The sequence below is a fragment of the Pelophylax lessonae genome (assembly GCF_965119305.1).
Source record: "Pelophylax lessonae genome assembly, chromosome: 2".
NCBI lineage: Eukaryota > Metazoa > Chordata > Amphibia > Anura > Ranidae > Pelophylax > Pelophylax lessonae.
Genome location: NC_138769.1, coordinates 592147447 through 592291625, shown reverse-complemented (window position 1 = coordinate 592291625; position 144179 = coordinate 592147447). Strand labels below are relative to the sequence as shown.

Genomic DNA, 144179 nt, shown 5'->3' with positions numbered 1-144179 from the left:
ATCATCTAGTGTGAGAAGAGAAAAACCCACTCAACTTTCCCATGGCAGTTTATAGCCTTCTGCAGCTTATATGTATTATAAACCCAAGCCTAATAATCCTTGATACGTAAAGCAGCTAAATGTTTTATCAACAGGCCTTAAGACTACAAACCTGCAATTGCCAATCTGCATTTTTTTCTTTTAATCACAAGAGCAATGTAACTGTACCCCATGAAATCTTCTATGCTAATCTACTCAGTTATTCATGGCTATTTACTTTTATGGACAGTCCCATAACCACTTGTCTTTATGAACCTTGCTTTGTGCACTGGTGTACAGTCACGTTGAAACTGTTTCCACAAAGTTGGGAGCATGAAATTGTCTAAAATGTATTGGTACACTGATGCCTTAAAAGTTCCCTTCACTGAAACTAAGCGGTCAATCCCAACCCCTGAAAAACAACTCCACACCATAATCCCCCCTCCGCCAAATGATTTGGACCAGTGCACAAAGCAAGGCCCATAAAAACATAGATGCGCGAGTTTGGGGTGGAGAAACTTAACTGGCCTGCACAGAGTCCTGACCTCAACGAAATAGAATACCTTTGGGATGAATTAGAGCAGAGACTGCAAGCCAGGCCTTCTTGACTAACATCAGTGCCTGACCTCACAAATGCGCTTCTGGAAAAATGGTCAAACATTCCCATAGACACACTCCTTAACTTTGTGGACAGCCTTCCCAGAAGAGTTGAAGCTGTTATAGCTGCAAAGGGTGGGCCAACTCAACCCCATGGACTAAGACTGGGATGCCATTAAAGTTCATGTGCGTGTAAAGGCGGGTGTCCCAATACTTTTGACAATATAGTATATATATATATATATATATATATATATATATATATATATATATATATATATATATATATAGCACTGTCCCCACAGGGCTTGCTGTTTGATGACTTGTTTGGCCTCCTCTGATTACCAGCACACAGTCACTTAGGGTACAGTTTTCATCTTCACTCCCAAAGGCTTGTCATGCACCAGAAGGAACCCAGGACCCACTGCACCAGCATAGGATCTGACAATGGATCCAAGGATTTCTTTCTGATACCAAATGCCAGCCAGGGTGCCATTGAATGTAGCCTTAGCTTTTGATAAAGTATAGTTTTGCTTAAAAAAAGCTAAAAAACGCTAGTGCAAAAACGTTGCAAAACTCATTCTACAGCTACAGCTTTCTACAGCTAACACTACTGGCTTTTTTATAACATCCAGTGGGCTTGGGACCTAAAAGTCAGGAGCTACAAAAACTGTAAATGCTGACTCTTAATATGACAGCCGTGTGGGAGCCCTCTTATCCTGGGATCATATGATGTCCTCCCAGGATCCTGCCACACTCCAATGCGATCTATCACCGCTGTATCCACCGGACACGGCCGATGAAAGATCAAGCAACCTGCCTCCCCTAGCCTTCTCCTCTCAATCTCCAGGCCGCAAGTTGAAGCCTGGTAGGATTCACATGACACACTAGATCTGGTATCCCCGGTACTAGGATTGGGGGTTCCAACGCCAAAGCCTGTAGTAGTGGGAACCACGGCCTGCGGGGCCAACAGGGAATGATTGCTATCTTCACCCCTGGGTGTTTGCGTATTCTGTTGAGTAACCTGGGAATTACAGGTATTGGTGGGAATACATATGCTAGGGTACAGATCCATTTGGAGTTGAGTGCATCCACTGCTTAGGCCTGTAAGCCTCACTAAGAAACGTCTGCATTTCCTGTTGGTCGGGGATGCCATTAAGTTGAGGTCTGGATGACCCCACTGACTGCAAATCCACTGGAAGATTGACTGCTTCAGTGCCCATTCGTTGTTGTCCAACATTTGTCAGCTCAGTGCATCTGCCAAGTAATGCTGTTGAGATGGGATGTAAGTGGTAGACTTGACACATTCTGTTGAGCCCAGTTAATAATGGATGAGACCTCGGCTAGGAGTGCTTGACTCCTCGTTCCTCCTTGGAGGTGTACATAGGCGACTGCTGCCCTGTTGGTCTTGGAATGCTTTTAGAGCTTGGAAGGATTCTTTTAGTTCTAATATATTGGAAACCTCCTTTCGTCTGCTTCTCCACCGGCCCTGGGCTAGATGCCCATTGCACTGGTGTCGATGGGTTGAGTTGGTGGCAATTTGACAAATTGTTTGGGTTCTGCCACCAATCCAGGGAATACTTCATCACTGGTGACAGTCTGATCCGTTGACGCATGGTGCTGCTCTTCCATTCTTTCAAATCTTTTAAATCTTAAGATAACATCTTTCACATCTTAAGATAACATCCACTCCTCCTATCTGATGGTTTGTTTGACTGACTGCATTGACTCCATTTGAAAGCTTTGCACTTGGATGTACTTGTTCAACTTCGGAAAGGTCTAATACTAATTGTGGAGCGCCTGTTTTTTTCTTTATTAAGAAAAGAGGATAAAATAATCCTTGATGTCTTTCTTGCATGGGGACTGGTTATATGGCTATTTTTTGTAGGAGCGATTTGACATATTCAAAGATTATCTGTATCTTCTGTTGAAATTGAGGGAGCTTTATGCAGCTAAAGTGGAGCACCTCCGGGGGGGGGGGGGGGACAAACTCCCAGTTATGACCTTCCCAGATTACCTTTATGGTTTATGGCCCAAGGGTTCTTGATTTGCTCCGCTCAGACCAGAGCAAATTGGTGTAGTCGGGTACCAACTGGAGCAGTCTGGATGAAGGACCTTCAAAAGAGTTTCTGCGTTGTGCTCTGTCATTAATGGTTTAACTGAGCCACTAATGTCTGGGGTTCTTCCCCCCTCTTTTTGTATGTTTGTTTGTTCTAAAGAACCTTTCATCCCTTATCTTACTCGTAAATTGCCTCCTTTCTGGCTAGCGCCGGTGTCTGGGCCTTAAGTCTTGCAGAACCCTGACGTGCCCCCGTCACCTTTGAATTAGCGGTTTCCAATTTGCTGCCAAACAAGGCTGCTCCGTCAAAGGGGATACGGCACCAGTTGGACTTTAACAATTTGTCTGCCATCCATGACTTGAGCCATAATGCTCTGGCTGAACACAGCAGTGTATCGATTGCCGCTTTACCTACAAAATCGCCCGCCAGTTTGATCTTGTTCGGCATTTGCAGTACTAAGGCACTTCCGGTCTCTGGATAACTCTGCTTCTGTGCTCTCTGCCCATGTTGTTATTGTCTTGGTTACTGATGTCAGCGCCAATGATGGCTTGCAGGCACTTCCTGCCAATGTATATTTTCTTTAGCTCTATATCTATCTTTCTTTCTGAAACATCTTTGAAGGAAACTGTATTATCCAAAGGTAATGACATGCCTGGCCAATCTAATGACAGCTGTATCCACTAGTGGGGGCACTTGAAGTGCATGGATTTCTTCCTTGAAAGGATACATCATCTCAAATCTGTTGGATAAGGACGGTTTTCAGTCCGTCTTCTTCCATTCATCATAGATAATATCCTTCACCTCCTCAATCAATGGAAATGAGAGTACCGACCTTTATTTTGTGCCGCAGCCCAAACATTGATCATCCGCCCCTTCCTCAGCCTGTGTCTCCACCATTGGACCAGCTGGCTAGGTCAGCACTAGTGATGGCAGAGAGGAAGTGATAAAGGTGGAAGTGACACCTCCCCTATTCATTTCCTCCAAGCATCCTATGTAGCTCCGCAGGAGGGAAGAGACCCAGAGGTCGAGGCTGCTGCAGCCTAATTAGCACCTGATCAGTGAGGTAAGATCCTCACCATTATTCTTTTGCTTTATAATGTCTGGGATGGGGGCTGAGTCGCTGCACCATGAGCCTCTGGGTTGTACTTGCCCCCTGGGCCAAAAGTTGCCGGTCTTCCCCTGGTAAAGCAGGTTGTAATATTGTAAAAATACCCTGTGAAAGTAGCTCTGGCCATAATTTTAGGGCCCACAGAGCACTAATCTGGTTATATCCAAGTACCACATCCTACTTGGCCAGTTAAGAGGAACCAGAATTACTGGATTGCCCTCTACTTTTATCCTGCTCAGTAAACATGGCAGTAATCGGTTAGGAAAAGAATGAATCAGAACAAACTGATCTCACATGATTACTAGCGTATCCATAGTGAAGACCCTTGAATTCCTTGCTTTGGCTAGAGGTGATTGTAGCCGTTTTTATGTTTTTGTTTTGTTTTTTGGGGTTTTTTTACGGGGGAAAAAACCCCAGAAGCGGGAATACCCTGAAAAATGATATTTTAGTGGAAATAAAAAAAAGTATCATGGACAGTACTCAATTGTTTCTGTTGCTTTGGCTACAAATCTAACCGGTTTGTTGTTGAACCTACAAGCAAGCAGGTCCATAATCAAAGTCCACCACTTGTGCCAACGGGAATTCCTACTTAAAACAAAGATTCTATTAAGCTGTGAGTCAGAGAAATTGGTCACAGATCTTGAACTGTCTGAGTGTTGTGGGGAAAGATTTGGACCCGTATAGCATCCTGCAAGCCACTTAACAAGATGTACCTTGTACCAGGGTGAGTGCCCAAAAATAGAATCCAGTGCTTAGGCAAAAAAGAATGGGCTGATTCTTGCAACTATCCCATTGCAGGATCCAGGTAAAGTTCATCTAAACAATTCCTTTTGGAACTAAAAGTATGTATTAAAACAAATATAGTATAGGAAAACATGACTAGGTCAATCAACTAAGAACACTGAAAAAAAATAAGAGCCGGCTAGACTGGGAGTGGTTATATACCTGGCATAAAGCCAGCCCCCTTTTCACTTTTGACTATCAGTGACCTTTTGGGGTGACGCTATATTTCAAAACTTAAAGCGGAGTTCCACCCTCGTTATACATTTTTTTATAAAAATACCCCCGAGACAGTCAGGGCTAGTACATTCCACAATGGCTAGCCTCTGATCTGTCCCGGGTTGCACTTACCTTTCAGGAGAAATACTTACCTTGAAATTGTCTTGTCCAGCGCTGCCATCTCAGGTGTGGGCAGCTTGAAGCCAGCGCGATCCTCTTCCGCGTCCTCTTCCTTCTTCTTCGGTCCCACGATGCACTGCACCGGCCCCCACGTCACTTCCGGGTCGTGCGCGTCATCCCTCCACAGCTTCTGGGCATGCCCAGAAGCTGTTTAGAAGGGAATGACGCGCGTGCCCCGGAACTGACGTCGGGGCCGGTGCAGGCGCAATGATTCCTGGGAGCGATGACGTTCAGCTCCCAGGAATCATTGCAAAAGCCAGGAAGTGACGAATCGCCGCGGCTGCCGAGGGGAGGAAGAAGGAAGTAAGGTGAGTATATTTTCTCTAAAAGGTAAGTGGAAAAAAAAAAAAAATTGCGATTATCCATTTGTTTTTCAGGTGACCGGGAGCGAGAAGATGGAGGTAAGTATAAATTTCGGGTGGAACTCCGCTTTAATGATTAGAAAGCACCGTGTCCTGGGATGCACAATAAAGACATTTCTTTGACTTTCCTTAGATAGATAATTCTTGTTAAAAAAAATGGTTTAAATAACACCATACCACCCACATTTCTGAGATGAGAAAGAGGTACAATTTTAAGCAAAGTGCATAGACTAAAGACGCACCCATACCATACCTCCTCTTACCTAGGTTGCAAAACTGATTGCCTAAACCCCGAAAAAAAAAAAATATTCAATAATTTGGAGGTTGGATAAAGAGTTTACTGTACTACTGTGTAACACATTTGGTAGTTAAAGTGGGTGTAAACCCACTTTAAACACTTTTGTCTATAGGTAAGCCTATATTAAGGCTTACCTATAGGTGCTGTAAATATCTCCTAAACTTGCACCGTTTAGGAGATATTTACAGTGCATGCAGCCGATGACGTCAACGGCGCATGCGCTCTGAAGGAAGGGCCACCCGTGCCGTTCCTTCAGAGCCCTGTGCCGAGACCAGCGGCTCCCGCGTGCATGCGCGGGAGTGATGTAATCGCACCTCCAGCCAATCAGAAGGCCGGAGGATGCAATCCAGGAAACAGGACGGTCGAACATATCGGCCATCCTGTCTCTGAGCGGGCGGCACTGGGGAGGCTTCGTTTTTAGGAAAGTACTTCATAATGAGCTAGTATGCAATGCATTCTAGCTCATTATGCCTTTGTCTTTACAGGTTTTTTTTTTTTTTTCTAATTTTGTTACAGAGGGTTTACTTCCTCTTTAAAGAACCTTTTATATATTAGACCAAAAAGAGGTAAAACTGAGGAGGAAAGCTAGACAGAGGGATTTGGTTCCACATGGGGAACCAGTTGGGAGCTATGTAACTCCCTATATTTCTATGCTTATGTGCCGTGATTGCAGTTTCAAATAAAGTAGGGCATGCAAAGCATAGGAGAAAAAAAATAATACAAATTTTGTGTCTTTACGAAAAGTAGCACAACTAAATAACTTTGCAAAATAGAATACCCTATCTGTTATAACTTGTATTGGACTGCCACCCAGTGGATGTAAACCTTTATTACACTTTCACAAATAGGACCAATTTATAAAAAAATGAAGGAGAAGCAGAATTCAAAATGGAATTGTTTCCCATAGTAACTAAACTATTGTCTCAACTGTTTTTCAGACAAGGGAAAGGCAGAAGAGACTGTGAATACAGGAAAACTTTTTACTATCCTTCAATTTTTTTTTTTTAATCATTTCATTTTTATTAGAATAAAAATAATTTTCGGTTTGTCCACTTCTTAAAAATTACATTTTGCCACATAGCACAGGAGAAGAAGACATATAACTAACCTTGTGGTAAGTGGGGTCCCCCAAGGCTCAGTCCTGGGACCAATTTTGTTCAATTTATTCATAAATAGCATTGAGGACGAGATCATTAGCTCGATATCAGTTTTTGCAGATGACACAAAATTAAGTAGGGCAATAACTTCACATCGTGAGGCAGAAATCTTACAGAATGACCTGAACAAAATAACCGAGTGGGCAACTACATGGTAAATGAGGTTTAATGTGGAGAAGTGTAAGGTATTGCTAAAAACATAAACGGGACTAAAAAAATAAACGCCCAATACACTTTCGGAGGGGGGGACCCCTGGGGGACTCAAAAATGGAGAAAGATCTAGGAGTCTGAGTGGAAGACAGACTTAGTAATAGCATGCAATGTCAAGCTGCAGCTGCCAAAGCTGGCAGAATATTAGCATGCATAAGGAAGGGGATGTATTCCAGAGATGAAACTATAATCCTACCACTTTATAAATCACTGGTCCGACCACATCTGGAGTATTCTGTCCAGTTCTGGTCGCCAGTCCTCAGGAAGTCGCTTACAGGAAGTCCCAGAAGTGAAAGCTGGAAGTGAGTAGAGAGGAGACATCAGAGGAGATGTTACATCGGTATCCTGAGTTCCATTTGCGGAGGTCTTAGTGGACTGGTCCCTTGAACAACATTTTGCCTAATATCCACTCAGAGTCGGTAAGGGTATTTAAGTATTGGCGGTGCCTTTTTCTGGTTTGCATGGTCGGGACCCACCAGTTTGTTTATGCTCTTCACACTCATCTCTGTGGTAAGCTGCTGTCCTACTGGGGGAGGTTTCCAACTTTATCTGTTTGGTGAATTTATATTTTCACTTTGGTAAGAAGTACCCATTGAGTTTCTGTGGTGTCTAAGTTCTTCATCTATATCCACATCTACCCCTGTACACGGGAACGTTTGGCGCTCCCACTCACTTTGGGTGTCACCTGTCATTATTTGTTATTTTGGTTTTACGCTATGGAGTTTTGTTCTTTTGTACTTCACATGTCAACACTATATTGAGGGATCTACGTGGGAACCGCAAGGTCCACCGGGGTCTACCACCTGAGGCCTTTTGGAAATATCTATTATTTGGCCTTTACACAACTCGTTTCCGGTAAGCGGTACCTGCACAAGTTACCTCATTTCCTGTTTCCGATTTTGGACATTATTACGGACTATTTTTCATCATATAATCACTTTATATGTTTCACTTTTAGCGCAACTTATTTATTTATTGTACTTTTGGGGTGTCGATCACACTTGAGGTTGCTGCTTCATTATTCTATTCTTTTTTTTTGGATTAGCGCAGTTGTTCCCTACTTTTACAGTCCTCAGAAGGGATGTGATGGAGCTGGAGAGAGTCCAGAGGAGAGCAACTAAACTGATTAGGGGATTGGAGGATCTTAATTATGAAGAGAGCTTACAAGCACTTGATTTATTCTACATGGAAAGGACGCCTGAGAGGGGACATGATAGCGATATACAAGTATCTCAACGGTGATCTCAACGTAGAAAAAAAACTGTTCAGTTGCAACGAATGCATGAGGACACGTGGCCATACAATGCGATTAGAGGAGAAGAGATTTAACCTTAGGCTACGCGGGGGGGGGGGGGGGGGGTTTACAGTAAGGGCTACAAGATTGTCGAATTTTCTACCACAAATGGTAATTACTGCAGGGAGTATGGCTACTTTTTAACCGGTTGCCGACCGCCGCACGACTATATACTGCGGCGGTCAGCCCCGGGCCAGGCAGAGTGACGTATCGGTACGTCACTCGCCTGTCACTGACTTGCGAGCCTATCGCGGGCGGGCGCGCGCCCGCCGAGGCGCGCGCCCCCTGCGGCTCGTTCACAGGCAAGTCAGTGCGTGTGACCGGCGGACTCGATGTCCGCCAGTCACACCGCGATCGCTCCTGTGAAGGGAGAAAGACAGAGCAGCTTGTGTAAACAAGCTGCCTGTCAGTTCTCCCTGTGTAAAAGTGAAGATCTGTCCGTTCTACTATGTAGAACGGTTGATCTTTGCTTTTACACCAATAGGAATGTCCCTACACAGTTAGAATCACGCCCCTAGGACACACTTAACCCCTCCCTGTCCAATAAAGTTAACCCCTTCCCTGCCAGTGTCATTTTTGCAGTAACAGTGCATATATATAGCACTGATTACTGCAGTAATGTCACTGGTAACCCCAAAAGTGTAAAAAATGTCAGTCAAGGGTCCGATCTGTCCGCCGCAATGTCGCAGTACCGAAAAAAAAAAATCGCAGATCGCCGCCATTACGCGTTAAAAAAAAAAACACCAAAAATGACAAAAATCTTTCCCTTTGTTAGTAAACGCGATAACTTTTGCGCAAACCAATCAAAATACGCTCTTTGCGATTTTTTTTACCAAACATATGTAGCATAAAACAAATTGGCCGAAAAATGTTAAAAAATTTTGATTTTTACTTTTTTTTTTGGGGAATTTCATATAAAAAAAATGTGAAAAATATTGTTATTTTTGCAAAATTTACGCTCTTTTTTTGTTTATAGCGCGTGATCAAAAAATCGCACAGGTGATCAAATACCACCAAAAGAAAGCTCTGTTTGTGGGAAAAAAAGGACGTCAAATTTGTTTAGGTACAGCGTCGCACGACCGCGCAATTGTCCGTTAAAGTCACGCAGTAAAAAATCGCAAAAAAAAACCCTGGTCCTTTAGCAGCCAAATCCTCCGGGGCTTAAGTGGTTAAAGACTCTTGGACGTACAGCTCAAGGATCAAAACATTCAGGGGTATGTGAGATGATTGCGTCCACACACACCTACACAGGTTGAACTGGATGGACTATCGTCTTTATTCAACCTCAACAACTATGTAACTATGTAACTAAAAAACAATAAATAAAAAAAGAAGGGGAGTATAAACTACCCTGAGTCCAGGGACTGTTTATAGATGTAACCGGGAGTGGACTACAGTTATCTGACACCAGACTTATTCTCTGCTCTCTCAGACTGTCTCTGTGCTCCTTTAGGGCTCTTTCACACAGGTTGTCCGTCGGATGGACTCAGTTTTTCTCAGCAGGGGATCGATCCGCCTATTCCCCACTGAGAAGGAGAATGACAGCTGTTCTCCCCACTATGTGCGCTGGACCCGCTGGACGGATGCAAAATAGGGTTTCCATCCGTCCAGATTTGACGGATCGGATCGGGTGTCAGCGGACATGTCTCTGCTGACATCTGATGCCCCATAGAGATGCATGGGGGGACCGTTCAGATCCGCCAAAAAAAACGGACAAGCTGATCTGAACGGTCCGCCTGTGTGAAAGGGGCCTAAGTGTTGTCCCGGATTTCAGACATCATACTCCTGACACTGGAAGAGAGCATTGTGGCAACTGTAATCTTCTAGAAAGATATTACTGCACTACTAAACTGTTTATGGCCTATACCTCCAGGCAGGTAATTAGCGCCAGGGAGGAATTGTGGGAGAGACTATAAAGGGATCTGCTGAACAGGCCCACGCTCTCTTGCTTCCCGGGATCCATCGTCTGTGCCTGGGTCGCCACAGACAGAGAGAGGACTGCGGCCTACTGCCTACTGCACGCCACCCAGCTGTGTGCAGACTCAGCCCAGGTGGGATGAATGACACCCGCTACATCGCGGATATCAAAGCAGCATCGCTGATCGTATCAGAGTCAGTGGGACTCACTGACTCAGCAGAGCACAGCAATCTCAGTGTCTCACAGCGTGGAGAGTTGACTTTGCTTGTTCTTCCAGGAGTTATAAGAGAGTCATCAGGATTGGTGAGAGAGCACCTGCTCAAAGTCCAGAATTCTTTTGGATATATTGCCAGAGATGAGAAATGTTAGGCGCACCACATCCCTGAGTAAGAATAGATACAATTGGAGGGGCAAAGTGGGACTTTAAAGGTGCAAATGATGGAGAAAAATCTGGATTTTCATAAAAAATATCACATTTTATTTCACATAGAGGACAAAGGACATGACAAGGAATACTTTTAAAATGGTAAAAGCACAAGAAAGCACTCGATTATGTCAGCTCTACATGTTTCGCCATCTTCATAATAGCTTCTTCAGGAGTTTGATAGACATTTCTCGAGAGTGAACATTCTTGAAGGAGCCTGGACCCTTAAATGCCGGGGATAGCAGTGACGTGGATACAAGGACAGGAGTGGGTGAGAGGGAGGGGAGGCGGAGAGACCTGACCTCTAACGTTGTCCCATAGAGGAGATGTGAGCCGAGCCAAAAATGATAAAAAGGAGATTGTGGCCTTTACTTCAAAGTTTGATGAAACAATAAGCTTGAAGAGGCCTTTCTGATGATCATATAGGAATTAAAGCAAGCCCCCTGTCAGACTCGGGGAGGATGATCCCATTAGGAAAAGGTTCCCTTATGATCCGATGTTGCAAAAGCATTGGCACAAATATAGCATAGGAAAATCCCATTTAAGTTGCCTAATTGAAAAAGGCCCCCTCCGGTATTCACTCCAACAAGGAGCGTATGTATCTCTGTGAGTCGTCCTGTTTCCCGGTGGACTGGACCTCGCATTCTGAGATATTGCCTGTTTCTGGAAAGAAGAGGTATCCTTGAGGGAAGGGGTAATTGCTCAGGTGGTCCTACTGCTAGATAGGGAAGAGACCACAGAGGGGCTATCGCTACCGCAAGCCAGTGCAGGGATAATGGGACTTGTTGGTGCAGACTCCCGCGTTCTATTTGGACATGAGCTGGCTAGTTGAGAGTTTGGTGAAGAATGGTTCCGGCAATGCAAACCAAGAATATAGGAAACTCCAGTTCTTCTCAGGGCAATTGCCAAATTTTGCTGGAGAAGAGGAATTTGAGACATGGATGAGTCAGGCCACTCAGGCAGTAGAAGAATGGAGTGTGCCAGAGGCTGTGAAGAGACAGTGGCTTAGTGACAGCCTCAGAGGTCCAGCGCTTGAAGTGATCCGTAAAATGGGAAAGAAGGACTGTCTTGAATTGGATTAGATAGATGCTTTGTATGCTGTTTTTGGAAGGGAAGAGAAGACCCCCGGATCTTTTGTACAAGTTCAATCATACCCACCAACAAAGAGGAGTGTCAGGACCCGGACTTGAACCAGGGACCTCCACTATGCCTGGCAATAACTCTGCTTACTGAGCCACCTGGAATGCTGACCAGCTCCCTGGACAAATCCTTGAATTATCCTGTCATGAATCTTAATTGCCTTGAACCCTTTGCTCCTCCCATGAACTTCCTAATCTAAGCCATGTCTCTGCACTTCCTGTTTGCCAGAATATTGTGCCTTCACTAACAAACTAACAAAGCAAGCAGCTCATAACAGATAAAATTGCATGGTAATAAGTAGTAAACCCTAGGATAGGTTCCAATGAGGGTGATCTAAATCTGTAGAACCCCTTGTGGTTTAACGAAAGAACGGTATGCAATATCTGCTTGACAAGGTAGATGGGATAGGGATAAGTAAGTGGAATGAGGGGATTGGGAAAGGGTGGCACAAATTTGGAAGGATGTTGAACATAGCTAAGGACGGAGCCAAAAACCAGCACTGAACTCTTACTTGGGGATGTAGGGGAGCAGGGAGAAAGTGAGAGGAGGAAGCGAGAGAGAAAAGAAAAAAAAAGTGGGGGTAGGGAACACTTTTACAGCTTTATCTAGTGGGAGCATCTAGAGAGTGAGTGAAGGAAACGAGTATGAGGAGCGTAAGATCAATAAATGACAGCATAGGTGATAAAAAAATAAAATAAAATGTCTCTTTAATTGTTATGATTCGAAACGGTGCAGCTTATGGTTTGGGAGCACTTTTCAGAGTTGCGAAAGCATATTCAATCGGTCCGTGTGTCTGTGAATTTCATGGGAGAATCTCTGAGATGGAGATAAGTTCCTCCATTTCAGCTATTTTGGAAAGTCTAATGTATCAGTCCAAGAGTGAGGGGCCCCTTGGGGTACCCCAATTTCTGGGAATTCACATTTGGGCGGTGTTAATCATTATCATAGGTAAGGATTTATGATAGGAGGGTATAGGATGTTTTTGGTGGTGAAGTAGTAATTGGGCTGGGGTGAATTCCAAACGGCATGATGTTATTGCTTCTATTTTGGAATGAATGGTTTTCCATGTTTATGACAGCACAGCTCCACAAAATGTGTAGGAGATTGCCATCAGGTTGCTGGCGTCTCCAGCAATGGTCTGGAATGGATTTGTCAATTTTATGTAGAACAGAGGGAGTATGGTACCACCTTGATAGAACCTTATAATTGTTCTCCTGTATGGAGACGTTAAGAGACCCCTTGTGGATATTTTGAAAGATCTTCTGCCATTGATCATCTGAGAAATCTGTTTGTAGGTCTTTGGCCCAATCATCACAGATCTTTCCTGCGTGAGTTTTGATGTTACTCCAGATTAGCGCATGCATTTGAGACAGGAGGTGTTGCTGTGGTTTGGCATCAAAACAGAGTTTTTCCAAGGGGGTTAAACTGCTCGGATGGGAATGTTTTTTGAGGATAGACTTAACATGGTGCTAAGTTGGAGATATTCCCAATTTGAGAAAAGAGGGTTTTCTAGTTTTTTTTAAGAATATCAAGAGAAGGAAATTGGCCCGATTGAAGGAGATGTGCTACCCTCAATTCTATGTCCTTTTGGTTCGATCTAACTGAGTGATGGGATAGTCCAGGGGGAATATCTGGATTATCCAAATAGGAGAAAGTTGGCCTCTGAGTTTAAGATGAGAGTTTAAGTTTCGTATTTCGTGTGATAGTAGTATTGAAAAGTTGAGCCAATGAGAGGGTGTTCCTTAAATTCAGGGGGAATAACTGAGCATCGTATCCAGGGGGTACATTGTATTGGGAGATTGAAAGCAGCGTTTTCCAAGCAAACCCAGTCTGCCGCACGAGAGTGAACATGCCAATCAACAATGCGTTGTAAATGACTGGCTTTATAATACCAAAAGATATCTGGCACACCCATCCCACCCTTCAGTTTGGGTTCGGATAGGAGAGAGAGACTGATTCGCGGGTGTTTGTGATTCCAGATGAAGTAGCGAAAAGCTGTTTGTAGAGAGGTAAAGAAGCTAGTCGGTAAATGGATGGGTATAGTTTGGAGTAGATAAAGGATACGGGGAAGAACGTTAATTTTGAGAATGGCCACCCTTCTGAACCACGAGAAGTGTGACTTGTTCCAAGTTTTAAGGTCTTGGACAATGTTGTGTAGGATTGGACTGTGGTTTTTGGCATAAAGATCAGAAAGGCGAGAGGGGAGTTGGATACCAAGGTAAGTGATAGCTTCTTTCTTCCAGGAGAACGGGAAGTTAAGATTTCAGATTTTGTGTGGTTAATTTTAAAGTTTGCTATATATTGGAACAGGGTAAGTACCTTCTGGAGATTTGGCAAAGTAGTGTGTGGTTTTGTGAGATAAAGAAGAACGTCATCAGCGAAAACTGCCAATTTGTATTTTTTGTTTCCGACCGTTACTTAACATCTAAGTTTAACGGAGACCGCCATCATTACAGAGGTTTTCTAAATCAGTGTCGTTTATATTTTGAAACACACCTTGCTGCATTTCTTTCTGAGAAAATTAAGGTAACTTTTATTCTCCAACATCTGACTGGAGAAGCTCTAGCTTGGGCCTCCCCATATATTGAACAGGACAGTGTCACTTTAAATAATCTGCAGACTTTTTTGACCGCAATGAATCAGGTTTTTGATGATCCCAACCGCTGTGCTACAGCTGAAGCAAAGCTGCATAGTCTGAGGCAGGGTAAACGCTCTGTCCACAAGCAGAATTCAGATGTTGGGTCGCAGATACTACTTTGAACCCTGCTACGCAAAAGAGCCAGTTCCGCTGATGGCTTTCTGAACAGGTAAAGGATGAGCTTGCTAGAGTTGAGACTCCTAATGATCTTGATGCCTTCATCCAATTATGTATTAGAATTGATCAGAGACTTACAGAAAGGAGAAGGAGAGGCTGGGAATGTTTGAAAGTAAGGGTGGCATGCGTTTCTATACGAGTTGTTCAGCAGGATTTCAAAGTTGCTCTGGATTCTAACACTCCTGGGCCAATACAGGTAGATGCAATTAAGAGATCCTGTCAGGGTTACCTGATCCGAGGCCGAGGTGCTGAGAGAGCTTCCCTTGCGGCACACCCCGAAAAGTGGTACAGAGGGTGTAGCGCCCCAAGTGGCACGGGTTACCAGCTGGAGGCAGATGAGTAGATCCTGGGGAAATCCAAGAGCGTGCTGGAAGAGCTGGAAGCACAGCAGAATGGAAGTCTTGAAGAGCTCTGGGGTAGCTGGGCAACCTTGTGCAGAGGAATAGTCTTTAGTAGAAGAGACAGGAACTGGCCGAGGTCTAGGACTAGAGCAGGCAGCGGAAAGCGTGGTAGAAGCTGAGGTCATGCACAGAAGACAGACAGGATAGCCAAAGTCTTAAAGCAAGCCGAGATCATAGACGGTAGGTAGCAGGAGCAAGGTCAATGGAGGAAGCCAAGGGTTAAACCAGGAGGAGATCAAGCAGAGTCAGGAACAAGCAGGGTCACAACAGGAGATCCAAGAGCAGAACACAGGAGGCACAGGAACACTGGGAAGCTGAAGATAATCCTGCAATGAGTAGGATCCCACAGCCACCTTTTATAGGCCAGCAGTAGGCTGCGTCTGTCACGCATTCCATTCGCGCCTTCACGTTTGCGTGTTCGCCATTCTTACGCCAAGGCCATTGGCATTACTGGCAATGTTGCCAGCTCTCCTACTTCCATTTCCCTGACAGATCCATTTCCATTCAGGAGAAAGAAAGAAGACTTTCTGAGAACCTATGTGTTTACTGTGGAGATTATGGTCATTACGTAATTAACTGTCCTAACAAAGTTAGAAGAACAATTATGTCGGTTGATGTGATCATGCCTGAACAAATAAACTCCATTAGCCAGTCTATTTCCCCATTGGTCCAGGAAGAAAAAAAAAATGAATTTTTGTAAAATCTTAACGTAAAAGTACTCCGACAGTCCCCGCCCACTCATACAGTCTTCACCAATGGGATATTGACTTCCTCTCCACAGGAGTAACTAGGCACAAGACTTGTTAAAAAACAAAGCATTTACATAGACACACCTATGGGGGCTGTCCCACTGGTCCAATACCCCCTGCATCAGCCATCCCAACTCAGTTTGGTAGCAAGCAGTTAAGACTATCAGAACCCCAATAGAGGGGCGGGGACTGTCGGAGGACTCAGAGAAAGGAATTTTACGGTAAGATTTTACAAAAATTCAGTTTTCTCTTACGTCCTCCGACAGTCGCCGCCCACTCATACAGTCTTCACCAATGGGGATGTCCCAAAGCAGTGTAGACATGAGGAGTGGGAAAAACGCAACCGTCAGAAAGGCAACGCAGTACCCACAACAGAGAAAGGAACCTTACACGAACACAAAGGTAACCCTCTGGGCAACAAAAAAGGCTCAACAGGAGCAACAACCCAGGAAAGCAAATAACCAAGGGGGTGAACAATCCCAACAGCCAGGAACCTGATATAAAACCAGGGTTCCCTTACGGCACTGCCGCACAGAGAACTTTGCGGCCAAAGGAGGCATCCGCCGAAGCCAGAACATCAATTTTGTAAAATTTCGAAAAGGTGTGCACTGACGACCAAGTCGCAGCCTTACACACCTGGGCCACCGAAGCCTGATGCCGGAGAGCCCAGGACGTACTCACCGCTCTGGTAGAGTGCGCCTCGACAGGGAAGGGCGGAACCCGTTCCTTCAACGAATAGGCCTGAACAATTGTCTGTCTGATCCATTTCGAAATGGTCGCCGCAGACGCAGCCATACCCTTGCGAGGTCCCTCAGGAAGGACAGAGAGAGAATCCAATTTCCGAAGGGATTCAGTTGACGACAGGTAAACCCTGATTGCCCTGACAACATCCAAGGAATGCAAAGCAACCTCCTTAGGATGCTTCGGCTTCGCACAGAGCGAAGGCAAAACAATGTCCTCATTAAGGTGAAAATCAGAAACCACCTTTGGAAGAAAGGACGGGTTAGGTCGCAAGACCACCTTATCCCTATGAACCACCAGGTAAGGGGAGCGGCAAGACAAAGCCGCTAACTTCGACACTCTGCGAGCAGAAGTGATCGCCACAAGAAAGGCAACTTTTTTTGACAGCAGAGGTAACGAGATTTCCCTGATGTTTTCAAACGGGGAACGTTGTAACACGGACATAACCAAGTTCAAGTCCCATGGAGGTAAGGGCTCCCTTCGAGGAGGAGCCAAGTGACGCACACCTTGAGTGAAGGTGCGACTCAAAGAATTAGACGCCACTGGGCGCTGGAAAAGGACAGCCAGTGCAGATACTTGGCCTTTATTCGTGGCCAGCGCAAGGCGCTGGTCCACACCAGATTGAAGGAAAGCCAACACTCTCGCCACCGAGTATGAAAGAGGAGAGAAGCCCCTGGACTCACACCAGGCAAAGTAAGCTTTCCATGTACGGTAATAAATCTTTCCAGATGAGGCTTTTCTAGCCTTGATAAAGGAAGGAATGACCTCTGAGGAGAGACCCCTGTCTCTCAGGACCTGGCTTTCAACAGCCATGCCGTTAAGGCCAGCGACTGTAAAGCAGGATGGAAGATCGGTCCCTGAAACAGTAGATCTTCTCGCATTGGCAGCCGCCATGGAGGCTCGACGGCCAGGTGACCGATGTCCGCGTACCAGGACCGGCGTGGCGTGGCGCCACCAGAATCACCAATGTCGGTTCCGAGGCCAACCTGCGAAGGAACCTGGACAGCAACTGAATCGGAGGAAAGGCGTATATCAGACGATACTGACGCCAAGGCACCACCAGCGCATCCGAGGCGTCTGCCAGAGGATCGCGCGTTCTTGCCACAAACCTTTCCACCTTGTTGTTTAGCTGAGACACGAACAGATCCACATCCGGGGATCCCCATTTCGCACACAGCAATCGAAATACCTCCGGGTTCAGGGTCTGGCGGCTCAGATAATCGGCCTGCCAATTCTCCACACCCGGAATGTGAACAGCTGAGATTGCCGGGACATGAGTCTCGGCCTAAGACAGAATGCTGGTTACTTCCTGGGCCGCCCGGGCACTCCTGGTGCCCCCTTGGTGATTGATGTAAGCCACCGCAGTGGCATTGTCCATCTGCACCCGAACAGGACAGCCCTGGAGACGATCCGACCAATGGAGCAGACACAGCCTGATCGCTCTCAATTCCAATACGCTTACGCAGACAGGTTGCCCAGGACTCCACCCCAGCCCGACAGGCTGGCATCCGTGGTAATTACTGTCCACAGTAACGGCCTGAATGATTTTCCGTCTGGCACCGTCGGGGACTGAAGCCACCACAGAAGATCCATTCTGGTTTGGTGACTCAGACACCCTCAGGTCCAAGGACTGAGGAAGCCTGTCCCATCTGGCCAGGATCTCCGCCTGGAGAGATCTCGTGTGAAACTGCAAACGGTATCGCCTCGAAGGCCGACACCATCAACCCCAGGGACGGCATACAGGTCCTGAGTGACGAGGATTCGTTTTCCCTGAGGGTCCTGACCTCGTTCTGTAGGGTCCGGAGCTTGCCCTCCGGCAGAAACACCTTCGCCTGAGCAGAGTCCAGAACCATTTCCAAGTATGGGAGACGAACCGAAGGAGACAAGGTCGACTTCTGTACGTTGATGGTCCATCCGAACTCCTGAAGCGTCTGAACTGTAGTGGACAGAACGCTCATCAGACTCTGGCTGGCACTCGATCTTAACAGGAGATCTTCCAGATATCCCAAGACCGCAATGCCCTGTGCCCGTAACAGGCCCAGAACTGGAGCCAACACTTTGGTAAACACCCTTGGAGCCGAAGCGAGACCGAAAGGTAACGCCACAAACTGATAAAGTTTCTCTGCGATAGCGAATCGGAGGTACCTCTGATGACCCTCGAAAATGGGAATGTGTAGATACGCATCCTTCAGGTCGATAGAGGCCAGGAACTCGGAGGGAGGCTACCATTGAGCGAAGCGATTCCATGCGGAACTTCCGAATGCGTACAAAGCTTTTAAGTCCAGAATAGGACGCACCTTGCCCTCCTTTCTGGGCACAGTGAACAGATTTGAATAAAACCCCTGAAACCTGTCCCGATGAGGCACCGGGACGATCACCCCCTGGGTGAGGAGATCCTGCACCACCTAATGCAGGTCCTGCAACCACCCCGGGGTCAAACAAAGATTTGAGGGGAAGAATCTGTCTGCTGGCCGGGAGAGGAATTCGATCTTGTAACCTGATCGAATGATTTCCTGAACCCACCTGTCCGGAATTCGGAGCAGCCAAGGTTGGAGGAAACCGCGCAAACGTCCCCCCACCCCTGAAACGGGTGAGGGCGCCCCATCAGGTAGAGGCGGACTGGGCCACCGCACCAGCCTGTCCGGATTTAGGCTTGCCCGCCCAGGACTTTCTCTGGCCACCTTGGCCCTTGAAGGGTTTCCCCTTGTTCTGTGCCTTGAAGGCACGAAAGGACCCCTGATTTGGTTTAAAGGAGGGCCCCGCTTAGCATGGAAAATGTTTCCCTTAGGATTCTGGGGCAGCAGAGTGCTCTTGCCCCCAGTGACCCCTTTAACCAATTCATGCAGGGATTCCCCAAAAAGGCGAGACCCCGCATAGGGGATGTCAGCCACCGTATTCCTCTAAGTCTGGTCAGCCGACCAGTATTTCAACCAGATCAGGCGACGGTTAATCGCGACACTGGACAGGCGCGCAGCCAAAGGGGCCTCATTTAAGGCCGCATCGCACAAATACATGACTCCTTGATAGATCTGATCCACCATCGCCATGGTAGTAGGGGGAGCAGAATCAGCCAAGAGTGTGCGTCTTAGCACCTTGGTCCAATCCGCCACAGCCTGAGCCGCCATGACAGAGGCAGAAATAGGCTTTAGCAGGGAAACCGCCACCATGTAAGCATGGCGGGCAAGGGATTCCATCCTCCTATCCGTAGGATCCCTAAACACCGGAGAATCCTCGGTGGGTACCAGAGTGGCCTTGTTCAATTTGGCCACAGTGTGATCCACCTGAGGGGCCACACACCAGCGCGAATCCGTAGGAGACGCAAAGGGATAAAGGTGTTGAAACTTTTTTGGCACCACAAAGGTGCGTTTTAAATGACGCCATTGATCATTCACAGTAGTGTGAAACTCCGCGGGGCAAGGGAACACCTGTGCCGCCTTACGGGTCCTGTGTGTACCAAAAGAGGACACAATGCCCAGAGGATTGGGCTCATCCTCTAAATGTAGTGTTTCCTTAATGGCAAGAATCAGCGCATCCATAGCTGCGCGGTCCTCGGCCATCCCAGGGGGGGGAATCATCCACACTTGCAACCTCCGCCTCCCCCTCAGACTGAGAAGAGTGAGACCCTTCCAGGGGCACGCCACCTACGGCAACCATATCAGATTCAGAATCAGAAGACAAGGAAAAACTAGGCCTTTTTCTGGCAGCACGTTCAGTCATCGAATATCCACTTTGGACACGTCGCCACTGCAGCAGACAACGTTGACAGAGCAGAAGATTAAGAGGAACCAGAATCCCCCACTAGGGCTGTGGGAAATTTGCTATCCTGAGATTCTATAGTAAAAAAAGTTTTTTTTTTTTTTATATGGTACTGGCCCTTTAAGCGCACCGCGGATCCCCGCAGCACACCGCCACAAGACTGGGACAAACAGACCCCTGAGCAGGATAAACTGACAGCCAGAAGTATTTGCAGACAAAAAAAGGACAGCAGACAGACCCCACAAGTGTTACCACTGCAGCCGATCTCTTCTGGACAAAGGGAGGAAGTGATGTCACCACAAGTAGACTGAAATGAGACTGCAGGCCTGCAGACTGGTTGCCTATTGAAAGTAATAGGAGGCTTCGGAAATATGGCCGCCAACATGTGCTCGGAACAAACGTTTTGCCACACACAAGATGGCGCCGCAAGGCGCCAAAACACACCACATACCTGCTGTATAAGCGCCCACAGTGAAGCCAGACATGCTGCCCACACATAAATGGCGGATCGGCGGTGTTTAAACTTGCAGCGGTCGCCACACATGTCTGTACCTCTAAATAGCACCCTAAAGTGACACAGGAGAGGGAACCCCACAGACCCACACAGCACACTTGCTGTGAGAAAAACCCCCACAGGGACCGGAATCAGGGAGCCCAAAAACGCACAGACATGAGGGGATAACGCAGACACACAGGACTGCCAGCCCCAGACAGAGGCCCCACACAGAATGTACTTACCTGCACTCGATGGCATGGGGTGCCTCTCATCGACGGGAAACCGCCCACCCTCAGATGGCAAGGGTGCCGTCAGCCAAAAACGCAGGACGCTAACAGTGCACGGAGAACCGTGAATGAGGCGTCCAGGTGAGGTAGCCACCTCGCAGGCTGCATCCCTGAGGACAGGGATGGGTCGTTTGCTAGGCCAGGGCGAACACATAGCCAGCTAAATGCTTGATGGCGGGCTGGGATTCCATCAGGCCCTCTGTCCTGGAAACCAAGACGACCAGTCCAACTCCCAGCCCCGCAGATCCGACTAACGCTGATAAAATAAACAGCTAGTATTGCAAAGAAAAAATACATTTGCAGTAAATAAAATCATAAAATAGAAGAAGAAGGCTGAGACTGTAGCCTCAGCACAGGGAAGCCTATCTTACTTCTTAACTAGGCAGAAGACAAACTGGGTTGGGATGGCTGATGCAGGGGGTATTGGACCAGTGGGACAGCCCCCATAGGTGTGTCTATGTAAATGCTTTGTTTTTTAACAAGTCTTGTGCCTAGTTACTCCTGTGGAGATGAAGTCAATACACCATTGGTGAAAACTGTATGAGTGGGCGGCGACTGTCGGAGGACTCAGAGAAAGGAATTTTACGGTAAGATTTTACAAAAATTCAGTTTTTTTTTTCTTCCTGGACCAATGCGGAGATAGACTGGCTAATGGAGTTTATTTGTTCAGGCATGATCACATCAACCAACACAATTGTTCTTCTAACTTTGTTAGGACAGTTAATTACGTAATGACCATAAACTCCACAATAAACACATAGGTTCTCAGAAAGTCTTCTTTCTTTCTCCTATTATACTTATCTTTGCATTGAGATTCCCTGCTCTGCTATGCTGGACTCTGGTGCAAGGAGGAAATTAATGGACATAGACTTTGCCAAAAACAATAAGATCCAGACAAGAAATAAATCTGCCCCTATCGATATGGAGAAAGTGGATGGTTCACCCTTAACTTCAGGACCTGTTACACATGAAACAGTCAATCTAGTTCTGCAATTTGAGGCTGACCATCGCGAGACCCTCAGTTTTCAGCTAATTACGTCGCCTAAATTTCCTGTGATCTTGGGCATCCCTTGGTTCTCCACCCATATTCCCTCAATCAATTGGGAAGCATGGGTTATAAATTGTACATCCCCCCATTGCACAAACTATTGTAGAGAGCCTTGTACAACTAGTTCTCCACCAATTAAGGAGTCGCAGTTGGATATGGTTACAGCACAGTCATATCTCAAACTGCCTGCACAATACCATGAGTTTCAGGATGTCTGATAAGAACGCCGACCAGTTACCTCCTAATCGCCCATAGGATTGCACTATTAAGCTACTCCCAGGGGTAGAAATACCTTTCGGCCACCTTTTCAGTCTGTCAGATCCTGAATTAAAGGTGCTCAGTGAGTGGATTGATGAAAATTTAGAGAGGGGGTTTATTAGACACTCAACATCCCCTGCTGGAGCAGCCCTGTTCTTCGTTGAAAAGAAAGACTCCACCTTACGTCCATGCATTGATTTCAGGCACATGAATAAAATTACTATTAAAAACCGTTATCCTCTCCCGTTGATCTCTGAAATGTTGGAAAGCCTTCGTTCTGCCAAGATTTTTACAAAGCTTGACTTACAGGGGGCATATAACCTTGTTCGTATCCGTCAAAGAGATGAATGGAAAACCGCCTTTCGAACCAAATATGGACATTTCGAGTCCTTAGTTATGCCTTTTGGGCTTTGTAATGCCCCTGCAACTTTTAAACACTTCAATACAATGTATTTCAAGATCTATGAACTATATCTGTGAACTATATTCCCACGGCAGAGTTTTCTTACAACAATTCTGGACATAGCTCAACCTCTCAAAGCCCATTTTTTCTAAACAATGGGTATCATCCAGTTTTTATTCCTGATCTCCCCAGCTCAACTTCAATTCCTGCTGTAGCCAACAGATTAACTATGCTGCAAGCGATTCGGGAGAAATTGATTGAGACTTTGAGGGAGGCTCAGGAATGTTACAAGAAGGTTGCTAATGGACATCGTCGATCACTTCCTACCTTTCAGGTGGGTGACAAAGTTTGGTTATCAACCAAAAATTTGATGTTTTTGGTTGGAACAAAAGTTTGTGGGACCCTTCCAAATTTCTGCTCAGATCAACCCAGTCTTCACCCAGTTTTTCACATATCACTACTCAAACCATTTAAGGAAAATCCTTTTTCTGGAAGAATTCTTTCACCTCCTCCACCTGTTGATGTACAGGGTGAAGAAGAATTTGTGGTGGAGAGAATTCTTGACTCCAGGATCTTTAGGAACAAGAACCAGATACTGTAATAATGGGAAGGATATGGTCCAGAAGAAAATTCTTGGGAGCCTGAAGAAAATGTTCATGCCCCTAGATTAACAAGGGAATTTCACCAGAGGTTTCCTCTTAAACCTGGTCCTAAGACATCCAGCAGATGTCCTGGGAGGAGGGGAGTACTGTCAGGACCCTGACTTGTCTTTTGCCAGAGTGACCTGCCTGTGTTCCCATCCTGCTGGTTCCTTGTGAGCTTACCCTGCTATAGCTACTGGTCTCTGAGCCTGACCTCTGATCGTGACAAGGAGAGAAGATTTCTGAATACATTTCTCAAGTGGATAAGATGTTACACCAGATTGTCCTCAAGAGGTGCATAGACCCCAAGGATGCTGACCAGGCTTGACTGGATCCGGTCTTGCAAGGGGCTGTCCAAATTATTCCATTGTGTTGAAGTTACTGCAGTAAGGAGCACAGACAATCCCTACTTACCTTGAACTGATGAGAGAAGTAAGGGAAGAGGAAGCTTTGTTGGAAGAGAAGAGTCAAGGGGCGAGAGAGCTGGTTGGGGGGGGGGGGGGAGAAGGAGAAAGCTTCTGCCCATGCAGAACCTAGTTTCTCGAATGAGGATAGTGAGACCTAAACAGACCAGTTTGTAACAAGCAGTTGTTAGAAGAACATAGAACACAAACCAAACAGAGGGACGGGTGCTGTGTTCATCAGTGAACTTCAGAGAAAAGGATTTTACGGTAAGACAAAAATCCAGTTTTATCTTTCGTTCACTAACGGACTCAGCTCCATGTCTTCATGTCTCCATTGGGATGTCCCAAAGCAGTGCCAATATGATATGGGGGTGGGAAAAAACCCAGCAATATGCAGAATTCTCAACAAGGCTAAACATAGCCGACCAGGTAACAACAGGAGCTCCCCACCAAGAAATAATTACACCCTCAAGAAGCATAAGCCTCTGCAACCGCAGCCTGCAAAACTTTGTGGCCAAACACTGCATCCAAAGATGAAAATACATCCACCTTATAAAAACTTTGAATGTGTGTACAGACGGCCACGTAGCCGCCGTGCACATCTGAACCACTGACGCCTGATGACAGAAGCCCAGGAGGCACTAAGCTCCCTTGTAGAATGCGCTTTAACATGGAAAGGAGGAACCTGACCCTTAATGGAATAGGCCTGCACCACAGTCTGCCTGATCCACTTGGAAATAGTCGCAGCAGACGCGACCTGTTCTTTACGAAGTCCATCCATAAGAACAAATAAATAATTTTATTTTCAAATCGGTTCAATCACTGCCAGATACACCCGAATAGCTCTTACCACATCCAAGGAATATAAGGCAATTTCCATAGGATGTTTCGGCTTAGGACATAGGGATGGTAACACAATATCCTCATTCAAATGAAACCCCCCGAGAAAACCTTAGGAAGGAAAGCCTGACAGGGTCGCAACACCACCTTGTCCCAATGAATCACCAGGCAAGGCGACCGACAGGACAATGCAGCCAACTCCGACACCCAACGTGCGGAAGTAATAGCTAAGAAAACCACCTTCTGCGACAGAGTGAGCAGAGAAAGTTCTCGAATATTTTCAAAAGGAGGCTTTTGAAGCACTGACAGTACCAAATTGAGATCCCACGGAGGCACCAGGGATCGCACTGGGGGAGCCAGATGGTGAACTCCATGCACAAAAGTGTGACCGAAGGACTTTGCCGCCAACGGACTTTGGAAAAATATAGCGAATGCAGAAATCTGGCCCTTGATGGTACCCAGAGCTAAACGTTGATCTACACCCAATTGTAGAAACTCCAACAGGTGAGACACAGAAAAGGAGTGGGGAGAAACCCCCACAAGACTCACATCAAGTAATGTACGCCTTCCAAACTCTATGATAAACCTTACTGGAAGTTGATTTCCTAGCTTTAAACAATTTAAGAATCACCGACTCAGACAGCCCTCTGTCCTTCAGCACCTGGCTTTCAATAGCCAGGTCATTGAAGCCAGCGACTGTAAAGCAGGATGGAAGATTGGTCCCTGAGACAGAAGATCTTTCCTGAGAGGAAGTTTCCAAGGATCGTCTGCTACTAGCCTTACCAGGCCTGCGTACCAAGACTGGCGACTGAGGTAATCTGTCTGCCAGTTTTCCACCCCGGGAATGTGTATGGCGGAGAGGGCTGAAACTAACTGTTCTGCCCACCTTAGAATGACGACTACCTCCAGAGCCACCAGGACACTTCTTGTGCCTCCTTGGTGATTGACATAAGCCACGGCTGTGGCATTGTCCAATTGAATGCGCACTGGACAACCCTGAAGATGATTAGTCCAATGGTCCAGACACAGTCTCATCGCTTGGAGTGCCAAGACATTGATCTGTAGTCTGGACTCTTCCAGCATCCAGATTCCCTGAGCAGAATGTTTGCAGAGGACGCCTCCCCAGTGGGACAGGCTGGCATCCGTGGTGACCACTGTCCAATACAAGGGGAGGAAGGATTTTCCCAGATGAAGTGCCGGAGAACGAAGCCACCCTATCAGGGACTCCTTCGTTCCCTGACAGATCGGATTGTCCCGAGACTGCGGAGTCTTGTCCCATTTGGTCAGAATCTCCCTTTGCAGGGACCTTGTATGGAACTGGAAGGTAGACACCATCAGGCCCAGCACCTGTATGCAAGTCCAGAGGGATTGCAGGAGACGAATTGCAGCCTGCAATTTCTGGAGTTTGTCCAGAGAAAGAAGCACTCTGGCTAAGGTGGAATCCAGAGTCAGGCCCCAGATAGTCCAGGCTTGTGGACGGAACCAGGGCAGACTTCTGAAAATTCAGAATCCAGCCAAACTTCCGCAGAGTTCGTATTGTGATCTCCAGGTTTTCCACCAGAGCCGAAGGAGACTCTGCTCGCAGAAGGCGATCATCCAAGTAGCCCAGTACCACGATGCCCCATTGGGGTAGCAAAGCTAGCACCGGGGTTAACACTTTTGTGAAGACCGGAGGAGCAGAGGCGAGACCTAAGGGTAACGCCACAAACGCATAATGCTCCTCTCCCACGGCAAAGTGGAGGAAGGGCTGTTGACGGGCACATATTGGAATGTGAAGGTAAGCATCCTTGATGTCGATAAGAGGCAAGGAAATGCCACCACCGTGCAAATGGACTCCATTCTGAACTTCTGTACCTGCACAAAGTAGTTCAGCGCCTTGAGGTCCAGGATTGGACGCACTTTGCCTTCCTTCCTAGGAACTGTAAATCGGTTTGAGTAAAAAAGCTGAAAACGTTCCTTAGTCGGGACCGGGACAATCACCCCTTGATGTAACGGGTCTTGCACCACCCCAAACAGGCCCTGTAAGCGGTCCAGGGACAGGCGCAAGTTCTAATGAAAGAACCTTGCTAGGGGACAAGAGCAAAACTCGATCTTGTAGCCGGACTGAATGACTTTGTGGACCCACTTGTCTTGCACCACTGAAGTCCACGAGTCCCGAAACCAACCCAATGCAGGTAAGGGGGCACCTTCATGCGGAAGCAGCCTCGTCCATGGTTCTGTAGAAGCCTGCTCTCGGCTTGACAGACCAGGTTCGTTTGGATCCTCCAGAGGAGGCCCTGAAAGGCTTCGAGCCCTTGTCAGTTGACCCTGAGGAAAGAATAAACTTCTTGAGCTGAAAAGGAGGGCCCATGTCTACAATTCGGTTCCTTGCCCTTAGTAGCCTGTGGAAGAAAAGTACTCTCTCCCCCTCCCGTGAGACCTTTTATGTCATCATCCAGGGTAGCACCAAACAGGCGATCTCCTGAAAGGGAAGATCAGTCAAGGGCTTTTTAGAAGTCTGGTCCGCAGACCAGCAAATTAGCCAAAAGACACGCTGAAGGACCACTGCCAAAACTGAGAGCCGAGCCACTAAAGGAGTCGCATCCAAAGAGGCATCACAGATAAACTCCAGCCCCTGGATCTGCTGGTCCGCCAGCTCAGCAAAGGCGGGGGGGCTTTTCTCCCTCCAGGTCACTGCGTAAAAGCTTAGCCCAATCAGTCAGAGTTTGCGACACCAGGGCAATGGTGAATACTGGCCCCAGTGCCGAACCAGCCAGAGTGTATATATTGCAGGCCAAAGCCTCTGCCTTCCTGTCAGCCGGATCCTTAAAGGCCAGGCACTCTTCAACCGGAATCATGGCTGCCTTATTCAATCTGGCAACCGGAGGGTTCACCACCGGTGGAACAGTTCACTTCTTAAGAAGGGACGACTCATAGGGGTAACACCTAGTAAAGCGCTTAGCGACCCCATGGGGACGCTTTGATCATCCCAACTCTTAGCGACAATTCGCGGGGAAAGGAAACACCTTTGCTGCACTGGATGGCTTGTGAGTGCCAAAGGGAACCTGCGCTTTCATCGCAGCTGCATCCTCCATCTTCAAGGTCTCACGCACAAATACAATCAGTGCTTCCACCAGCACCTTTTCCTGCGTGGTTGCAGACATGGAGGAATCATCCTCATTATCAGGAGGATTCCAGGTGCGTAGTGGAAGACCCAGCAGGGTGACCCACGTCCGCAGCAGCTGAATCCGGTTCAGGATCTATTGAGACAGATGAGGCAGGGGAAGGCAGGGGGCGCTTTTTGCTAGCCCATCGCACAAAGACCACCGCCACCCGGGACACAAAGGTCTCCAGGACCACTGTCAGTGCAATCGATGAATGGTTGGGCCCAGCAGTCTCAGGGAGGAGATCAGGTTGGGAGATGTGCTCCAAAAAGACTCCATGAGTCACCAGGGGAACCCCACAAAAAGTGTAACACACTGCAAGCGACACCGCACTGGCAGCACCACCCAGTCGCCAGGCACAAGCACCAAGCGATCTTCAGCAGAGAGGGAGAGAACCCCACCAGACTTGCCACCCAGCAGAAACAGGCACCTGCAGCCACCAGTATAATCTGCACTCCACGTGCGGCGATCAGGAAGTGAAAGGATCCAAGAGTCAACACCAGGGGAGGAGGGGCTTCCACAGCCGAAATCGCCGCCCACAGGGCTCCACTGTCATGGCCGCCATCATCTTCAATGGCAAACCACCGCAAAATGGCCACCGGACTACAAAAACATGACTGCCTTTTATAGAAACACACAGGCTACAACAAAACGGTGGCCCTGCATGGCACCATGAAGCTTACAGGGACCCAGGCAGAACAGGGGGCCCTGGCAGGAGCCCCCCCCCCCCATCAGGTACAACCCCCCCTGCACAGTTGATCATCCGGTCCCTGGTGGCGCATCCCCCCAGCCCTTGTCAGCATATCGCTCTGCCCCCACCCCAGGAGGTGGACCAGACCACCCAAACAGCTCCAACATATGTGGGGGTAGGATGGGGGACAGGTGACAAGGGGGGTGCCAGACGGGAAGGAGGGGAACCCGGGTGTCCGACCATCCCAAGGAGGGGCCCACGTGTACCCCAAAACCATCCAGGGGGAGAGGGGGGGGGGGGACAGCTACTCGGCATTCCAGGAACCAGGCGGACATCGCCCCGAACAGAGCCCCTCTCCATCGAAAGGGGGCTGTTGGCCAGGAGCAACACTGCGACTTAGGCCGAGACCCGGTCGTACATGACCTCGCGAGGCGTTTAACTCGCAGGCCAGCTCCCGTACAGTAGGGCTCTGTCGCGGCTTACCTAGTGCAGAGCTGAGGTCTGCGCGCGCTCGCTGGCCAGACTGAGGTGAGGGAGCATACCTCCTGGGACTACCCATGGGTGTAGCCAGACTTTTTTTTGCCTAGTGTCCTACTCCTGTAGGGGGGCAGTATAACCCAATGGTTATGAAAATCTGAAGCTGTGTCCGTCAATTAACAAAAGAGAAAGGGGCATTTTTAACTTGGATTGACCAGAGTCTGGTCTTGTAAAAAGATAGTGAACTGACCCTTGGTTTAAAAAGATTAGGGACCGTTGCTCTAGAGTAGTGGCAGCGTTGGCAACCGTCCAGAAATGCCAACCCATTTACTGGCTGTCTGTAAATGTCTATTACGAACAGTGGCTGCCCATAAAAAATATGGCTGTGGGCCGACATTGGAACTGTGCATGTGCAGCTCCAAAGCCAACCGGGCAAGCTTGTACATGCCACTTTCAGGCAGGGGCACGTGTAGTGAGTTAGTGATATAGCAGCGTCTGGTGCCATTTTTGAATGGATGGCAGTCGGCAGCACAGAGAGCACGCCTCCCGCCCCAGACAACAGACCCCGGGCTGCACCATGGCTGGAGCCTTTGGGGACCCCTACCATGCCACTGTAAGCACAGCCACATGGAGTCCTGGAGACCAGACCCCTGCACTATACATCCATGGCTGCTATGTGATGTACAAACTTGAGGACTGCGGAGCCACACCAGTTACCAGACAAGAGTGGCAGTGCAAGTGTCCACAATCTCTGGCTATCTCCCATATCCTGTCTGCAGCCTCTAACCATCTTCTATAACCTATTGACAGCCTCTAACCATCTCCTGTATTATGTCTACAATCTCTGACCATGTCTGGTCTTGCATCACCTCTGCAGTCTCTGAGGGGGAGCCTGTGTGGACTGTGGAGACGAGAATATAGGATGAAACTAGAGCTGCCAAGCTGGAGACCGGAGAGGATCATCTGACTGAGCCCTGCATGGTGCACCTGAGAGGGGGTCAGTGACAGTGCGGCAAGGCCAGTCTGAGGTGGGTGGGGGTCGCTGACTAGAGGTGGGAGTGAATACAGTAATGTAAGGGGGTTACTGATATAAAGGTGGGTGGTCTGTGGTCACCAGAGTCCCTGGTGTTCCCCTTTACATCAAGGTCTGCAGGATGCCCCCTTACAATGCAAGGGGGAACTCTGTGGATCCGGATTTAAAGGGGACCTCTGATGTAAAAGGGCAAAGCTACAGATCCTGATGTAAGTGGGAACTCTGATGTAAAGGGAAATGTAGGGGGAATCCTAGAGATTCTGATGTAAAGGGGGGGGGGGGGAAGTCTGTGCTGGCTGGGTTAGATTATTCTGACCTTCATGTAAATGGAGAAATATGTTTTTTGACTTGTTATAACCTAAGCACATTGTTAATAGCACTAACTACACATTTGTAGCTTAAATATTGATATTTGCACTGTTTTGCACTTAACAAAAGTTCATAAAATTGCCATTTTAGGTGTCCGTAAACAAAATGTGTCTGTTAGTAAATTTCATGATTTTTGCCAGTAAATAATTGGTGCCGTTTGTACGTTTTGGGAATCCTGTCAGTAAATTTCACCTAAGGTGTTTGGCAACACGAGGAAGTGATCTCCCCTTTGCTTGCCTTTATCCAGCCCTTGAGGCAGAATTCCTGCCACTGACACCCAACAATGGGGCACGATTTCTCCCCTTAATACCAGAGATCGGCATTGTTTATGCCTACTGGGTACAGTGTGTCCCCCCCCAGTCTAAGTAAACAGGTCCTTTCTTTAGAAAGTCTGGAGACTCCTGCTCTAGAGGGAGGGGTACATTTGAATAATGGACACTTTAGGCTGGCTTAATTCAAAGTCCAAAACTATGAAAACATTTTGCTCTTCCATCGCTAAACTAAGGTAGGTCAAACTGACAGACTGGCAGATTACACTGACAGATCTCCTAGTATAAGATACCAGGTTCAGCTGAGTTCCAGTTTGACTTTGTGTTTGAGAAGCACTGCAGGACTTGGCTGGATCTTGTTCGGTGCATCAGTGGCTGCTCTGTGTTCCTGATACATCTTCAATAGACTGTCAAAATGACATAAGGGGCCAACAGATTACACCAGGGAGAGCTACTCTATGGAACCTGTAGGACTCAATGGTCAGTTTAAAAGTAGGGTCCTCCAGAACACTGGCAGCAGGAGAGGCTCTTGTCCCAGCTTTACCCACAACCCCACAGCTTGCCTTGGCCCAGCAATGACTTAAATCCAAGAACGGCCAGGCAGGTTCCTCTATAATGTGATTAGAATGAGTCAAGACTTTTGTGATTTGTCAAGACTTTTTCCATCACACATCCATTCTAAGAGGCATTTAACCTTATGACACTTTATCAGAGGTTTTAGGTTTATTCTAATAAAAACTGCATGTGCAAAAAAAAAAAAAAAAAAGTTATCTGAATGGATAAAAATGTAATAAATCTACCTCCTGTCTGTGGGTACTAATAGGTAGTCCCCTAAAGATCTGGCAAGGTAAAGAAACACAACAATATTTGAAACAAAAGCACAAGGATTTATTTAAAAAGAGATGATAAACAATTTTAATGAGAAATGTATTTTGTTACAAATTACCAACCTATTCGGAGTAAGAGCATTGTAAATAAATCTCTTGCAGTGATCATTGTTTAGAGACAAGAAGGCAGATGTATTTTAGCGTTTGCTCAAATACTTTGGTAAAAAGGAAGGAACAAGGAAAGGAAAAAAAAAAAAAAAAAAAAGGAACAGAACAAATATACCATTTGTTCTATTACTAAACGAAACCTCTGCTGAGAAAAATATGTAGTATTACCACTACGGACTTCCTGCAAATGCTATTTTCCAAATATACCAGTGAACTCCGTAAAACGAAAGCTATTGGCTCAGCATGACAAGCATCTAACATTTTCAAATGGAGAGGTCAGCAATGGCAGTCCATGTATTTCTCTTCGTTTCCTTTAATAGCACATCAGTTTGGTCACCAGCATTTCCTGATAACTGCAGTTATGCTCAGTATTTTTGGGAGGATTACACCATGATACATCTGTCCGGACAAAAGGCTTTTTGCAAATTTCAGAAATCCCACAAGCTACATGTGGCATTTTTCTGAATATTTTGAATGAAGCCAGGGATAAAATTTACAAAAATGTTACAAACAAATCATGATCTTGGCTGTACAACTGCTAATGTGGTTTTCTTGCACAATGAAATTTATATTGAATAACAAAGATTGGTAATTAGTCACTTCATGAAAAATACATGAGTTATTAGTTTGTACAAGGATTGGCACACACTGTACAATAATATATAAAAATCAATATTTATAATAGAGTACTAACTATATTTGATCATAAGCAGATCGGAAGTACAATCAATCACTTATTTACTTAACATAGACATATTGAGGCCGATTTACTAAAAAGAAGTTGTCACAGATGAAAGTAAACCGATCTCAGCTTTTTACATGTCAGAATAATCGAAGTGAATTTTAACACAACTTTCTTTGGGAAAATTCTCAATTATTTAAGTAAAATCAGTCCCATAGAACAGTTGTAATTCACAGGCAAGTGTAATAACATTTTATATCAATATATATCAATAATCAGTTAAGACCAGGTGCTCTGTGTCATGCTTGCACTGTGTTGTCATTTCGGTTTACCAGGAAATGGACAAAAATGGACTGTTTTGAACTGCTGCACGTGACTTGAATCACCAATTTCTGATATCTGAACATCTGGTAGCAAACCTACAGTTTCTAGGTCTGCTTTAATGCCAGAGCCATTACACAGGAGACCCACTCTTCCTACTGGATTCTTCATTCAGTTTGCAGAACAGAAAAAGCAGCATGAAGAGCAAAACTCCCTAGTTCAGTGGTTCTCAACTAATGTCCTCAGGACCTACTAACAGGCCAAATTTGAAGTACACTATTACCTTGGGGAGATGCAGACTAGAATACTGCAATCACTGGAGCGGCAAATTATATCACCTGTCATGTATTTCAGTTATCTTGCAAACCTGGTCTGTTAGTGGGTCCTGAGGACCGGAGTTGAGAACTACTGCATCATGGAATCTGGTAGAGCTAAAAACTCCAGAGCGATCTTCAAGTTCTAACCTTCACAGATACTACTGGATAATCCTGCCAACAACTGTAGCCACCCCTATCAAAATAAAAGTATATTTTTTGGTTAAGCTAACTGAAGTACAGAAAAAAGAAAAGGCGATGGGCAAAACTGGGAATGAAGGCAATGTTTAAACAAACTGGATGCAGAGGTACCACAATCAGGTTTGCCTTCATCCATAATTGTCAAACTGACACAGGATGGACATTGAATGGGCCTGCACTTACATGTTAAGACAGTGATGGTCATATTCATTTGGTGCAACTCCCTCAAGTGCATTTACAAAAACAACCCTTTAGGTTTGACTACAGGTGAGCACTTGGCAAGCATAACAATGCATGCAAGACCTAAATAGATATAAAAACACCTTATTGCACATTTTGAGAATTACACAATTATAAAATAAGAAAGAAAAGTTAGTGTATAAATAAAAGGAATACTTTTAAAAGCCCGAGTTCGAGTATGTACACATTGTGGTAATCAGTGGATGCTGTGCATTTACTGCACAATGTCTGTAGAAATCCAAATTTTTTGTTATCTGTATAATCCTTTTCCTGGAGTACTTTAAGGGAGAGGAGAGTATTCAAGTACACTAGCTTACATGCAGCTGACTAGAGAATATTGGACACTGGGAAACAGAGCTGTTATATATATATACACACACACACACACACACACACACACACACACATTACATACATAGTGGTGATCGAAAGTTTGGGCACCCCAGGTAAACATTTGTATTAACGTGCTTAAAGAAGCCAAGGAAAGATGGAAAAAATCTCCAAAAGGCATCAAAATTACAGGATTTAGACAGACATTGTTATATGTCAACAAAAGTTAGATTTTATTTTCATCATTGACACTTTAAAAATTACAGAAAACAAAAAAATGGCATCTGCAAAAGTTTGGGCACCCTGCAGAATTTATAGCATGCACTGCCCCCTTTGCAAGGCTGAGACCTGCCAGTGTCATGGATTGTTCTCAATCATCATCTGGGAAGACCAGGTGATGTCAATCTCAAAGGTTTTAAATGCCCAGACTCATCTGACCTTGCCCCAACAATCAGCACCATGGGATCTTCTAAGCAGTTGTCTAGAAAACTGAAACTGAAAATAGTTGACGCTCACAAAGCTGGAGAAGGCTATAAGAAGATAGCAAAGCGTTTTCAGATGTCAATATCCTTTGTTCGGAATGTAATTAAGAAATGGCAGTCATCAGGAACAGTGGAAGTTAAAGCAAGATCTGGAAGACCAAGAAAAATATCCGACAGAACAGCTCGCAGGATTGTGAGAAAACAATCCCCCTACAACCTTTAACGAGAAACTGAAAAAAGTCACAAGACTGCTATATACTGTACTGCTAAAGAGAAAAGGCATTTAGCAGTTTATATTTACTAAAAAATTGCATTTCCATGTTCTGAGAACTGTCCAGAAAGTCTAAAGAATGCTCTCCCCACCCCGAAATGCCAGATGTCCAAGGAAGCCTACTTACCAATTTTTCACTACTGTGATGTGCATGGTGGACAGGGTTGAAAAGAGACAATTATAGCAAAGCAAGTATCAGATCTGGTTCTATTTGAGTTGCAAGACTTCTAGTTCTTCCCCTAATGGTTGATGTAGGTCACTGGATGGCATTATTGGACTGAAATCTGGTCCAGTGTCCTAGCAGACAATAGTTTCAGCGATGAAGAGATAACTGAACTGCTTGGAGCTTCAGGTTATTGATTAGAAGACAGGATTCATACAGGGCCAAGTCCTCTGAACCAAAACAGAACCAAGGATACCAAGGATTCCTCCCCAGCTCAACAGGTTGCCATCCATTGTAAGAACCTTCCAGACTAGTGGGCGAAGGGATATCCCCAATTCCAGCGCTAGGTTCATGATTCCACAACTTCAGTTCTGGGCTCAATGATGATTCACAAAGACAGTGTCCGTGCGTAGAGCAGAGTCTGGATTTTCTCCCAAAGACCAGATAGTCCAAGCAACGGAACAGTTACAGCACTGACTTCTTGAAGTTCAGAATCACCAAATCTTTGCAGGGTTAAAAAAGGAAAAAAAAAAAAAAACACAACAACACCACACAACTCGGCAGAGTGTAAACATTCTGAAGGATGTTGGCTGAGAGAGTCTGAGTGAACCGGTGTTCCGTGAAAAAACCATACCCGTAAAAAATCAATACCCTCGTCACTTCCGGTGCACCTACGTCATTGAACAGCTGAGGAGCTTACTAGTGCGCATGCTCGTAGGGTATGGATTTTTCACGGCAGTGTGTGTAACGTTACACCGCCTCAGCTGTTGCGGCGGTTACATAAAACAGCTCGGCTGCAACATGAATCATCTCCGCTCCTACCCCTGTCACTTCCCTGATCTCGGCTACTAAATATAAAAGCGGCGGCGGGTGTATGAAAATATAAATCACGGAGCCGAGATCTCCGTCATTTAGATTTCATACACCCGCCGCCGCTTTTACATTTGCTAGCCGAGATCAGGGAAGTGACAGGGATAGGAGCGGAGACGACTCATATTGCAGCCGAGCTGTTTTAATGTAACCTTTAATGTAAACGCCGCAACAGCTGATGCGGTGTAACGTTACACACACTACTGTGAAAAATCCATACCCTCCAAGCATGCGCACTTGTCAGCTCCTCAGCTGTTCAATGATGTATCCGGGGCTGTGAGCATGCGTACTGCTACGCTGCTCAGCTGTTCCTGACAGGAAGTGACGCGGGTATGGATTTCTCACGGGGTATGGTTTTCTAACGTTACACCGGTCCTGCAAGGTTAACCTGACAACATAGTAGGGCAAGAACAAGGGGCTGGTACCTTGTTGAAAACCCAAGATGCAGTGGACAGGATGAGGCAACAAGCTGGTAACACTGTGTGGCCACAGCACAACTTAATGTTGGTGAGCTGGGAAGAGGAGGACATGCAAGTAATCATCTTTGATGTCCATGGAGGCCAGAAAATCTCCTGCAAAGAGTAAAAGAACTGACCTGGCAGATTACATATGGATTTTTGTAAGCAGAAAAATGTGTTCAGAACCCACATACTGTATCTAAAATGGGGAGAATGCCTCCCTTAATGTTTCAGGAACAGTTGAAAAGTCCAAGTGAAATCCCTGGAATAGAAGACATTGGCAGGTTAGAAACTGAAACAGAGGCAGGGATTGAAATTTTCGATTGAAGCCCCCGGACACCATATTCTGGACCCAAAATCTGAAATGTCTTGAGTCCAGGTAGCTGCAAAAGCCAACAGACATACCAGGGAGCGAAAAACTTGGCGGTCCAAGACTTGTAGTGAAACCAAGTCCAAAGAGGGAGGCTTGCTCTATTGTGCATTAGTCTTGGGGTAAATAGGTACTCTTACAATTGGATTTACCAAACAGATGATCCCCTTTAAAAGGGCATATGCAGAAGGCGTTTTTTCAATGATGCTTTGCTGACCAGCATTTACGCCAAAAGGACTTCCTCATATGTACTGAAAGGAGACTCATTCTGGATATTAGGTGAAGACTGACAACCCGTCAACGTATAGAGTAGTGAGGCATGAGCTCAAGCTATTGGGAGGATTGAGGGATCTATTAGGATAAAGCCAGGATCCTGAAGCGATATATCCTTGGACCCAAACGCCAAAGTCTGGCAGATGGTAATAGCAGCATTTGCAGGTTGCAGTGCTAGGTCAGCAAGGAAAAATAAGGTCTTTGAAAAAACCATCCAATCTCTCACTGACTGCGTTTGTGAACACCTGAATGTCTTTGAGAGTGACAAAGCCCAGTTGAGAGAAGATGATCGGATCAAAACAGAAGCAGCTTACTTTTACCAGTGCTCCCCTGGAGCTTAGATTGCATGCTGACCAGGCCCTCAGCACTGCTGCCTCACAACAATACTGCAGGAGGCAGCAGTGCTAATGCCATCTGTGACATGTCACTGGAGGCAATCAGGTAGCCCAAGTATTGTCCTGCGGGATTAGATGGTGCAGGAGTACCAAGGTGAAGGTGCAAGAAAGTGTGCTGGTCAGTGCTCTGGAAAAGTCACACGCATGTGCCCTAAAAAAAAGGGGCCGCACAGGCGCAATCTAAGCTTACAACCAAAAAGTGTCACAGACCATGCTAGACCGTGAAGGAGTCTGGCACAGAAATCCTCTCTCGCTGCAAGCCTGCGAAGGTGTCGCAGCTCGAGGTGATTGAATAGAGTCCAGCCAGAGCCACTAATTTAACCACTTAGGGTACACAGCAAGCAGCCAGCACACCCAAACTCCCATTATGGAAGAAGCCCTAACTCACTACAGCGGTGATGTGGACACTGATCAATTTAGAGCCACATGAAGGATTTAGGGGACCTGCCCCATTCCAACAATCTTCACCCCTGGCATACAGGTGCCGTATAGTCCTGAACCTGTAAAGCACTCGGCAACAAACTTCCACATTACACAAAAGGTATTAGATGAGCACCTCATGCAAGGTTCAGTGCACCAAGAACAAATTACAGGCTGGCTATGCCTTAACTGCAAAAACGAGCTGCACTGGCTTTTAATCTTTCTAGATGAAAAAATCTTGACAAAAAAAAAAACTTTTTCTTCACTTAAAAGACAAGATGTTAGTTTTAACAAATGAAACATGATGGGCTGTCTTAAAGCTCTCTTCCCCAGTGTCCAATCTCCTGTAGGCAAATGCATAATCCACCAATTAAAAGCATGTTTCCCTTTTTTTCGTATTTGACTGTCCTTGTTGGAGACATTTCCCCCACACTTCCTGTCCTGACAGAAAGCAAGTATACATTTCCCCAATATGGAAATGGACTGCAATAAAAAAAAAAAAAAAAAACACGAAAAATGAGGCTACACAGAAACAAAAAATTGCCTATGGATACAATTATGATAGCAGCACATATTCTAGTTTTGTTTCAGATACTAAATCATACTAAGACACCTAACAACTGCACACTGTTAGGTCCTACCTAAATAATCTTGCAAATTATAACTAATCAGGCAGACCATCACACTACAATGTAGTTGGCAACTTGATCTCATATAATATAAAAAAAATAAAAATAAAAAATACAATTTGTGTGGTCAAGATTTCTAACCAGGTACATAAAAGCGGTGTTCCAGCCTCCACATACTGTAGCTGCTGACTTAATATTAGGACACTTACCTGTCCTGGAGTCCAACGATGTCAGCACCTCAGCCAATGTTTCCATAAGCTGTCGAGTGCTGTCATTGTAAGGTAACCCGGCAGTGAAGCCTTGCAACTTTACGGGCGGTTCCCTACTGCGCATGCATGAAGCACGCTGCGCATTTGGATTGGCTCGGCGGGGGAGGGAGAAGGAGGACAAATTTCCGAGGGACGGCGCCGTGATGCCGTCTCCCGGAAGTGGGGAAGGGTACTTGTCCCCCCCCCCCCCCTGAAAGGTGCCAAATGTGGCACCGGAGGGGGGGGGGAAGCAAATGAGCAGAAGTTCTACTTTTGGGTGGAACTCCACTTTAAATTAATAATAGATAGAGGCAGATAGCTGGCATTTCTAGAAGGAGAGTTCAGCAATGGCAGTTCCCATGTTTCGCTCTTTAAAAGGTTGGTTTGAAGAACAGTATATGACTGCAATCAGTGCAGATTATATAATTTATATAAATGTCTATTGGTAAATTTATACTGGAAATTCCACGTAGACCATGTGAAATAACAGACCATGAGAAATAATGGCCCCAGAGTAGATCTACCAATCTAATCTTTCTAAAAAGGTGTGTTTTTGTTACTACCATATTTGCTCCTTACATATATATATTGGCTCTACTTCCTTTGAAATCCCATGAGATGGTTTTCTTAAGGAAAGTTTATGGGTCAGGCAACTCCTTGAAAAATAATGCACTCCCTTTGGGGCCAAGTTCTTTTCTCAACAGTTAATAAGGGAGGTAGGGAGATGGCAGTGGCTAATCCACTTTTCCTTTGGCCACTAATCTACACATCTCTACATTTAATACAATAACATAAAATTTAAAGAACAAACATTTAAAATATGAGCAATTACAACTACTGCTATAGTAACAACATATGTGCTTATTGAAAATACTACACTTTCCCTTTAAAATGTCTAACTATGTTCAAGAGTAACTAAAGAGGGGGTTTCTTGACCATGTTAATGCTTTGTATTTTTCTTGTTGTAAAGTGAAATATTCTACCCAATTAGTAATATAATACGTGCAACAGATGAATGCAAAGTTATTTCAAAGATTAAATAAGTTGCCACAAGCATACCTTGAATTCTTTTTTAAAAAGACTGTACGCTGTCACCATACCTCTTGTAGTGGTAAAACAGGAATCCCTGCCTCATTGGTGCTGTACTGTAGGCTTGTTAATGTATAAGCCTGACGCACAGATATAAAAAGGCAAAGCATAAATATAGGCAGGCAGTCTGGCTTAAACAGTATATTTCACCTGCAGACGGCATTGTAGTTGAAACCGGTCATGGGGGAAATGGGGGGGCAGTCATTGCTTACCGCCCTTCAAAAATGTCACGATGATGGTTATACTGACCAGATTATTTATTTATTTTTCTTTAACTTTGATCAACTGACCCACAACTATGCAATCTGCAAAAAAATTCCTTATCGGATTACTAATTTGGTAGTTCAATGTACTGAAGCCTGAAGTTAGCCTATAAAAGGGCAAATAATTAAAGCGGCAGCAAAAATAGTAGACAACATTCCATATACGTTTTTTTTTTTTGTAACTTTTTTTTTTCTGGACTCATACAATTTTAACAAATTATACACCTAGTAGCTGTACTTTCTTGGGTTTCTTAGATTGCACTTCAAAGTTTCTTAAAACAAGAAAAATTTACATTTTTCAATAATTTAAATTTTTGCTACATAATTTACACACTTCATTGTAAATAATGCAGGATTCATTTCCTGCATTTTCTTCTATTTAAAAAGTATTTAATTAAAAAGGGTTTTTAGTCGACAAAGTCGATATTCATTGTGCGTGTTTACATTGAACACGTACAAAACATTCAAAAGTAACACATAAGCCAGTAAAAATAAAACATCAGTATCGATACCAGAAGGCTAACTTATCAGGGATGCTGTATCAAAAAAAGCCCTGTGTGCTAAAACTGCATGACCGTTTCAATCTAGTTCCATTTGGGTGAAGCAGAGATAAAGTGACTGTGCTGATTAAGTTTGACTGACAGAAGCAGTATGCTATCCCGCTGTTAAAATGGTTAGTAAATCCCATGGATAACATTGGTTAAGAAAGAAAAGGTTATGTTTAAAAGTACTAGTTATACAGGATGAATAGAGCTGTGATAAAATGAGAATGGATGCAACATTCCGTCTTCCCTAGTGCTCCATTAGTCCCTGTACATCTCAGTTTCCTTAAGATGTCACCGTGGAATAACTGAGTGACAGATAGGGAGCTGGTATGTGTTTAAGACCATTTGATAAAATCCGCTTTCAGTCCCTGAATGTTGCTGGTCAGAAGTCACTGAGGATGCTGATATCAGCAAACTCTTTCCTGTATCGGAATGAGTAAAGGCCAAGCAGGAAGGCCCACTTCATCGACATGAAACTCCATACGCAGGACAAGTATAAGCTCTTTGGATCCCTGATTGCTAGAAATAAAAAGAAAGGAGAAAGTCAGCGGCAGGATTTTATTTCCATTCCAAAAGAACGTTCACAATGCATACTAATGCACTAATACACTTCATATACTAAAGTAAATTGTAGCTTTTTATTGGATGGATAAACCAGTCTTTTCTTAGCGGCTGCCCATTTCCTTCCTTGGCGGAGTGATCTTAAAGCCATCATTACCAACAAAAGGATTTTGTTAGCGTGTTCAAAACCTTTTCCCTGTGTCGTTCCATTTTATTACACATAACCCAACTTATGAACCGATTTGTTTTGGTTTCTTTGTATGTATGGATTGCATGGGTTTTTACCGACATGTGGTAAAAATTTTATGACAGTAGCACCTTTAGAAATACATTTACCTAGAAAAATGGTAATGCGTTCAATACTTATTTTACCACACACACACACACACACACACATTACATACATACTGTTGTGAAAATTTTATTAGGACTAGTGTGGTTTTCAGGATGTGTTTTATGTATATTGTCATTATGGCTCCTGTTGTCGGTTTGCTTGCAATACACTCAGAGCGTGTACGGGCAAACCGGCATTGAGGAAAGACTACTGGCAGTAAAACCTTCCCTTAGATGTTTAGACGCATTCACTCTACATAGACATCTCCGCCGGCAAGCACTCCATGCGCTGGTCTGTTTGCCGGTAGAGATCTATGTGTATAGCAGTGTGGAGTTCAAGGATCAAGCAGCAAGGATATGACCGCCAGCAGGGGCCCCTGTATAATGTGCAGATTTATTCGCTCGGCGGGAATAGGTTTGCTCTGTGAAGTCAATATCAATTTCATATCTATCTACCTTTATGAAGGGATACATACGCATGTCTTTCTACTGTGCCTGATCAAAATAGTGGCAACAACATGGCTCTTTCCATGCAGATAGTCTCACGTCTATGGAAACCGTAGTATAATCCTATAAGGCATCTGAGCCTTGCCGAGTTGGATTTACGCCAGTAGTAGTGGTGGGAATACGTGCACAAGTTTGATCAGAGCAGCGTTCACAGTTCTACATGCTGGTTTCATTGTGTAGTGTTAGGCACGAATTACGATAAACGTGGGTTTCATTGTTAACTACGGTGTGCGGATTTCCACACACCAACGGCGGGAAGCCTTTCACGCTGTTCTGCTCATTCACGATCGTGCATTCCCTCCTTTCTATTGCATATTTGAATGTACACAGGTGTGTCACTGGTTGATTTTATGTGAGTAACTTATGTCATGAGACTGTACATTTGGAACTGATTCGCTGACAATGTATAGCCATCACTTCCTGCTGTTGTCCCTTTGTTGTCCCATAAATAAACGGAGCTCAGTGCTTTAGGCAGGACATTCTCATGATGATAGCAATATGTGATAGCATCCTGTGTCTCTATTACTGGATACTGCTGAGTGTACTCCATTACCTTACACAAGAGAGCAGAGAACTGCGTTTTTTAGCACAACAAGACTATTTACGCTTGGCATATATTAATATCCAAAAATGCACTTATGCGCAACTGAGTTATTTGCTCATCAAGCGTACATTAAGATCCAAGACCGTTGGCGAGCCAGGTCATTTAAGGAGCTGACAGAGTTTTTTACAGCTGGCCGAGAAGGGGAAGACGAATTGGGGTCAAATACAACAAAAAGGCAGTTTGGTAAGAAACTTATTTCAGCTTTTGAAATTTTTTTGCCCTGAGACCAGGATTTGTTTTCTCTGTGCGCTGTGTAAGGTAAACTCCATCCAGAAAAAAACCTTCTTTTGCTTCTCCTCTTTTTCTATAAGTACAAAGTTTATTTTGTGTTTTTAATATTTGTAATTTGGGGTGGGTGTATTGATTGGGGGGGGGGGGGGGAAGGGATTTTTGACTTTACGGTAAAATCCATTTCTCTGATGTTCATTGACGGACACCGCTCCTGATTCTTCTTAACCATTGGGTTATATTGCCCCCTACAGGAGTAGGACACTAGGAAGGAAAAAGCTTGACTATGCCTATGGGCAGTCCCAGGGGGTATACACCCACTCTCAGCTATAGGCACTCAATTTTGTTACAAGCAGTGTCAGATGAAAGCCAACTCCACAGAGGGGTGGGTGCTGTGTCAGTCAATGATCATCAGAGAAATGGATTTTACGGTAACTCAAAAAACAAGATTTTTGTAAGATCTTTGTAAAATCTTTTTCTCTGAAGTCCATTGACAGACGCAGCCTCCATCTTCATTAACTGAATGAGTTATGCTGCCCCCTGCAGAAGTAGTCTAGGCAGGAAAAACTTCAAAATGTACACACCCACGGGGCTGTCCCCACAGGCATAACTCACACACCCTCTACTCAGCAAACTAGTTTAGTTGTAAGCAGTGAAGAAAAAAAAAAAAACATCCCCATATCAGAGGGGGGGGGGGGGGGATGATGCGTCTGTCAATGGACTTCAGAGAAAAAGATTGTATGGTAAGATCTTACAAAAATCTTGTTTTCTCTATCGTCCATTGACAGACGCAGCCTCCATCTTCATTAGCTGAATGGGACATCCCGTAGCAGTGTAGGCATGAGGGGTGGGAAGATCGCAACCAGAAAGTAACGTAAACTCCAAGGCTAACTTAGCCCACTGGGTGACATGGAGCTCAACCAAACAACAGGAGCTCACCCAGGTTAAAGACCCCTAAGAGAAACAAAAAACATTCTCTTACGAAACAGCAACCTGCAAAACCTTGCAGCCAAAAGAGGCATCCGAAGATGCCAACAAATCCACCTTGTAGAATTTTGTAAAGGTGTGCACAGACAACCAAGTCGCTGCCTTACAAACTTGTACAACAGTGACCTGATGGCAAAAAGCCCAAGAGGCACTCAGCACTCTAGTAGAATGTGCCTTCAAAAGGGAAAGGAGGAACCTGACCCTTGAGTGAATAAGTCTGAACAACCATCTGCCTGATCCACCTCAAAATGGTCACAGCAGACGCAGCCAAACCTTTGCGAGGACTGTCCGTAAGGACAAAGAGTCCGATTTCCTAAAGGACTCAGTAACCATCAGATAAACTCTTAATCGCTCGAACCACATCCAAAGAGTGCAAGGCAAATTCTTTGGGATGCTTAGGCTTAGACATAAGGAAGTAAACATGATGTCTTCATTAAGATGAAAATCCGACACCACCGTAGGGAGAAAAGACCGATTAGGGAGGAGAACCACTTTATCCCTGTGCCCAACCAAATAAGGTGAACGGCAGGACAGCGCAACCAATTCAGATACTCTGCAAGCAGAAGTAATAGCCACTAGGAAGGCAACTTTCTGCGACAAGAAAAGCAGAGAAATTTCCCTAATATTCTCAAAAGGAGGCTTTGAAGAACAGACAAAAACCAGATTGAGATCCCACGGGGGTAACCGAGATCTCCTCGGAGGAGCCAGATGAGGATACCCCTGAATAAAAGTGTGAATCAAGCTATTAGTAGCCAACGGACATTGGAAGTAAATAGCCAAGGCCGACACCTGACCCTTAATCGTGCCCAACGTCAGTTGCTGCTCAACCACTTTTTGTAAAAAGGCAAAAACCCTAGCTATAGAAAAACAAGTGAGGGTGCAGCTGCAGCGATTCACACCATGAAATGTACGATTTCTTCGTACGATGATAGATCTTCCTGGACGTCAACTTCTTGGCCTTCAAAAGGGTAGGAATCACTGAGTCAGTAAGGCCTCTATCCCTCAACACCTTGCTTTTAACAGCCAAGCCGTTAAAGCCAGCGACCATAAAGCAGGATGGAAGATTGGTCCCTGAGACAGCAGATCTTCCTGCAGATGAAGTGTCCATGGAAGATCTACGACCATTTTTACCAGTTCTGCGTACCAAGATCGCCAAGGCCAGCCTGGTGCCCCAGAACGACCGGAATGCCTTCCACCGCCACCCAGCAAAGAAACCTCGGCAGGAGTATGAGCGGAGGGAAGGCATAAAATCAGCCGATACCAGCTCCAAGGAGCCACCAGAGCGTCTGGCCACAAACCTCTGGACCTGTTGAGACGAGACGAGACGCAAACAGATCCACCTCCGGAGTCCCCCACTGGGCACACAGGAGGTGAAACACATCCTGATGAAGGGACCATTCCCCTTGATCCAACACCTGACAACTCAGGTATTCTGCTTACCAATTCTCCACACCCGGGATGTGGCCTGCGGAAAGAGCTGGAACATTGGTTTCCGCCCAAACCAGAGTCTCGGCCACCTCCTTGGCCACCAGGACACTCTTAGTGCCCCCTTGATGATTAATGTATGCCGCAGCCGTGGCATTGTCTGACTGTATCCGAACCAGAGAACCGCGTAGCCAACTCGTCCAGTGGAACAGGCAAAGCTTGATCGCTCGGAGCTCCAGAATGTTGATCGGCAAGGAGGACTCTCCTGACGCCCATGTCCCCTGGGCACAGAGCTTTCCCAGCACTCCACCCCAGCCAGATAGGCTGGCATCCGTGGTGACCACCATCCAGAACAGCGGCAGGAAGGACTTGCCCTGACACAAAGCAGGAGACTGGATCCACCATGATAGAGTCGACTTCGTAAGAAGACTCAAACTAATCTTCCGGTCCAATGACCAAGGGTTCCTGTTCCATTTTGCCAGAATCTCTTTCTGCAGAGGCCTGGAATGAGACCGAGCAAACGGGACTGCTTCGAAGGTGGACACCATCAGACCCAGGGCCCTCATGCAGGCCTGCAGGGAGGACTGATCGGCTTCCATCAGCAACCTGATCGCCCTTTGCAACTTCTGAAGTTTGTCCAAGAGGAGAAAGACCCTCGCAAGAGTGGAGACGAGAGTCAGCCCCAGATAGGTCACCCATACGGATGACGATAGAGCAGATATTTCTTGAAACTGATCATCCACCCGAATATTTGAAGGGTCTGAACCGTAATAGAGATGTCCAACAGGTCTGAATGAGAGTCTACTCGCAACAGGAGATCGTCCAGATATCCCAAAATTTAGATTCCTCTCTGACGTAACAAGGCCAGCACAGGGGCCAGGGCCTTGGTAAAAAAAACTCTGGAAACGGAGGCGAGACCAAAGGGTAAATGCCAAAAATTGAAAATGCTCCTCTGCTACCGCAAACCAGAGGAATTGCTGATGTCCCTTGAATATAAGGACGTGGAGATACGCATCCTTGATATCGATGGAGGCCAGAAAATCCCCCTGATTCAAGGATGCCACCACCGACCGAATGGACTCCATTCAAAACTTCTGCAACCGCACAAAGTGGTTCAGAGCCTTGAGATCCAGGATTGGATACACCTTGCCCTCCTTTCTGGGCACCGTGAACAGGTTTGAATAGAAACCTTGAGAGTGTTCCTGTTGAGGAACCGGTATGACCACTCTTTGAGCCAGGAGGTCCTGTACAGCTTCCTGAATATCCTTCAAACGCTCTGGAGACAGGTGAAATCTTGACTGAAAAAAACCTGTCCCCCGGCTGGGGCCAAAATTTGATTTTCTACCCGGAAAAAATCAGTTTGCGAACCCATTTGTCTTGAACGACGGAAGTCCAGGGTTCCTGAAAGAAGCGCAGACGTCCGCTCACCCCAGAAACGGGTAAGGGCGCCCCTTCACGCTCAAGAGGACTTGTCCGCAGCACCGGACTGACTGGTCTTGGACTTGCCCCAGTGTTTTATATCCTCCAGAAGCTCTGAACGGCTTACCTTTTTCTTGCGCCCCAGGGGCACGAAAAAAACGTCTATGAGCTGTAAAGGAAGGACCCCGCTTAGCATGGGATGATTTACATTTAGAGGATTGAGGAAGAAGGGGAGTACTCTTCTCGCCAGTCAGACCCTTGATCAACTCATCCAGTGAGTCGCCAAACAAACATTCTCCCAGAAAAGGGAGATCTGTCAGGGCTTTCTTGGAAGCTTGGTCAGCCGACCAGCTCTTCAGCCAAACCATGCGCCGTAAGGCAATACCCACAGCAGAAACTCTGGCCACCAGGGGAGCCGCATGAGACAGGAACACCAGGGCCATCTGATTCACAAGTTCCATCAGTTCTGGGGGACAAGTCAGGGTCCAAGATCCCTTTCGGGACCCTAATCCATTCCGTAACTGAGATACCAAATCCATTCCGTAACTGTCTGTGATACCAAAACAGACACAAAGACCAGTTTTAAAATGGAACCCGCCAACACGTGAAGATGGCAGGAAAGGGATTCCACCCACCTGTCCACTGGAATCTTTCACAGGCACAATGGTAGATTTGTTCCAAACTAGAAACAGGGTGGTTCACCTTAGGTGGGACTGTCCAACGGTTGGAGACCGTATCAGCAAAAGGATACCAGCGTTTAAAGCGTTTTGGGACAACTAGCACGTGCTTAACGCGCCACCATTGGTCATTCACAATATCATGGAAAGTCTCGGGACAGGGAACAACCTTGCCAGACTTTTGGGTCTTGCGGGAGCCAAAGGCCATCCGTGCCCCTGCCAGCGTGGGCTCATCAGCCAATTTTAAAGTTTCCCTCACAGAAAAAAATCAGGGCATCCACCAAAGTGCGTTCCCGCGCTGCAGCTGAAGAAGACAGGTCCTCTTCACCATCTGACTGCGAGAACAGCGACCCTTCAGGTAGGGGGGCGTCCATGGTGACCACATCAGCCTCTGAATCAGAGGACTCCACCAAAGATGGAGAAGGCAGCGGCCATTTTCGGCTATCAATATTTTTTATGACCAAATCAACTTTTGTTGCCAGGTTTTCCAGAGCTGCTGAAATCGCGGCCAGCGACTGTGATCCGGACTGTCCGAGAGTCGCACAGAGTGGGACTGAGGGTGAATTTGCAGCCTGGGACTCCGTATACAAAGTAACAGAAAAACTGAGTACTGTCACTTTAAGAAGTGCCAATTGCGGTTCCCACCGCCGATCGCAGCGGTCTACAGAGTCCCCCTTAAAACATAAACAGCAGAGTGTGCAGGGATATGCCCACAAGGACCCCAGTACAGTACTGTACCACCTCCAGAGAGAACCCTCCTGTATGGCATGCAGCAGGAAGAAGAATCAAAGGAAGTGACCTCGGCCTGGATGTAAAAAAGGTCACGCTGCTAGTTGAGCTCAATAGGACTACACAGAAATGGTTGCCAATGCATTTTGATAGGAAGCTCAGGGAAAATGGCTGCACCATACAAGTCAATAAGAAACTATACACATTGCCCACACTTAAGATGGCGGCGCCCACAGCATGCCATGCAGCCAGGGACCCCCACAATAAAGGCCTAAAGAATCTACAAACAAGACCCAGCAAGCAACAAAGTACTATTGCCACCCCCCTCAGGACGCCAGGCATCTCAGTTACATAGCCCCCCGCGAAGGGCGGGAGAGGGAAACAGGGCACAGAGGCCGGGTACCCGACAGGCCAGGGGGATCTTTTAGGGGGTACAGGTCCTATTATCCCCAGGAGAGGGCCCACATCCCCCCCAAGGCCACCAGGGCCAAGGGGGGAGGGTCACATTTACTCACCATACCATGGACCAGGTGGGCTCCGCTCCGAGCAGACCACCTCCCACCCGAAGTCAGCCAAGGGGTACGCTGCGACTCCAGGTCGTCGTGTCTCTGCGAGGCATCCGCTCGCAGGCTCGTCCCCACCCGGAAAGGGCCACCATCGTGACATGGCCTAGTGCAGGACTATAACCTGCTCACGCTCGTGGGCCAGGCTGGGGGGACCATAAGGATCTAGATTATCCAGTGCAAAACGCCAACCGGCATTTCTTGCAGATAACCAGAAGGATCCCCCTGCATACTAGCTAGCAAGTGAGTATAGAGAAATAAAACAAAATATTCTGAAAAGAATAAAAAAAAGACCGAAGTCCCAGCAGGAAACCTAGGTCCTACTCCATCTCTAGGCAGAAACAAACTGGTTTGCCAAGTAGAGGGTGTGTGGGTTATGCCTGTGGCAACAGCCCCATGGGCGTGTACATTTCAATTTTTCCTGCCTAGACTACTACTGCAGGGGGTAGCATAACCCATTCAGCTAATGAAGATGGAGGCTGCGTCTGTCAATGGACGATAGAGAAATCCCCTTTTCTCTTTCGGTCATTAACGGACATAGCTCTTCTTAACCATAGGGACGTCCCAAAGCAGCGTTAAACATGAGGGGTGGGAAAACCTCAGAAAAAAATTCCCAAGGCTAACCATTGCCAACCAGGTAACAGAGCTCAACCATAAACAACTATAGCTCAACTGAAAAAACAATACACCCTCAAAGAGAACCAGGTCCTCTAAACAGCAGTCAGCAAAACCTTGCGGCCAAAAGAAGCATCCGCAAATGCCCACACATCCACTTTAAACATTTTGTAAAAGTGTGCACCGACAATCAGGTGGCCGCCTTGCAAACCTGCGTAACTGACGCTTGATGATGGAAGCCCAGGAGACACTAAGCGTCCTAGTAGAGTGCTCCTAACAGACAAGAGAGGAACCTGACCCCTGATGCAAAAGGCCTGAATGGTCTATCCGATTCATCTGGAAATGGTCGCAGAAGAAGCGGACAACCCTTTGCGAGGTCCGTCCGTGAGCAACAAAGTCTGACTTCCGAAAAGACTCGTAGCTGCCAGGTACACCCTAATTGCCCGGACCACATCCAAGACAAGTAAGGTAATTTCCTTTGGATGTTTAGCTTGGGAAACAGGGAAGGCAACACAATGTCTTCATTCAAATGACAGTCAGAGGCCACCTTAGGAAGGAATGATGGACAGGGGCGAAGCACCACCTTATCCTGTCGTTCAACTTCTTGGGGATTCACAAGAATAAACGTTGCCAGTTCCGACGCTCTGCGCGCAGAGGTGATAGCCCCCAAAAACGGAATTTTTGTAAAATCTTACCTGTAAAATTCCTTTCTCTGAGTCCTCCGACAGTCGCCGCCTCTTCATATTCGTCACATATGGGGTATTAGACTTTGCTCCGAAGGAGTAGCTAGGCAACAGAATATGTTAACAATAAAGCTTTTAACATATCCCACCCTCAAGGGGTGGTCCCCTCAGTCAATACCCTCCTACTTCCTGCAACCATATCTCAGTTTTTGTGGAATAGCAGTAGAGTATACAATCAAACCCCAAAGAGGGGCGGGGGCGGCGACTGTCGGAGGACTCAGAGAAAGGAATTTTACAGGTAAGATTTTACAAAAATTCCGTTTTCTCTTACGTCCTCCGACAGTCGCCGCCTCTTCATATTCGTCACATATGGGGACGTCCCAAAGCAGTGCAAACATGAGGGGTGGGAAACGCATCCGCGCCGAAAGGCAACGCAGTCTCCGCATCAAAGAAGGAACCTTACCAAAGGAAGGAAACCAGCTGGGCAACAGCAAAAAACAAGTGCTCAACAGGAGCAACAACCCAGGAAAAGACAAAAAACCAGGGGATACAAAACAGCCAGGAGTCCCCAACAAGGGACCCTAGGGAACAGCCGCACTAAGAACCTTGCGGCCAAAGGAAGCATCCGCCGATGCCTGAACATCTACTTTGTAGAATTTTGTGAAAGTGTGCACGGTCGACCAAGTCGCCGCCTTACACACCTGGGCTACAGAAGCCCCATGACGACAGGCCCAAGACGTACTCAGAGATCTAGTAGAGTGCGCCTTCACAGGCACAGGGGGAACCTTCCCCTGCAAAGCATAGGCCTGTTCAATGGTCTGCCTGATCCATTTGGCGATGGTAGAGGCCGAAGCCGCCATGCCCTTCCGAGGACCCTCTGGAAGAACAAACAAGGAGTCCGTCTTTCGAAAAGACTCAGTCGATTTAAGGTAAACCCTTATCGCCCGAACAACATCCAGAGAGTGCAATCTCACCTCCTTTGGATGTTTAGGCTTCGTGCACAACGAAGGCAAGACAATATCCTCATTAAGATGGAATTCCGAAACTCGTTTCGGAAGAAAAGAAGGATTAGGTCGCAAGACCACCTTATCCAAATGAATAACCAGGTACGGAGACTTGCAGGACAAAGCCGCCAGCTCCGACACTCTGCGAGCCGAAGTGATCGCCACCAAAAAGGCGACCTTTTTGGACAACATAGACAACGAGATCTCCCTGATCTGTTCAAAAGGAGCACGTTGTAACACAGATAGAACGAGATTCAAGTCCCAAGGGGGCAGAGGATCCCGCCTCGGGGGAACCAGATGCCGCACACCCTGAACAAAGGTGCCAACCAATGGGTTGGAAGCCACGGGACGTTGAAACAGAACGGCCAGAGCAGACACCTGACCCTTTATCGTAGCCAGCGCCAAACGCTGATCAACACCCGTTTGAAGGAAAGACAGCACACGGGACACCGAGTACGTGCGGGGTGAAAACCCCCTGGACTCACACCAGGCAAAATAGGCCTTCCAAGTACGGTAATAAACCTTCCCCGAGGAAGACTTCCTCGCGTTGATTAAAGTATGGACGACCTCCGGCGAGAGACCCCTCTTCTTCAGGACCTCGGTCTCAACAGCCAGGCCGTCAAAGCCAGCGACTGTAAAGCAGGATGGTATATCGGTCCTTGAGACAGTAGATCGTCTCGAAGAGGCAGGCTCGACGGGGCGTCGACCGCCAGATTCACGAGGTCTGCGTACCAGGACCGGCGAGGCCAGTCCGGTGCCACAAGAATCACCGTGTTGCGTTCCGAGTGTAACCTGCGAAGGAACCTGGACAGCAACTGAATCGGTGGAAACGCGTACATCAGCCTGTACTGATGCCACGGGGCCACTAAACGTGTCCGACGCGTCTGCCCGAGGGTCGCGCGTCCTTGCCACGAACCTCTTCACCTTGTTGTTGAGACGAGACGCGAACAGGTCCACATCCGGAAGACCCCACTTCGCGCACAACATCTGGAAGACAGCCGGGTGGAGAGACCATTCCCCCTGATCCAGGGTCTGGCGACTCAGATAGTCCGCCTGCCAGTTCTCCACTCCCGGAATGTGAACCGCCGTTATCGCCGGGACATGAGTCTCGGCCCAAGACAGAATGTCGGCCACTTCTCGAGCCGCTCGGGCACTCCTGGTGCCCCCTTGGTGGTTGATGTAGGCCACCGCCGTGGCATTGTCCGTCTGCACCCGAACCGGGCAACCCTGCAGCCGGTCCGTCCAGCGATGAAGACAGACTTATCGCACGCAATTCCAGAATGTTGATCGGAAGGGAAGACTCCCCCTCCGACCAAGTCCCCTGAGCGGACAGAACGCCCAGAACTCCACCCCAGCCCGACAGGCTGGCATCCGTGGTGATTACCGTCCACGAGATCGGACGAAACGACTTGCCCCCGGACACCAACGGGGACTGGAGCCACCACAGAAGGTTTCCTCTGGTGCGATGGCTCAACGAGATTTGAAGATCCAGAGATTGAGGTCGCCCGTCCCACCTGGACAGGATCTCCGCTTGGAGACCCCGCGTGTGAAACTGGGCGAAAGGAATCGCCTCGAAGGCCGAGACCATCAATCCCAGACATCTCATACACGTCCGCAGAGACGAGTTCGGAACGTCCCTGAGGGACCTGACTTCCTCCCGGAGAGTCCTGAGTTTGTCTTCCGGCAGGAAGACCTTCGCCTGCACCGAGTCCAGTATCATTCCCAGATAGGGGAGACGAACCGACGGACTCAGTGTCGACTTTGGAAAATTTATCGTCCAACCAAACTCCTGCAGAGTTTGCATCGTGACAGACAGGTCCTCCTCCAGACCCTGGCTGGTCGCAGACCGAACCAGAATGTCGTCCAGATACCCCAGGACAGAAACGCCCTGGGCCCTCAATAATGCCAGAACCGGTGCAAGCACCTTGGTGAAGACCCGCGGAGCCGAGGCGAGACCAAAGGGCAACGCCACGAACTGGTAGTGATCCTCCGCAATGGCAAATCGAAGGTACCTCTGATGACCCTCGAAAATGGGGATGTGAAGGTACGCATCCTTCAAATCGATGGAGGCCATGAATTCCCCCGGAACCAGGGCAGCCACCACCAACCGCAGGGATTCCATGCGGAACTTGCGAACCCGCACAGAGCGGTTCAGAGCCTTCAAGTCCAGAATCGGACGAACCTTGCCCTCCTTTCTGGGCACGGTGAACAGATTGGAATAAAACCCCCGAAACCTGTCCCGATGAGGCACCGGAACCACCAACTCCCTGAGCCCTCAGGTCCCGCACCGCCAGGTGCAGGTCCCGCAAGCGCTCTGGAGACAGTTGAAGATTTGAGGGAAAAAATCTGCTCTCCGGCCGAGAGAGAAACTCGATCTTGTAACCAGATCGAACGATTTCCTGAACCCATCTGTCCCGCACACGGGCCAACCAGGGCTGAAGAAAACCGAGCAAGCGTCCCCCCACCCCAAAACTGGGTGAGGGCGCCCCTTCAGGCCGAACTGTTATGGGCTGCAGGTCCGGATTGGCCGGACTTCTGTTTACCAGACCAGGGCTTCTTCTGAGAGCCTTGACCTTTTGAACGGTTTGCCCTTGTAGTGCGGCCGAAAGGCACGAAAGGACCCCTGAGGGGGCCGAAAATTAGCATGCTTCTTCCCAGAAGCCCCCTTAGCCTTGGGGAAATGGGGCAAGAGAGTGCTCTTACCCCCGGTGATCCCCTTAATCAACACATCCAGGGACTCCCCAAAAAGGCGAGACCCATCATAAGGCAGATTGGCTAAGGTCTTACGTGAAGATTGGTCCACCGACCAACATTTTAACCAAACCAGGCGGCGAGACAACACCGCCACGCTGTGCACACGTGCAGCCAACGGAATCAGGTCCAGGTCCGCATCACACAGATACATGACACCCTGGTGGATTTGATCCACCATATCCAGGGTCGCCGGCGAGGCCGAGTCGGCCACTAGGACGCGCCTAAGCATCTGCGTCCAACTTGCGATCGCCTGGGCCGCCATGAGAGAAGCAAACAGAGCCTTAAGCATAGAACCCGTAACAGAATAAGTATGACGGGCAAGAGACTCCAGTCTCCTATCCGTGGCATCACGGAAAACAGGGGAATCCTCTGCAGGAATCGCAGTGGCTTTGTTCAAAACCGCAATTGCATGATCCACTGGTGGAGGCACACACCACCTTTCATCAGTGGAAGGCTAAAAAGGATAACGCAGCTTGAATCTACTTGGTACCGCAAAAGGTTTGTGCAGATTGCGCCATTGATCCTTAACAGCGCGCTGAAAATCATCATTGCAGGGAAAAACCTGCGGCGTCCTGCGTTTCCTCTGCGTCCCATAAGCCACCAAGGCAGCGGGGGGACACACTTCGTCCTGCAAACGCAGCGTTTGCTTAATGGAAGCAATCAACTCATCCATGATTGCAAGCTCTTCAGGCGAGCCAGGGGGAGAATTATCAACCCCCTCAACTTCAGCCTCCACCTCAGACCCCACTAGATCAAGAGAGGAGCGGGACCCCGATAAGGAGGCCCCTGCCATAACAGCCCCATCACCTTCACCCTCAGAATCAGAGGAAAGAGCAACTCTGGGCCTTTTAGTAGATTGAGCAGCCACCAGCATTTGCACCTGAGCAGCAAGGCCAGCCACAATAGTGGCTAAATCCCCCCCTGGGGGGGAAACTGCGGTCCCCTGGCTTTCCACCAATACTGTAGGAAATTTGCCCTCCTGAGAATCCATTGCCCCTGTAATGCCAGACAACCAAGGGTTAACTGCCCCTTTTAAGCAAGCGCGGCAAGCGCAGCCCACCGCACCACACTCAAGCACAATGAGACCCCCACAGGGAATATGCAAACTGAACACAGGCAATGGATAGCAAGAACAGAAGGATAAAACCTGAGGAGATCCTCGCCGCTGCTGCTGCCTCGATCGGTGTTCCTGGAAAGAGGAAGTGATGCTGCCAGGGCGCTCTATGTAAGCCTATGGAGGCTACAAGAAAATGGCCGCCATGCATGTAAACCATGCGGCCGGAGCGGGTGTAGGCAAAATGGCGTAGTTTGGCGCCGAAACCGCCGCTCCACAGTGCATTAAAACACACATTACATTCCAATATCAGAATACATGTCAGATCGCCGCAGCGATCGCTGTATATGCCCAAACATGCCAAAAAAACATGCCCCACAGCACACAGCTTCTCACACTGACCAGTCTGACACACACAGTGTCATACAGCTCCCCCCCCCCCCCCCTTGCAGCCCACAGCATGCAGCCGAGAGATAGGGAGACAAGCAGTGTGAATAGAGACAGGTTACACAGTCCCAGACTGACACCCCCCCAGACAGACAGGTCCCCACATAAATACACTTACCTCACATGGCGTGGGGAACCCGCACAGGCGAACAAACCGCTGCACATGAGGCAGGGAGAGTCGCAATTCAAGACGCACAAAATGGGGGTTAAGAAACCGCACAGCGTCCAGTGAGGTAGCCACCTCACCAATCATCCCTGCACCGAACAGGGATGGGTCGTTCACTATGCCAGGAGCGTTACCTGGCTGAACGCTCGATGGCAGACTGGGAAGCCACTGACCCACGACCTGCGACCAGGGGGATCAGCCCGAGACCCAGTCCGCATGATCCTCTTCATCCGAAGAACTAACTAATGCTGACAAAATAACAGCTAAATAAAGGTAGAGAGAAAAACTCAAACAAAATATTAAAAAGAAGAAAGAGTCTGGTACAGAAAGTCCCAGCACAGAGAGAGCCAGCCACTCCTGACAAGCTAGACATTAAAACTGAGATATGGTTGCAGGAAGTAGGAGGGTATTGACTGAGGGGACCACCCCTTGAGGGTGGGATATGTTAAAAGCTTTATTGTTAACATATTCTGTTGCCTAGCTACTCCTTCGGAGCAAAGTCTAATACCCCATATGTGACGAATATGAAGAGGCGGCGACTGTCGGAGGACGTAAGAGAAAAAGGCTACCTTCCGGGCAGCGCAAGCAGGGAACCCTCCCGAATATTTTCAAAGGGAGGCTCCTGTAGAGCTGAATTAGATCACATTAAGATCCCAGGGTGGCAACGGAGCCCGCACTGAATGAACCAAATGCCGGACAACCTGAAGAGAGGCACGCACCAGGGAGCGTAAGGCCAAAGATCGTTATAAAAAGATCATCTAAGTTGAAACCTAGCCCTTGATGGTACTCAAGGCCAATTACTATTCAACCCCCCATTGAAGGAAGGTTAAGATCCGATCCACCGAGAAGGAGTGAGGATGAACCCCAAGAGAATCACACCACACAATGTACGTCTTCCACGTAGGTAGATCTTCCTAGAAGTAGATTCCCTAGCTTTCAACAGAGTAGGAATCACTGACTCAGACAAACCTCCATCCTTCAGCACCTAGCATTCAAACAGCCAAGCTGTCAAAGCCAGCGACTGTAAAGCATGATAGAAGATTAGTCCTTGGGACAGCTGATCCTCCCTGAGGAAGCCCATGAAGGAGCATCAGCTGTACCCGATCGGCGTACAAAGACCGGCGGGGTCAGTTTGGACAGAATCCCTTCTGCTTTGATCCTGCACAGGAGTCGTGGCAGAAATTTTAATGGGCTGGAACGAATCGGTCAGCCCACCTTAGAATGCCAGATACTTACTAAGCCGCCAGGACACTACTTGTATCCTCTTGGTGATTGACAGACCAAGGCCGTGGCATTGTCCAAATGAATTCATACCAGACACCCCTGAAGACGAATTGTCTAATGAGCCAGAGAAAGGCCGATCGCTCGGAGTTCCTGAACATTAATCGGCAGTCTGGACAGCCAGAGTCCAGACCCCTTGAGCACATCCATGCTAAGAACCCCTCCCCACCCGGACAGACTGGCATCTGTGGTGACAACCGTCCAGTACAGGGGGAGAAAGGATTTTCCCTGTCGTAGTGCCAGAGAACAAAGCCACCTCTAGAGACCGTGGATCCTAGTCCCATTTCACCAGAATCTCTTTAGCAGAGATCTTGTGAGGAACTGTGCAAAGACTGCCTCGAGGGTGGAAACCATCAGGCCCAGCACGCGCATGCAACCCCGAAGGGATGACCGTCTGCTGAACAACAGAAGCTGAATTGCTTTCTGCAAAGTCTGGGTTTTTTATTTTTTGTGCTATAGGCAAAAAAAAAAAAAAAAAAAAAAGCAAAACATTTTGAAAAAAAAACAAAAACTTTTTTTTAGGGCTGAAACAACTAATCGTCTAAATCGATAATAATCAATAATTACAATCGTTGTCAACGATTGTCATTATCGATTAGTTGCTCCGTCGATTAGTTGTGCTGCTCTGTGAACTTTCCCCGCCTGTCAGCGAGCTGTCTGCTCTGTGAAGCAGACGGCTGCATTCACGGTCTCTCTCTCTCTCACAGCTCTGCACTTCCGTGACTTCCCCCCTCCCCCCTCCCTCCTCCTTTCCTCTCCGCCCTCTTGCTGATGTCAGTGAGGGAGTGAGTCATATCGAGGTGAGGCAGAAAAGAGGACAGAAGCAGCAGAAGTTAACGTGAGTGCCGAGATTAGAGTTACAGTGTCCTGTCCATGAAATGCAGCCCGCCAAAAAATATAATAAAAGCTTCTCTAGATAAAAAAGTTAATATTCCTTATAAAGTGCAATATTCTAATAGAAAAATAAGTGATTAAAAACGTCCATATAGCACATAAAGGGGGTCTTTCTATGCTGCCTATTTCATATCTATGCCTGACATGGATGTTTTTATTCACTTATTTTTCTATTATAATATTGCACTTTATAAGGAATATTAACTCTTATCTAGATAAGCATGTATTATATTATTTACAGTATATAGGAGCTTAATTAAGAAAAAAAAAAAAGTTTTGGCATAAGGCTCGGTTCACATTTGTGCGATGCGGGAAGGCTGCGAATATGCAGCGTGTTCCCGCATCACATCCACACAAGAGGCAGTTCACACTGCCATATGCGATACGCAGGGGGGAGTCAATTAAATGTTAACGACACCCCCAGTTTGATTGCATATCGCAGTGCGATCTGACAGTTTGCACAGAATCGGATCGCACCACTGTGCGATCCGATCCTGAGACGGCTCAAAAAATGCCTCATGTGTGAGTTTGGTGCGGATGCGCTGCGAATTCAGCCATACAAAGTGTATGGCTGAACTCGCATCCGCACATGAGATCGAATGTAATTTAGGAGCAGTGCGCTCCGAATTACATGCGATCTCGCAAACCACACAAGTGTGAACCGGCACTAAGTGCTGGTTCACACTACTGCGGGTGCGCTGATTCGCACTGCACCCGCACAAAAGTCGCACATGACCCTTTTTTTCAGCTGCATCAGGATTGGATCGCACAGTGGTTCACACTTGTGCGATCCGATCCTGTGCGAACTGTCAGATCGCACTGCGATATGTGATCAAACTGGGGGTGTCGTTAACATTTAATTGACACCCCTGCGTATCACATATGGCAGTGTGAACTGCCTCTTGTGCAGATGCGATGCGGGAACAGGCTGCGAATACGCAGCCTTCCAGCATCGCACAAGTGTGAACCGGCACTTACACTCTGTTTGCTCATTATTATTTTAAACAAATGAAAAAAAAAAAAAGGCATATTGAGTTTTTTTATTATTTTATCCGATTAATTGATTAATCGAAAAAATAAATCGGCAACTAATCGATTATTAAAATAATCGTTAGTTGCAGCCCTACTTTTTTTTAGTTTTTTTTATAAAATGTTGCCAATAAGTAATTATGTTTTCTTAATATATGTGGGCCAAACTAGGGATGCACCGAAATTTCGGCCGATAATGGGTTAACAGTGCCGAAATTAATATGGCCGCCGTGAGGAAGGAGGAGGGCGCAGCGCAGGGCAGGTTTTAAAAGTCCTGCCTCTGGCCGGCCGCCTGCCTCTCAATTGACGTCCCTACTACGATATCTGTGCATTAATGAAGTGACATACCAGGCGGGGGGGCAGGGCGAGCGGCCGCTAATAGATAGCACTATGATCCTTCCCTGTCAGCTCAGTGGTACGGTGTGTGAATGAGAACAGAGCTGACACCGGGCGGGGGGGGTCGGGAGGAGCGGCCGCTAATAGATACAACTATGTGAGAGCTTCACTTCATTTGGTATTAGTATTAATTATGCAGCATGAGGGGGTTAATGTATTGTCACTGATGAATTAGTGACCGACCAGTGGCAGTTAATTAACCCCTTTGTGCTACATTAGTGCAACCAGTATCAGTGTTAATTAACACTGGTTGCACTGCTACTGGTTGCATTTCGGTGCCTCCCTAGGCCAAACTTTATACTGCTACATTTCTTTGGTAAAATTAGCCCATAGTATATTATTACTGATGGCGGTACTATGCGACAGGTCACTGATGGCGGCCTGTGTGACAGATCCAGATGTGGTCACTGATGGCGTACCTGTGTGACACATTTTGACAGATCCAGATGTGCTGTGACAGGTTCTCTTTATTGGGGGGGGGGGGGCCCATGTGGTGCACAGTAATGTGTAATACAGGCAAAAATGTATCACTCACTGATCCTAGCTCTCCACCTCACACGATCGGTGTGTGAGGAGAAGAAGTCAGATCAGTACTAACGGCTGTCTAGGTTTTGATTTGTGACCGGCTGTGATTGGACACAGCTGATCACGTGGTAAACAGCCAATTTTTATTGGCTGTTTACCCTGATCGGGGGATGGGCTGTGTCTGAGGGACACGCGTCATCCCCCGATCGCAACGATGGGCGGCCCCGGGGAGGCGCATTAGCGGCGCTTCCTGCTGGATGTCATATGACGGCCAGTCAGGATAGTTTAACCACTTTGCGGCCATCATTCAGTTATATGGCGGGCGGGAAGGCGTTAATGTGATGAACGCTTGTTCAGCCTTAACTAGTTTCAACATTATATTAAATGTGCCCAAAAAAAAAAAACGAAATCAAAATACACATAGCATACATCGTATGACCTGTCCCTTTCCCTCTGTTGTCGCTCGCCTTTCGCTTTTACTAGCAATTAAGGCTGTCAACCTGAAAGTCAGGACCTCTGATCAATACATCAGTATCAAAAGGGGTGACTCTTAATCTGCATATGACAGTTAAAGTGGTTGTACAAATCTTGTTTTTTAAAAAAAAATTTAAAATAACAAACATGCTATACATACCTGCTCTGTGCAGTAGAGTAGAGCAGCACAGAGTGGCCTTGATCCTCCTCTTCTCGGGTCCCTTTTCGGTGCACCTGGTCCCTCCCTCCTGGTCGAGTGCACCCACAGCCAGCAGACTGCTATAAGGGCACCCGAGCTGGGCTTGTAGCTCCATGTGTCCGAGCTGCAGCTCCTGCAATGGCCAATTAGAAGGGAGAATCCTGGACAGCTGAGGGACTCATGGACACTGCTGGATAGAGGGGGGGGGGGGGGGGTTCAGGCATAGAATGCATTAAGAAAAAAAAACCTTCTGCCTTTACAACCCCTTTAAAGCAACCTTAACCCCCTTCCCGTCGCAACACAAATATGTGGCCTCAGCTTCAAGGGGTTGTACCAGGGCGATGCCTGCAGCTGCAGGCATCACTCCAGTACCATTTTTAGAGCCAACGGTCGGCTTTGTGATAAAAACCGAAGCAGTGGGAGGGGAGAAGCTCCACTAGCTAGCTAAAAATATTCATAGCTTTCATTCACAATATTGATAGCTTGCATGTCTTACCTTGTGTTATTTCTGACCATCATGAGGAAATTATAAGTACAAAACCCACTATAATATCTCTTTAAAGCAGCATAGTAGGATACTTACACTGATGGTTGGATATGGCTAAAGCAAGAAATGTGATGAATGCTATAAAGGCCAGGATAAAGAAGAAAATCCCAACACAGAGGAAGAAGCGAAGACCTTTCAGCCATGTCCTCCAGAAGTCTTGTACATACATAACGTGTGTGATGAGGGCCCACAGGGCCAAGACACCTATTAAATAAAACCAACATAAATATGACAATTGTTAATGTTAGACCAATAAATGAACATATGTTCATACAGCATATGGATGTTGCACAAAAATGCTTTACTCTTAATACTGAATATTCAAAGTTTGGAAATAAGGTTATGAACTCTGTTGGCTGAGGGTAACACTGTCTATTAAAGATCGACCTATATAGTTTTTTCAGGGCCGATACTGATTTTCCGGCCACCCTTCAGGCCGATAGCTGATATTAGGTGCCGATATTCTGCATATTTAATGTTTATATTTTACACTGTCCTTTTAAAAACAATTGCAAACATCCCTTGTGACAGTAATAGGTGGTGACAGGCACCCTTTATGGAGAGATATGGGGGTCTAAAAGACCCCAAACCCCTCCTCCAACGAATAACTTTGTGGATCCACGTGTCCTATACCAGGGAGGTCCATGGATCCGGAAACCAGCGAAGACGTCTCCCCAACCCAGATACGGATGAGGGCGCCCCTTTCATGCAGAGGCAGCCTTTTCCGCAGGTCTGGAAGAGCCCGCTCGTGGCTTGCCAGATCAGGTCCTCTTAGAATCTCCGGTGGAGGCCTCGACTTTTGATCCCTTGTCTTGAGACCGAGGGACGAAAAAAAAAAAAAAAAACCGATTCTGAGCCGAGAAGAATGGCCCACGTCTACGACAGGGCTTCTTCCTCTTGGTAGCCTGCAGAAGAAGAGTACTCTCCCCCCCCCCGTGAGACCTTTAACGATTCATCCAAAGGAAGCTCCAAAACAGGCAATCCTCTACAGGGGGGGGGGGGGGGGGAAATCAGATAAGGCCTTCTTAGAAGTCTGGTCCGCAGACCAGTATTTCAGCCAGATATTATGCTGAAGGACCACTGCTGATCCGCCAGCTGCGCAAAGACAGCTCCAGGTAAAAGTTTAGCCCACTCAGTCAGAGCTTGTGACCCCAGGGCAATAGTAAAATACCGGCCTAAGGGCCGAACCAGCCACAGTGAACATATGGCGGGCCAGAGCCTTCGCCCTCCTATCAGCTGGATATTTAGAAGTCGGGGACTCCTCAGTCAGAATGAAGGTAGCTTTATTTAACCTGGAAACCAACGAGACCACTACAGGTGGAACTGTCCACCTTTAACACAGTTAATCCTCATAAGGACACAGCAAGCAAAAAGCACTTGTGAAACAGTGGGGTTGTTCAAAACGCAGTGGTTCCTGACAATGTTGACAAAGTAAATGGAAAAGGGAACACCCATCACTGCTTTGGAGGGCCTGTGGGTGCCAAAAGAGACTGGCACATCCGTCGTAGCATCAGCTGCAACCTCCTTTTTTAAAGTGTCACACACTCAGACAAACAGTGCATTCACCAGCGCCTTTTCTGGTTCAATATTTTTTATTGAGTTTTAAAGAACAAATAATAACAGACATTCAGTAGTATAAGGCAATGCCAGTACAAGATCACAATACATACAAAACTGTAAAACATTGCATTAACAAGTAGCCCAAGCATGGAGATAATAAGACCTGTTGTGTAAGGTTCTGAGGCCAGATCCACTTAGAACAGGATAGCAAGCCCCCTACTAGTCTCTCAAATTGGCTAGAGGGACTTGACTGGGAGGAAAAGGAGTGGAGAGGCCTATTCGGTAACATGCACCAGCGTCTTCTTCAGGAGTTTGCCATACTCATGGTGTCACGATTTGGTAGGCTGATATAGAAGAAATTTACCTGTATATTATATCAGGAGTTCAGGGACTCGGATTTATGGGGCGAGAAAGCCAGGGAGTCCACGCAGAAAGATATATTTGTTGTAGTTGCCTTTTTTTTTTTAATGAGTGTAGTCATTACATAGTGCAAATGTGATTCATGTCGGAGATCAGAGACATTGGGGGTTTGTAGTTGTTTCCAGTTCCTAGTGATATTCAGTTTGGCTGACAATAGGATGTGAACGGTGAGAGGTCTAATGGGAAGAGGAATGTCCTCTATATTCAAGTGTAAGAGGGCAAGGGCCAGGTTGGGAGCAATTGGTGACTGGGCGAAAGTTGAAATCAGCTTAAAGACCTGGTTCCAATAGGAGACAATGGACGGGCAATACCACAGAATATGTATTAATGACCCCAGTTCTCCACATTGTCTCCAGCACATAGACGATGTGGGATACATTTTAGAAAGTCTATATGGGGGGAAGATACCATCTATGTAGAACCTTATGCGGCTGCGTATAAAGTGCCATAATCCCCGATTATATTGGACCCTGGAACCCAAATTTTTGCAGTACCGCTCAGAGAAACCCCCAGTGCACTCGGTCAAAAGCTTTTTCCGCGTCCAATGTAAGGAATAATGTTGGAGTTTTGTGTAGTTCTATGTGCCCAAGTAAGTGGAGCACGTGGCGAGTGGCATCTGGTGCTTGGCGGCCTTTTACAAATCCCACTTGGGTCTGGGTGAATTAGAGATGGCAGGAGGTCCAGTAGTCTTAGGGCCAGGGAGTTTGCAAAAATGTTCAAGTCTGAGTTTAAAAGTGAAATCGGTCTAGAATTACTCGGTTTGGATGGATCTTTGTCAGGTTTGGGCAGGGTTATAATTACCGCTTGGAGCATCTCTTTTGGGAATTGCCACCCGCTAGGACTGCATTAAAAATTGGTGCAAGGTAGGGCGTAAGGATGTTGTTAAATAGTTTATAATAATCATTAGTGAAGCCATCAATTCCCGGAGCTTTAGCGCAGGCTAATCCCTTAATTACTTGTGTAATTTCGTTGTTTGAGAAGGGTCGGGATAGATGTAGCTGTTGGTCAGGGATGGTAAAGAAAGTTTGTGTAAGAAGTCATTAATTTGGGTAGGCGAGGGTTGTGCTTTACTGTCATCCTTGTTAGGTTATATAGGGCCGAATAAAAGGTTCGGAAGATTTCTGTTATTTGTAGGGGATCATGAGTCTTCTGTCCTGTTAAGGGGCAGGTCAAAAAAGGGTATTTCGGTGCGGGCCCTTTTCGGTTTCAAACGCTTGGCCAAATAAGCCCCAGGTTTATTGCTCAGGGCATAAGTGGTTGCTTTACAATACCTGATAGATCTATCATATTCATATAACAGTTCTCTGAGTACATTGCCAAGTTTAAGGAGTTTGCCCGCTCTATCAGCAGATTGATTTAGTTTATTGGCTTCCTCGAGTATTCTAATCTCCCTGGTCAGATCATCAAATCTTTGGTTTCTCTTCTTTTTCGCGACAGCCCCCAGTTTAATTAGTATGCCTCTCAAAGCCTTTATGGGCTGACCAGATGGTAAAAGAGCTCACATCAGGGGTGTCACTGGTTTCAAAATAATGTTTTAATTCTGTAGCAAGAGTTGAGCTATGTTGGGGGTTGGCTAGCAATATCCGAGGAAGTCACAGAAGATAGGGTAAAACGAGCAACAACAAACATATCAATTCTTGAATAAGACTTATGGGGGGTAGAATAGAAGGAATAATCCTTTTCACCAGCGTGTAAACACCTCCAGATGTCAAACAAACCGTTCTCATGGAGGAATGAGTTCAGGCATGTCGACGGTCTTCTTGAGGGAGTCATGGTATCCATTGGAGGGATCAGTCACCGCATTAAAATCCCCACCCATTATCAAATGACCACGGCGTAGGGCAGAGATTTTCTTAAGAAGTCTTTTCAGGAAAGGGATCGGTTTCACATTAGGCGCGTATAGATTTACCAAAGTGTACGATACATTGTCAATGTCACATACCAAGATTATGAATCTTCCCTTGGCATCTATGGTAGATGAATGCAAGTTGGATTGGATCGAGTCTTTAATGGCGATTAGAACTCCAGCTTTCTTCTTGTCTTCGTTGGCTGTGTAGGTAGTGCTGAAATGTTTTAGGTGGAGGCGTGGGATGGAGCATTGCCTAAAGTGGGTCTCTTGGATAAAGACCACATCACCTCGTAGGGTTAATAGTTCTTTCTGCAGGGCTTTGCGCTTATGTGGGCTATTGAGGCCCTTCACATTGAAGATATGAACCTAGGACCCATCGGGTGCATAGGTAGGCTTCGTGATTGCTGCAATGCCCCATGGAGGACTGACATTAGGATGTCTAAGTGCCCCCTTAAAAGGTGCCTTCCAAGGGAGGTGCCAAGCTGACCACAAAAGACCCACAGTGACCACCAAAATTTTAGAGGGGGTGGGGGGAACCCGGGGGTCCCAGGGAGGGGCCCACATCCACCCCAAAACCCTCCAGGAGTAGAGGGGGGGACAGCTACCTACCATACCAGGAACAGGGTAGGCACCGCTCCATACAGACCACTGCTCTATCGTAATGTGGGTGCTGTTAGCCAGGAGGAAACACTGCGACTCAGGCAGAAGTCAGTTCGTATGGGCCCTCGCGAGACGCTTAACTCGCAGGCCAGCCACCGTCCAGTGGTGCTATGCCGCGGCCGACTTAGCACGGAGCTGCCGTATGCACATGCTCGCTGGTCGGACTGGGGGGACCCTAAGGATCTAGATTATCCAGTTTGTTGCCCAGTCCGACACTTTAATGTAGATCACACAGGAACAAAAAATAATTAAAAAAAAAAAAAGTAGGGGGGGGGGGGGGGGAGGAAAAAAAAATTCCATTTAAAAAGAAAAAAAAAAAAAAAAAATTGCCAGGACCAGAGATCCCAGCGAGAATCTAGGTCCTTACTCCTGACTAGGCAGAAAAGAAACTGAGTGCCTATACCTGAGAGTGGGTGTATACCCCCTGGGACTGCCCATAGGCAAGGCATAGTCAAGCTTTTTCCTGCCTAGTGTCCTACTACTGTAGGGGGGCAGTATAACCCAAAGGTTAAGAAGAATCAGGAGCTGTGTCCATCATTGAACGAAAGAGAACTAAAGCATTACAATTACATTTAAAAGTAAAATTTTACCAGTATTGTGCGCATTATGTTTGAAAGGATCATATCCATGGGGAAAAAAAAAAAAAAAAAAAAATTATATATATATATATATATATATATATATATATATATATATATATATATATATATATATATGTGTATGTATACATTCACACACTATACATGTTTAACAGTGCCTATGACAAGGGGAGTATGTCATACATAATATACAGTTCTGTCTGAAAATCGGCGCTAATAAGCATTACTAATGGGCACTAATTGGCATCCCTGGTGGCCACGGGTTGGCATCCCTAGTGGCATGGGTGGGTATCCCTGGTGGGCTCTAGTGGGCATCCCTGATTATCATCGCAGACCCCCCCCCCCCCCCCGTCAGGGGAGCCGCTGATTGGCTGTCCTCTACTCTACTACTGTCCTCTCTTGCTCGTCATATGGATGTCATATGTCGCCCAGTCAGGATACCTTAACCACTTTGCGGCAGTCATTCTGCTATATGGTTGGCAAGAAAAAAAAATTTGATGTCGGAGTCTGATGAGATTTCAGATTCAACCTTGAATAGTATTTACAGTATATCTCTTCTGTCCCTAACACTACAACTGATTATTTATATATATACCACTGCATAGGTAAATATGAGGGATGATCTTAATAATGGAGCTAAGGACGAGGCAGAATCCCTATGGGTAGAGCTTCAAAGGAAAGGCACGGTGGGGAAGGTAATATTGGGCGTATGCTATAGGCCCCCCAACCAGAGGGAGGAGGGTGAGGCGGACCTCATGTTACAGATAGGATTGGCAGCAAGGATGGGAAATGTCATTATAATGGGGGACTTTAATTATCCGGATATAGACTGGGCAGAAGGAACCGCGCATTCAGCCAAGGCTCGGCAGTTCCTAAATGTTTTGCAGGACAATTTCATGGGTCAGATGGTGAATGCACCGACAAGAAACAATGCGGTACTTGACCTACTGATTACCAACAATACAGACCTGCTCACGGATATAGAAATACGGGACAACTTAGGGAACAGTGACCATAGGTCAATTGGTTTCAGTATGAATTACAGTAATAGGAAACACAAGGGTAATATTATAAGGACGCTGAATTTCAAAAGAGCCAATTTCCCTAAACTGCGCTCACTGCTAGAAAATATCAAATGGGATAGAACCCTGGGAACAAAGAACACGGAGGAAAAATGGGAGTGCTTCAAGGAGCATACTTAAGGGGGTGGGCCAGTGCATTCCACAGGGAAATAAATTTAAAAGAGCAAAACTAAACCCTGGGTGGCTAAACTCCAACATAAAAATGTATATTAGAGCTAAAGAAAAAGGCCTTCAAAAAATACAAGACTGAGGGGTCATTGGCAGCATTTAAGCACTACAAAGAGTGTAATAAGAAATGTAAAGACGAAATCAGGGCGGCTAAAATAGAACACGAGAGACATATAGCGGAGGAGAGTAAAAAGAACCCCAAGAAGTTCTTCAAGTATATAAACAGTAGGAAAGCGAGGCCAGAGCACATTGGCCCCATAAAAGATGATAAAGGAAAAATGGCCACAGAGGACAGAGAAAAGGCGGAAGTGTTAAATAATTTCTTTTCTTCAGTCTTCACAAAGGAATCGGGGGGCTACACGAACCTTGCTTGTAAGGCCGAACTAAATAATACACCTCAGGAAGTGCCGCCATGGCTAACAGAGGATAGACTTAGAGCTAAACTAGAGAAACTTAACATAAATAAGTCCCCGGGACCGGATGGCTTGCACCCAAGGGTTCTTAATGAGCTCAGCCAGGTGATTGCCAGACCATTATTCTTGATCTTTAAGGATAGTTTACAGACGGGTATGGTGCCAGCTGATTGGAAAAAAGCCAACGTGGTACCAATATTTAAAAAGGGGCTGAGATATATCCCGGGTAACTATAGGCCGGTCAGCCTAACATCAGTAGTCTGCAAAATTTTGGAGGGCATGATAAGGGACCACATACAAGACTTTAGTAATGAAAACGGTATTATTAGTAGCAATCAGCATGGATTCATGAAAAATCGTTCTTGCCAAACCAATCTATTAACCTTCTACGATGAAGTGAGCTGCCACCTAGATAAAGGTAAGCCTGTGGATGTGGTGTATCTGGACTTTGCAAAGGCCTTTGACACCGTTCCCCACAAACGCTTACTGTACAAACTAAGGAAGGTAGGTATGGACCATAAGGTGAGTACCTGGATAGAGAACTGGCTCCAGGGGAGAGTACAGAGGGTGGTGATTAATGGGGAGTACTCGGATTGGGTGGGTGTGGAAAGTGGGGTCCCCCAGGGTTCTGTCCTGGGACCAATCCTGTTTAATTTATTCATAAATGATCTAGAGGAGGGGATATCTAGTACAATCTCAGTATTTGCAGATGATACTAAACTAGGCATGCCAATATCTTCTATGCAGGATGTGGAAATCTTGCAAGCAGACCTGAACAAAATAACGGGGTGGGCAACTACATGGCAGATGAGATTTAATGTAGAAAAATGTAAAGTAATGCACTTGGGGGCCAGAAACCAGAAAAAAAGCTACTCACTAGGGGGGGAACCTCTCGGTGAGTCTAGGATGGAAAGGGACCTGGGGGTACTGGTAGACAACAGGCTTGGCAGTGGCATGCAATGCCAAGCCGCCGCAAGCAAAGCCAACAGAATACTGGGTTGTATAAAAAAGGGGATTCACTCCAGAAATAAAGAGATTATTCTTCCACTCTACAAGACTCTGGTCCGGCCACATCTGGAGTATGCTGTCCAGTTCTGGGCACCGGTCCTCAGGAAGGATGTGCTGGAACTGGAGAAAGTCCAGAGAAGGGCAACAAAAATAATTAGGGGAATGGAGGACATCAGCTATGAGGAAAGACTACAAGCACTGAACCTATTCTCTCTGGAGAAGAGACGATTGAGGGGGGATATGATATCAATGTACAAATACTGTACTGGCGACCCTAGCATAAGGAACAAACTATTCAGAGAAAGGAGATACAATAAGACACGTGGCCACTCACTAAAACTTGAGGAAAGGCGGTTTAACCTTAAAGTGCTTAAGGGGTTCTTCACTGTAAGAGCGGTAAGGATGTGGAATTCTCTTCCACAAGCAGTCGTATCAGCGGGGAGCATTGATCGTTTCAAAAAACTATTGGATGGACACCTTAAAGACAACAACATACAGGGGTATACAATGTACGGTTAAAAGCAAACACACACACACATCATAGGTTGAACTGGATGGACTTATGTCTTTTTTCAACCTCACTAACTATGTAACTATATATAGATATTTAAGACTTAAATTGTCTTTTTTTGTGCATTTCTTTCATTGAAGACACCCTGTCCCAACACGTTCTCTTTATTTTTGCGCTTCTGACCTGCCATGCACCCTTGCTATCTTACGCTGGGAGACCAGAAACCTCCTCCCTCCCTTTTCGGGGGCCTGTGTTTCCCTTCTTGAAGTCTGGGCTTTTTTTTTTTTTTTTTTTTTTTAAGGAAGTGGGTGATGAGGGTGGTAGGGAAGGGTCATTTTTCCTTTCCATGAAGGGGTGAAAACTTAATACATGCCATACCTAACCCATCAAGAGAAAAGCTTTCCTCTTGTGGCTTAGAATGACTGGCCCCTACATCTAAATGCATGACAGAAAATATGACTAATATTGTAAATCTATTACTTTGGGTTATTAGGGACAACCCATATTATACCCCAAGGGTTAATTCAAATGTTCGAGGCCCAGAGGTGGATTCAGGATCCTTAGCCAAATTCTGCCTCTGGTCTTTAAATTCATGAAGAATCTGTAGATGTATAAACATTTTCCTCGACTGCCTAATTTGTCATTTAAAAAACTGATTTTTTTTGTAAATCTACATTGCTAGAAAATGTCATATTGATTCACTTCATGCTAACACTCTGTATTTGTGTGGGCTAAAAAAAAGCTAGGATAGAATGCATTGCTAAGCAGCACAGGGTGTTGAGACACACTACACAGTGACATTTCAATAAAGTTAAGCACGTGTGGTGCTTTACAATAATCCATTTGTTGCCCCTATATAGCATACAACAGTGGTCTCATGTTATAAAAATCAAACATGGGTCCACTGGAGTAAATGGACTGCCAAAAGTTTAGCAAAGGGTCAATTTCCAAATCGCCTACTGCAAAACATAGGATTGCGTAATTGTAGTCACTGTATTGAACTTAGTTCACAGAAGTTTTCTGACAAAGAGCAGAAAGAAAGGCCTACTCAGCTTTGTAATACAAAGTACCACAAAAACATGACATAGCTTTTTCCTTGAGGATCTGAAACTGCAGAGTCACAGTTGTTTTTTTGTTTTCTTAAACTGGTGACAGAACAGAATTCACAAAGTCCCGGTACAGTACATCTGTGACCTCCTAGCATTCTCTCTATCTGGTCCTCCTCCTCAAATGACCAAACAACTTTTTCTATATGCTTTCCCAATGAAACATGGTGAGAATACACAGTATGCTAGCAAACAGATACAGGTTATAGCAAAAAGGGAATATAAATCATATGATTCATTCAAATGTCTTATCGCTTAACAGATCCACAAGGAGAGGGCCTAAATTTTATTAGCACACTGCGGTGCCTTTCAATTTCAATGGCACATTATTGCACATGTGCTGCAGTGCGCTGTGATGGAACGCATTGCACAATATGGTGCATCCCTGTTTTTCAAGACATTCTGGTGTGTGTTGATATCCCTTTCATTTGAATGCGCCATGATGTTAAGATGAGAATAGGCTCTATATTTTTAGAGCCACCTATCTAGAAAAAGCATTTGGATCAGGGGGTCCAAAAAATATTTAAAGTCCTTACATGCATATTTGCTCAAGATAAGATCTACAAATGTCTACAGTTAAATCTTAAAACCGTTCTAAGTCTAAAAGGTTTTTACCTTTAATGCATTACCTACATGAAGGTCAAAAAACCTTTACCCTGCTGTTTGCGCCCCCCCCCCAAATCCAGTGAGGAAGGAGCAGGGACGTGGCCGAAACATGCTGTGTGTGTCAACTGCATGTGTGCCCCCACAGCACATTGCTTGCCATGTGGGGACACTTAGGAGAGGAAAGTGCTTGAGGGGGACCCCAGAAGGAGTGGTAAGGGGCTGCTCTGTGCAATCTCACACAGGGCAAGTAAAAACCCAGCCTTTAATACAAACATGGAATAATAAACAAGCAGAACTGATCTTTATATCAAAAATTACTTGATACTATGCTTTAAGTCCCTGATTACATCCATTCCTGCTCTGGGCCCTGTTTTGGAAGTCCATTGCATGGTAGGCAACCGATATGCCCATCTCTAAAAGCTGAATAATAATACATTTTTATATTGTTTTATTTATTTCAAAATGTTTTTTTTTCCAGTTTGCATTTCCCCTTAGTAGGGTACCTGTGTAGATGTCTCCCTGCGTCTGCGGGGGAGGGTACCCCATAATGTATGTACTAAGGTCCTGGATGGTGGATCGCTTTGGCCAATTTTTTCACTCCTTGGCAAGTCTGGATTATGTGTTCTTATGTGTACATTCTATGAATTCGGGTTAAAAAAAAAAAAAAAAAAAAAAAAAAAAAACACCTTCTCTGGTGCAGGAACCCCTCCCTTTACCCCCAGCCTGAACCGATCCAATAATGTGCATGTCCTCGTCACTCTTCTCATTTGCCAGATTTAGCAGTGGGAGCCAGTAGCCCGGGCGGGAACTCAAAAAGTGGAGGTTCGAGGCCGCTCTGTGCAATTCTATTGCACAGAGCAGGTAAGTATAGACATGTTTGTTTTTTTCCCCCTTTACAATCAATTTAGGCCTTGGTTCACACCACATGTGATTTCCACAGGAATTGCACCGCAATCCTGTGCAAATTGAACCCATTTATTTAAATAGCTCAAATCGCACCGCATCTGCACGAATAAAGACACGGGAAGCTTTTTTTTTTTTTTGCACTGGAACAGGATCACATAGTTGTTCATACCCATGCGTTTTGAACAAGGCAAACACACTGCATTTTAGGACTTGCTGTTTTGTGGTGTCATTTCTTTTAAACAACACCTGCAGCAGATCGCATGAACACAGTGCATTTACACGGTTTCCCTGCATCGGTGTGAACAGGGCTAAAAGTCCATGTTGCTTTAGGGCAGGGTTTCTCAACTAGGGTTCCACCAGAGGTTGCTAGGGGTTGCTTGAGCAATGAGCAATTCTGCCTCTCAGAGGAGTCCTACTGACACCACTGATCTTTTTAGCTATCTGTAAGGGGGTAAATTCTACCCACTGACCACAATTGTAAGGCACATTCTTCCCAATGACCGTCACACCAATGTGTCAGGAGTTGTAGATCTAGTAAATTTTTAGCAGGGGTTCCCCAAGACCAAAAATATATATAAAAATATTTACATGTAAAATTGTGTTACGAGTAGGTTTACTATAAATGTTTTCTTTGTAAAGAAACACGAGAGGGCCCAAACGCCTAGTGCATTACAATCAACACTATTTCATTTTTTTAAGAAGTCCAAAAACATACTCAAACACGAGAAGATAAAAGCTAAAAGCATATCAAGACACAACTCCAGCACAGGTGATGTCCAAAATCAATGTTAAATGGTGGAACTGCAGCAGGTTGGCTTAGGTACGAGGAAGGGAGCTTGTCTCCCGAAATGCATAAGCTTTCCAACTACAGCGATTTTGGACATGACCGATGCTGGAGTTGTGACTTGCTTTTATCTTCTCATGCTTGCGAGTTTGTTTTGGGCTTTCTAAAAAATAAAAATGGCGTTGGCAGTAATGCACTAGGCATTTCCACCCTCCTGTGTTTTAGTGTTTTGGAGTGTTACAAATTTATGTACCATCGGATGTGAGGTCTGAGGCTTTTTGTCTTCAGATAAATGTAAGATTGTCATATGCTTTTACTTGGCATAGCATTGGGGGTTCCTGAAAATAATACTGACACTTTTAGCTAAAAGAGCTGAGTCATCTGTGAACTAGGATATTTATTACAGGAGTTTCATTCTGCTGTAATGAGCATAAGGGGAACCTCATAATGTGACTCAGCCATTTACAGCATATTTCTGAAAGTGCTGAGTTTTGCTGACAATTTTACATTGCACAGTTTACTGCAGCATCACTGTAGTCACTTCTGCAAATTATTTATAAAGCAAACCTGTCACAAAATACATATGAGAGCTACTATTGGCAACGCTCTCAATTTTCTCTGATCAGCATTAACTGGTTGGGCTCTTTGGACAGAAGTGCAGGGTTGCTACTGCAGCCATCAGCTTGTGCCCACTTTACTCAGCCGGCTCCAAGCTGTAAAGTGAAGGTGATTTGGCAGCTGTAGAACGGCCGATCACTTTCACAGAGTGGGCAGTGTGGGGGGGGGGGGGGGGGCGGGGGAAGAAAAAAAAATGCTCTAGTGCCAAAATGGTTAAAAGTTTCTTTGCACTGCTTACACATACACTTGAAGCTTTTATGCTTTCAGTCTGTGAATGTGACGGCATTATTTGAGATAGCCCGAACTTTTCTAAATATAGATAAGAGTGGGAAAGTTTAGGCCTCTTTCAAACAGGCCTTCCGATTAGGTCTACTTGTCAGCTTTTTAGGCCCTGTTCACACCTGAGCGTTTTTCAGGGCGTAAAATGCTCATCTCTGAAGTCTCAAAACACCCAACAAGCAAAATCCCTTTCGTTTCAATAGCCCCTGTTCACATATGAGCGTTTTGTCGCCTGAAGCAAAACGCCTGAAGCTCAAAAAGTACATGAGCTTCTTTTTTTGGCAGATTACAAGTTTTTGTTAGATGTCAATGCCTGCCTCCAAACCCCTGCAAAAAACGCCTGAAAAAACACCCCAAAAAAAACACGCCTGAAAAGGATATGCTCAGGTGTGAATGGAGCCTTAGGCTGACCTGATTAGAGGTCATTCATCCCTATGAACATGCAGGTGTAAAACAGACTTGTATCCATGTATACCCACCTACCTCTGGGTCTGATCAGCTCAGAAAAAAAAAAAAAAGTAAGGGAGAGGACACCATTTTTTTCCGTTTAGGCAGAGCAGAGCGGAGGCAGTTAGGTGTGAGATGAAGAGAAGAGCCCATTTACTCCTGGTTGTCCATAGAGCAGCAGACCTGAGTCTTTCCACTGTCCGAATTTCCGCTGTGCAGATACTGAGGCCAACATATATGTCATCCGCCCGCTCTGCTCCAATTAGCAGGGGGATCAGCTCACAGATCCCTTGCCGATCGCAATAAAATTCACCCCGTGTAAAAGGGACCTAAAAGAAGGCCTTGTCAGTTTGGTTTTAGGTCTGTCCTGTTGAGGCCATTTCACTTCACTTTCAGTCCTCAAAAGGAAGGGAGTGTTCATCTTTAATGTATAAAGTGAAGGGAATTCCTCCTCTTAAGCTGGGTACACATGCTCCGAATATCTGTTAGTTCAGCAGGAACTGGCTAAAATTCAATGTGAAAAGCTGCCCGTATCACAGAAGCCGGTCTTGCTGGAAAACCAGCATCTAACCAGCAGCCAATTAGCGGCACCGAGGGGGGAGATCGCAGCACTAACATTGCTTGTGTTAGCCTGCTGGGCTAACACAAGCGATTCTTCTGTGTACCCCGCACTTCATTGGATGATTTACCCTCACCTTCTGTTCGAATAGCAACAATAATTTTTGATTTACCATCAATTAGCCACCAGGAAAGAAGAAGAAAGAAGTTTTGGCAATCTATACATAAACTTTAAATAGGGACACTAGCAACTGGATATTTCCATGCCTACTGGAAGTTCTATCCTAATAATCTCACTCTGGGATAAAAGCAAAGATGGGGGGAACTCTATGCAAATTCTATAAACCAATACACATGAAAATGTGCAAATTTAACCTAATTCCAAAGCTGGGTTGAGCATACTCAGTGGGAAGCTGTCTGACTCCTCAGGTATTCACAGCTGGCTCCCAAATCCATGACAGTGGCGTCAGGGACCTGCAGAGGTGAGACCAACTGACTGTGGAAAGCCAGTGTTGGATTCCAGAGACTAGCTGCAGCGATCCCTGGTGGAATTTTTTTTTTTTTTTTTTTTTTGCTGCAGCTCACAGAAAATTTGGAAGAGTTCTTAACTTCCTCAGCAGCAAGAGGACCGGTAATCATTGTACAGAAGATTTCTACATGATCCAGCTGCCTGACAGACACAGGACATACGGGTAAGTGATGTGACTGCAGCTATAGGAGCAAAAAATGTTTATCAAATCTAGGTTTTAAGAACGATTACTTTAAGGGAGTTTTCAAACTAGCACTTTTGGTGCGCACCTGGGTTCGATTGACGTCAGAATTCGGCTCCGTTTGATGATGTGAACACTGTCTTTGAACTCGGGTGCGCACCTGCGAACCGTACCAGAGTCCACTTAAAAAGAGTGGTCTGGGGTACGGTTCATGTGAACTCCAGTACGGTTCGCTTCTGATGAGAACGCAATTGTACCAAAGCAAGCAATTCTATCAATTTTGGCACTTTCTCGTTTACAGCGGTTGCCAAGCAACATGAGTATGCGCCGGCAGCAGCTTGATGACACAAGTGTACCGCCGTTCGGATACAAAAATCAAAATGTGAACACAGTCCATCGGGGGGAGGGGGGGGGAGCAATCAAACTCGGGTTTGGACCAGGCAATCGCACCAAGTGTGAAAACACCCCAAGTATCCTTGGAGGTGTACAAGTTTGAAGAGCACAAAACTCCTGCAGGACAGAAAAATAAAACAAAAAACCGTAGAAGACACGACAGCAGTGCACATTGCCCTCTGTGCCCCACAAATATCTACATTATGTTAAAACACACTACATTCTTAAAGAGGTTGGCTGTTATTCAAATAGAGCACAGACATCACATGCAGGGAGGCTAAATCCATGTAAACCTCAGGAGCCAGTCTGTCCAATCTGTGAGCCAACATGCCCCAGCAAAGCACAGGAAAAAAAAAAAAAAAAAAACTGAAATCCTAAAATGCACAGGCAATCCAGATACGCGATTGGCCTTGCACACCTATAACTGATTTTTTTGGACAGATGATTTGAATATCTTTTTGTCATGAGGCTTTCAAGGTCAATTTTCAATTCATCATTTCATGCCTAATTTTCTGCAAACATCTACACAATAAAAGAATATGGTCATATTTGTATAATATGAATATGTTCCTCAGCAGCTCAGTGTGATAATGTGATTCACTATATGAAGAAGTTTTTGAAGTGTTTGTGTTGAAAATTAGTACATTTTTTATCATTTCCCAAGAGTTTCTGGAAGAGCTTGCAATTCCCAAAGTTTCTTTTACAGGAATGCCCTCATCCACCCAACCTCAGGAATTCAGTCATTTGGAAAACATTACATGTGGGAGGCAAGAAATATTGGCTATGGGCTAGATGACAATTCTCATGCAGCTTCTTTAGCAATATCCGACTTGTAGAAATAAATGATAAATTCTGGACTTCACAGCTGGACTATGCACCACGCAACCGCAAGGATGAAGTGAACAGCTTGTGAAACAACGTATTAACCAACGCTGCATTTATTTTATTCCAAAAATGGCTTGTCTAAACACACACAGAAGTCTCCAATAAAGAATACAGAGAATGTCATTAAGTCCCCGTTCACACTAAGGCGACCTGTGAGGCAACCTGGTCGCCTCACAGGTCGCCTTCCATAGGGAAGCTGCGGACCCGTTCTAATAGGAGCGACACAAGTCGCTCCGACTTAGAAAAAGGGTCCGGAGCTTCTTTTGGGGCGACCTGGAGCGACCGTCATAGACTTCAATGTTATGAAGTCCGTGCCGGCCACTCCGAGGTCGCGGCGCGCTGCTCGCACTGCGACCTCGGAGGTCGCCCCGGGAAGTAGCGTCGCTTGTATGTGAACAGGGCCTAAACAGATGCCAAGGCTGCTATTCACCTGGGATAAAAGTCATTTTATATATATGGTTAAAAAAAAAAAAAAAATTCTATACCAGCACTATCAATAGTAATTTTTTTTAACCACTTGAGCTCTGAAGATTTTACTGCCTTCATGACCAGGGCATTTTTTGCTATTCATCACTGTGCTACTTTAACTAGCAACTGTGCAGGCATGCAATACCCAAATTAATTTATCAAAAAGAGCTTTCTATTGGTGGCATTTAAGCATCACTTTTTTTTTTGCTAGAAAACAAAAAAAAAAAAAAAAAAACAGAACATTAAAAAACAAAAACATTGAAAACAAAGAGAAGGATATTTTGTACTGTTTTAACCACTTGCCGACCGCCGCAAGTACATATACTGCGGCGGTCAGCCCCTCACAGGCTGTATCGGTATAGTCACTAGCCTGTGAGGCTCTGGGGAGCGTGCGCGCGCTCCCGCGCGGTCGCGGACCCAACGCCCCCCACCCCCCCCCCCCGCGCGTGTGTGTGTGTGTGACCGGCAGACCCGATGACCCGCCTGTCATTCTCCCCTGTGTAGAAACAATGATCAGACAGTTCTATGGGCTTAAGTGGTTAAAATGCATCCAATAAAATAAAACAAATTCTTCAAGTTTAGGCCACAAATATATTCTGCTACAGGTCTTTGGTATTAAAAAAAAAAAAAAAATAAGCCAAAAAGTCTATATTAATTGGTCTGTGTGAAAGTTATAGTGTCTAAAATGATGCTATATATCAGGGCTCAAAAAAATCCCATTGTCAGCCCATTCACCATTGGCATAGCAACCCTGCCCATGCCTCAGCGGCCCCCGGCTGTCAGCTTTAAGTCCAGTACAATGATTCTGCACTGAACCTGCTAATGCTGTGTGTGACAAAGTCACTACCGCTATGACTGCCTCAGGTAAGCAAACACAGGTCTTTCCGAGAAGCCTCCAAATCAGCATTTCTTACTAGCGCTCTGCAGCAAATGAGGGCTTCTTAAATGGGACTGGATATCATTGCTACTGCTCCGCTGTCCTTGCTGAGTACTCTGAGGAGCTTACAGATCGGAAGATTAGTCCAGGATCTCAAGAACGTGAGCAGAGAGAGACGGACTCACAGCTTTTTTGGAATGCAGGTATATTCAGTGTGCAGCAGACAGCATCAGCTTAAACTCTTGCCAGGCTGAGTAGCAATTAGTGCAACATTTCAGCCATATTTTTGGGGACAGTGGGAAAGTGCAAGAAGGCAATGTGTAGGGGGATAGGGGCCAGTTTGTACATGGGGCGGGCAATATATACAGGGAGGGGGAAAATATGTATTAATATTTTAATTTTTTTTTTTTCTTCAAAAGCACAGCACCTCTACGCTAATGTAGCCCTGATGTATATCTTTACAGATGTAAACCCTGGTTTACACACAAAATATTTTAATATTAAATTATTACTATGTTGGAAGACCTTCGCGGTACCATGAAAGTCCTCTATTCCTCAATCCAATTCCCTATATCAATGAACTCTAGGACGTAGGTACATTTTCATTTAATCACATTTTGTAGCACATCTATTGCTGGTTTATACACAGTTACGCCTCTCAGCGTTTGCCTATTAACCTGCTTAGGATACTGGTTGTTAAGCCACTACTATAAAATAATCGAATCCACTCTGTAATATAACACTCAAGGGCCATACACACACTAAGATTTTCTGAAGACTTTTTCCTTCAGATTTACCTTTTCTATGTAGTGCAAGGGCCTGCCAGATTGCATACAAATTGAAAGTGTTTAGGTTTGACCTCATATTATATGGTTTTGGTAAATCTAAAGGAAAAAGTCTGCAGAAAATCTTATAGTGTGTATGGCCCATAAGTGCTCCTGCGTGCTGGGGAGGACACAGGAGACAGAGAGCAGGGCTGCAAATGACAGAGGCACGTAAACTGACCACAGTGTCAGGGCTCAGCAGCCATGATACACCGTGGTCAGTGTACAGAGGGGAGGGTAGAAACTGCCAGGATCAGCCAGGTTTTTTAGGTGATACAGGGGGCCAAAAATTACACAGCACATTTTTTTTTTATTTTTTTTTTTAAGGGTAACAAACGCTTTAAGAACTTAGTACATTTAAAACTGTAATAGCAGTGTGGAATAGTCAAAGACTGGAGACTATCGCTCACTTTAAATGTACTAAGTTCCTAAGGATCCTAAAAAGGTTACTAGGGAAAAGCTGAGAGGCATAACTGTGTTTTAAGTCATGCATCTGTAAAGATACACATCAGGGCTACATAATAGAAGGGGTTTTGTTGTTGAAAATAAAGTTTTGTTAGGCAAAATAAATATGGCTCCTAACATTTAGAGCCCATTCAGACTGGCGCAACACGACTTTGGGGGGCGACCTGTGAAGTCGCGTGCACCGCGACTTGCAGAGACTTAATGGAAGTCTATGCAAGTCGCCTCCAGGTCGCCCCAAAGTAGTACAGGACCCTTTTTCTAAGTTGGAGCGACTTGTGTGGCTCCTATTAGAACGGGTCCTGTGCTAATCAATGGACTGCGACCGAGCGCGACTTGTCAGGCTGACAAGTCGCCTGACAAGTCGCGCTAATGTGAATGGTCTCTTATACTGTAACTGGCTCCTAGATTCAAAGCAAAGTTGTCAAGCCCTGGTTTATAGATTTTGAAAACTGATGAATCCTTATCTAATTTCTTGAGGCCCTAATATGCTAGGACAGTACAAATACCCCCAAATGACCCCTTTTTGTAAAGTAGACAGTCCAATGTATAAAGTAAGTGGCATAGCAAGTTTTTTGAAGGTGACATTTTTTATTTTTACCACTTTTTAAGAAAAAACAAAATGTTTTATTCAATTTTTTTAGACTTAACATTTTAGTTTTTTATTCTTATTTATTTTTACATATGTTGATTAGAGCAGTTCAGTGTTACCATAGTGACACTGCACTACTGGGGAGGGGTGATTAGGGATTTTTTTTACATTGTAATGGTTTAGAACAGAAGTGTTTACGGTTATAAGCAATGGTTAACTGTCATGAATGGCTTTCTACGCACGACAGTTTACTTACTGTTGATATGTTGTGATTGACAGCTAATAACATGGTACAGGGTGCAGTGATTGGCCAGATATCATGTGATAGCTGTGGACCAATCACAGCATCACAATGCAGCCGTGAATGGACTGTTTTGTTGACACTGCCACAGGGTATGCACTAGTGCTCATGGGTTATGGGACATACCATTAGGTTGTCCAACCTGGCTGTGCCGCCCATCCACAGTAAATGTAATGTGGGCATGCAGCAAGCAAAGGATAAGTTGACTTTTTTTTAAAAAAATAAATAAAATGCACATTTTGTTGCAGGTAAAAAAAATAAAATAAATAAATTTGCGTTTACCATTGTTTTTTTTGCCGGGAAAGGATTGCACCAGTGATTAGCAGATCGCTGATCCAATGCAGGTCTTCTGCAGACTGTCATTGTGAGCTTTCTGCCCCAAACAGCATAGGACCAGGCAGGTCACACTGGCAGGAAGACTCAATGAACTACCACAGCGCAAAAGGTGGTTCATTAAGAACTCCAAGGTGACAGCGGCAAAAGGATGTCAGGGGTTCTGGTTCATTCATACACAGAAAGTCACAAAAAGTGACAACTAGTTCAGGGAGCTTCTCCCCATTCTGTTGTCACAGGGATCGAGAGTAGTGGGGAGCGGCTGCAGCAGTGGGAACATGTTACATGGTCCACCCTAAAAATGGGTGGAACATGAAAACTTGTTCCCAAAGGACTAAAAGAACTAAACTGACCAATCATAGCTAGCAACATAATTGTATACAATGGATGGAATGAAAGAAAGCCATCCATGGTTTACAACTGTCGTGTGATCTGCTGTGATTGGTCACAGCAATCATATGGTACTGGCAGCGGGCCGGGAACACTGATCAGTTTTCGGTTGTGTCTGGCGAGAGGCGTGTTCTGGGAGGAAGTCCCAGAACAACAGTGCTCCCACCTGGCTGTCATTGTACTATTGGCCGGGGCAGAAAGCTGATAATCAAGTTAAAGATAAATAGAAAATTTTTTTTTTTTTTTTTTTAAACGCAGACACAGAAATACACAAAAAGAACACTGGTTGAGCTCTATCAGTAGAGTCTGCACTCAACTGAGATGCAGACACCAATTATCTGGAAGTAATAAATGTCAATGAATAACACCCAAAGTCCATGAATCGGTGTTATCCAGGGTGATCTGTGCAGGAACAGGGAAAGGAAAGGAAAGGAAAGAAAGAAAAAAAGAAAGATCAGCAGGAGTAAAGTTGGCTGGATTTATTCCAAAATCTTTACATACAAAACTTCAAGTCCAGTGTGCAGGATGGGTGTGGAGGACAAGGGGAGCAGCAAACCACGGAGCCAAGATCAGCAGTAGAAGATGGAAGCAGGTGGAGTCTCCGGCGCGCACACACACATACACGCATGCACGCACACCTTTGGCAGGAGCCGGGAACAGATGGGTGGTGGGCCACAGTGCGTTTCTGAGGCCCCACATCTCCCGCAAACCCGCCCCAGGGACACAAGGCTTCTATGTCAATAGCATGAATATTGGACCAATCACGGTCACCAGGGAGCCGGGCGGGCCCCTCTCTCTCCCCCCCCCCCCCCCCGACACTAGATGCGATATTATGTTTATATTCATTTTACTTATGCTATGACTCATTTTTATTACATGTACATCTCAAAAAATTAGATTAAAAAGTTCATATTAGTAATCTTTTTCAAAAAGTGGAACTCCAATAGATTACACACAGAGTGACAGAGTGATAGATTTCAAGCATTTTTCTATTTTGGAGGATTATGGCTTACAGCTAGTGAAAACCCAAAATTCAGAAGCTGTATATTATATGAGTTTCACTTTTTGAATTACTGAAATAAAATTTGAGGATAAAGTTCTCCTTTTAAAATGAATAATGTATGAAATGGTTATGGTTGGATATTGTGTGTGTGCCAGAGTCCATGCCAGCTTCCAGCCAACTTTTTACTTCTGCCAATCTGGCACCCTTTTTTCTTGTTACACACAAAAATAAGTTCTTTTGGCCTGAAGAAAAGGTATGACTCCTAAAACATATTTTCAGAAAGTGGAGAATGAAAAGATGGTAGTTGCATATTTTTTTTTTTTGTAAGATATTAGTACAACTGTTTACTGTATTTCTTACTGAAAATATAGGTTTGATCAAATTTATTATAGCACACCCACAGTACAATACCCAATTGATTTTTAAGCATAAAAGACCTGTATTCATCCAGTCCTGAGATTTACACAACTATGCCACACAGCACAGCCCTGTCAGGCAGGAAACCGGATTCTTCACTGCTGCGGGGGAAAGCGCCGACAATGGCTGGGACACGGGAACCTATTAGAGATGTCACATCTTCCAGACATTCCCAGCCGCAGATCGAGCGCTCTCTCCTCTAACCTACAGGTGCCGCTGGCTGAGAAAGGATCCTGTGATCAACAGGAGCAGGCTGAGAATAGGCAGGCAAGTACATATTGTATACACCCAACACTGGTTAGGTTTAGGCTGGAATTCTGGTTTAACTAACCCTTGCAGGTCTTGCCCCCCCCCCCCTTAGCCTGTGACTAGACAGTGAAAAGTGAAGCAGCAGACGGATGAGCCCATCTCTGTCACTCTGCTTTCACCTCTTATTAAAGCGGAACTTTACTCTCTAAACCAATAACTATTTTTAATCCTTATGCTGCTAGTATTTGTAAAATACATAGGAAAGTAGATCATATTTAAAACTTTTTTTTTTTCACATTTCTTCCATTACTTCCTGGTTTCCAGGCCTAGGCAAATGATGTCATACATCCCAGAAGTCTTCAGGAGGGAAGGTTCTGAGCTCAGCCGATGCCTGAACTAAGGGGAGAGGGATTCTAGGAAGTAAATGCTACATGAATCATCTGCCCTTTCTCAAGATAGTCACTGCCAGAAATACCAGGGCGTGTTTTTCAAAATGAATTCTCAAAAATAATGCATGGAGACATGGACAGATGGTGGAGTTTGCTTTGAATATTAATAATTAATTAAATAGCGTTTTAGTTTGTGGTGTTCAGATGCAGTGCAGTTCTACTTTAAACTGCCCATACATTTACCTCATTCAGCCAGGCAGCTGAACCGATCCACCTCAAAATGTGTAAATGGGGAAGTCCTCCCAGCTGTGTCCTCTGACAGCAGGACTCCCCGAACCCCCCCCCCCCATTAGAATACACCAATCAGTGCTGCAGCCCATTGGCTGCATGAGCCAATCAACTGCTGGTTTTCCAGCAGGACTGTGTGACCGAATCTGATCTAAACAACGGGTTTCTGTTGCACAAAGGGGGCTACACACAGATTGAAATTCAGCCAGTTCCTGCTGAACCGGCCAAATTTCGACCCACCTATAGCCAAGCTTTAGGTTCTTTCTGCTGCTTCTTTAACTGAACTCTGTTTAGTAATGTATCAATAAATTCAGAACAGCATCTTTAATATCTGCCTGGTGTTCAGCTACAAAATATAACTACAGCAGAACTTTTTCTAAGATTTGGATTAACTGGTGAGGTGTTGAAACCACTCAGGTTTGTATTGTGGTCTGTATCTTCAGAGATTTACTCATTCTAACTGACCTCTTCACAATTGTCACATAGAATAAAAGTGAAGGTAAATCCAAACTTTGAGTTGCCAACAAAAAACACAAAGACGGGAAATCTTCCTATGGAGATTTCCCTCACATTATAAAGCTATCCACTCACTTCCTTTGAGTCCACAGTACAGGAAGTAAAGAGGAATGAGACAAAAGGCAGCAAAAAATAGGGATGCATCGAAATGAAAATTTTGGGCCGAAACCGAAAATGCAGGATGCCCTTGGCCGAAAACCAAAACCGAAAATTACCTTTTCCCCCCAAATAATTTTAAATTAGATAGAACAGGGGCATACACCAAAAACAGGCAGCGACGTACACCTGTCACTGCCACCCTGTCACAGTATATGTATTGTGATGGGTTGGCAAGTGGTTAATTTAATTACCAATGGTATTAGTATTATGCAGCATGAGGGGGTTAATGTATTGTCACTGCTGGTCACTGCTGCATTAGTGACCGACCAGTGGCAGTTAATTAACCCCTTTGTGCTGCATTAGTGCAACCAGTATCAGTGTTAATTAACACTGATACTGGTTGCACTAATGCAGCACAAAGGGGATAATTAACTGTCACTGGTCGGTCACTAATGCAGCAGTGACAATACATTAACCCCCTCATGCTGCATAATACTAATACCAATGGTAAGCTGCCTCAGCTATCACCCCCCCCCCCCCCATCAGCGTCCCTCTCCTACTCACTCAGCTCCTCCGGTGTCCATTATTCAAAAGACGCGCCTCTGGGCGGCCCCCCGCCTCCCGGTGATGTCACTACTACTACGATCTCTCCATGAATGAAGTGACACACCGGGTGGGAGGGCGGGCGAGCAGCCGCTAATAGATATAACTATGTGAGCGCTTCACTTCACTTCATTTCCCTGTCAGCGGCACGATGTACATGAATGAACTGACACTCCGGGCGGGAGGGCGGGGGGAGTGGCCGCTAATAACTATAACTATAATTATGTGAGCCTTCACTTCCCTGTCAGGCATGTAGCCCTCCTCCTTCCTCAAGCGGCCATTAATTTCGGCATTTTAACCTATTTTCGGTGCATCCCTAGCAAAAAACTGACAGCAGTACTAAACCCTAAACGAAATATGTAATAAGTTGCAGCTTACCAATCACTGGCTATGGTTGCTGCATTGGTTTTCTTTTTTAGACCTTCTCTCTCCTTTCGCTTTGTCATCTGGCCAGTAGTATACCTCCTGTGTTAATAGTGCCCCACTCTAGATGAAGGAGCACAGGGGGCACATTGTCAGTCTGGGGGGAGCGGAGTGTAAGATGTACTAGCAAATGTAGATACACTAATAAATATAAGCCAAACTTCAGCTTCAGCAGTTACAGCAACACATTTTGTTTTCTTTATTTGGGTTAAAGGTTTTATATGAATAAATAAAAAGACAATCATTGCAAGCACCCCTGCCAGTGGTACATAGTTTGTTTCAATACTCCAAGTGCTACATTTGCAGAAGAGCCTGTTCTGTTGTTATGGCCTACGTAAAAATAAAGGAAAGCACGCCTAAAAAATAAAAACAAAACAACAATGCAAGTTAAGGAGGAGTTCCATGCATTAAAATAAAAAGCCTTCTGTGTGTAGCAGCCTCTCCAGCATCCCCTAATGCCTACCCAAGCCCCATCCAGCGATCTTCACGAGTCCCTTGGCCGTCTGGGACTCTCCCTCCTGATTGGCTGAGACACGGCCACGGCGCCAATGGTGCCCACGGCTGTCAAAGTCAATTAGTCAATCACAAGAGAGGGCGGGCCAAACCTATGCTCCATGTCTGAATGGACACACGGAGCTGCAGCTCAGCTGCCCCCATAGCAAGCTGCTTGCCGTGGGGGCACTTGACAAGAGGGAGGGGCCAGGAGCAGCAACGACAGACCCGAGAAGAGAAGGATCCAGGTTGCCTAGTGCAAAACCAACTGCACAGCAGAAGTATAATATATATTTTTTTTTTTTTAAATAACGAAACACACCACGTGACTTTACAATCGCTTTGACAATACTTAGATGTGATGGCTGCAATAAAAGGTTTGCTTTTGGGTGTAAACTCCCTTGGATGATTTTTTACATATAGGTAAGCCTATAGTAAGGCTTACCTAAAGGTACACTAAATATCTCCTAAACATGCACCAATGACAAAACCAGCATACCCATGCAATAAACAGCAAATCCCGCGCGGAGTGACATCGCAGCTCCTCCATTCATCCAAGGCCCGAAAACCCATAAGGAAGATTGGGTGAAGTTGGAAGCCCTGTCAGCGGTGACTACACGCCACTCGAGGGCTTTAATTTAAGGTAAGTTTCATATTTATAACACACTGACTTGTAGAATTATATATATATACACACACACACACACACACACATATACACTAGGGTTTGACCGCTATATTTTTTTCAGGGCTGATACCAATACTTCAGTTACCCTTCATGCCGATTATAGAACAAAAAACAAACAAAAAAGTTGCTATAGCCGATAATAGGTGCAGATATTCTGTACATTTAGGCTCCGTTCACATCTAGGCGTTTTGGGGCGTTTTTGGGGGAGTTTTTCTGCTCTAGGATCATCTCTCAAAACACCCAACAAGACAAATCCTATTCATTTCAATGGCCCCTGTTCACATCTGAGCGTTTTGACGCTGTAAGCAAAACGCCCAACGCTCAAAAAAGTACATGAGCTTCTTTTTGGGCAGATTACAGGCGTTTTCCATTAGCTTCTATTCAATCTAAAAACGCCTGCACAAAAAACGCCTGTAAATCGCGGTAAGAAAAACGCGCGAAAACGCTACGCTCAGGTGTGAATGTAGCCTTAAAGTTTTGAAAAGTCAACACAATTTGACACAAATCTGGTACTGAACATGTTAATGTTAAAAAATGTTTAACATGAAGGGCTCGTTCTTCACACCATACCTGTAAGAAAACTGATGGGAAAACTGCACAGATTCAATTGCAGAGACATCAGTTTCACATCAGTTTTCATTCACAATTCAGTCTGTTTTCATGCACATTGTGTGGTGTGAACTGGGCACATAGAGGAGTAAAGAGAAGAACCATTGTTTTCTTGTGCACTTGCAGAACGTGTGCAGCAAAACTGATGTCTCTGTCTATACCAAAACATAGAACAATGGCATAAACTACTGCAGTGCACACACTGCAATGATTACATTTAAACCACTACTGCAGTGCAAAAGCTAGACAGTGGACACTACACTTACTTCAATACGCCCAGTTAAGTAGAATATTATAGTGAAGAGCATAACATTTCAGCATGTTCACGTTAGATGGCTTCTGTTTTTTTCATATATTGCTGCCACTTCACTAAAAACATGCTCACTTCGTACAGAGGGAGGAGCAGAGAGGTATCTTCTAGCAAGTCTTTTGTAGGGTGCCTCATTTTCTTTCCACCACTAAAGAGGGTCACCACTTCTGTCAATTACTGGTTCCTTCAAATAAATAGAGATGAAGTTAATCATCCAAGCTGATTATTGCAGATTCAGAAGAATCCTCCGCATGAGGCCCCAATAAAAACACTGAACATGGCATCAATTACACCACGATGAAGAATATTCTCTTCTGTCCGTTGTCTTTTTTGGACATTTGTCTGTTTTTGCAGCCTCCTTCTCTACCAGATTAAAATCATGCTCTTCCTGACTGGACATTTCGGCAGGAACCTCCTGTTGAATATCTTCTATCAGCTATTGTTTTGCCTTGGCCAATACATCAAGGAAAGCACGATTCTTATATCGAGGATCCAAAACACATGCCAGCACATTTTTATTCTCATGGTTCTCAAAACGAGGCTGTCCGTCATGACCTGCCTACACGTTTTAATGCCACCACGTGTTCATTCTCTTGAAGAAGCATCTTCAGCACTCTCACACATAAGGTGACAGATGACACAGATGAGTCATAATGACTCACCTCTAGTGTCACTTCCTCTATGGGGAGGAGGGTCTCAATGACATTGGCTACAATGTCTCACTGATCAGCAGCAGGACAAGAACATCCTTCATATTCACCTGAATAGATGGCAAGAGCTCGCTTCTGCTCCAGCATGTGAACAGCCTGAATCAAGTTGTTTTTGGGTAGGCCAAGGTTTTCCTGAATATACCGCAGTCGCTGCTTGGCAAGGATTGAATGGTGGAAATGGCCTGTGCACCTCTTCAGCATGTCAAATATATCAAATCAAAGCTCTCTGGCTTGACAGACCATTATTTACCACAAGTTGCAGGGTGTGTGCCATGCAACTGAGGTCTGACACTTCAGTAAGCTTCATTCCCTTCACCATGTTTGCTCCGCTGTCGAAGCAAAAACATCACTTGGTCTTTGCTTATTCCCCAGTCTTCAAACATGCCTAGAAATATTTCTCCAACGTACTCATCAGTGTGGGATCCTTGCATCACTTTTGTATTCAACACCAATTGCCTTTTTGTCCATCCGCTGTCAATGGAAGTGGTATGCAAGACTTATTAGTGACTGTTTGTCCTGACCAGCAGTCAGTTGTGAATGAGAGCGAGTTGCTAGCATTCTCTGGTTGCAGCATAGTCTTTACTTTCTCAACGACCTTTTGATGAATCTTTCCCAGCATTTCGGTTTGATAATACTTTTCACTCTTCAGTGTGTATCTTGGCTCCGCTTTGGAAATCAACCGCTTAAATCCAGAGTCAGACACCATTGTAAATGACTGGTTATCAGTGAACATCATCTCCGATTACTCTACCCAGCAGTTAGGATCTTTCATCCAAATTTAGCCATCCATTTTTTTTTTTTTCTGAATCAGATCTGTTATTGTCTGGGATAGTGGAGGTATCTCACTTTGTGATTCAGTTTGTTTTTTCTGTGCTGCATTACATAATTCAACATGGTAAACTCTTAGATGGGGTCAAAGATTTGACACATTTTTGGCTTTTGCAGTTGCTGATCCCATGCGCACATTGTTTCTGCATGTGTTGCAAACTGCTGCTTTCCTGGGGATAGTTGAGATGAGAACTAGTCCCAGACAACTTAATTTCTGTCTCCATCCATCTCCATTGCAATTTGAAAAAGAGTTTATAGAATACAGATAAAGGTAAAAGAAAAAAAACTGGCTGGCTGGTACCATGGTGTGGGTGGCTGGCGCCCTGCTGCTGTGGGTGGCTGGCGCCCTGCTGCTGTGGATGGCTGGCTGCTGGCTTGCGGGTCCTCTCTGGTCCAGCCGTTCAGTGGCCTGCACTGTCCGAAGCCAGGGAGGCAGCCAATCCAGGACTCAGACAGAACGTGCAGACCCAGTGTGCGCCAGAGGAGCGTGCCGCAATGACGTCGTGTGCTCCACGCACAATAAAATTGGTCATATCGGTAAGTTTTGTGACCAATACTTCAAAAAAAAAAAAAAAAAAAAAAAAAGTAAATAATCGGCATCCGATAAAGTCGATCCCTAAATATATAAATAAATATTATATATACACATACATACATACATACATACATACAATCTGAGTACACCCCTCACATTTATGTAAATATTTTAATTATATCAATACTGAAGAAATGACATCCTGCTACAATGTAAAAAGTAGTGTAGTGAGTGTACAGCTTGTATAATAGTGTAAATTTGCTGTCTACCTCAAAATAACTCAACACACAGCCATTAAAGCGGTTGTATACTCAGAAAAAAAAAAAAAAAAACCCTGCAGGACAAAGGCATAATGAGCTAGTATGCATTGCATACTAGCTCATTATGAAATACTTACCTTAGAACGAAGCCCTGGCACGGTCGTCTGGACAACGCTGAGGGAGCTGACATGCTCCCTCGGCGTCTCTTCCTGGTTCGGCGGCTTCGGCGCTGAGTGGACGCATGCGTGCGGGAGTTTCACTTTCTGGCAATATCCGGCAAGGAGCCGGACCTTCAGAGCGCATGCACCGCAGACGTCACCGTGGAGGTTTAGGAGATATTAATTGTACCTACAGGTAAGCCTTATTATAGGCTTACCTGTAGGTAAAAGTCATATAGCGGAGTATACTACCGCTTTAATGTCCAAACTGCTGGCAACAAAAGAGAGAGTACAACCATTAGTGAAAATGTCCAAATTGGGCCGAAAAGTGTCAATATTTTGTGTTGCCACCATTATTTTCCAGCACTGCCTTAACTATTTTAGGCATGGAGTTCACCAGAGCTTCACAGGTTGCCACTGGAGTCCTCTTCCACTCCTCCATGACAACATCACAGAGCTAGTGGATGTTAGAGACCTTGCGCACCTCCACCTTCCGTTTGAGGATGCCCCACAGAGACGTGCTTGGCCAGTCCATCACCTTTACCCTCAGCTTCTTTAGCAAGGCAGTGGTCGTTATGCTGAAATACTGCCCTGCAGCCCAGTCTCCGGAGGGAGGGGGATCATGCTCTGCTTCAGTATGTCACAGTACATGTTGGCATTCATGGTTTCCTCAATGAACTGTAGCTTCCCAGTGCCGGCAGCACTCATGCAGCCCCAGACCATGACACTCCCACCACCATGCTTGAGTATAGGCAAGACACACTTGTCTTTGTACTCCTCACTTGGTTGCTGCCACACACGCTTGACACCATCTGAACCAAATACGTTTATCTTGGTCTCATCAGGCCACAGGACATGGTTCCAGTTATCCATGCCCTTAGACAGCTTGTCTTCCGCAAACTGTTTGCTGGCTTTCTTGTGCCTCATCTTTAGAAGAGGCTTCCTTCTGGTACGACAGCCATGCAGACCAATTTGATGCAGTGTGCGGCGCATGGTCTGAGCACTGACAGGCTGACCCCCCACCCCTTCAACCTCTGCATCAATGCTGGCAGCACTCATACATCTATTTCCCAAAGACAACCTCTGGCTAGTACACTGAGCATGTGCACTCAACTTCTTTGGTTGACCATGGCGAGGCCTGTTCTGAGTGGAACCTGTCCTGTTAAACCACTAAATGGTCTTGGCCACCGTGCTGCAGCTCAATTTCAGGGTCTTGGCAATCTTCCTATAGCCTAGGCCATTTTTATGTAAAGCAACATTTCTTTTTTTCAGATCCTCAGAGTTCTTTGCCATGAGGTGCCATGCTGAACTTCAAGTGACCAGTATGAGAGTGAGAGCGATAACACCAAATTTAACACACCTGCTCTCCATTTACACATGAGACCTTGTAACAAGGTAACGAGTCACATGACACCGGGAAGGGAAAATGACTAATTGGGCCCAATTTGGACTATTTTATTTAGGGCTGTAGTCACTTTTGTTGCCAACAGTTTAGACATTAATTACTGCGTGTTGAGTTATTTTGGAGGGGACAACAAATTTACACTGTTATACAAGCTGTACACTCACTACTTTACATTGTAGCAAAGTGTAATTTCTTCAGTGTGGTCACATGAAAATATATACAAAACATGTGAGGGGTGTACTCACTTTTACTTTTGTGAGTAATTATATATATATATATATATATATATACATACATATATATATATATATATATATATATATATATATATATATATATATATATATATATATATATATATATATATATATATATATATATATATATATATATATATATATATATATATATATATATATATATATATATACACACATATATATATATATATACACACATATATATATATACACACACACACACACACACACATACACACACACACATATATACATATTTCATACATACACGTTTACTACCACTTTAACCCTTCTCTATTATATGCAAAATGAAAGAAAAAAAAAAAAAACAGCAGTTCAGACAGATTATCCCTTTCTGGAATAATTATATATGCTAATCTGTTCCAAGACAATTAAAATCTGCCATAAAAATCTACATGTGTATGGGTTATTTCAGTTTATTCACAACATCCCCTTTGCTTAAAAACAGATGTTTGTAATGATTTTGTTTTGCTACTAGAACATAGTTTGCATATTTTAGGACCACCAAAACACAAAGCTAATTGAAAATATTAACTATTGGCAACAAGTACAGTGGGATTTATCTCTATAGGTATTGTGCATACGAGTTTAATAAGGTTATGAATTAATTTTGGCCTTAAGTGCATAGCAGGCATGCTGGCAATGGTTTTGTCTTATCTTGCAAAATGCAGCTGTTTTTAGTGCAGCCAAGCAGAAAACATTCATTCCAAAGTGCACAGATTTCCAAGAACACTGGGAGGAATTTCATACTGAAAGGAAAAATAATTATATATAGTACCAACAATAGAAAAGAAATAACACTAACTAGAAGCTTTAATTCACAAGGAAAGACCAAACCTGGAAATTATTAAAACATTTGATTAAGTAGGAGCAGTAATAATAATATACTGCTACATCTTCAGGACAAGTTTTACACACCAATGTAATAAAATTTATTTAGAGTGGCAAAAATTCAGTTGCAATCCAGGCAGTCCCCCAGGTACTTTTGAGAGATTGTTTTATTGGAGCCCAAAGTTTAGCAACAACTACCGTATTTATCAGCGTATAAACACACACACTTTTTCCTCCTAAAAATGGAGGGCATTACACCAGTGCGTGTTTTACCCCGATTAAAAAAAAAAAAAAAAAAAAAGTCTAGGCAGCGCTGAGAGGCAGAGGTGGGGGCGGGGCGGGCCGGGCCGAGTAGAAGGAAGGACGAGCGCTTGCTGTCATAGGAAGTCCCGCCTCCTATGATAGATGTTCCGGCATTGGGTCACTGTGCTGCCTATCATAGGCCGATAACAATCGGCCGCTCGTCCTCGCTTCTCCTCGGTCTGGCCCGCCCCCTCGGTCTGGGCCGCCCGTCCCCCCCCCTCCTCGGTCTGGCCCACCCCCCTCAGCCTCCCAGCGCTGCCTGGCCTTTTTTTTTTTTTAAATACCGGTATACCGCCGCTCTTTGCAATGGCGCATGCGAGGCTGCTGTTGTCTGTTGCTTTGACCTGCACTGGTGGACACGGCACTGGCGAGGCTGCACTGGTGGACACAGCGCTGGCGAGGCTGCATTCACGGGCACTGGTAAAACTAAATTCAATTTTTAAAAAAAAGTTCAGAGTTCAATGCTGTTTATTTCAAATTTAAGCTTTTTTCCTAAAATTTCCCTCCTAAATTTGAGGTGCGTGTTATACGCCGATAAATATTGTATTTGAATGAAAGGACATAATAATAATATTATTATTATTATGTACATAAAGCTAGCCAAAGCCTTCTTTTTTAATTTTGAATTTTACCACTTGCTGACCCCTGAATGTACAAAAACCTCCTGGCTGCAAGTGGATATAACAAGTTCATGGCTGCAGCTGCTGTCATTAGCTTGGTGTCATTTTTAAAGGCCAGAGACTGACGGTTTATGGTTCAGTAAAGGCTGGTTCACACCAGAGCGGAATGCCCCTTTCTCGAATCCTGCCGAGGGAAACTATTTTTTGTGCTGCTTATTTCAAATACTCAAAATAAGCACTTTCCACAACTTTGTTTTTATATACCTGCAAATATGTGCCCATAAAAAAGGAGGAATTTTAGAATCGTGCATTTTCTTTACAAATTACCTGAAGATTATATGCAGTGCATCTTGTGAGAAATGGTTCTCGGATGATCAGCATGTTCTGCCCAGAAACCCCAATTACATGCTCATCAGAGAATCTTTTCTTACAATATGCACTGCATGTCATTTTATGCAGGTAATGTCCTAACAAAATTACTCCTAATCAACTGGATGCCAGTGGTGGAAGACCAAGCCATCTCTCCACTCAGTCATGTGAATACGTGTCACACGACACCAAGGGGACATACCACATTATGGCTTGGTCACATCAGGTGAGTCAACACAAGGGCCCGAGGGGGAAATGTAAGCAGCCATGGTTTGTACAATATCTGTACAATGTCCAACTATGCAATGTAAATCCATATAATTTATAGAAAATCAATTATTCCCTTGCACAAGCTGTCTGTAAAGCAGTGTTAATTTTGGCAGCAAATTTCAATTTAGTTTTAGTCTTAGGACTAAAATGGCATTTTAGTTTTGGTCCCATTTTAGTCTTCTGCAAGCGTTAGTTTTAGTCGTATTTAGTCGACTAAAACACCAGTACATTTTAGTCGACTAAAACGGATTTTAGTCGACTAAAACAGATTTTAGTCATCTATAATCGAATGGGTGTAGTTCAATTGTAATTTGTAATGCATTATTTAAGCATTTCTCTACAATTTCCAAACTCATTATATACTACTGCTGGTCCTGGAGTGAAAAATCTAATATGTTATTATTTATGGTATTAAGTTTTGAGCATGCACCAGTGTTAATTTTGGCAGCAAATTTCGATTTCGTTTTAGTTATAGTCTTTTGACTAAAATGCCATTTTAATTTTAGTCGTATTTTAGTCTTAAGACTAAAATGCCATTTTAGTCGTGTTTGTCATCTGAATTGTTTTAGTTTTAGTCATATTTTAGTCGACTAAAATTGTGTTAATTTAGTCAACGAAAATGTTTAAGTCGGTTTTAGTCGACAAAATTAACACTAAATTAAAGCAATAATTGTAATTGTAAAATAGGATACTAATGTGTGTGACCAGCCGAAAACCCAACTCCCTAATTTCAGTTTCGATTACAATGTGAAATGTTAGAACCTCTGTTGGGTTATTATTGCTGTTTCTGTAGCCACTGGGGAGATTTTTTATCTAGCTTGTTATGTAGCCACTGAGACAGGAAGTGTGTCAGATGTCCTCAATGGGGTAAACCTATATTTTGACTTTTTTTTTTTTTAAATTAAAGTAGAATGCAGAAGAGTGAGAGCCTCGGTCAGGTTTTTATGAGGATTTCAGCACTTGTGTAAATGTACTAATTTCCTATGTGGTTACAAAGAGGACAACAGAAACCTTACAAACGTTCTAAACTCTTTCCCACTCTAAGGCAGCATGAACACCAGGGTGTTTTGAATCGCGGGTAGATTTGCCTCAATTCTGCCCGCAATTTCAACAAGCTTAACTTGTTGCGGTTTGCTGCAATCTATTGCCCGACAATCATAGCAGAACTGCACCGCATTTTTAGGTGCCATTTAAATGAACGGCATCTGAAATGTATGTTGTGCGATATGTCATTCACATCTGGACATTTTGAAATTGCAAGCAGAATTGAGGCAAATCTGCCTAAGGCTGCACTCACAACTGGGCATTTTGAATCACAGGCAGAATCACTACAATTCTGCCCGCAATTTGGTAAACTGACAAATCGCACAACACAAATTTCAGATGCCATTTATTTTAAAGCAGTTGTAAACCGCTGCACTTTTTTTTTTTTTTTCTTACCTGCAAGGCAAAAGCATAATGTGCTAGGATGCATTGCATACTAGCACATTAGGTTAAACTTACCTGAAAACAAAGCGTTCCAGCGATTCCATTGCTGAAGGCAGCGTCCATCTCTACTTGGGTCTTCCTTCCAGGTTTGCGGCTCCGGCCTGTGACTGGACGGAGCCGTGATGACCTCACTCCCACATGTGCGTGCGAGAGCCGCCAGTCACGGCACACTGCTCTGAAGAAACGGCACAGGTAACCGTTCCTTCAGAGCGCATGTGCTAGTGACGTAACTGGCTGCTAGCTCAGCAAAGCTCTCCTAAATGGTGCATGTTTAGGAGATATTTACACTACCTATAGGTAAGCCCTAATATAGGCTTACCTGTAGGTAAAACTTAAAGATGAAGTTTACTTCCTCTTAGATGGCACCTAAAAACACGGTATGGTTCTGTAAAATAAATCACACTGCAATTGTGACAAACCCCACTACGTGAAGCTTGTCTTCAAGAAGTAGCTCCTGAACTTTGGTGTGAATGCAGCCCAAGGGTGGCTTCACAGTGATCTGCTGCACTTTGGCTACAGTATAGTGTACCTGCAGTTTTCGTGAGAGTTAGCTGCACTTTTCAATAGGACTTCTATATGAGCTAAGGTTTTGGTGTGCTTTGAGAAAGCACAGAGCACTGCAAATTATATCACTGGATCGTGGCTACAACGCACAGACTCCTGCATTCTTTACCCCCAGCCCCAGTGTTATGGGGCTGGAAGAAAAGCAATGGATTACAAATGTATGTCACTCTGCGGTGATAAGAGATAGGCAGTCATTTTGTTCACAGATGCTGTGAACAAATATGTGAGTGGATGACTTGGCTGTGTGCAAGGAGCCACATTCAGAGACAAAAGTCTGCAGAGAGCAGAATCCTGAGATTCAGGTGAGTGGGGTGCGGTTGACAGTTGGGAAATGTGACCATGTTGCACCCTAAATATGGGTGAAGAATTGTCAGAAAGGTGAACCAAGACTTCAAACATCTCTGTAAATTACTGTTAGGGTCCATGCACACTGGCTTAACAAAAACGCAACTTCTATAGGAGTTCTGCCTGTAGAAGCAGCTCAATGTTATCCTGTTCCACATTAGAACATTTAGAGGCAAAGGAAAAACCCCTTCTCTTTTGTGTTTGAGAGCAGTTTTGATGCAGAGGAAAAAAAAAAAAAAAAACGCTGAATGTTCCTAAACTCTCCTAGATGCTCTTAAACTCGTGTACAAAAACGCTCTGAGTGGCATTTTTTAAGCCCAGTGTGAATGGACCCATTTTTTAAAGGTCACATAGACTCAAAAAAATGTTTCCACACAGAGGGCTGCCATTTCCCTGATATTAGGTGACAGTATATATGTAACCAGGCAGTGTTTTATCACAGAACAGTGATTTGGGATGTGCTGCAGTGTTAAGTAAATGAAAGACACACAATGCATAAAAAAATGCATCACAGTGCAAGAAAATTTCCCACAATGTCAACACATTTGCTGTGGTGCAAATAGGCCCCAACTCTACATATGACAGGGTTCACACTGGTGCACTGCAGTTTAGCCGCAATGCAGTTTCATCGACTGTTTCAAGTGCAAGAAGATCCCCGCTCGCATCCAAAAGGGGATCAGAGGGGCCAGTAAATCTGTAACATGTTACACCCTGAATATAGGCATAACATGTTACAAAAGGTGTACATATCCTTGAAAAAAGAAATAGTTTTGCTAGAAAAAAAAAAAAACCCCACACACCACCACTACAGTGGTACTAAACTACTCATGAAAAAAAGATTTTTGACTTACCATAAAATAAATTTCTCTGATGTTCATTGACGGACACAGCTCCGAATCTTCATAACCATTGGGTTATACTGCCCCCTACAGGAATAGGACACTAGGCAGAAAAATAATCTGGCTACGCCTATGGGCAGTCCCAGGGAGTATACTCCCACTCTCCTATAGGTACTCAGTTTAGTTACAAGCAGTGTCAGAAGAATTACAACTCCACAGAGGAGTGGGTGTCGTGTGTTAATGAACATCAGAGAAATGGATTTTACGGCAAGTCAATCCATAATCTTCATAACCACTGGGACGTCTCAAAGCAGTGTTAAACATGAGGAGTGGGGGGCATGACCGGCATGTGAGTTTGAGAAAACTCATTCTACAGAGGCTCCTGCTATCCTGGGACATTATCCTGGCTTTGTGGAGCATAACTTGTCATCCTGCTCAGTAAATTGCTCCCTCCACTGGGGATTCTCCCCCTCACTACCCATGTCACCTATGCATGCATCTGGACAAAAAAGCCTCCAACAGGTCCCAGAACTCGCCGCCAAAGACACGAGGCATGGCCATCTTACATCCACGTGTACAGCACCGGCGCTCAGTAGCAGTTCAGACAGAAGAGAGAATACCCAACATGGCTTCAGAGACAGGCGAAGGTAGGTACTGCACTATTCACTGCAGCAGCCCCACTGGAGGAATCTGCCACATCGGCTATACTGGCTACCGTAGAGGCAAGTAAAAACCCTCATGACCAAGATTGCTTCACTGGCCCTAGAGTGCGGCCTAATCAGACAGGACCTGGACAAAATCAGGGGTCGTCTACATACTGCTGAGTCTCGCATTTCAGATGTGGAAGATACTGCCTCTTCTCATACCAATACCCTAGCTGAACTACAACGTACAGTAAATATCCTTATGGCGCGCTCTGGGGACGCCGAGAATAGACTCCGCCGTAACAATGTGGGAGTAGTCGGCCTTCCTGAAGGGGCGGAAGGGACTCAGCCTGTCTTATTCGCCGAAAATTTCTTCAAACAGGTCTTGAACCTTCAGTAGGTCTCCCAGATATACCAGGTGGAGAGAGCTCACAGGGTGCCCACTGGAGCTAGACCTCTGGGTTCTTCTCCTCGCCCTTGGCTCTTGGTTAGGTTCCTCAACTTCAGGGACAGGGATCTCATTTTGGCTGAAGCGAGGAAGCAGCACACCTATGAAAATACTGTTATGCACTTCTTCCCGGATTTCTCTCCTGACCTTCAGAAACGCAGAAGATGATCTTTTGTGGATGTCCGCAGAAGGCTCTACACTATAGTATGTTGTATTCATGCCAGCTTAGAGTTCTGCATAACGGTACCGCTCACTACTTTGAAAATCCTACAATGGCTGCAGACTGGCTGGATTCCCTACAGTGAGGTATACGTTCCGGCCTGCTCTGGCTTATATTGAATTACCGTCGGCTGATGTTATACTACTCATCACTCCCTTACACTAGTACTCCTGATCCCCTCTGTTGGAACGCAAAGAAGATGACTACTTCAGGTTCTCCCCTCACCTTCATTTAGCGAGTCCTCGCTTTTGTGGAATTTTCTTTTCTCTCTAGTTGATTTGGGCAATGAGGTCTCTCCAGCCTATTCAGTTGCTGGAAAAACAGGGCTTTTTTTCTATTGGGTTATTTGCCCCCTCCCCCCCCCCTTTTTTTTTTTTTTTTTTTTTATATCACACACAATGGGGGACTGAAAACCTTTGATGAGCTTAAATCCCCATTTCCAAAATAGTTTTTTTTTTTTAGGTTCCTACATTTGAGACATGCCTATCAAGCCCAATTTGGAGGTACCTTGATAGAAATCTCATCTTCAGGGTTGGAAATCCTATTAACTACCTCCCATCCGCGCTACAGCCCATGTACGGCTGCAGCGCGGACTCACATTTTCGGGAGGCCGTTTTTAAACGGCCTCCCAGTAACACGCTCCCTGAGCGCTCCCGCGAGCGCGCATCGGGGAAAATCTGTGTCGGCCGTGTCCCTTGGACACAGCCGATCACAGATCGTGGTGAATGGCCAATCACAGCGGCCATTCACCACGTGATCGGACCGTCCAATGAGAGATGATCTCATATGTAAACGTATGAGATCATCTCTCATCACCAGCGCTCCTTCCTCACACGGAGACTGCAGTGTGAGGAAGGAGGAGAGCCGTCAGCCGCCGGGGACACAGAAGAATGTAATCAGGGCACCGATCACCTGATCACACAAGGTAAAAAAAAAAAAAAAACATACACAAAGTGCCCACAGTGCCCGCCATCAGTGCCCACAATCAGTGCCCATAGTGCTGCCAGTCAGTGCCCATCAGTGCCTGCTCATCTAGGCACTGATGAGCACTGACTGGCAGCACTATGGGCACTGAGTGTGGGCACTGATGGTGCTGCCCATCAGTGCTCATCAGTGCTCATCAGTGCCACGTCAGTGTCCATCAGTGCCATCCGCCAGTGCCCATCGGTGCCGCCCGTCAGTGCCACCTCTCAGTGCCGCCTATCAGTGCGGCATATTAGTACCTCCTCATCAGTGCCCATAAGTGCCACCTCATCAGTGCCCATCAGTGCAGCCTATCAGTGCCCATCAGTGCAGCCTCATCAGCGCACATCAGTGAAGGAGAAAAATTTATTTTCAAAATTTACTTGCAGAAAATAAGAAAAACTTTTTTTTTTTTTTCAAAATTTTCTGTCTTTTTTTTTGTAAAAAAATTAAAAACCCAGAGATGATTAAATACCACCAAAAGAAAGCTCTATTTGTGTGAAAAAAATGATAAAAATGTCATATGGGTACAGTGTAGCATGACCGCGCAATTGTCATTCAAAGTGTGAGAGCGCTGAAAGCTGAAAATTGGCCTGGATGGGAAGGGGGTTTAAGTGCACAGTAGGCAAGTGGTTAAGGAATGAAGACTTAACGATATAGGAGAGATAGATAGCTTTTCCCAGAAACAACTAGGCTCCTTAGTATATGCAAAGCCAAATGGGTAGCTGATGTTCCAGATCTAGATAAAAAAACTGTGAGGAGGCGTGGGAGGCCCCATTTGCTAGTCTTCTATCAATTGATATTCTTACATCACATATAATTGACCCCTGCTAAATTTGGCGATGCCCTGTCACTAAAGCAGAGTTTATCCATATATTTTGGGAGTGTAATGAAATTAAAAACTATTGGAACCAGGTGATCCACTGTATTCAGTTAGTTACTGCATTAACAATTAGACCATCTATCAGCGTCTGTTTGTTGAGCATGGTTGATGGAGTGGCTCCCACTAAAGGCAATACGCACCCTAATCACCCTTTTATTATTTTATGCCAGAAAGCGAATATTGTCATTGAGGAAAACATCTGACCCCAAGCGTGAATCGTGGAAGGCACTGGTTAACAGGGCCCTTCAATTGAATAAAGCAACATATCCGAGTAGGGGAGTCCCCCAGAAGTTTGGGGTGGCTGGGTTGAGTCCCCACATACGGTTTCAGATTGATCTGCATGGATTACTAAATTACCCATTCGTTGAATATGAGCTGAAACAAACCTCTGCACCTCTCTGTTGAGCCGAAATGCCAACAAATCCACCTCGTGGTGCCCCCCTGAAGCCACAATTGATGAAACACCTCCGGAAGAAGAGACCACTCCGCTTGGTCCAACGCCTATCGACTGAAGTAACCCGCCTGCCAGTTTTCTACCCTGGGAATGTGTACGGCGGAGAGGGCTGGAGCTAACCGCTCTGGGCACCTTAGAATGCCGGCTACCTCCAGAGCCGCCAGGACACTTCTTGTGCCCCCCCAGTGATTGACATAAGCCATGGCATGGGCCAATTGAACGCGCATTGGACATCCCTGAAGACGATCGATCCAATAGTCCAGACCCAGTGTGATCGCTCGGAGTTCCAATACATTGATCGGTAGTCTGGACTCTTCCACTGTCCAGATCTCCTTAGCAGAATGTTTGCCGAGGATGCCTCCCCAGCGGACAAGCTGGCATCCATGGTGATCACTGTCCAATACAAGGGGAGGAAGGATCTTCTTCTGCATCCACACAAAGCAGTTCAGCGCCTTGAGGTCCAAGAGTGAACACACCTTGCCTTCCTTTCTGGGAACTGCAAACAGGTTTGAGTAAAAACCCTGAAAACTTTCCGAAAGTCGAAACCGGGACAATCACCCCTTGATTAACAGGTCTTGTACCGCCCAAAACAGACCCTGTAAACAGTCCGGGGACAGGCACAAGTTGGAAAAAAAGAACCTTGCCGGGGCACAGGAGCAAAGCTCGATCTTGTAGCCGGACCGATTGACTTAGTGGACCCACTTGACTTGTATCAGGGAAGTCCATGGGTCCAGGAACCAGCGCAGACGCCCCCAAAAACGGGTGAGGGAGCACCTTCATGCTGAAGGAGCCTTGTCTGTGGGTCTGGAGAAGCTCACTCTTGGCTTGCCAGACCAGGTTAGTTTGGATCCTCCAGGAGGCCCTGAAAGGCTACAAGCCCATCAGTCGACCCTGAGGGATGAAAAGGCTTCTTAGGAGCAGAGAAGGAGGGCCCATGTCTACGACAAGGTTCCTTGCCGTTACTAGCCTGCAGAAGAAAGGTACTCCTCCCCCCCCCCCCCCGTGAGACCTTTAATGAGGTCAACCAGGGTAGCTCCAAACAAACAGGCGATCTCTGCGAAAAGGGAAGATCAGTCAAGGCCTTTTTTTTTTTTTTGTAGAAGTCTGGTCCGCAGGCCAGCATTTGAACCACAAAACACACCGAAGGACCACTGCCGAAACAGAGCCGAGTCACTAGGGGAGTCACATCCAAGGAGGCATCACAGAAACTGCAGCCCCTGGGCAAACTGGTCTGCCAGCTCAGCAAAGGCAGGGGGGGAGCTGTTCTACCTCCAGGTCACCAGTGCTTTTTGTGCACGGTTGCAGATGTGGAGGAATCATCCTTAATATCAGAAAATTTCGGGCGTGTAATTGCAGACCCAGCAGGGTGACCCACATCCGTGGCAGCCGAACCAGATTCAGGATCTGATGAGACAGATGAGGCAGGGGAAGGTGGGGGGCGCTTTTTTTCTAGGCAAAGTCCAAACAGGGTAGACCGCTCCAGGTGAGGCTAGGATCAGGTGCTGGTCGGATCCGCAATCCAGGATAGCTTCAGACAAAAAGGAATGACCGCACTTCTGATGAATTTTCAAAGAAAGGAGTATCTTTATTCCACATCAATCAAATGTGATGAATAAGCGACATATCCAGTCGTGAAACACGTCCACCGATTGTCCTGCATTCACAGGGCGCTTTTTTTCTAGCCCGCCGCCCGATAGCCACCTCCACCCGGGACACAAAAAACTCCAGGACCACCGTCAGTGCATCAATGGATGGTTGGGACCCGGAGGGCCCCACAGCCTCAGATCAGGTGGGGAGATGAGCTCTAAAGAATCCATGAGTCACCAGAGGGACCCCACAAAAAGTGTACAACACTGCAAAGTGAAAACCTCCGCCGTGTTGGCAACACCACCCGGTCAAGAGGCACAAGCACCAAGCGATCCTCAGCAGAGAGAGGGAAAGAAACCCACCACGCAGCAGAAACAGGCACATGGAGCCACCAGGATATTCTGCACTCCAAATGTGGCGATCAGGAAGTGAAAAGATCCAGGGGATGAGGAAGGGCTCCCACCACCGAAATCGACGCCCACAGGGCTCTGCTGTCATGGCTGCCAGTATTTTCAATGGTAAAGCACCGCAAAATGGCCACCGGACTACACATAGGCTACAGCAAAATAGCGTCCCCGTGTGGCACCACAAGGCCTCCAGGGACTCAAGAGGGATCCATAGGCCGCAAGGACAGGCCCAGGCAGGACAAGGGCACTGGCAGGAGCCCCCACCAGGTACAACCCCCCCCCCCACACAGCTGATTGCCCAGTCCCCGGTGGCGCACCCCCCCGGCCCCAAGCGCCAGCATAGCCCCAGGAGGTGGACCAGACCACCCACACAGCCCCAGCATATGTGGAGGGGGGTAGGAAGGGGGACAGATGAAAGGGGGTGCCTGATGGGGAGAAGAGGAACCCGGGTGGCTGACCGTCACAAGAAGGGGCCCATGTTCACCTTAAAACCCTCCAGGGGGAGATACAGACAGCTACTCACCATATCAGGAACCAGGTTGGCACTGCTGCAGACAGAACCACTCACCACCAAAATGGGGGGCTGTTGGCCAGGAGGAACGCTGCAACTTGGGCTGAGATCCAGGGCTTATGCGAACTGGCGAGGCGTTTAACTCACAGGCCAGCCCCCATCCAGTGGGGCTATATTGCGGCTGACCTAGTGCGGAGCCGAGGTCTGCGCATGCTCGCTGGCCAGACTGGGGTGACCACTGGATCTAGATTATCCAGCCTGTCACCCAGTCAGGCAGTTGATTGCAGATCTCACAAGGAAAACCAGGAGGAAAAAAAGTTCTATCTAAAAAGAAAAAAAAAAAAAAAAAAAAATTGCCAGGACCAGAGATCCCAGGAAGGAACTAGGTCCTTACTCCTGACTAGGCAGAAAAAAAAGACTATGTGCCTATAGCAGAGAGAGGGAGTATACTCCCTGGGACTGCCCATAGGCCTAGTCAGATTATTTTTCTGCCTAGTGTCCTACTCCTGTATGGGGCAGTATAGCCCAATGGTTATGAAGATCAGGAGCTGCATCCGTCAATGAATGAAAGAGAAATGTACCGTATAACACGCACTTTTTCCTCCTAAAAAATGGAGGAAAAAAGCAGCAGTGCGTGTTATACGCCGATATAAAAAAAAAAAAAAAACGGCCAGGAAGCATCGCCGAGAGCAGAAGGGGCGGGCCGGGCCGAGGAGAAGGAAGGATGAGCTGTCATTAGAGCAGAAGGGGGCAGGCCGAGCCGAAGAGAGAACGAGCGAGCGCAGTCATCGGAAGTCCCGCCTATGACAGACGTCACACGTCTCGGCAGAGGAGGCGGGACTTCCGATGACTGCGCTCGCTCGTTCTCCCTTCTCCTCGGCTCGCCCCCTTCTGCTCTTACGGTATGACAGCTCGTCCTTCCTTCTCGGCTCGGCCCGCCCCCTTCTGCTCTTACGGTATGACAGCTCGTCCTCCCTTCTCGGCCCGGCCCGCCCCTTCTGCTCTCGGCGCTGCTTCCCGGTCTTTTTTGAAACAAATGAGGTCAGTTCCATTGGCGCTTGCGATGCTGCATATTTGGACATTGCGCTTGCTAGGCTGCATGTATAGACACTGCTGGTGGGCTGCATGTATGGACACTGCTGGTGGGCTGCATTCATTGACACTGCTGGTGGGCTGCATTCATTGAGGCTGGATATATGGACACTGCTGGTGGGCTGCATATATTGAGGCTGGATATATGGACACTGCTGGTGGGCTGCATTTATGGACACTGCTGATGATGCATTCATGGGCACTGGTGATATCATTTGATTTAAAAAAAAAAAATAAAAATGTTCTGAGTTCAAAGCTGTTTATGTTAAAATTTAAGCTTTTTTCCTGAAATTTCTCTCCAAATATTGGGGTGCGTGTTATACGCCGAAAAATACGGTAATTTTTTTTTTCTTTTTTTACTATACAATCACCAATCAGTATCCATGATTAAAACCACACAAGTCACAATAATCCTGTACGGCACTGGTGACAGTATGTAAAACAAATGTGAAAAAAAGCAAACAAAATTTTTATTTCAATTTCTTCATTTTCCAAAAAAATAGTGACCCAAAAAAAAAAAAAAAAAATACAACTTTAGAAAAACTGGCATGCCTCTTACTAAATACCTTGGTCTACTTTCCAAAAAGGGGTCATTTGGGGGATATTTGTACTGTCCTGGCATTTTAAGGGCCTCTAAAAAAACGAGATCGACAGTCAGTACATCAGGACTGATGAATTTTCAAATTATATATATATATATATATATATATATATATATATATATATATATATATATATATATATATATATATATATATATATATATATATATATATATATATATATATATATATATATATATATATATACACACACACACACACACACACACACACACACACACACACACACACCATAGTTTGTAGACTCCATAACTTTTGCACACACCAATATACATCTATTGGGGGTTTTTCTTACCCAGAACATGTAGCAAAATACATTTTGACCTAAATTTATAAAGAAATTATATGTTTTATGACAAAGTATACATTTTTGGTCTTTTTTCAGTTACACGGAAAAAAAATAAAAATAAAAAGCAGTGGTGATCAAACCAACAGAAAGCTCTATTTGCGGGAAAGAAATGATATAAAATGTCATTAATGTAGTGTTGCATGACTGCACAATTGCCAGTTAAAGTAGCACAGTGCTGAATAGCAAAGAAAAAAAAAATGGCCTTGTCATGAAGGTTGAAAACCTTTCCGGAGGTCCAGTGGTTAAATCAAATTTTTTTCTTTGCGTTGGGCTTTAAGAGTACATAGAATGCCCCAGCATACACAAGAACAGCATGGAAAGAATTTCCCTAGGCACACGCATTACAAGGGGTGCACCCACAGGCACATGCAGCACCCACCTAGCGGGGGGAGGGGAGGGCGCCAACAGACAAACACAACACTCACCGCAAGGGAAGGCTTCCAATGACATGTCTAGCATCCTCCCACAGGGGGAGCGCCGACGGAGCATGCCACACCCACCTATAGTAGCTGTGACTCATCCAGCACCCACATACTTTGGACGCACCCACCTACAGGGAAGGGGGATTTTAACCTCTTTATGACTGCCCGCCGCAGATGTACTGCGGCAGGCAGACGCTCCTGCGTGAATCGCAGTAACTGTATGGCGGTCGCGAGCAGGGAACTAGGGGGTGAGAGCCCCAGTCGGCAGCGGGGAAGCCGGGAAGGGGGACACACCCAAACACATGCAGAACCCACTTACTGCAGGGGGGGGCACCCACAGACACACTTACTGCAGGGGGGGGCACCCACAGACTCACACTTACTGCAGAGGGGGGGCACCCACAGACTCACACACTGCAGAGGGGGGGCACCCACAGACACACACTTACTGCAGGGGGGGGGGGGCACCCACAGACACACACTTACTGCAGGGGGGGGGGGGCACCCACAGACACACACTTACTGCAGGGGGGGGGGGGCACCCACAGACACACACTTACTGCAGGGGGGGGGGGGCACCCACAGACACACACTTACTGCAGGGGGGGGGGGGCACCCACAGACACACACTTACTGCAGGGGGGGGGGGGGCACCCACAGACACACACTTACTGCAGGGGGGGGGGGCACCCACAGACACACACTTACTGCAGGGGGGGGGGGCACCCACAGACACACACTTACTGCAGGGGGGGGGGGCACCCACAGACACACACTTACTGCAGGGGGGGGGGGGCACCCACAGACACACACTTACTGCAGGGGGGGGGGGGGGCACCCACAGACACACACTTACTGCAGGGGGGGGGGGGGCACCCACAGACACACACTTACTGCAGGGAGGGGGGGGCACCCACAGACACACACTTACTGCAGGGGGGGGGGCACCCACAGACACACACTTACTGCAGGGGGGGGGGCACCTACAGACACACACTTACTGCAGGGGGGGGGGGCACCTACAGACACACACTTACTGCAGGGGGGGGGGCACCTACAGACACACACTTTCTGCAGGGGGGGGGCACCTACAGACACACACTTTCTGCAGGGGGGGGGGGGGCACCTACAGACACACACTTTCTGCAGGGGGGGAGGCACCTACAGACACACACTTTCTGCAGGGGGGGGGGCACCCACAGACACACACTTACTGCAGGGGGGCACCCACTTACAAGTGTCCAAGTTTGCTAACCTGCAACAAAGTATTCACACACCTCATAACCTGAGGAGACCCTGTGTGCTCCTCTGAGACCCCCTCTCCTCCCCTCCTCCAAAGACACCCCCTGTGCTCCCAGTAGAATGGATATGACATCATCCCCCCCCCCCTACACCTGCATAGTAACAGTGACCGTACCTGACAGGCCCCCCATAGCCGCAGTCCACGGTTGCTCGAAAGCCACATTCCACACAAGGAACGCCGACAGACCAAACACAGTGCCCACTGAGGCGTAACCGATCCGAACCCAGAGAAGCTTGGTGACCGCCATGGAGCACCGAGAGTGACCACCTCACCGAGCTCCCTCCTCCTCACCACAGTGCGCAAACAACACTGCTCACCCGGGGCTCACAGCGGATTGGAGGAGAGAGCTGTCAACTACGAGGGTAGAGACCTATAGCACGCCTCATGATGGGAGGGACTGAGAAGCCTCATCCAATAAGAAAACAAAATTATGTTCACCAATAGGAGGTGACCTGTGGCACTGGTTACCAAGCAGAGACGGAAATGATTGTATAGTGTATAGAGCAAAGAGGCGTCCCTTCCTGTGTGAGACTCTAGAACGAGGCGTGGAGCGCAGATTAAGAGGAAGTTGGGGGTGGAGCTGTTGCTGCTATTGAAGTCGGCGGAAGCAGAGTGCAGAGGTGCGGGTATTATTTTTCACCTATTAGGCCTCATGCACACAGAGTGTGTGAAAAAGCCTCTCTGAACTAAAGAACTGCTGACAGAGAAGTCCCCTTTCCACATTGAGAGCAGTGCTAGCGGCCTTTCTTCACCATGGATCCCGTTATGAATATAATTGACGAGGCTTTGCTGCTGCTTATATTGAGGAGGATGAGAAGACGGAGACAATTGGAAGAGAAGCGAGCCAGTCAGCAGTACCGGGCACAGCGTTTGTTGTCCCAGCATTCTTCTTCACAGTACTTCGCCACCATGTATGGGGAGCTGCGCAAATATCCCGACAGGTTTTTCAGTTTGACCCGGATGTCTCTGGGAACTTTTGATGACCTTCTTGAACGGCTTCGGCCCAGATTCTCCTGTATGGACACCCAGCTGAGGATGAGTGTGTCACCTGAACAGCATCTCATGGTCACACTCAGGTATGATATTGTGCTAAACATTACTGAAACATAATAGTGTGTGTGTGTGTATATATATATATATATATATATATATATATATATATATATATATAGTGTGTATGTATATATATAATTATGTGTGTGTATATACAGTACAGACCAAAAGTTTGGACACACCTCATTCAAAGAGTTTTCTTTATTTTCATGACTATGAAAATTGTAGAGTCACACTTCAAGAGGTAGTCACCTGAAATGGTCTTCCAACAGTCTTGAAGGAGTTCCCAGAGATGCTTAGCACTTGTTGGCCCTTTTTGCCTTCACTCTGCGGTCCAGCTAACCCCAAACCATCTTGATTGGGTTCAGGTCCAGTGACTGTGGAGGCCAGGTCATCTGGCGCAGCACCCCATCACTCTCCTTCTTGGTCAAATAGCCCTTACTCAGCCTGGAGGTGTGTTTGGGGTCATTGTCCTGTTAAAAAATAAATGATGGTCCAACTAAACGCAAACCGGATGGAATAGCATGCCGCTGCAAGATGCTGTGGTAGCCATGCTGGTTCAGTATACCTTCAATTTTGAATAAATCCAACAGTGTCACCAGCAAAGCACCCCCACACCATCACACCTCCTCCTCCATGCTTCACGGTGGGAACCAGGTATGTAGAGTCCATCCGTTCACCTTTTCTGCGTCGCACAAAGACACGGTGGTTGGAACCAAAGATCTAAAATTTGGACTCATCAGACCAAAGCACAGATTTCCACTGGTCTAATGTCCATTCCTTGTGTTCTTTTGCCCAAACAAGTCTCTTCTGCTTGTTGCCTTTCTTTAGCAGTGGTTTCCTAGCAGATATTCTACAATGAAGGCCTGATTCACACAGTCTCCTCTTAACAGTTGTTCTAGAGATGTGTCTGCTGCTAGAACTCCGTGTGCCATTGACCTGGTCTCTAATCTGAGCTGCTGTTAACCTGCGATTTCTGAGGCTGGTGACTCGGATGAACTTATCCTCCGCAGCAGAGGTGACTCTTGGTCTTCCTTTCCTGGGGCGGTCCGCATGTGAGCCAGTTTCTTTGTAGCGCTTGATGGTTTTTGTGACTGAACTTGGGGACACTTTCAAAGTTTTCCCAATTTTCCGGACTGACTGACCTTCATTTCTTAAAGTAATGATGGCCTCTCGTTTTCCTGTACTTAGCTGCTTTTTTCTTGCCATAATACAAATTCTAACAGTCTATTCCGTAGGACTATCAGCTGTGTATCCACCTGACTTCTGCACAACACAACTGATGGTCCCAACCCCATTTATAAGGCAAGAAATCACACTTATTAAACCTGACAGGGCACACATGTGAAGTGAAAACCATTTCAGGTGACTACCTCTTGAAGTGTGACTCTACAATTTTCATAGTCATGAAAATAAAGAAAACTCTTTGAACGAGAAGGTGTGTCCAATTTTTTGGTCTGTACTAATATATATATATATATATATATATATATATATATATGTGTGTGTGTGTGTGTGTGTGTGTGTATATATATATATAATGTGTGTATGACACACACAGTGTATATATTAGACATCCAAAGACTGCCGCACTTCCATACTTTCAATATAGCTTTTATTTCTTCAAAATAGATACACTATATTACCAAAAGTATTGGGACGCCTGCCTTTACACGCACTTTAACTTTATTGGCATCCCAGTCTTAGTCCATAGGGTTCAATATTGAGTTGAAAACATTGAAGTATTTATTCCTCACTACAGGTAAAAGCTAGGACAGTACAACACGGGAGCATGTAGAGGTTGACGTGTTTCACGATACTGTAGATCGCTTACTCATAACCTCATGGTGTGGTTATGAGTAAGCGATCTACAGTATCGTAAAACGCGTCAACCTCTATGCTCCCGTGTTGTACTGTCCTAGCTTTTACCTGTGGTGAGGGATAAATACTTCAATGTTTTCATCAAGATTTGAGTGCGGTCATTTCTCCTTTTGATTTGGAAGCTTCTGGATGACGGATCCGACTCAAATCAGTCAATATTGTCTCACCTGAGCAGCTTTGCCTTTGCAAGAAATATTCAATATTGAGTTGGCCCACCCTATGCAGCTATAACAGCTTCAACTCTTCTGGGAAGGCTCTCCACAAGGTTTAGGAGTGTTTTTATGGGAATGTTTGACCATTCTTCCAGAAGCCCATTTGTGAGGTCAGGCGCTGATGTTGGACAAGAAGGGCTGGCTCGCAGTCTCCACTCTAATTCATCCCAAAGGTGTTCTATCAGGTTGAGTTCAGGACTCCAGTCAAGTTCCTCCACCCAAACTCGCTCATCCACGTCTTTATGGGCCTTGTTTTGTGCACTGGAGCACAGTCATGTTGGAACAGGAAGGGGTCATCCCCAAACTGTTTCCACAAAGTTGGGAGCATGAAATTGTCCAAAATGTCTTGGTATGCTGATGCCTTAAGATTTCCCTTAACTAGAACTAAGGGGCCAGGCCCAACCCCCGAAAATCAACTTGACTGGCCTGCAGAGTCCTGACCTTAACCCGATAGAGCACCTTTGGGATACATTAGAGCGCAGACTGTGATCCAGGCCTTCTCGTCCAACATCAGTGACTGACCTCCTAAATACACTTCTGGAAGAATGGTCAAACATTCCCATAGACACACTCCTAAACCTTGTGGACAGCCTTCCCAAAAGAGTTGAAGCTGTTATAACTGCAAGGGGGGGGGGGGGCGCAGCTCAATATTGAACCCTTTTAACTAAGACTGGGATGCCATTAAAGTGTGTGTAAAGGCGTCCCAATACTTTTGGTAACGGTGTACATATCCATTGTATACAAAGCCAAAATGGTGTCCCTCCAGTGCAAACTTTTAGACCACATTCTTCCTCAGGCTTGGACCAACGTTTACTACGAATCTAGTTCATTTAAATATATCGGAACCAAGTGCAGCTTATTGCTGTAATAATATAACCAATTAACATAAGCCGCATGTGGTTCTGATGTCTTTAAAAGAGATGTAGAGATGTATGGCTTTATGTTTTTTTTCCCCAATTATACTTACCTAGGTGGATGCAGCATCTGTCCCCCGATGCCTCTGCACTGAGAACTGAGCAATCGAACACCCGCCGTTTGCTCGGTTCTGACAGCTCCCCAAGCAGAGAGCTGCTGTCAGTCAGCAGCGCTCTTCTCTGCCTCCTCCTTGCTCACTGGAGCACTGGGCTGTGGAGGGGCAGGGAGCAGCTGGCTCAGGCACCTGGCAGATCCCTACTTCTTCCATTGTCGTTTTGACACAATGCCTGGACCGACGTCTGTGACATCAGCAGAGAGCAGACTTCAGCCCGCTTTCTGCTGAAAATGGGTCGCAGGAGTGCAAAATGAACTGCACTCCTGTGATCCATATGAGATGTACAGCCTGCAGCCTTTTGGGACACGTCCACAGGTACTAGAAAGCTGCGGGACCATTCTCAAAGCGCTGCTCGCGCGTGCGCAGTGTGAAGCTGCAAGCAGTCACAGCCTTCTTCCCAAAGTAAACATGTCGGGGCCTGGGCCTGATAACTGCTGAATAGCTGGCTCAGGTGAGGACACTGCTGGGTCCCTGGACAGGTAAGTTTCCTATTAAAAGTAAGTAGCTACAGAATTTGTAGTTGCTGACTTTAGGATGAAGAACTGCTTCAAATTTAATTAGATTGAAATGAACAAAATATAGTAGTAAAAGAGATGCATTCATGGATGTATACAAAATAATCAGGAGTCCTCCAATCCTGGAGAGATAATGATTAAAAGGAACTAGAGAGCCCCGATCTGGACACCAAGGTGGCAAGATACTGGCTACTCCAAGTAAAAATAAATGGATGTGTTGAGGGGGACTCCTGACAGGTGAGCACAAAGTCATTAATCACATATCAACCACATATTTGACAATTCCAAAGATAATTTTATTAAATTGTAAAAACAGTTTAAAAGAATTCCTCATCTTAACAATACAACATCTCGATAGTAGTCTCAACCAGACAACGGGACTGGTCTAATGCGTTTCGCCCTTAGGCGGGCTTTCTCAAAGACCACATTGAGCCCCAGGTAGACAATCTATAAATGATGTTGAACAATGATGCTGGAGGGCCAAGAGATCCGGTGATCGATCATACACATGACTCCATACCCACGATCATACACATGACTCCATACCCATCCTCATAGGGTAAAGGCAGGAGGGGCAAAGAGCCCACAGATATCGAGAGTTGGGGCTAACCCGAAGGGCAAGGTGTCGAGTCCGGCACTCTCCCGAGACCACTGTTAGCCAAATGTGCCAAGTGATCAAAAAGAGGATCCAAAATGTGGACCCTGCATAAATATGCTAGTATGGATACCAAGCTCTCAACAAGTCGGCCGAGTCAGGACTCCACGATACCCTCCCGCTACACAAGCGGAGGCCAACATTTTCTATGGGACACTATGCTACAAAATACTCCCACAAATGTGGGCTATTGATTGCAACCATGATTTGTTAATTTGCACACACAAAGTATTTTTCCTAACAAATTCATTTAAGACCTTGTTGCAAAAATGAATACACCCCAATGAAAGTCTTAGGAGCAAAACTAAATTTTAGACAAAATCCTAATTAACAAGAATTCAACTACAGGTGAGTTGAATTATTCATTAAACAGGTGTATAGCAGACAGTTTTTTATAAAAGGGTGTTAATAAAGAAAACCTCTTTTATGTTGTCCGCAATGGCACCACATGGAAGGGAAATGTCACAAGGCCTGAGAAAAAAATTATTTATTTACTCAAGAAAGGTGAAGACTACAAGAAGATCAGCTAAGCTTTACTTATCAGTCAGCATTCTGTAGCAAAAGTGATACAAAAAATTTAACAAAGATGAAACTGCGACCATTTCACAGAGATGTCCAGGCTGTCCATGGAGATTAACACCTTGACGGGAGCATCTTCTGATGAGAAGGGTTGAAGAAAATATGCATGCAAGTTGGCTAAAGAAGTAGAAAGCCAAACTGGGGTGGTTGTTTTCCTGTGGCACAATTCAGCGTACACTGCAGAGGAATGGCATGCATGGGCGTTGTCCATAAAGGAAGCCTCTCCTAAAGCCCATGCACAAAAAAAGTCCATTTAGAATTTCCCAGGGCCCATGCTGAAAAAGAAGACTACTGGGACTCTACTCTGAAGTGATGAGACCAAGTTAAATGTTTTTTTAAAACGGATGTCTTCAAAATGTATGGAATCGCAAAAGTGAGGAGTACAAAGTCAAATGCATGGTGCCTACAGTGAAACATGGTGGTGGCAGTGTCCTTCTGTGGTGCTGCATGAGTACTGCTGGTGTCGGGGAGCTGCATTTCATTGACCGTATCATAAATTCAGATGTACTGCTCTATATTATAAGAGATGCTACCATAACTCTGTGCCCTTGGTCATTGTGCACATTTCCAACATGACAATAATCCAAAACACACATTTAAGGCCACTGTTGCTTTTCTGAAAAAGAATAGGGTGAAAGGGATTCAGTGGTCAAGTATGTCTCCTGATCTAAACCCAATCAAACACCTATGGAGAATTCGGAAGAGACAAGTTGGGTGTCGCTCTCCATCCAGCACCCAGGCTCTAAAAGAGGTCATTCTTGAAGAATGAAAAGATAGATGTTGCAGTATGTCGCACCTTGTTCATTCCATGCCTTGAAGACAATGGTGATGTCCTCCTTACAAATCATGGAGGACATACAAAATTACCAGGTGTTGTAGTCTTTGTTGTGGGGTGCATTCATTTTTGCATCAACTAATTTGCATAAAACTGCAGCTTTTGTAATCCAAGTTATATTATTACCTTACTTTAATTTAACGAGCTAAACAAATGTTCTATAAAACTTAGTTTTGTCAAAATTTTGGATATTGTTCATTGAAATCTTGATTTAAAAATCTTAAATTTTCAAAAGGCGTGTACTCATTTATGCTTAAGTGTCCTTTTTTTTTTTTTTTTATGGTAATTTTGAAATATTTTTTTTCTCTTCTAGGTTTCTGGCAACAGGGCAAAGTTTTGCCTCTCTCCACCGCTATTTCCTAATGGATGTGAGCACAGTGGCAAAGGTAACCCGCCAAACTTGCTTAGCACTATGGGAGGAGTTGCGTCATGCTGTGATGCCTCGGCTAACAGAGGATATGTGGGAAGTGTTGGCAGATGAATTTTGGGAGAAAACTCAGTTTCCCAACTGCATTGGAGCCCTTGACGGAAGACATGTTCTGGTGAAAATGCCACCAAATTCTGGTTCTAAGCTTTCCAATGACAAGGAATCCTTTTCTATTGTCCTATTAGGATTGGTTGACTCCTACCATCGTTTCATATCTGTTGATGTGGGAGCTTATGGGAGTCAAGGAGATTCCAAAATCTTCAAAGAGTCTGTGATGGGGCGCCGGCTGTATGAGGGACATCTCAGGATTCCCCCAAGGAGGCCTCTTCCATTAACAACGGAGCCAAGTCTGCCACTTGTTATCCTAGCAAATGAGGCATTTGGGCTTGCAGAGAACTTAATTCGGCCTTACAGTGGACATGAACTTAGCCACAAAGAGAAAATATTCAACTACCGACTGAGCCGTGCCCATCGAGTTGTGAAGTGTGCATTTGGAGTCTGTATTACTAAGTGGCGTGTACTCCTTTCCTCCATACAATTGGATGTGGAAAACGCAATAAAAGTGGTGCTAGCTTGCTGTGTGCTACATAATCTCCTAATTGAAAAGGAGAGTGGTTCCTTTGTATCTGCATCCCCACATCCTGCACAGGATGTTAAGTTTATGGACTCATGCCCCAGCTCAGATGTTGTGAACATTCGAAATCAATTTGCTGATTTCTTTGTTTCCCCAGATGGGGAAGTGTCTTGGCAAGATGATCATGTGTAAAATTTCTCTTTGGAGCAGTTGCCTTTCGATATTTCTTTACTGTCTTTGTGCTTAAAAAATAAAGAATATCTTTTTTTTGTTATCGGAATTAAGTATTTTATAATTTTTGTGTTTTATGCCCCTTTCACACTAGGGGACCGATAAGGTCCGCCTTTTTTTTTTTTTTTTAAGGTGCGCCTGATTGGACACTCCAGTCTCATCTATGAATCGGCTGGTGTCAATTGATGCCCGCTGATATCCAATCCTTTCCGCTAAAAACAGACGGATGCAAATCCATTCCCCATCCAGATAGCAGTCAGGTGTAAATGGACAGGTGGCCTGTTTACATCCGACCACCCATAGAGGAGATTGGCTCTGCCTGTGTTCACTCTACATAAGCGGAGTGGACATGGACCAGTCATCCGCCTGCTCAGCAGACAGATTCTCCTTTTGAGCAGGCGGTTTCCCAGCAGAGCCTGCCCCATGTGTAAGGGGGTCCTATTGTTCTCTTTTTATTGCAGCACCATTGTCTGTCCTTCCTTTTTCTCCATTCTCCAAAAATACATTCATTACCCCACACAGATAAAAAAGAAAAGTGAGCCTTTATACAGAGCATAATGCTGCATTCTAGAGTGCCTGGGCCCTGGTATAATGTTGTGAAGTAGAATTGCACTTATGCTTTAACCTGTTCAGCTGCACCTGCGCATTCTGGAAACGTGAAAATGTGAGTCGCGCCTGCTGTGCCGTTACCTGTTAATGGCACCCCAAATGCGGCTAGGAAACGTCAGAAAAAGTCCTGGAGCTACTTTAGGCACAGTTGTCGTGAGTAGGGCAGCCCGTTCAGGTCCTATTCACATCTACATATGCTTGGCACGTGTGCATTATTGCACGCGTTCCCAGAACAGGCGTGACGTTTGCGATGCCATTCTCAATAGCACTCCAAATGCATGCATTCCAAGAACATGTGTCATGCTTGTGATGGCATTCTCAATAGCACTTCAAATGGAGTTAGGAAACATGCCCTTTGTCCTACAACACCAGGATCAGTAAAAAATGTACACACTGCAATGTAGCAAGATGCTCCATAAGTTGCTTTGCCATGTTTGTCACGCATAGGGCAGCCCAATCATGTGATTGGGTTGCCCTATGCAGAAACGCAGGAGTGAATGGGGCCTCTAATGGGATGCCCAATGCTGTTCCATGAAAAATGCAACAAGCATGTGTGAATAAGGCCTAATTCATATTCCTTTATGCAAGGGCTCATGCACACAGAGCTAAAAAAAAAAAAATGCATTTTTTTTAAATTAGTAAAATGACAATCAAGTAATTCCTGGAATACCAATGGCCTTGCCCTACTTTCTATCTCATGCTCTTTAGCTGTACATTCTCTCTGTCTGCTATGTGCTGTTCTGAATTGGTGAAGGACTTAGTCCAAACCTGTTGACTGCCACTGTGGAGCTGTACCGAGAAGTTTTGGACCTTTTCCCCATATATGTGGACCACATTGCTCGCAAAAATGCATGGTAGGATATATCCCACGAACTGACATTGGACTAGAATAGACTTGGTAGAAGGAGGAAGGCAGTGTTGTCCAATGCAAAGACCAGGCAGTGTGCCTTATGCCCTATTGCACTCTGATGTACTGCAGTGCCTGGAGATGAACAAAAGTTCATTTTGTAACATTTCAATAAAGTTAAAGCACAACTCTGGGCAACTTAAAAAGTTAAAGTCACCTTTACCAGAAAAGTGCCTATGAAGGTAAGGCACATCTTTAGTTAAAAACAACAAAACGAGCTATTAATGTTTCCTTTTTTTTTTTTTTATTTTTTTTTTTTTTAAGCTATAGACACAGAATGATATTTTATTCGGCTTTATGCAGCCCAGCTCAGTGCAGTGCCTAACATCTCACTGAGCTAAATAAACATACACCCTGTCCTCCTTCTTCTTCTTTTTTTTTTTTTTTTTTTTTTTTTCTTTCAGTGCATACCGACCTGCTGGTAATGTTGAACTTGCAGATGAGCACTGATGTCCTGAACTGATCTCTAGCTGAACTCCAAACTTGAATTTTATTCTAGGGAGCTGCGGGGCCAGGTCATCCCCACACCTCAGCTTACGTATCAAAGAGGTAGGGCAAGAATGACCTGGCCCATAGCTCATTGAAGAGAAAAAAAAAAAAAGCACAAGCTCAAGGTTTGGCTAGAGATGAGTTCAGAGGACATTTAAGCTCATCTCTAGTTGAAGTGGAAAAATATGGGGTGAAAAACATATTGGGGCACATCGTCTTGTCCCCATGCTGGGCAACGCAGCCTAATAGAGCTAGTGTGAATAGACCCTTAAAGTTTTTTGTAATGCCAAAATATCTTTTTAATTTTGGATAAAGATGAACCCACTCTTCAGCCCTCACCCCCCCTCCCCCCTCAAGTAGAATATTTACCTTCCTTCGCATTCCAGCCATCTTTACTGTGTTGCCTTGCTAGGCACCACACAGCCTTTGCAATGAAAACATTGTAGCTTGGTAGTTTTTCTGCACATAGGCTCCATTGCAGCCTTTTCTATTACTATAGATGAGTTGTACTCTTGGTGGCATCCAGTTTAGTACAGCTCCTCCATCGTAATAAATAGAGACCCAGCATGTGAAGGAAGAGCAGACGGTTAGAAGGTTTTCCCTGTGCAGTGCTCATGGGGGGTGGGGTTAAATAAAGAACCGCTTTGCTAAAGGGATTGTTGTCTTTTAAAACCAGTCAATTTCTTTTTTTTGATAGCTCTGCCATGTTTGGGAGATTTCCCTTTACGTCTTGTTCCTTGGTTGCAACAGAAGACATTCCTCCTTAAGACAGTTGTCACTGGAATAAGTGATCCCCGTTGGAATATTTAATGTCATCTTTTTTTTTTTTTTTGAAAATCTTTTTATTGGTATAAAACAGAGAAAACCAACAACACAATACAATAAAACAAAATCAACATAGGTGCATTCAGTCAATTACATGGCACAGAAAAGGTAAACACAACACTGCCATTCACAATACTACTGCGTAGGTATACAGCGTTCACAACCAGCATATCCAAAGAAAAAGAGGGAAAAAACACACCCCCATGCGGAGGCAGCAAACCATTGAAGAGCGGGGTGGCAGGCCCGAGAGTTCAAGCTCACTCCGGGCATGCCAGCAGGGCGGCCGAGGAGCCCTCCAGCCACCGCAGCCAGACGCGGTCATGTTTTTTGGGGCAGCCCCTATGAGCATAGGTGTCCCGGTATAGAGGGATAACCCCATCCACAAGATCTCTCCAGTGCTGGAGCGTGGGGGGAGCCTGCCTACGCCAATGCAAAGCAATGTTTTTCCGGGCATAGAAAAGTAGGAGGCCCAAGAGGGTGCGGTCCGCTACCCTGGGCACCAGGTCATCCAACAGCCCCAGGAGGCCAAGCCGGGGGGAGGGCTCCAGGTCCATCTGCAGAAGTGCAGAAGACACGGAAAAAATACGAGACCAATAGGCTGAAAGTCTCGGACAGGTCCAAAAAACGTGAAAAAAATCTCCCGGAACACCCCCACAGCGCCAACACTCCGGGGACTGTGTAGGATAGATTCGGTGCATGCGATGCGGGGTGAGGTAGGCCCTGTGCACAATTTTAAACTGGACCAGACGGTCACGCATGGAGACCAGAATCCTGAACGGGGAATCCCAAATATGCAACCAGTCCTCCGAGTCCAAGTCCGGGACATCCCGGGCCCAGCGAGAGTGGAGGCCCAAGAGTTCCGGAGAGGAGACCCGGAGGAGATGGCGATGTAGCACCGAGACCGCTCGAGAGGAGCAGTCGTAACGTAGGACCCGCTCTAGATCCGGCTGCACCAGCTGGGAACTCTCAGGGGGAAACTGGGCCCTGAAGGCGTGGGACAACTGCAGATAGTGGAAGAAGTGCGAGGGGGGGATATTGCGGTCTGTAACAAGACATGTGAAGGACGGAAGAGTCAAGTCAGGCGTGAGGTCCGAGACCCTCTTTATGTTATACTTAGTCCATCGCACCGGGTCAGGGAGATTGTACAAGTGGGGCAGGGAGGGGTTCCTCCACAGAGGGGCGCTCGGGGAGGACGCGGTGCTCGGGTAAGACTCCAACAGGAGCCCCTGGCGCCACGCCCGAAGCGTCGTGCGCATGGAGGTAGTCAACCCGTAGGGGGCCTGAGGCCCACGAAACAAGAGAAGGGACAACGCCTCCGTGGAACCCAGCACCGCGGCCTCCACCACCACTGCGGAATTAGAAGCCTCCGGAGCCAGCCACCAGACAGCCGTGACCAGCTGAGAGGCCAAGAAATATTTGTGACAATCGGGGAAAGCCAGTCCCCCCTGGGAGAGAGGGCGCATAAGGGTGGCAAATTTATATCTGGGGGGGCGGGGGCCCCACAAGAAACTGGAGAACATCCTGTTCAAGGCAGTGAAAAAGGACTTCGGGATCCACTGCGGAGAGTGGCGAAACAAATATGTCAGTTTAGGTAGGATTTTCATTTTTATCAAATTGATCTTGCCTAACAGGGAAAGAGGGAGGTTCTCCCACGCCTTCAGCTTGGCCCTAATAGCAGCTACAGCCGGATCCAGGTTCAGGGTGATAAAATCAGCAGGGTCCCGCGAGACCCGCACCCCAAGATAAGTGAAGCTGTCAACCCACTGGAGAGAGACAGCTGACACACACCCACTCCTGGCCCCGGGATCGATTGCCAGCAGTAGGGATTTGGACCAGTTAACCTTGAGTCCCGTCACCTCGGAGAAGGCATTCAGGATCCTGAGGGCACCCCCGAGAGACGGTCCAGCATCGTTAAGAAATAAGAGTAGGTCGTCAGCGTACAGAGCTACCCTCTCCTCCAACCACGCCACCTTCAGGCCCTTAACATGTGGGGAGATCCGAAGGGCCTCCGCCACGGGCTCCATGGCTATGGCAAAAAGGGCCGGGGAGAGAGGGCAGCCCTGCCGCGTGCCCCGGGACAACTGAAACACTGAGGACAGCCTTCCCCCGAGACGAATGGCGGCTCCGGGGGAGGCATAGATGGTTTGTAGCCAGCGTATAAATAAAAGCGGGAAACCCATTCTCTGAAGTACTTCCCATAGGAAGAGCCACTCCACTGAGTCGAACGCCTTCTCAATGTCGAGAGAGGCGACGACTCTGGAGCCAGAGTTGGCGTGATTGGCCTGTAAATTTGTAAAGAGCCTGCGGAGGTTAATGTCCGTGGACCTGTGAGCCATGAAGCCCGTCTGGTCCTGGTCGACAACGGAGGGGAGCAGGGGTTGTAGCCTAGCCGCCAGTATCTTCGTGAGAATTTTTAGGTCGTTGTTAAGTAGAGCAATCGGCCGATAGGAGGCGCACAATTTTGGATCTTTAGGAAATTTGTGAATTAGAATTATATGGGCCTGCGCCATGGAGGGGGGGAGAGCCCCCTCCGCCAGACAGTCATTAAACAGGGCGGCCAGCAGTGGGGCCAGCAGGTCCAGATGAGCCCGATAAAATTCGATCGGAAGCCCATCCGGGCCCGGAGCCTTCCCCCTGGGAATAGAGCGGATCACCACTCTCACCTCCTCCTCCGTGATCGGCCGGACCAGACCGGATCGTTCATGATTGGACAACCAACCCAAAGCAATCGGATCTAGAAGGGGGTACAGGTCCTCCGGGAGGAGGCCCGGCGGGAGGGTGGTAGTGTACAAATGGGAATAAAAATCCCTGAATTCCGACAGAATCGCCTCGGGAGAGGTGAGGACCTCCCCTGTCGAGGAGATGAGCTCGGGCACCAGTGTCAGTGGATTGTCTTGCTGAGAGAGTTGAGCTAACATGCGACCATTCCGGTCCCCCTGTTCAAAACAACATTGCCGTGAGTGGTACAGGGATAGCCTGGTGAGCTCCGAGAGGTGAAGCTGGAGGTCCCGACGGGACGCCTGAAGCCCCTCAAAGTTCACTGCCGAGGGGTCCTGCCCATAGCGGACAGAAGCCTCCTCCGCCGCCGTCTCCAGCACCACCGTGTCAGCGGCCAACTGTGTGCGTACCGCCTTGATTGAGGAAATATAATGACCCCTAGTAAATGCCTTGAACGCATCCCACACCACAGCAGGGGAGGTCGTACCAGCATTAATGTCCCAATACTCCCGCAGCACCGGAGGGGCCTGTCGCGAGACATCCGGCTGGTCTATCCAGTGTGCGCCTAAGCGCCACATAGATCCATCGCGGGACAACCCAGAGCGCAGCGTGACCAGCAAGGGACTATGATCGGACATACCACTCGGGAGATATGCCACCCCCTCCACATCCAACAGGACAGACGGGCCAGCAAAGGCAAGGTCGATCCTGGAGGAGGTCTTGTGCGTAGCGGAGAAACAGGAGTATTCCCTCCGCTCAGGATGTTTCCATCGCCAGGTCTCCCGGACCCCCGCCGCCTCCGCCCAATCAAGGAGGTCGCTGGAGAACACCTTGGGCGGAACCGGCCTGTCCAGATCGGGGGAGAGGATGGCATTGAAATCTCCAACAATTAACAGTTTGGCTGGGGCGTAAAGAGACACCTTTTCAAGCACAGTGTAAAGGACTTCGGTCTTAAAAGGTGGGGGCACATAGACCCCCACCACAACGTAGCGCTGCCTCCATAGGATGAGTACCAGCACGACAAACCTGCCCAAGGGGTCCGTATGGACGGCCTCAACCTCGTGGGGCAGGGTCTTACGCACCAGCACCGACACTCCCCTGGCATAAGAGGAATAAGATGCATGGAAGGCCCGCTGGACCCAGGGTTTCTTGAGGGCCTGCAATCTGCCACCCACCAGATGCGTCTCTTGTAGCACCAGGATAGAGGGATTGTGGGACTTAACATATTGAAATAACTGCGCCCGCTTAAATTTGTTATTCAGGCCGCGGACGTTCCATGAGAGGATTGAGAAGGTAGAGGGCTTAAGTGACGCCATAATTAGGTACAATAGGCATGAGAGGGCCAGCCAGCCCGCAGGCTAGCAGACACAGCTGGTGAGTAGCAGCGTAACAGAGAGTAATGCACCAAACAACAAAACACACATGTAACAAAAAGAAAAAAAAGAAAAAACAGAAATACACAGTGAAGCATACAGCCCGTTGTCCAGAGCCGGAACGGCTCACCCTATCGTACCCCGGACACCCCATAAAACGCAGGGGAGGCAGGGGGACGATCTTGACCCAAGAACCAAACAGAAAAAACATTTTCGCAGGCCGCTAACGGTGCAGCCTGCCGAGCAGTCTTAGCAATGCGGGGAGAGAACAAAAAGTGAGGAGACCCAGACTCCCTTCTGGGCCAGGAAATCTCAGTCCAACCAGCACAGAGAAAAACTTAGCAGGTAAAAGGAAATCAGCAGCACTAGGAGAGGGATAACTCCAGTGAATAGGGACATCCATCCAGGTGTGGAGAGAGCAGGGGGGGAAGGGCAACACGGTGGTAAGATGGGGACCAAACAAACAGGCCAGTCCGAGGAGGCAAAGTCAGCAATAGAGCAGTCCATGCAAAGAAAAAGGAAGACAACAAGGGGGGGGGGGAGCACAGGAGAGGCGCCCGGCTGCAGGGGGACAGGGAAGTACAATACTTGCAACAGTTCAGGAGGTCCACGGGCAGCCGAGCGATCATCCAGATCAACGAACATCCAGCCAGGCAGAAGCCGCCTCAGGGGAATCAAAAAACCGAGCGCGGTCTCCATCAATGACTCGCAGGCGACTGGGGTAGAGGAGGCTGTACTTCAGGCCCTTGTCCCGGAGTCTCTTCCTGATGTCGGTGAACTGGCGCCGTTTGCTCTGGACCTCGGGCGAGTAGTCAGGGAAGAACATCAGCTTGGCATTCTCGTAGCAGACCTCCTGCTTGGCCCTGGCTGCAGCAAGGATCTGGTCCCGGTGTCTGTAATTGAGGAGGCGGAGGAGGAAAGGCCTCGGAGGGGCGCCCGGCACTGGGGGAGTCGGGGGGACCCTGTGCGCCCGCTCCACCACGAACGTCGGCGGCATGGCGGGAAGGCCCAGCAGTGAAGGCAGGAACGATTCAGCAAATTCCGCCGGTTTAGCACCCTCCGCCCGCTCTGGAAGGCCCAAGATGCGGACATTGTTGCGACGGAGGCGGTTCTCCGTATCCACCGCTTTGTCCTGCAGTGCCCTAACCTGGATCTGAAGGGCACGGAGTTCCGTAGAGTCGGCCCGAGTGGAGTCCTCCAGGTGAGAGATCCTCTCCCCCGCCTCCGTCACGCGGGAGCGGAACTTATCCAGGTCATGACGGATCAAGCTAATGTCCGTAGCAAGGTAGTCCATTTTTGCGGTAAGGGTGTCTTTGCACGCCTTTATCGCCTCCAGGATGTCAGCCGGGGAAGGATCCGGGGGGCCGCCGGGGTCCCGAGCGGGCTGAGCACTAGCAGACATCTTCGCCGGAGGAGACCTCGTGTCCAAGATGGCCGCCGCGGGACCCGAAGGCCGAGAGGAGCTCCGGGATGACTTGGCGGACCGCAGCTTCCCCGGTGAAAACGGAGGAATCCGCGGCGTGCCACCCTTCCTCCTGGTCCCCAGGGTGAGTTTTGTGGGGGTTTAAATGCAAGGGATGGATGTCGATGGTGTAGAAAGGATGAAGGCAGGAGCGGAGCTAGAGCCCAGAGCGTCCGTGCAGTCTCACATCCCGGCCACCATTTAATGTCATCTTTTGTTTTAAAAAATGTTGTGTCTTTTTAAAGTAAGTTATGGTACCAGGATAAAAAGAGTACCTACATCCAGATTAACAAGTCAAAAAAAAAACAAGGACTAGAAATGTCCTACTACATTGTGGACAAACTGAGGGCTTGCATAGGGGGACTTTTATGGCAGGGCTCGACAAACCCTGGGCGCCAGGTCGCATTTGCGACTAGAATTAGCGACCTGGTGCCTGGGGTGCCCTGCAGGAGGTGTCCTGTCCTTGCGCCCCCACCTCCTCCCCGAGTGCACGGACTTCCGCGCTGTCCGAAAATTGAGGCCCCCGGCTTCTCGGCCTTCTTCTGTGAGATGAGGGAGGCTTCCAATGGGGAACTGGTGCCCTCTTGTGGTGGCCGGGTGTAATGACTGTTTCCACTGCCTGTTCGCAATGCATTACCATCTCCTTCCCAAGAGGAGAGGAGAGGGAAATTTTTGCAGGCTTCATCTCCCTGTCCAGTTACCTTTGCTTAAAGGTAAGTGGACAGGAAGTGTGGTTGTTATCATTACTATTATTAATTTATTTTTTAAATTTAAAAAAAATAAATGTTTTTCTTTTTTTTTCAATTATTATTATTAAAAAAAATTATATATATATATATATATATATATATATATATATATATCTTTTCTTTTTTCCTCATCGCCATGCCACAGCCGAAGGCCCCTTTCACACGGGTTGTCTGATCAGGTCCGCCTGTCAGTTTTTCAGGCAGACCTGATCGGACCCTTCAATCTCCTATGAAGCAGTAATCTGCTGCCATCTGATCCTGTCCGCCAAAAACAGACGGATGGTGGTTCTATTTTCTATCCATCTCGTGGATCGGATCAGATGGCATCGGATGGAAAGAGACAGACAGTCTGTTTCCATCCAATTGCGCTATAGAGGAGAGTGGGGTTCTAGTCGTATTTATGTGTAAATTTAGTATCCATTTTATTGAATAAAGCTTGGTTGTTAGTAGGGATGCACCGAAATGAAAATTTTGGACCGAAACCGAAAATGCAGGATGCCCTTGCCCGAAAACCGAAACTGACTTTTTCCCCCAAATAATTTTAAAATAGATGGAACAGGGGCAAACCCCAAAAACAGGCAGCGACGTAGACCTGTCGCTGCCACCCTGTCACAGTATATGTACTGTGACAGGTTGGCAAGTGGTTAATTTAATTACCAATGGTATTTTTATTATGCAGCATGAGGGGGTTAATGTATTGTCACTGCTGGTCACTGATGCATTAGTGACCAACCAGTGGCAGTTAATTAACCCCTTTGTGCTGCATTAGTGCAACCAGTATCAGTGTTAATTAACACTGGTTGCACTGATACTGGTTGCACTAATGCAGCACAAAGGGGTTAATTAACTGCCACTGGTTGGTCACTAATGCATCAGTGACCAGAAGTGGCAATACATTAACCCCCTCATGCTGCATATTACTAATACCAATGGTAAGCTCGCCTCAGCTCCCCCCCCCCCCTCAGCGTCCCTCTCCTACTCAGCTACTCCGGTGTCCATTATTCAAAAGACGCGCCTCTGGCCGGCCTCCCGGTGATGTCACTACTACTACGATCTGTACATGAATGAACTGACACACCGGGCGGGAGGGCGGGCGAGCTAGCGGCCGCTAATAGCTGTCACTATGTGAGCCTTAACTTCTCTTAAATTCCCTGTCAGCGGCACAATGTACATGAATTAACTGACAATCCGGGCAGGGGGAGCGGCCGCTAATAGATATAACTATGTGAGCCTTCATTTCCCTGTCAGTGGGACTGTGTGTGAATGACCTGACACACCGGGCGGGAGGGCGGGGGGAGCGGCCGTTAATAACTATAACTATATGAGCCTTCACTTCCCTGTCAGAGGAGATACATGCCTGACAGGGAAGTGAAGGCTCACATAGTTATAGTTATTAGCGGCCGCTCCCCCGCCCGGTGTCAGGTCAGTTTATTCACACACATCGTCCCCCGCTGACAGGGAAGTGAAGGATCACATAGTTATATCTATTAGCGGCCGCTCACCCCGCCCCCCACCCGGAGTGTCAGTTAATTCATGTACATCGTGCCGCTGACAGGGAATTGAAGAGAAGTTAAGGCTCACATAGTGACAGCTATTAGCGGCCGCCCTCCCGCCCGGTCTGTTAGTTCATTAATGCACAGAATGACTGTTAGTTCATTAATGCACATAACTATAACTATGTGAGCCTTCATTTCCCTGTCAGAGGAGATACATGCCTGACGGAAGTGAAGGCTCACATAGTTATAGTTATTAGCGGCCGCTCCCCCGCCCGGTGTCAGGTCAGTTTATTCACACACATCGTCCCCCGCTGACAGGGAAGTGAAGGATCACATAGTTATATCTATTAGCGGCCGCTCCCCCCGCCCCCCACCCGGAGTGTCAGTTAATTCATGTACATCGTGCCGCTGACAGGGAATTGAAGAGAAGTTAAGGCTCACATAGTGACAGCTATTAGCGGCCGCTCGCCCACCCTCCCGCCCGGTCTGTTAGTTCATTAATGCACAGATCGTTAATTTCGGCATTTTTAACCCATTTTCGGCCAAAATGGGATAGGCCCATTTTCGGCCGAAAATTTCGGTGGACAAAATTTCGGTGCATCCCTATTAGTTTAAAAAAAAAAAAACTGGCTCCTTACTTTTAAGTAATGAGGTAATATCTAAAGCTCTACATGGGAAGACAAATATATACAGTTACTTATACATACATAGAAAGAAATATACTTCTATATCGTTACTCTCGCTGAGTGAATGACCACCACCACTTCGTATCCATACATCCTAACATGCCCCGCCACCAACATAAGACTAGATGGAAAAAGTCCAAAAATAGTGCACACACCCCAACCATCTCCCGGGGGGACGAGTGCGGGAGCCGGTAGAGATATCAAAGAAGTAAATTATAAAAAATAGTAGGGTAAAGTGTTCTACAAGGAATTTCAGAGTTGTGTTTCAATACATGCACTGGTAGAACATATATCACCAAACGTGTATTAATTTAGCACAGGAAAGATTTCTTATATGCCAATAAATAAATAATTGATCTCATACCGAAAAATTTGTTTAAAACTTTAACTTGAACATTGGACGATAATAGGCCATAGGGAAAAACGCATTATACGTATATGCACTGATGTGGTAACCGCTTCAAAAGGGGGTTTCTTTAGAGAGGGTATAAAAGATTTTGTGTATATGGGTAACTGAAAAAAAAAAATCATATACTAGTTACATTAGCAGAGGGTATATATATATGTGTGTCAAAAACCTGTCAAAAATAAAATCTAAGAAACCAACCTAGTATCTCTGGATAGCTTCATGCTATGGGAGTGATGTTTATTCCACTTCAATATAGGTGTAACTAGGAATGTAAAGTGGATGTTACTCCTCCAAGTCACCCTGGTATAGAGGGATAAGCCAAACAATAGGCAGGAGAACCGAATCGCCTGAGATGGAAAAGTTGGACTGTATCAAAAGAGTACTTATACCAAAAAGATTGCCTCTATTACAGGTGTCAATTTAAGCAGAGCCAGTACCACATACCTCCGGTGCAGACACATACGTTTGCTTCCTACGGCCTGCCGCCATTATGGTGGCTTCCTCCATAAATACCGGCTCCAACCCGGCGTCACTTTGGCCGGAAGTGACAAATGCCGGGCCCGATCTGAAACTGCGCATGCGTCACGATAGGACCGACGGAAAGTCAGAGGGCCCAAAAAGCCATAGGGAGACAAGAGACCGCACAAGCAATCTCTGTCATCTGATCAAGAGACCCCACACTCGTTCCCCACAGTGAAACTACCCAGGATGAGTGCCCCTGGTGGCCAAGGGCAGAAGGACGCATTGAATACCATGAATTAAATGGGGATGTCACCACTCAACGAGAATATCAAAAATGATTACATTGTCTTATTTTATTTTAAAACCACATTACATTACTATCAATCAACATATTTTTTATATAGAATATCTCACATATTTTCCCTCTTTACATTTTGTATGAATTAGATACATGTGTAGTTATGTATCATTAATAAGTGTTTACAACCATGATTACATGATCTAAGATGAGGTACATTGTGGATCTATATTTCCCTTAGAACATAACATCCCATAGCACAATGCTGGTGGGTAGCCGGCATCATGCCATGGACACAGAATGACATATCGAAAAAGAACACATACACAGAAACAGACAAACAAAAAAACGACACTTCGTCTGGTAGGTGGGCTGAGCACCATGGGGCCGTATACAGGGGACTACAATTGTCCTAATAATAGTTCACCTAATTTCAAAGGATCGTTTTAAACAAAAAGACCCTCCAGGGTCAGCATCTATATCTGGATCAGGAATGACCTCAACCTAATTAACACATTCATTTACAGGAGGGAACCACCTGATAATACAGTGAAAAGGGAGCACTGAGACCCCACCTACAAGAAGGGCTTGTAGGTGAGGACCTCATAAATACCAGGGGGAGTAGTAGCCTCCAGATATTCAATCCAGTACACTTCCCTCTGCATAATCTTCTTATCCCAGTCCCCTCCTCGAGGATCCAGAGCTACAACCTCCAGCACAAAAAAGGAGACTGCTGAATTATCATATATATGATGTAAGCCTATATGGCGAGTAACGGTCGTTAAAATCTTACCTCCTTCTGAGTGATAGAGATGATCTCCAATTCTCTGATTGAGCTGTCGGATAGTTTTCCCTACATAAAATACTTGCATTTGCATATCATTAGATACACCACTCCTTTTGTTGTGCAGTCCGCATAGTGTCTGGACCGGTGCCAAATCCCATTGGGCAGACAAATCCCTCTAGCCTCTGTGATCCAGGCACATCGTGCACATCCACCACATCTAAAGGTTCCCTTCCGATGTGTGTTAATTTCCCTATTTTTGGTGTAGTGACTTGTGGCCAGGCTGTCCCTTAAAGAAGGGGCCCGCCTAAACACAAGTTAAGGATACGGTTTCAAATATTTTCCAAGTGTGTAGTCATTGGTAATATATGCCAATGTTTTGCAATGACAGTACGTAGTTTGTTTTCATGTACTGAAAATTTGTTGATGAACCGGACAGTGTCACTTTCCCTTTTAGGGGTGGTGCCATAGACCAAATCTGATCGCGGACGTGCCTTAGCCTTGTTGAAGGCTTTCCTAAGAATAGACCTAGAGTACCCCCTCTCGAGTAAACGAGCCCGAAGGCCATCGGCCTGATTATGGAAATTTGCTTCTGAGGAACAGTTTCTTCTAAGCTGCAAATACTGGGCATATGGGATACTCCTAACCAAGGGGGTGGAATGGGCACTTGCTGCGCATAGTACAGTGTTTCCTGCACTGGGTTTTCTGTATAGTCTCTAGTTCCCCATTTGGGAGGATACTAATATTTAGGTCGAGAAAGGAAATAGTCTTGCGATTGATGGCATGGGTAAAGCTTAAATTCAAATCATTAGTATTGAGTGCATCTAAGAACATAGTAAGTTCCTCATAGAGGCCTGTCCAGACTAATAGCAAATCATCTATAAATCTGTGCCAGCATAAAATGTATTGCATCCATTGTTCCATCAAGTCGCTTGAAAAAATATGCCTTTCCCAACCTCTCAAATAGAGGTTTACGTAGAAGGGTGCGCAGCAAGTGCCCATAGCCACCCCCTGGGTTTGTACGTAGTATTTGTCCCCAAAAGTAAAATAGTTTTTTGTCAATACAAAACAAAGGAGACGCAGAATGAATCTCATAAGAGGCCACTCAGTGTGTTCAAGTTCACGCAGAAAGGATTCAACCATCCGGATGCCCCGCTCGTGTGGGATGCTTGAGTACAATGCCTCGATATCCACAGCCACGAGCAGGGCATCCGGAGGGACCTGAATCCCCTCTAGGGGCTTAAGAAGATCGGTTGTGTCACGAATATAGGACGGAAGTCCCAGAACGTGTGGCATTAGAAATGAGTCAATGTATCTACTTGCTCTTTCTGTCAATGATATGGGCCACCCTGGGGGGGTCTACTTGGCTTTTGTGTATCTTGGGAATAGTATAAAATGTTGGCTTTCGTGGGTGCTTGGTGTTGAGGAAATCTAGTGTGTCTTTGTCAATTAGTCCCTGTGTGAATGCTTCCACTACAAGGACACAAAACTCTTGTATAAAATTATGTATTCCTTCTCATTCTAAAGGGCGGTACCAATGAGTGTTGCTTAGGACCTTCAAATACATACGTTCATATTGGGCACAAGTCATATTCACAATATTTCTGCCCTTATCCGAGGGCTTGATAATTATAGATTTATTTGATTGTAGTTGTTGAAGTGCTGAACGTTGTTCAACACTTAAATTGCTATCGAATGTTGGCCATTCCGTAGTTTTAATGTCCCATGCAACACATTCCACAAATGTCCAAATCTGTGGGTTGGTGGTCAGATCTGGAAATTTCTGAAATTTTAGTTTAAGCTTCCTTTGGTTCTTACTGACAATATTGTCCTCAAAAGAGGACTCCCCTACATTTGCTCCATCTATAGTGGATACCACCTCAGGATTCCCCTCCTCATATAAGAGGATGAGGTCTCTGAGGGCTCTACATTCAGCCATACTGAAATTTTTGTCTTTTTCTGCTAGATCTCTTTCAAGTTTAGTTTGCTTTCTTTCCTCATCAAAAATATATTTATACGTCAAATTGTGCGCAAGGAGATGTAAGTCTTTGATAGTTTCCCTCGGATCTAATGAGTTAGAGGGACAAAATCCTAGTCCCAATTGTAGCACCTCAATTTGAACTGGAGTAAATGTCACATCAGAAAGATTAATAATATTTAGTTTGTTGTGGTTATTGTCTGTCGTGTATTGGTAGTAAAGGGATCCAGGCTCCCTTGTCTGGTCATTCTCTCTCTTTTTTTGTATAATGAAATAATTGGAATAAAGCTTGTAGTTTTTTATATACTCGTTGGTCCAACCTGTTATTAGGTACCATAATAGTCCCCCTATGTAAGCCCTTAGTTTGGCCACAATGTGGTAGGACATTTCTAGTCCTTGGTTTTTTTTTGACTCATCTTTTGTTTTGGCGATAACTCTAACGAGCAGGGCCCTCGGATTACTTCTGTATTGAATTGTATTGTAACTGTACTGTGTGCCCTTATGTTTTAAAGCGCTGCACAAACTTTTAATGCTAAATAAATCCTGTATAATAACTCACTTTTCTGGCTCAGTGATAGAGAAGAGATTGACTTTACCTAGCGGGGATACAGACAGCAATAAAAACTTAGCAGGGTTTCTATTGCTTCCCTACCAAAACCACAAAAAATATAGATTAGTTTGAAAAAAGGAACAGAAGGGTGCCTAAGTGTAGCATTAGAAAGACTTTAATGATAAAAAGACAATAAACACACAAAGGTAGAACAGTATGGTGTCTGTCGTATGCACATCCTGCTACACCTCCCATGTGGATGGCTAGCAGATCACTAACTTCCAGGAAACAGCCTTGCCACCGCTGGCCAAATGGAAGAAACCAGGAAGCAGGCTTGAAGCCTGGGATCTAAGTAGAGTGTCAGCTGGAGTGGAAATTATGTCAGATGTTGCTGGAAGGCAAAAGGGGCATGTCATTATGACGCTGAGGGGAATAAGGAGCAAAAAAGCTCCTGTAAGATCTTGGAGACCATGCCCTGCCATGGTTAATCTCCCACCATGACTCCAAAGCTCAGTGGAGTCCAGTCAATGTCATTGGTAGTCTTGCCCACTTCAGCTGAGGTATTACTTCCAGAGGAAGAAAGTGAGCCAGATAAAATTTGGCAAGTGCAAGCTCTACTTTTGCCCATGAAGCCACTAAAGGCCACTGCCACTGGGTTACAGCCATTTTTAGCCATGCAACAATCAGATGCCATTTTATACAAAGTCCAAGATATTTATGAAATCTAGAAGGACTTTTATGACCACCTTTATCCTTGCATTCAAGAATAGACAAGACCATTGCCAGCCATCTCTTTAAGAAACTGGTCAGCCAGCTGGCAGTATACAGATCATTTGTAAGTAACTACAAGTTTTCCCTGGAGACTGCAGAGAATTTTAGCCATTTAAAAGGTTAATCAGAGCAGAACATGGTAAGAAAATAGGGACTCTGCAATAAAAGTTTGGCAAGGTCGCTGGAGGATGGGGGTACTGCAAACCACAAACTGCAACTCTTAGTAAAGGTTTCCTGTTCTTTGGAGATCAGTAATGGAGGCTATTACTAGTGACAGAACTGGGCAGGAAGGATTTATACAGGTGGTCCCTGGATTACAAACATCCGGCTTACAAACTGAGGGAGACAACAGGAAGTGAGGAGAAATCTACCCCTAGGAAGGGAAATTCACTCCTGTAAGTTTTCTCATGGGAAAAAGATGTGTCCACTGAAGCTTTATCACTAATCCTTGTTTCCACAACAACCCAAAATTTTCAAAATCCAATTGTCATAGGGACAGAAAGTGAGGTGAAATCTTCTGAACAGGGGTACAGACAGCAAAACAAATAGTACAGGGGTGTTAACCCTTCCCTATGCTATCCTAAAAACTTAAAAATTATTCTTTTGGCTGGGTCTAAACTTAAAAATGTACTTGTTCCGACTTACAAACAAATTCGACTTAAGAACAAACCTACAGTCTCTATCTTGTTTGTAACCTGAGGACCGCCTGTATCTGTTTAGCTATAATTGAGCATAAATTGCCATGTATGAATTAATCATTGGGGCATAGTTGCCAACATTCCAAAACAATTTCAAGGGATACTTTATGTGAGGCAGTGTAAAAACGCATTGCACTTACTAAACTATGTATGGTTTTAAGTGGCATGGTTTGTAATAACATTTTTTTCATATACACCTCTCACTTGTTTTTGTTGACTTCCATGTCACTGGTGATATGAGTATTGACATGGAGGTATGCAGAAGGAACTAGTGATAGCTGTGGGAAACTATTAAGACCCACACACCCTGAAGTTTTGACTTTCCAGCTGATTTCGGGGGACCATTTCTCAGAAATAGAGTGGTGGAGGGAGGTTTTTCCATTTATCTTTACAGCTACTAGCTTGGTTGAGCCTTTTTGTTATCATTTTGTCACTTAAGTTTTTTTTTTCTTTTACAAAATAGTGATTTGAGAATATTTTAGTGCTTAATACCAAACCAGCATGGTATGAGCTGAATTTCCCATTATTTTTACCAAGTGAATCACATATTTTCTAAAGGAGTTTTATTTTCAGTTATATTAGGTTCACCTCTTTTATGGGTGAAAAACTTAAAATCCAACTTGACATAAAACAGATATTTCAGTTTTGCACGTTTGTTGGCAAGCTGAATCATATGCCAGCTTCTTATATTTCTCACTTCCTGTGGCAACATATCTTGTTACCAGTTTTCACACAACTGCTAAAGCCAATACATAGCCAGATGATGTCACATTCCCCAGATGCATTTTTCATAATTTCTAATAATTGACAAATGCAGTTGTAAGAGTGGCAGATTAATTAGAACCTTATGGTAGGGAAAGGCAAAGGTACAAACTACAGTGAAATCTTACCACTGCAGTTGTAAAAGATTTAGGTCCCATTCTTATCTATGTGCTTTTAACACATATCAACACAGGCAGATGCGTTAGACATTGTTTTTGGTGTTAGTTCACATCTATGCAAAACTTTGTTTTTTGATGTGTCAATATGTGTTCTAGGGCATATTGATGACTAGCACTAGCAACACATATTAATAAATGATTGTTTGAGACAAAAAGGGAGAGGCAGGGGGGGCTTTTACGGGGTGCCGTCATGGACCAATACAGATAAATAAATTATTGTATTAAAATTCATAAAAGTTTATTGACATAATTCATACTAAAAATTGTGTTGTCTTTAAATAAACAGACAATACAAATATGCAAAGTATAAACAGAAAGCGAAAAAAGGTCAATAATACAATGAATGTCATACTACATAATCGGACAAGTATTCGTTGTTGCCCTCACTGACTATTGATTGTAGAGTATAGTCAGGTGAATGTGGTGACACAGGTGCAATTTTGAAAGGATTACACAGCATATGTTGCAAACAACCAGCAGGTCTAAGGGGTTAGGCCAACTTGTGGAATAACATCACATGTGAGGCCCCTCACAACGCGTTTCTCTGTAACGCATTTCTCTGCGTTTCTGAGCATTGTCTGGGAGATGTCAGGCTCCTTTCCATTATTTACATCACTACTGTTTTTGTAGTGATATAGTGGCCTGCAGAAGAAAGCAAAGTGTCCACAGACACCACAGAACAGAGATATTAAAGCGATAGTAAACTTCGACCCCCCAAAGCTCCTTTTTAAGTAAGGAAGTACAGCAAAGCTTTTGAAAAAAAAATAGCATTAATAATAGGCCCCTTCGTATGTTTCTTATTTTTTTTTAGTGCTTGGTGAAATATTCCTTTCTAGGAGCAGCCGCTGCCATCATAATTGATGTCTTCCGCATCCAAAGTGCGCTGTACTTCCGCCCTTTCTTCTTATCCCGGTCTGTATTCTTGCGCATGCACATTAATTGTTTAGCCAAGTCTTGTTTTCATTACGGAATTACTATGGCATTGGCATGCCATAAATCAGAGCAGACCTGCTTGTGAATGGGAATGAAGTCTCGCGGTATCTCAGAGCAGTGCTGTAGACAGAGGAAATTACGAAGCCCCGGCATGTAATCAAAGGACTTACGGCACAATGAGCATGCCGTAAACAAAGGCAACTTTGCGCAGGAGCCCGTAACGTAAGCTTAAGAAACAGGACAGATTACAAGCAAAAGGAAAAGGTTGGAATGATTTAACACACAACGATCAGTTGCATGCTTTATTAATGCTTTATATGGGGGAAATTATCAGGTTGAGTTTACTACCACTTTAAGACCAACGTTGATGTACTTTGTTTCACAATTACCTAAATCTATGCTAATTATGTGCTTACTACAAGGTAAACATAGACATTGGACCACAGTCACCACAAACATGTACACATTATCATAAATACCAAAGTTTGTATGTAACTTTCATGACGCAATGCTATGAGAAGGTACATTTTTTTTTTTTTTATTGCTACCCATGTCCCTGTCAGGGAGATTTCTGCTTATTTTCAAATCTGGTAGCATCAGAATGTTAGAGAAAGTGATTAAAATATACTCAAAGTTTATAAAGCTGGACTTAGACGGCTGGCTGAATCTCGATCCATGTATGTGCAGGCTGATTGTACTAAAGTCTATCGATTGACGTCAGTACAACCAGCCTGTTTTTTTTTTTCAATCACTGCTGGCAGTGATCATTGTTTTCTAAAAAATTGGAAACATCTCGCTATCAGAATACAATAGGGGGATTCCCCCATCAACACTGACTGTGTTGATGGGGGAATCAAACAATTATCTTTCCTTCAAACCATCGTTAAAGTAAAGTTTATGTATGGTCTGCCTTACTCTTCCTTTAATCTGTGTTTTTATTTTTGTCTTTGTAATTGTTGTAAAGTTTCTGTTTACTGTCCAATGACCACACAGCAGGTGAAGGGAAAATTCCCATTCCCCATAGATTGGAGTACTGCATTGGCCCTGGAGTGGATGCTTGAGTTAGGAGCTCTGCTGCCTATCTACTAATAACTTTTCCCATCACTGGATCATTATATAACCATCATCAATGTCTCCTCAATTTTCCTGCATCTCCGCGAGTATGACAAAGGGCAGCAGAGCCATTCGTACACCCAGCTTGTCTGGCAGGACCCAACCTGCCATTACACCTCCTAGGCCTGAAGTCTCTGTATCCAACATGGGGACACAGACTGATTCAAAGCCACAGGAAGAGACACATACATGTACACCCCTTCCTTTCCTTTCAATATCTCTAGTTGGTTCACTGGTCCTGCGCCCCCTAAGCGGAATTTGCAAGGCAGTTTATAATTACAACATTGAAGCATCCCTCAATTTCCCAGAGACTGCAGGGTTGTTCTCAGGGTAAGCCATGTGGCTTTTATGTTATTTCATGGACAGATCCTTACGCTGTTATGCAAAACAGTCATCTGTTGTTTCCTCTCATGACCTATTATCTACATCTGAAAAATGGGGGAACATAAGGTGGTCTTCTGGAATACACAATGCCTTTATTCGAAAATGAAAAGATCACTGCTGTTCACCTTTAATAAATGGCATGCACGTCATATTTGTGTCTTCCAAGAGATACATCTACATAGGGGTAGGACACTAGGCCTTAGGAAAAACTGGGTTGCTCACCATTCCTATGCCATGGCAGAAGAGTAGGCATACTCTTACAAAAAAGCAATACCCTTTCAACATATTGTTCATACTTTGTATTCAGAGGAGATACCTCATTATTTATGCTACTGCTTTTCAAGTGCTAATGACATTTGTTGGTTTGTACTCCCCCCTACTGATACACAACTGTATACAAAATAATGCTTCAGGTTGCCTAGTGTGCTGTGGCTAAGGTTCTGGTAGTTGGCAACATTAATATAATGCCTTCTCTGACTTTAACCCTCTTCCTGAGACACTCTTTCCACATGGGCAGAGACATACTGTCTTTCAGAACTCTAGAGATAGAGATGCATTCTGCCACTATAGTCTATACCTAAGAATTTTTTATACTGAGAGGATGCCAACCAACATAAATAACAGAAACAATAACTAAGTGCAGATGCCCTTTAAGTGTAAAAAACACCTACAATAGTAAGCAAAAATTGAAGGTAAGTGCTACTCATAAGGATTATCATCAAACAAATAACCAATACTGTACACAATAAAAAATAGTCCATAGAGTCTATGCAGGAAATATATGTATGTATTCCTTAGCACCATGCTCTAAATTCCAGTGGTGTGATGCACCTTTGTTTAATCCAAACATCTTGCTCTACCATGTGTTGTAAGAAAAAATAACTTACCGGACTTCTTTGGCCAACAAGGCCTGCCAAACCTCTGTCTTAAAACCACCAACAAGGAGAAGAAATGGGTCTGATAACATCACAGGCTTCAGTTAGATAAACTCCCACAGATGACACACATAACACACCATTGGAAGGGTAATTGTAAGTGCAGCCACTGTAGATCTGAGGGGAAGATCTGAAATGAGGGGAAGCTCTGCACATCCAATCATGTGCAAGCAAAAATGCAGTTTTTTGTTTTCCTTGCATGTCCCTCTCAGATCTACAGCAACTGCACTTCCAAGTGCACTTTCAAGCCGGCGTGTGTTTTACGGACCGGAACTTGTTCCCCAGAACTGACAGTGACGGCCAAGCTTCAATGCATTTCGCAACCATGGACACTGTGGGGTTGATTTACTAAAACTGGAGCGTGCATAATTTGGTGCAGCACTGCAAATAAACCAATCAGTTTCCAGGTTTTATTGTCCAATCTTAATTGAAAAAGCTGAAGTTAGAAGCTGATTGGCTACCATGCACAGCTGCTCCAGATTTTGCACTCTCTAGTTTTAGTAAATAAACCGCTTTGTGAATATTATACTATTTATTTAAAGGAGTAGCACCTACCTTCAATTTCTGTTTACTACAGTCTATGCCTGTCCCACTGCTACACATAAAACCTTCTCTTAAATTTAAAATACACTGCTCAAAAAAAGGAATGCTTTGAAAACACTGTTGTTCATATTCCCATTGCACACATTCCTGGATTAGATGCTCATCTGTAGTGGGTGCTGCAGCGATCACCATCTGGACACTGGATATATCACAGATAAATATACATGTTCGACAGCAACACCATTGATTTTGCATTGCAGTCCAAAACTTTTATTGCAGAAAGATCACAACACAACAGGGTAAGTGCAATGTTTCGGAGACACGCAGGACCCCTTAGTCAGGGTCACATGCCTCACATGCTTGACGAAGGTGTCCTGCGTGGCTCCGAAATGTTGCACTTACCCTGTTGTGATGTGATCTTTCTGCAATACAAGTTTTGGACTGCAATGCAAAAACCATGGTGTGTTGGCGAACATGTATATTTTTCACTTTGAAAACACATCAGATGTCATTGGGGAAAAATATCATGCTGATTATCTACACTGATATGGACTGGGTAATGTGTTGGGAACTAAAGGATACCACATCATTTGATGGAAATGAAAATTATCAACCTACAGAGGGCTGAATTTAAAGACACCACAAAAATCAATGTGAAAAAATTATGCAGCAGGCTAGTCCATTTAGCTGAAATTTCATTGCAGCAACTTAAAATGGTACTCAGTAGTTTGTATGCCCCCCCCCCCCCCACGTGCTTGCATGCATGTCTGACAATGTCGGGCATGTGTCTTATGAGACGACGGATGGTGTCCTGGGGTATTTCCTCTCAGATCTGGACCAGGGCATCACTGAGCTCCTGAACAGACTGAGGTGCAACCTGGCGGTGTCGGATGGACTGAAACATAATGTCCTAGAGGTGTTCTGTTGGATTTAGGTCAATTGCTCAATCCAGGAGACAGGCTCTTGAGACCATTGAGAATCTGGATCTCAAACCCATGGGTGGAAAACCACTTTGAGCCCTCTCTACAGTAATACTGGTCAACCAACCTAGATATAATGTATGTCAGGATTCAGCGGTAGAGATGACCATAGATCTGCATAGCTACAAAATGAAACTAATACCAGACTATATACATATAGTGAAGTAAATGTATTAATAGCAAAGCAAAATACATCCACACACCAGCAAACACCACCACCATATAACCACTATGCCTAAGTAGCAGAAACCAAACAAACTAACTATATACATGTACAAAATATATACAAGATGGGAAGCACAGGTCACAGGGAATACCAGAGATGCAAGGAAGGGGAAATCAGGACTGGGTACAGGAACAAGGGGAGTAGATTAAAGATAGTAGGGCGCAGGGTGCAGGGCTAGATCAAGAGCAGGAAAAATGGCATGCAGTATCTAGCAGCAAGCAAGGCAAATTTAAAAGACTGATGCGAGGTGAACTAGCAGAAGAGGGATTACAGTACTCCCTAAGCAGCTGTTGCCAGGTGGAGCTGATTGCTGGAACCTACTTGCTGCTTGGAGACACCCGCTGGTGGACACTGAAACTACAGCTTTCTGTCCATGTAACCCTAGTGCCACCAGCAGGTTAACCAGGTCCTGACAATATTATTGACCTATTGATGGTATGGGATGCCTGAAAAGCTGGGATTATTGCACACGTGCAGTATTTCACAAAAGTGAGTACACCCCTCACATTTTTGAAAATATTTTATTATATCTTTTTATGTGACAACACTAAAGAATTGACACTTTTCTACAATGTAAAGTAGTGAGTGTACATCTTTTCATAACAGTGTAAATTTGCTATCCCCTCAAAATAACTCAACACACAGCCAATTAATGTCTAAACAAAAATAAAAAATGGCAACAAAAGCGAGTACACCCCTAAGTGAAAATGTCCAAATTGGGCCCAAAGTGTCAATTTTTTGTGTGGCCACCATTATTTTCCAGCACTAACTTAACCCTCTTGGGAATGGAGTACACCAGAGCTTCACAGGTTGCCACTGGAGTCCTCTTCCACTCCTCAATGACGACATCACAGAGCTGGTGGATGTTAGAGACCTTGAGCTCCTCCACCTTCCGTTTAAGGATGCCCCACAGATGATCAATAGGGTTTAGGTCTGGAGACATGCTTGGCCAGTCCATCACCTTTACCCTCCGCTTCTTTAGCAAGGCAGTGGTCGTGTTTGGGGTCGTTATCATGTTGAAACACTGCCCTGCGGCCCAGTCTCCGGAGGGAGGGGATCATGCTGTGCTTCAGAATGTTACAGTACATGTTGGCATTTATGGTTCCCTCAATGAACTGTAGCTTTCCAGTGATGGCAGCACTCATGCAGCCCCAGACGATGAGACTCCCACCACCATGCTTGACTGTAGGCAAGACACACTTGTCTTTGTACTCCTCACCTGGTTGCCGCCACACACACTTGACACCATCTGAACCAAATATGTTTATCTTGGTCTCATCAGACCACAGGACATGGTTCATGTAATCCATGTCCTTAGTCTGCTTGTCTTCAGCAAACTGTTTGGGGGCTTTCTTGTGCCTCATCTTTAGAAGAGGCTTCCTTCTGGAGCGACAGCCATGCAGACCAATTTGATGCAGTGTGCGGCATATAGTCTGAGCACTGACAGGCTGACCCCCCCCCCCCCCCTCAACCTCTGCAGCAATGCTGGATGTACTCATATGTCTATTTCCCAAAGAAAACCTCTGGATATGATGCTGAGCACATGCACTCAACCTCTTTGGTCGACCATGGCGAGGACTGTTCTGAGTGGAACCTGTCCTGTTAAACCGCTGTATGGTTTTGGCCACTGTGCTGCAGCTCAGTTTCAGGGTCTTGGCAATCTTCTTATTGCCTAGGCCATCTTTATGTAGAGCAACAATTCTTTTTTTTCAGATCCTCAGAGAGTTCTTTGGCATGAGGTGCCATGTTGAACTTCCAGTGACCAGTACGAGAGAGTGAGAGCGATAACACCAAATTTAACATACCTGCTCCCCATTCACACCTGAGACCTTGTAACACTAACGAGTCACATGACACCAGGGAGGTAAAATGGCTAATTGGGCCCAATTTGGACATTTTCACTTAGGGGTGTACTCACTTTTGTTGCCAGACGTTTAGACATAGGCTGTGTGTTGAGTTATTTTGAGGGGACAGCAAATTTACACTGTTATACAAGCTGTACACTCACTACTTTACATTGTAGCAAAGTGTCATTTCTTCAGTGTTGTCACAAGAAAATATATAATTAAATATTTACAAAAATGTGAGGGGTGTACTCGCTTTTGTGAGATACTGTATATACAAAGTGAGATGACAATCTAGAGAAAACCTTGACCAATTTAGAGAAAATGCCTTTGACAGTACCCTACCACATATTGCAGTCTTGGTCTCCCCTTAACAGATCTCCAAAATTCGCACTGATCTTACTAAAAAAAAAGTCCTTCTTCACCTAATCCAGAAAATCTGTAAACAGGCTGACAAAAATGGCAGGCTTCTTCTATGTTTGGCCAGGGATCTATTCTCACAATCTACAGTCTCCAAGATGAACCAATTACCTATCCTAGACTTATTACTGAACAGTTATCTCTATTCTATTCATGCTTTACACCTCCACTGTGTCCTATACTTCTGATGACCTGGACACTCTAATACTGCCCTCTTTGTCTCCAACACAGCTTACCAGTCTGGAAGCAGATATAGTGTATCCCTCAATGAACTATTTGATGCCATATCCACCCTCGAGGCAAGGAAAATCTCAGGAGCCAATGGGCTGCTGGATGATATTATGTAGAAACTCTTGCCCCTCATTTGCATGCATTACCGCTACATACCTTTCAAATTAAGCCCCCCCACCTCTATGTTGGAAGCCGTAATGGTAGCTATACCCAAACCTGGGAGGAACCCTTACAGATGCTCCTCCTACTGACCAATTTCCCTACTGAATGTGGAAATATTAGTGAAGAAATTGGCCAGGAAGATCAATTCATTTATTACTAGACTAGTTGATAAAGATCAGTTGGGTTTTATTCTGGGCAAAGGTACCAACATTAATCTTCACTGCTTTTTTACCCACCTGTCACACATACTAATGTCTGCATAACTGGAGTTATTGCCTTTCTAGATGCTTTTGACTCAGTGGAGAGGCCATATCTCCAGACGACTAGCTAAATTTGTCTTCACCCCAAGGTTTATCACATGGAAACAACTCCTGTATTCAACCTTGTCAGCTAGGGTGTTTGCAAATAACATTCTATGTGCCCCTATGACCTGTATAGAAGAATGAGACAACAAGAAACAGACAGAGGGCGCGCCGGACTAGTGCATTATCATTGGTAAAAAGATTTTTAATTTAATAAAAGAAAGGTACTCACAAACAAGTGCTTGATACAGGCATATCACATAATATGGCTGTAGTGTCCGCAGTATCACATCAAGGATAAAAATGTCCACAGAAAATGGCTGACGCGTTTCGATGTCCTGCCTCTTCTGAGCCAACCAAAAATTACAGCCATTTTATGTGATATGCCTGTATCAAGCACTTGTTTGTGAGTACCCGTTTTTAATTCAATTAAAAATCTTTTTACCAAGGATAATGCACTAGGCTGGTGCGCCATATGTCTGTTTCTTGTTTCCAGTAATTCAGACTTCCCTAGTCTTGTGAAGGCAGCAAGGCTGCATTTATCGGAATTAGCCTGGACAGAGATCCCAGAGCAAAAGCTTTTTGTTGGGGCCTACCTTCAAGTGCAGTAGAATTGTGTGGTGTTTCTTTCGAAGTATGGAGAATGAGAAAAGACTGCCCTCTCTCCCCAGGCCTTTTTGCTTTAGCTATAGAGCTTATTATTCTCACTAGTAGTAGTAGGTACCTTAATCTGCTACCTTAATTTACCCATATTTTAAGTCAATCCCCTATTTAAATTCCTCAACAAATATTTCAGATGATAGATGCAATACTTTCAGTTTTATATAGACAAGTAAGTCACCTAGAATAGCACATACTGCCATTCAACTCCTTAGAGATCAAGCAGGTCTGGCATTGTCTAATATAAAATATACTATTTTTAATCTCTTATGATCACTATTAGCTGGTGGTTTCTTATTTCTTCTGAAAACCTAGCTATAGATTTAGAGGCGACTGTGGTGGGTCCCCCACAAATTGTGTCATGAGCCTGGATACCTTTTTTATATACTCCCTCATATGACAGTGCGAGGCCCTGCCACTGTGACAATATACATAGAAAGGACACAGGGTTCACACATATGCACAGGGAGGTGCTCTGGAATATCAATTGTGAGCAGAAAAAAATGAGTTTTTGGTGTTTGCTGGATTTGGTATTGTTGGTTTGGGTTCTGGAGTTTGAAGATTTCAAAGAGTTTTGGGAGGGAAGAAATCTCTAACCCAGTGTCTAGGTCTTGCAGGAGACTGGCAGGCCGCGAGTACACGCAACCCTTATAATGAAGGACCATTGGCGTCATGGGGCAGGGACTCCAAGGGATGTCGTAGGGACAGGGTCGCCTGCTGACATCATCGGGTGACCCCCACTCCTTTGTTTACTTGGTGGCCGGAAGAAATGGCACTGTCATTCGGCAAGTGTTATGCTCCCTAACAGCCGATGACTCATTCCTGATGCTGACAGCAGGGCGAGTCACTGGCTGTTAGGATGCCTGCAGGTGCTGCCTCCTTAACAACCAATGACTCATCCTTGCTGGATGACAGCAAGGATGAGTCACCTTAGTAAAACATGTATTAAAAACATGTCAAAAACACAATCCGTACTGCACCTGCACTACAAAATCACATTGAAAAACAGATCAAAATTGCACTGCACTAGTGCTTTATAAATGTGTTTTGTGAACAACGCATATGCACATACAGTATTATGGCACCTGCTATTTTAAATTAACTGAACTTGATTTTAATTATAATTACTTGTTTATTATACTACAGAAAACTAGTTTAAGTGGAACTATAGTTAATCTGGTTGAAAAAAGTCCATTCAGTTCAACCAACACACACAAATAGAAAACCTCCATATACAGGTTCATCTCATAAAATGTTAATATTATTAAAAATTTAATTTATTTCAGTCATTCAGTTAAAAAAGTTAAACTCATATATTTTAAATAGATGCATTACACACAGCGTGATCTATTTCAAGCATTTCTTTCTTTTAATTTTGATGATTATGGCTTACAAATAATGATAACCCAAAATTCAGTAAATCAGAAAATTATAATATTACAAAAGACCAATAAATAAAAAAAAGATTTTTAATACAGAAATGTTGGCTTACGGAAAAGTATGTCCATGTACAGTATAGTATGCACTCAATACTTGAATGGGGCTCCTTTTGCATGAATTACTGCATCAATGCGGCGTGGAATTGAGGTAATCAGTCTGTGGCACTGCTGAGGTGTTAAGGAAGCCCACGTTGCTTTGATAGCGGCTTTCAGCTCATCTGCATTGTTGGGTCTGGTGTCTCATCTTCCTCTTGACAATATCCCACAGATTCTCTATGGGGTTTAGGTCAGGCGAGTTTGCTAGCCAATCAAACACAGTGATACCATGCTCATTAACCACTTTACCACTAGAGCATTTTGCTGTCTTACGTCTGGGCCACTTTTTGCGATTCGGCGCTGTGCGAGTTTAACTGACAATTGCGCGGTCGTGCGATGCCGTACCCAAACGAAATTGACGTCCTTTTTTTCCCACAAACAGAGCTTTCTTTTGGTGGTATTTGATCACCTGTGCGATTTTTACTTTTTATTTTGAAAAAATAACAATATTTTTAACATTTTTTTATATGAAATTCCCCCCAAAAAAGATGTAAAAACCAATTTTATTTTAAATTTTTGGCCAATTTTTTTTCTGCTACCCATGTTTGGTAAAAAAAATCGCAATAAGCGTATTTTGATTGGTTTGCGCAAAAGTTATTGCGTTTACTAACAAAGGGAAAGATTTCTGTCATTTTTGGTGTTTTTTTTTAACGAGTAATGGCGGCGATCTGCGATTTTTTTTGCGGGACTGCGACATTGCGGCGGACAGATCGGACCCTTGACTGACATTTTTGACACTTTTGGGGGTACCAGTGACATTACTGCAGTAATCAGTGCTATATATGTGCACTGTTACTGTAAAAATGACACTGGCAGGGAAGGGGTTAATTTTATTGGAGAGGGAGGGGTTAATGTATGCCTGGTGCTTACTGACGTGTGGGGGGGGAGGTGACTGTGTGAGACAGGGACAGATCGGATGTCCAGCTATGCTGAACAGTCCGATCTGTCACTCCCTGTCACTGAGGAGATCCGCCCGCTTGTGTTTACACAGGCGGGCGGATCTCCACACTAGATCCCCGACGATCGGGGCAGAGCAGCGGCGATCGCCGCTGCTCCTCCCCTGGCCCGACTCCCGCTGTGAATAAAAACAGCGGGAGCGCGCCTCCGGCAGCGCGCGAGCGCCGCCTACAGGGGAGGAGTCTGGCGACGTAGGTCTACGTCGTCAGACGGGAACGAGCCACTTTGCCACAGTACTATTCAAGTACTCAGCGGTAAAGTGGTTAAACCAGGTATTAGTAATTTTGACAGTGTGGGCAGGTGCCAAGTCCTACTGGAAAATGAAATCAGCATCTCCATAAAGCTGGTCAGCAGAGGGAAGCATGAAGCTCTCTAGATTTTCTTGCTAGAGGGCTGCACTGACTTTGGGCTTGATAAAACACAGTGGACCAACTCCAGCAGATGACATGGCTCCCCAAATCATCACGGGCTGAAAAAGTGTTCATGAAACACGCTAAAGACAATCAAAAGTCGAAATTGTGTTATTTGGAGATTCAGATGTATCCAGATTTCTGAATCACAGTAGTAATGAATTTAAACTAATCTGAAAAAATTATATCTAAACAAATTACCAAATTCAAATTAGAAAATTAATTTGAATTCTAAATTTGAATTTGAAATGGAAACATATTAGAAACAAAAACAGTAAATTATAAAAGTGAAATAAGAGGATTCCTACTTGAGCTGCTTTAAAGAATAGAATAGAATAGGATAGAATATAAAAAAATAGAATATCCAATAAAATTGTTTGGGAAAAAAAATAGAATAGAAGAGAAAAGAATAGCATGGAATAAAACAGAATATAATATAATACAACATAATAAAATAGTATAGAAAATATGAGAATAGAACAGAAAAGAATAGA

The 144179-nt window shown here is 45.4% G+C and overlaps 2 protein-coding genes across 2 annotated transcripts; one reads left to right on the top strand and one right to left on the bottom strand.

The window, feature by feature from the left end:
• Positions 1 to 40436: 40436 nt before the first annotated feature.
• On the bottom strand, positions 40437 to 106192 carry SLC48A1 (solute carrier family 48 member 1). Its single transcript, XM_082247319.1, has 3 exons — positions 105968 to 106192; positions 60283 to 60450; positions 40437 to 40664 (listed from the first exon to the last, which is right to left on the bottom strand). Exons 1-3 carry the CDS (start codon positions 106098 to 106100, stop codon positions 40528 to 40530), a joined length of 438 nt encoding a protein of 145 aa, XP_082103445.1. The 5' UTR covers positions 106101 to 106192; the 3' UTR covers positions 40437 to 40527.
• A 375-nt stretch (positions 106193 to 106567) lies between these two features.
• Positions 106568 to 113806, top strand: LOC309546871 (uncharacterized protein; the record flags this gene model as incomplete). The annotated part of the gene is made up of 2 exons (XM_082246566.1): positions 106568 to 106929; positions 112927 to 113806. Exons 1-2 carry the CDS (start codon positions 106607 to 106609, stop codon positions 113804 to 113806), a joined length of 1203 nt encoding a protein of 400 aa, XP_082102692.1. The 5' UTR covers positions 106568 to 106606.
• Positions 113807 to 144179: the final 30373 nt, after the last annotated feature.

Excerpts from the sequence above, each read along its gene's own strand:
- SLC48A1 (XM_082247319.1), bottom strand. The coding sequence starts at position 106,100 with ATGGCGGTCACCAAGCTTCTCTGGGTTCGGATCGGTTACGCCTCAGTG. Across the intron at positions 60,451-105,967 it reads GGCTATGGGGGGCCTGTCAG|GTGTCTTGGCCCTGTGGGCC; the intron begins GTACGGTCACTG and ends TTTATTTAATAG. Across the intron at positions 40,665-60,282 it reads AGCCATATCCAACCATCAGT|CAATCAGGGATCCAAAGAGC; the intron begins GTAAGTATCCTA and ends TTTTATTTCTAG.